Below are 144,179 nucleotides of genomic sequence, written 5' to 3'. Positions count from 1 at the left end.
CAAATTAAAGGGAGTTAACAGATTTAATTTGAGTAAAATAAGAAGTTAACTGATTCAATTTGAGTAGAAAAAAGAGTTAACTGATTTAACTCATTTTTAATCAATAGTGAATTGGAAATTTCCCTTTTTGAAGTAAATAGAGATTTTGTTGAGATATTTAATTTAATAAAATAAGATATGCTCTTATAATTACTTTTTCTATTTAATTAAATAATCTTTAATTAATTAGAGACACTTTTCTTATTTAATTAAATAACTTCATTTGATTAATTAGGAATGGCTTTTCAGTTAATTAAATAACTTTGTTTAATTAATTAGAAGTAAGTACTCCATTTAATTAAACAATTTCATTTAATTATTTCAAAAAAAAATTTGAAACTAGTCAACTCAAGTCAAGTGTGGTTAAATCTGGTCAACTTTTCATCAAACTTGATATTTGCATATTTGAATATGAGCAAATGTGAGTATGAATTCTAACAATAATTCAATGCAAATTCTCATTCAGCCTTTCAAAATGAAAAGATGAGGGTGTCTTAAGTAGACTTTCCTAGAATTCATCAATGGTTGAGATCGATTTCAATCAACGGTCAGGATTAAAAGTGAAGTTCTGTCATAAAAGGAGATTTCCAAATTAAACGGAGTTAACAGATTTAATTTGAGTAAAATAAGAATTTACCTGATTCAATTTGAGTAGAATAAGGAGTTAACTGATTTAACTCTTTTTTTATCAATAGTGAACTAGAAATTTCTCTTTTTGAACTGAAGAGAGATTTTGGTGAGATATTTAATTTAATAAAATGAGATATGTTCTCATAATTGCTTTTTCTATTTAATTAAATAATCTTTAATTAATTAGAGACACTTTTCTTATTTAATTAAATAACTTCATTTACTTAATTAGGAATGGCTTCTCATTTAATTAAATATCTTTGTTTAATTAATTAGAAGTAAGCACTCCATTTAATTAAATAATTTCGTTTAGTTATTTCAAAATTCTTTTCGAAACTAGTCAACTCAAGTCCATTGTGGTTAAATCTGGTCAACTTTTGTTCAAACTTGATCTTTGCGTATGTGAATATGAGCAAATGTAAGTATGAATTCTAGCAACAATTCAAAGCAAATTTTCATTCAACCTTTCAAAATGAAGAGATGAGGGTCTGTTAAATAGACTTTTCTGGAATTCATCAACGGTTGAGATCGATTTCAATCAACGGTCCAGATTAAAGGTGAAGTTCAGTCCTAAAGGGAGATTTTCAAATTAAAGGGAGTTAACAGATTTAATTTGAGTAAAATAAAGAGTTAACTGATTCAATTTTAGTAGAAAAAGGAGTTAACTGATTTAACTCATTTTTGATCAATAGTGAACTAGAAATTTCTCTTTTTGAGCTGAAGAGAGATTTTGGTAAGATATTTAATTTAATAAAATGAGATATTCTCTCATAATTACTTTTTCTATTTAATTAAATCATCTTTAATTAATTAGAGACACTTTTCTTATTTAATTAAATAACTTCATTTAATTAATTAGGAATAGCTTCTCATTTAATTAAATAACTTTGTTTAATTAGTTAGAAGTAAGTACTCCATTTAAGTAAATAATTTCGTTTAATTATTTCAAAATTCTTTTCAAAACTAGTCAACTCAAGTCAACCGTGGTTAAATCTGGTCAACTTTTCGTCAAACTTGATCTTTGCGTATGTGAATATGAGCAAATGTGAGTATGAATTCCAGCAACAATTCGATGCAAATTCTCATTCAACCTTTCAAAATGAAGAGATGAGGGTCTCTTAAATAGACTTTCCTAGAATTCATCAACGGTTTATATCGATTTCAATCAACGGTCAGTATTAAAGGTGAAGTTCAGTCATAAAGGGAGATTTCCAAATTAAATGGAGTTAACAGATTTAATTTGAGTAAAATAAGGAATTAACTGATTTAATTTGAGTAGAAAAAGGAGTTAACTGATTTAACTCATTTTTTATCAATAATGAACTGGAAATTTCCCTTTTTGAAATGAAGAGAGATTTTGTTGAGATGTTTAATTTAATAAAATGAGATATGCTCTCATAATTACATTTTCTATTTAATTAAATAATCTTTAATTAATTAGAGACACTTTTCTTATTTAATTAAATAACTTCATTTAATTAATTAGGAATGGCTTCTCATTTAATTAAATAACTTTGTTTAATTAGTTAGAAGTAAGAACTCCATTTAATTAAATAATTTCGTTTAATTATTTCAATTTTTTTCCGAAACTAGTCAACTCAAGTCAACTGACGTTAAATTTGGTCAACTTTTGGTCAAACTTGATCTTTGCGTATGTGAATAAGAGCAAATGTGAGTATGAATTCCAGCAACAATTCGATGCAAATTCTCATTCAACTTTTCAAAATGAAGAGATGAGGGTCTCTTAAATAGACTTTCCTGGAATTCATCAACAGTTGAGATCGATTTCAATCAACGGTTAGGATTAAATGTGAAGTTCAGTCATAAAGGGAGATTTCGAAATTAAAGGGAGTCAACAGATTTAATTTGAGTAAAATAAGGAGTTAACTGATTCAATTTGAGTAGAAAAAGTAGTTAACTGATTTAACTCATTTTTGATCAATAGTGAACTGGAAATTTCCCTTTTTGAACTGAAGAGAGATTTTGTTGAGATATTTAATTTAATAAAATGAGATATGCTCTCATAATTACTTTTTTTATTTAATTAAATAATCTTTAATTAATTAGAGACACTTTTCTTATTTAATTAAATAACTTCATTTAATTAATTAGGAATGGCTTCTCATTTAATTAAATAACTTTGTTTAATTAATTAGAAGTAAGTACTCCATTTAATTAAATAATTTCGCTTAATTATTTCAAAATTCTTTTCGAAACTAATCAACTCAAGTCAACCATGGTTAAATCTAATCATGTTTTGGTCAAACTTAATCTTTGCGTATGTGAATATGAGCAAATGTGAGTATGAATTCTAGCAAGAATTCGATGCAAATTCTCATTCAACCTTTCAAAATGAAGAGATGAGGGTCTCTTAGATAGACTTTTCTAGAATTCATCAACAGTTGAGATCGATTTCAATCAATGGTCAGGATTAAAAGTGAAGTTCTTTCATAAAGGAAGATTTTTAAATTAAAGGGAGTTAACAAATTTAATTTGATTAAAATAAGGAGTTAACTGATTCAATTTGAGTAGAAAAAGGTGTTAATTGATTTAACTCATTTTTTATCAATAGTGAACTGAAAATTTCCCTTTTTGAACTGAAGAGAGGTTTTGTTGAGATATTTACTTTAATAAAATGAGATATGCTCTCATAATTACTTTTTCTATTTAATTAAACAATCTTTAATTAATTAGAGACAATTTTTTTATTTAATTAAATAACTTCATTTAATTAATTATGAATGGCTTATCATTTAATTAAATAACTTTGTTTAATTAATTAGAAGTAAGTACTCCATTTAATTATATAATTTCATTTAATTATTTCAAAATTCTTTTTGAAACTAGTCAACTCAAGTCAACGGTGGTTAAATCTGGTCAACTTTTGGTCAAATTTGATCTTTGCGTATGTGAATATGAGCAAATGTGAGTATGAATTCCAGCAACGATTCGATGCAAATTCTCATTCAACCTTTCAAAATGAAGAGATGAGGGTCTCTTAAATAGACTTTCCTAGAATTCATCAACGGTTGAGATCGATTTCAATCAACAGTCAGGATTAAAGGTGAAGTTCAGTCATAAAGGAAGATTTCCAAATTAAAGGGAGTTAACAGATTTAATTTGAGTAAAATAAGGAGTTAACTGATTCAATTTGATTAGAAAAATGAGTTAACTGATTTAACTCATTTTTTATCAATAGTGAACTGGAAATTTTTCTTTTTGAACTGAAGAGAGATTTTGTTGAGATATTTAATTTAATAAAATGAGATATGCTCTCATAATTACTTTTACTATTTAATTAAATAATTTCATTTAATTATTTCAAAATTCTTTTCGAAACTAGTCAACTCAAGTCAACTGTGGTTAAATGTTGTCAACTTTTGGTCAAACTTGATCTTTGCGTGTGTGAATATGAGAAAATGTGAGTATGAATTATAGCAAAAATTTGATACAAATTCTCATTCAACCTTTCAAAATGAAGAGATGAGGGTCTCTTAAATAGACTTAGAGCCCTTTCCGAATCGAATCGAACTCTTGCGTGGTCGTACCCTCAAGAACACTCTATCACCAACTTGATACTCTCGATCTGTCCTCTTCGCATTTGCATACTTCTTCTGCCTATCCTGTGCTTCTCTCAGGCGTTGTCTAATAAGGGTCACTTGCTGCTCCATTTCTTTTACTAATTGGGGACCAATAGATACCCGATCCTCGATCCTGTCCCAACTCAAGGGTGTCCTGCACAGTCTCCTGTACAAAGCCTCATACGATGACATACCTATGGTAGAATGATGCCCATTATTATAGGCAAACTCGACAAGGTGAAGGTATTCCTCCCATTTGACCTGATGATCCATCATGTACATACGTAGCATGTCCTCCAAAACCTGATTCACTCGCTCGGTCTGGCCATCGGTCTGAGGATGGTATGTTGTACTAAAATTGAGCCTGGTGCCCAAAGCCGACTGCAACTCTCTCCAAAATGAAGAAGTGAACAAAGAGTCTCTGTCAGATATGATCTTACGAGGAACAGCATGAAGTCTAACAATGTCCCGTAAGAACACCTGAGCTATGTCTCGTGCTGTGAATGTAGTAAGCACGGGTGAAAAATGGGCAACCTTGGTCAATGTGTCAACTATCACCAAAATGGCATCATGGCGACGAGATGACATAGGAAGACCTACAGTAAAATCCATAGATATAGTGTCCCATTTTCACATTGCAATCTCATGTGGTTGGAGAAGCTCGCTAGGATGACGGTGCTCCGCCTTCACCCTCTGGCACTCGAGGCATCTCGCAACTATGCTAGCAATCTGCACTCTCATGCCTAGCCAATGATACAACTGCCTCAAATGTGCATGAAACTTCTTAACACCGGGGTGCGCTACATAAGGTGCTCTGTGAGCCTCAAGTATAATGAGCTCGCGCAAACCCCCAATAGAAGGTACATACATACGTCCCCTATACCGCAAAAGTCCATCGGACTCCAAAGAATACTCTGCAAACTTCCCTTCCAAGGGTCTCTAAGAATGTACTAATTGACTTACTTCTGCATAAAGTTCATCAGCTGGTAAGTGCTGCAAGATCCGCTCTCTCAAGTCAATGCAAGTAGTCATAGATGAAAGCTCATGGCGCCTTCTACTTAAGGCATTTGCAACCACATTCTCCTTCCCCTTGATGTAATGAACATCAGAATCATACTCACACAAGAACTCCATCCATCTTCTTTGCCTAGCATTAAGGTTCGGCTGAGAAAATATATACTACAAGCTCTGGTGATCAGAATGAAGCTCGAATCTATGACTCAGAAGGAAATGTCGCCATCTCACCAAGGCATGAACTACTGCCGCTAGTTCTAGGTCATGAGTAGGATAATTGAGTTCATGAGTCTTCAACTTCCTAGACTCAAAAGAAATAGGTCGTCCTTCCTGCATAAGGACTACTCCTAAACCATCTAAAGATGCATCGGTGCACACCAGAAAATCTGCAACAGGATCTAGTACTGCAAGAATTGGTGCACTCGTGAGGGCTCTCTTGAGCTCTTTAAAAGCTCTACCACACCTCTCTGTCCACTCGTACTTCTTCCCTTTCCTTTGAAGAGAAGTGATGGGGTGTGCCAATCTAGAGAATCCTGAAATGAAGCGTCGGTAATATCCTGCTAGCCCCATAAAGCTCCTCACTTCAGTAACACTGGTGGGTGTTGGCCAATCCATGATAGCCCTAATCTTTGATGGGTCTACTAAGACACCATCACCTGATATGAAATGACCCAAATAATGTATCTCGGGTCTGAAGAATGCACACTTCGACATGCTGCCAAACAACTGATTCTCTCTCAGCCTCTGCAATACCTGTCTCAGGTGCTCTTCATTCTCTCTCTCATCATGATAATAAATTAGAATGTCATCAAGAAACACAACCACAAACTTATCCAAAAAGGTACGAAATACTCCATTCATGAGGCTCATGAATATAGCTGGAGCATTTGTAAGGGCAAAAGGTACCATGGTGAACTCGTAGTGGCCATACCTAGTACGAAAAGCTGTCTTGGGGATATCACTATCCACAATCCTCAACTGATGGTAACCCGACTTTAGGTCAATCTTTTAAAATACTCAGGCACCCTGCAACTGGTCAAAGAGATCATCAATTCTGGGAAGAGGATATCGGTTCTTGATGGTTACTTTATTCAATTGCCAATAATCAATACACAACCTAAGTGATCCATCCTTCTTCTTAACAAAGATCACTGGTGCACGCCAAGGTGACACACTAGGTCAAATATGCCCCTTCTCCAAGAGTTCCTCCAACTGAGCCTTTAACTCACTAAGCTCATGAGTTGTCATCCTATATGGTGCTCTCGAAATTGGCTCAACTCCTGGCGCTAGGTCTATGTGAAAATCCACTGCTCGCGGTGGAGGCATACCAGGAAGCTCTAAAGGAAACACATATGCAAACTCCTGAAGGATTGGAAAATCATCAAGGGATGGCTCCCTTTCTGAATCTTCCTCTTGGTAACTAATAGTGATAGCAAACAACTGACAACCCTTTCGCATGCACTGTCTAAGCTGCATAGCGGAAATCATACGAAGGGACACTGGCCTCTGCACTCCAAAGATCTCCCTAGAGATACCATTGTCATCCACACATTCCACCCTCTTCTGTCAACAATCCATCTTGGAACTGTGGGCATAAAGCCAATCCATGCCAAGGACAACATCATAAGAACCTAGAGGGGTAATGCATAGATCAGTCCTAGTGGACATGTCTCCAATCTGCATCTGACAACTCCGCACCATGGAACTAACTGACACTCTGGCTCCTGAGGCTAACTCTACCTCCCAACTAACATCCTATCTAACTGCCACTAGCTCGCAACGCTCCACCAAAAATGGAGATATAAAAGAGTCAGTAGCCCCGAAATCAAATAAAACTGCAACCATATGGCCCTGTATAATACCTGTAGCCTCGATAACTGTGGCTTGATGCTCAGCCTGGCGATTGTCAACCGCTGCAAAAACTCTATGGGATCTACCCATGTCACCAACTGTCAGATCTGAAAAAGCCCTACTCTGACCACTAGATGCCTATCCCTGCGGACACTCCCTAGCTATATGACCCATGTCGCCACAAGTGTAGCATGGTCCGCGAGTATAAGATCGTGCACCCTGTGACCCAGACTGCTGTGGGCCTCCTGACCTGCTAGATCTGCTGAATCCTCCCCTAGAAGACTGCTAAGTCTTCACTGACTGTGACTGTGGGGCCTGTACTTTCTGATCCTGCCTAGGACCTTGTGACTGCCACTGCTTGGGCTTAGAGCCTTGATAACCTTGAGAAGGTTTTTGCTGCTACTGCTGGGGTTTTGGCTGCTGAGACTGCTGGCCCCTAGAGGACCTTGCTGTATAGTTCTGATTCCCTTTCCAAGGGGGTCTCTGCTAGGAGGAGTTTCGGTTTTGAGACCGATCCCGTGACTCTTGCCTACCTCAAGTATCCTTAGCAACTAGTGCTATCTCCACTGCCTGTCTAAAGGTGGTAGGGAAGGCCATCCTAACTGGGCCCTGAAGAGAGAAATTCAGACCCATGATAAAGTGATGCACCCGTAGTTTCTTGTCCTTCATATATTCCACATAAAGAAGGAGCTCGAGAAACCTACTCTCGTACTGAGCCACTGTAAGGCCTCTCTGATAAAGAGAATGGAACTCCTCTATCTATTTCTGTCGAAAATGCTCTGACAAGTACCTCTCTCAAAATCTTTCTAGGAAAGATTCCCATGTGAGGGTGTCCATCCTCACTCCACCAATGATCTCCTCCTGATGCCACCAATTGGAGGCATCCCCTCTCAACTGATGAACTGCTAGGCGTGCTTTTAGATTACTCCCATAAGGGCGTAACCCAAAGCACTATTGTAAGCTCTACAACCATGCCTCTGCTACTGAACCCTCAGTGGTACCGATAAACAATGGTGGTCCGAGTCGAATCAATTCCCTGATGTCATCTGCTACATGTCTAGGAGGTTTGTTAAAAGGGGGTCCTCTCTGGTGTATGGACTCTTCCTTGTGTTCACCCTGACCCTCTATCTGTCTTGGTAGGGGACTCCTAGTCCTCTCTCTAACTCTGGGCCCGCCTCCTCCAGGTCCCTCTGCTTCCACTACTGGAATTTGCTGAACTGGCTAAACTACAGGTACTACTCTTTGCTGAACTACACCAATCAAGGTCTGAAGTGCATCTATAATTTCCTAGTTCGGGTTCGATGGTGGTGGAGGTGGAGGTGGAGGTGGTCCATCCTCTTGTCCCGCTCTACCACCCCTAGTCCTACGACCTCTGCCTCGCCGGTTACGAGTAACAGGCGACATCTACACAATTAAAAGTTTGAGTTATGTTAAGAAAGCACAATGGTTTAAGGTTCCTAGTGTTGAAACACAAGCTCTGATACCAAAATGTCATGCCCAAACTACGAGGGCAAAAACACACACACTTTTTTTTTTTTTTTTTTTAATAACTAAATTAATAATTATAAAACTCTAAGATGAAATAATATAGATAGAGGTTTTAGTATAGGTTCTTTACATTGCATCCTAAGATTATAAACATGAGGACGATTATATCGATAAGATATTAAAACGTTGTTCTAGGATTGATAATGGTAACTTATGTTCTTACATGTCTTATACAACATCATAGTTAAAATTGTTTAAATTAAAAGTGTAGATGACTACTAGATTTTTGGGTCAAATATCTAAGCAATTTAAAATCTTATAAACAAAACTTTTTTTAATTAACCAATGACCCTTAAATTAAGCCACTTTACTAAACAGATTCAAAACTTAATTGATTAACACTTAGCTACTTAATTATTTAATTACAAATGCATATATATAAAAAGAAACACTACCAATTAACATAATTAATACTAATCCAAATTTTAATCAACACAATATGTAGACCGATCTCAACTAATAATTATGAGTCTAAAGCTAATTGAAAATTTTCTAACATTTGATAAAAAAACAACTAAATTAACCTAAGAACAAAACTAACTAATCTAATACATACTGACTAAACATAAATCAATTATACATTAAAACTAGTTAAGAGGAAACATTAGAAGAGAATTATAGTTCTACCAGTTAAATGATGGTAGAACCTATAATTAATCATGATATAGAATTTATAACAAATTTTAAGCTTACCCTTTTTATTTCTAATAAAATCGCCATTCTATTAACACCAAATTAAAACTATTTTACATTAAAACAATATAATAATTAGCTAACTTAATATAACACAACATATAACCTAACTAACATAACTTATTACTAACAATTAAGATTACATTTAAAACTAACTATTAGGAAAAATTAATAAAGAAACTAAAATTGAATAAATAAAATAACTAACTAAATCTAAAACTAATTCTTAGAATTTAAAACTAACTAATTTTAACTTAAAAGCTATACTAAACATTAAAACTTAATCTAACCTCAACTACTAATAACTAAGCATATCCTACTAACCTACTAACCTAATCCCAAAACCTTACTAACCCACTAAACCCCCTTAACCCCTCCCCACAGTTCCCCATGCTCTCCACGTAGCCCAAAATGGTCTGCGCAAAACGAGGGTCTGCCACACACAGCCCCAAGGAGACCTGCCAAGTACGTGGGTCAGCATGTAAGGAAACAAGGACTGTCACCCATGGAGATTGGTGGGGAAGAGGGATGAGTTAAATTAAAAACAAATTAAAGCAACCCTGACTCAACCAAAGACAACGTCCCAGAAAAGGAGACTTTGCAGGTGATGTCATCTGTCATGATGACTATTGACTTGCTCAAACAACGACCAAAGAAAAACATATTTAATGAATTAAAAAGGTGATGCCCAAGGAGAAAAAGAAGAGCATTAACCATAAAAAGTTTTATAGGTGAGGAGGTGGTGAGATTTAATATATAATCTTTTTTTTGAATTTCTTTAAACACTTTATCATGTAAATCTTGCTTTAACCTAATTTCGTTTTGCCATAAAATATAAATGAAAAAAATATTCTCTGTTGCTCCCATGCAAAATAAAAAGATCTCTCATACAATTTCCAGAGAGATATATGTGCTGCTACAGGTCTTATTTCTCTCTTTTTTTTTGCATTTGAAACTTGCTTGTAAGTTAAAGTCTTGCTATGGAATTTATAAGGTTGGTGTTTTTGATACACAATGATATTAACTTATCACTTACTATGTATCATGTTCAACCAAAAACACTATTGCAAGATCATCAAAACCTACGTAAATCTCTTATGAATTCTGGGTTGATGATTTCTATGATCCCTAAATACTATGTATTTTAATGATACTCTCATTACATGAAATAATCATCTACATATTCATTTAACTATCTCTTTTAACTGAAGGAACAAAATTGGAATAACATAGTGACTAGATTAGCCTTAAGGCAATTGAGACAATAAAGAGATCAAAATGATAATGCTCTATTCATTTTGATGGGAGTATCAAAACACACCAAGTTCTTTCCTCTATCGTGTTTTCAGATTTAAGTTTGGATATCATGACATAATTCTTTTCCTACATGTTCTTGCAAATTCACTTTCAACACAACCATCCATAAACTAAATCATACCAAACTCAAAGGAAATACCATACATTTACAATTCAAATCTTGCATAATTGAACATCATTGTTTCATCTTATCTTTGATACACACTCATATGACAACATAGAATACGAAAATTTTAAGAGAAGCAAAATTTACTCAATCACATATTTTATTATCAACCTGATTCAAGGGCTCAGCCGGGAAAGAACCAGGAAGAAAACCTGGCTTCGTGGCCACTTCACAATCAAAGTTAAAATTACAAGTTACATAGGGTCTCCATCCTAATTTCAACAATTTAATCAAATCCCCTTCATGACCCTAATCAAGGGATTTATAATGTTTTCTGCAACTCACTTCTAGAATCATGGAGGAAACAGAGTCTGATCAGGTGACAACCAATCGTAACCAAGAGACAATCAAACATGCATAATTCATACATGGTTTACACAATAGGATTCACAATGAATCAAAACTAGGGAAAGGTGGATTCTTCCAACAGGAGAAGTCAAGCACAACACCAATTCAGATGCCCAATCGGGGCTAATAACCAAGAACTTCCGTTCTTCTATTTAAACATGCCATATTCATACCAGGTTTGTGCTGATGGGTAGGGGCCCATAACACCCTACCCTTTATCCCTCTTCTCATCTTGAGAAGAGACTCTACACTGGTTGGAGTCCAACTAAATAGACCTCTCCCTAAATTGGTCACTTCTGCCCTCTCCAAGGGTGAGTAATACCAAAACACCCATGCAAGGAAAACTCAAAATTGCAAACATAAACATGAAAGGAAACAACCAAAATAACATAGTTTTCAAATTTTCCCAACATACCCACAACCATACAAACAGTGAAACAACAACAAGGTAGCATGAACATGAAACAAAACATAAAAACTGAATAAGGGAGATGAGAATTTCCTACCTTCACAAAGAGGTAATGGCAATGAACAAGTTTGAGTAGAGTATCCCTTTCCTTCCTTCAACCTTCAAGAATTTCTCTCTAAATGTAGAGATTGGGTAACAACCCACTAGTCCAAGGAAGGCCTCTAAATAAGCCTCCAACTCAACCAACCAAAAGGAGCAATAACTATTTCCACCCACTAGCCACTCTAGAAACTCCTAACTCAACCTACACTATGGTTAAACCCTAAGTGGAGATGAGGTGAGGTAACTCAAGATAACCATGATCAATTTTCGCACAAAGGCAAAAAGGGACTTTTTGGGTGACCTCAAAAGTCAAAAAAAGGGGCTTAGGGGTTGGAAAAGACCCCTAACCCATACCCATACCCTTTGGTTAGAATAAAAACATAATTAAAAGCCTTAGGAAAGAGGTTAGAGTCAAATAAACTCTAGGAATAAAATAGGACCATCTAACTACTCTATCATGCAAAAAGGCACTAATCCGGATTAAGGGATGACTAACCTTGATTAAGAACCCAATAGAAAACTGATACTAACTTAAACCAACTTGGTCCAAAGGTTAAGCAATTAACCCTAAACAGCACACCGAAGCACATAAACATTTTACGAGTGTCAAGCGACACTGAAAGAACACAATTACGAACATTAACATTCACTGAACAAAGAATATGCATACATACATCTCACAATACAAATATGAGAATTATGAACAACAAGATTTTCAAATTTAGCACATAGAGATCAGTTTTGTTCCTCCGTAGGGTTTCTCTGCTAAAATATCTACACACTCATTGCACACATCAGTAGTCCCGTAAAATCACATGTACATAAATGTATGCGTATTCAGAAATTCTCATAAATTAAAACATACATCAATAAGGGTTTCTTTATCCTACTTAATTCTTAATCATTTAAAATCTCTTAAATCAAAGTCTCGATCCTACCTTTACTGATTTCGTCAACATACATATTCATGAACATTAAATGAAAATCATCAAATATATCTGAAGTAACATCACACAACATGAAATAATAAAGTATGTTCTAAGCATCAGATAATGTCTCGACATCTCGAGTCGTGAATAACAAAATAAGGGTAATGTATCACTATGCTACGATGGGTCGGGGTGAGGCCTCACAACTCAAGTCAACCGTGGTTAAATCTGGTGAGCTTTTGGTCAAACTTGATCTTTGCATTTGTGAATATGAGCAAATGTGAGTATGAATTCCAGCAACAATTCGATGCAAGTTCTCATTCAAACTTTCAAAATGAAGAAATGAGTGTCATGCCCAAAATATAAGGCCAAAAACGTACATAATTTTTTTATTTTAAATAGAATGATATTAAGGTCATAAAAGATTTTAGATGCAAGTTCCCAACGATATAAAGAAAGATACAACTTAGTTTGGACATTTCGTTAGTGGGGTCATCAGGGTGAACTGAAAATTTCTTATTAAGTCAGTTAATTAAATCAACAACTAATCCATTTAACTAAAGACCTAATCCATTAATTAACTTTAATACTTTCTTAAAATATTACCCCCTAAGGATGACGATGGGTAGGTCTCCACATTTTGTTCGTTACATCAAAATGACCTACCAACAGAAGGGCCATAAAACCCTTCATTTCATATCTTGTCTAGCATCAAAGAATTATGATCTAAAACTAATTAACTAGTTCCTTCCACCTACTTGATAACTCAAGTGTTGGTACAATTTTTAAAAATTTAACACTAAGAGAATTCGTTACATTAGAGAATCAATTTAAAATCCCATTTGTCCACGCATGCTAACAATATTTTTCTTTTGTGTTTTATTTATTTTATTTCTATTTAAAAAGAAACCTTACTTTCCAATTTTACACTAACTTTTATAACTTTTCTAACATACTTATAACATTCTCATTTACTAATCTATCAATCTTCAAATAAAGTTGGAGGCTAGATTTATTTCAATTAAATCCATAAGTGAAACTAAACTTTATATAACACTATTATAAATCTAAATCCATATTATTGATACCAATACAATGTTCAATCTATCTAATCTTACAATCTATGATATAATGTACTTAATAATATAATAAATCTAAACTAACTTAAATCAAATCAGAATAAAATAAAATAAACTAAACTATATTTAATATGAAACAACCATCACATAAACTTAAAACTAATCTAGACTACATTAGCATTAACTAACTATATGAATTCATGATTACAAGTACATGTTAAAATTTCACCCATCCTTTCTTTTCTTTCTTTTTTTATATACTAAATTTTAAAAGATAACAAACAATACTAACACAAGAGTAGCTAACATTTTAATTAAAACAAGTCTTTCTAAACTAACCTTAACATCTAAACTTACTAAACTAACACTAACTAACAACTTTAAAAAAAAACAAAACTAACTTACTATTCTAAAGCATAATTACCTATACTAACTTCCCACTAACCCCATCCTACGTGGCCACCTACTCACCAACCAACATCCAAACTACCCCACATCCTATGCCCAAGTGGCTCGCCTCATGCGTGGGGCACTTCCCAAGGCATCGCACTATCCAATGTCTGTGCAGTGCAGACTTGGTTTCCGCCCCCTCTCCTCATTGCGTGATCCTACAGTAAGGAGGTAAGCGCTAGCAGGAGAAAGGAGTAGACCGTTTGCCAGGTAAGGAATTTAATGAAAGACTTACTTTGCCCCCCCCCAAACTCAACTCATTTAATCCCAACCATGGCCACACGCAAGGACAACACACTGCCCAAGTCTGCACACTGCAGACCCAATATCCACGTCACCTCCATCTTGCGTGACCTTCAACCAAGAGCATGCGCCTGGTAAGAGGTGGAATAAAGGGGGTTGGTAAAAAGGTCAGACTTTACAACCTTACTCCCCTCTTGACTAACGTGACATGCCATAAGTGGCATGAGGAATTCATTGCTGGCAGCACTGTCCCATACTCCTCAAGGTGTGTGCGAGGTGGGCGAGCCAAGGTCAGCGCATGGAATTAGTGAAGTGAGGGTGGGCGATATGAAGGGGTTTAAATATGAATATATGCATTTTTCTAAGAGACTCCCTTGCTCTCCCCATGACATGACGTGTCATTAGTGGGATGCTTAACCACTGAACCCCTTGCTAGGCCTAGCCTAGATAGGAGGGTGAAAGAAAATATGGGGAATAGGGATATTAATTTAGTGGGTGCGATGGGGTTTTTTTTTATTGATTAAATCAATGGAATGATGTCTAGGAAGGTACCTTGCCCCCTCAGTCCTTAAGAGTTAAATGCAAAGTTTTTTAGTTGAGATAAGTCAACCAAATTTCCATTTAAATATTTTAAAGTTTCAAATGCATTTAATTTATATTCTTTTTTTAAAGAATTTATTATTGATTTTTATTGCAAACCAAAAAAGAATACAAAGAATATTCTCTGTGACTTGGGGGAAATTAAAATCTCTCCGATACATTTTCCAGAGGGCCTTTTTGACCTGGAGATGCACATTTTTCTCTTAAGAGGCCAATTTGGCTAAGTTTTGACATGTTTCCTTGTTAAGATTCTTTGATAAACAAGATGAGTTAAACATTCCTAGAGGCAATATGGAGTTATAATCTTCTAAATCAATTTGACACACAAGCATGCAAAGGAATATAATCCTCCTAATCAAAATTGATTTTATTCCTTATGAAGCTTACAAGGAATTATGATCTTATAATCAGAGTTCAAAAAGGTGATGAATTAATCCTTATCAAATTTAATTGTATCACTAGTGTAACTTAACAATGAAAGTGCTAGCTTGGTGATCACAATATAGGATTGATATTATAACATGTTAATGTTCAAAACATTGAATTGAAACTTCAATACATCCATTGCATTTCATTATCATAATTGAAACTTAGAATTCTCAATTCAAGACATTGACTATCATTCTAATTTCTCACATATGTATGCCAAAGTTTGGAAACACATGAGAACATTGCAAGGAAAATTTCATAATCTTTTTCTTTCCTCTATTATTCATCCTGGTTCAAGGCTCCGTCGGGAAAGAACCAGTAAGAAAACTCGATGTCTTTGCCACTACATCAAATTCAATTACAACTTGCATAATATTACAATTCATTGAGTTTCTTCAAGGCTTGCACAAGAGAACTTCTATCAAATGTCTTCATTGTATCAAGGAAAAACTTGAAAGAGACAAGAATCAACATTGAGACAACAACACAAGGAGACAAGCAATTTGAACATGCATTCCCACCCGGTTGCACAATAGGTCCAACAATGGACCAATATAGGGGAAAGGTGGATTTTCTCAATAGGAGAAGTCAATCACCATACCTTCACTTAGCCCTTTCGGGGCTAAAACTTCAAGAACTTCCATTCTTTCACAAGGCCCTTTGGAGGCTATATCCACAAGGATTTTTTTTCATTCTTTTCCACCTTCAAGAATTCTCAATAACAACAAGATATGGGATGATAAGTAGGGGCCCATACACCCTACCCTTTCTCCCTTCTCTCTCCATGAGAGGAGACTCTACACTATTGAGGTCCAACTAATGCCCTTTCCCCAAGCATGGCCACTTCTTCCCTATCCAAGGGTGAGTGTTCCCAAAAACATCCCCATGAAAATCTCACAAAAATAATCAACACACCAAGAAGGCATATGAATAAAATCAAAAGAAAACAAGATAAAATCCCTCCCAAATCCACCCCCAACACACAACAAGAAATGCAAAACTACATAATGTCTCCAACATGATTCAAGCAAAATTTAAAATATGAACACACATGAAGAACCATTCATGGAGTGAAGAACTCCTACCTTCATAAAGAGTTATGGCAATGGTGGTTTGAGAAGAGCTTACCTTTCTTCCTTCAATTTTCAAGACTTCCTCCAAAACTAGAGGATTGGCTGACAAAACTAAACTCCCCCAAAAATGCCTCTAAGTATGGTCCTTGACTCCACTAAGCTTCAAGTAACTCAAGATGGGGGTTTGGTCTCACTAACCCAAGTAAAGAGCAACCCCATTTTCGAAATCAACCTATAATAGGGTTTTTAAGAGACCCTAAGAGTCAACCTAGGAGGCTAAAGGGTTGTAAAGTACCCCCACCCATACCCTTACCCATAGGGGTACTTAAATTTAATGTTTCTAAGCCTTTAAAGGCTTATTAGGAACAATTAAAAGTTAGGAGAATAGTAAGATAAAATTACAACCTTTAAAGAATTACAATATAAGGTTAGCACAAAATTAACAAGTAGTTTAGCTCCGCTTTAGCCGTTGAGTTGTCTCGGCTAATTTTCTTGCACACTCATTGCACACATCAGTAGGTCCAACACAACATGCATAATGTGAATTACATATTAGAGGAATTATATAAATTAAAGCATCCATTACTCAACAAATAATTGTTTATCTAATTCTACTCATATTTCTAACCTTTCGACTTGCATAACCAAATGTGTTAGTGTTGCATACATTTTCTTCATCGTTATGCATATTTATAAGCATTAAATGACAAAATACAATAACTAAAGTAAACATCACACATCGTAAAAATAGCTTAACAATGTTCAATGTATCCAATAATGTTCTGACACAACAAGCATGAGTATCAAAATAACAATCTATCATCGGTGCTAGGATGGGTCAGGGCGAGGCCTCACAATGAGGGTCTCTTAAATAGACTTTCCTGGAATTCATCAACGGTTGAGATCGATTTCAATCAACGGTCAGGATTAAAGGTGAAGTTCAGTCATCAAGGGAGATTTCCAAATTAAAGGGAGTTAACCAATTTAATTTGAGTAAAATAAGGACTTAATTGATTCAATTTGAGTAAAAAAAGGAGTTAACTGATTTAACTCATTTTTGATCAATAGTGAATTGGAAATTTCCCTTTTTGAATTGAAGAGAGATTTTGTTGAGATATTTAATTTAATAAAATGAGATATGCTCTCATAATTACTTTTAATATTTAATTAAATAATCTTTAATTAATTAGAGACACTTTTCTTATTTAATTAAATAACTTCATTTAATTAATTAGGAAAGGCTTCTCATTTAATTAAATAACTTTGTTTAATTAATTAGAAGTAAATACTCCATTTAATTAAATAATTTTATTTAATTATTTCAAAATTCTTTTTGAAATTAGTCAACTCAAGTCAACTCTGGTTAAATCTGGTCAACTTTTAGTCAAACTTGATCTTTGCGTATGTGAATATGAGCAAATATGAGTATGAATTCCAGCAACAATTCGATGCAAATTCTCATTCAACCTTTCAAAATGAAGAGATGGGGGTCTCTTAAATATACTTTCTTGGAATTCATCAATAGTTGAGATCGATTTCAATCAACGGTCAGGATTAAAGGTGAAGTTCAGTCATAAAGGAAGATTTCCAAATTAAAGGGAGTTAACCAATTTAATTTGAGTAAAATAAGGACTTAACTGATTCAATTTGACTAGAAAAAGGAGTTAACTGATTTAACTCATTTTTGATCAATAGTTAACTGGAAATTTCTCTTTTTGAACTGAAGAGAAATTTTGTTGAGATATTTAATTTAATAAAATGAGATATGCTCTCATAATTACTTTTTCTGTTTAATTAAATAATATTTAATTAATTAGAGACACTTTTCTTATTTAATTAAATAACTTCATTTAATTAATTAGGAATGGCTTCTCATTTAATTAAATAACTTTGTTTAATTAATTAGAAGTAAGTACTCCATTTAAGTAAATAATTTCGTTTAATTATTTCAAAATTCTTTTCGGAACTAGTCAACTCAAGTCAACCGTGGTTAAATCTGGTCAACTTTTGGTCAAACTTGATCTTTGTGTATGTGAATATGAGCAAATGTGAGTATGAATTCTAGCAACAATTCGATGCAAATTCTCATTCAACCTTTCAAAATGAAAAGATGAGGGTCTCTTAAATAGACTTTCCTGGAATTCATCAACGGTTGAGATCAATTTCAATCAACAGTCAGGATTAAAGGTGAAGTACAGTCATAAAGGGAGATATCCAAATTAAAGGGAGTTAACAGATTTAATTTGAGTAAAATAAAGAGTTAATTGATTCAATTTGAGTAGAAAAAGGAGTTAACTGATTTAACTCATTTTTGATCAATAGTGAATTGGAAATTTCCCTTTTTGAACTGAAGAGAGATTTTGTTGAGATATTTAATTTAATAAAATGAGATATGCTCTCATAATTACTTTTTCTATTTAATTAAATAATCTTTAATTAATTAGAGACACTTTTCTTATTTAATTAAATAACTTCATTTAATTAATTAGGAATGGCTTCTCATTTAATTAAATAACTTTGTTTAATTAATTAGAAGCAAGTACTCCATTTAATTAAATAATTTCGTTTAATTATTTCAAAATTCTTTTCGAAACTAGTCAACTCAAGTCAACCGTGGTTAAATCTGGTCAACTTTTCGTCAAACTTGATCTTTGCGTATGTGAATATGAGCAAATGTGAGTATGAATTTCAGCAACAATTCAATGTAAATTCTCATTCAACCTTTCAAAATGAAGAGATGAGGGTTTCTTAAATAGACTTTCCTGGAATTCATCAATGGTTGAGATTGATTTCATTCAACAGTCAAGACTAAAGGTGAAGTTCAGTCATAAAGGGAGATTTCCAAATTAAAGCGAGTTAATAGATTTAATTTGAGTAAAATAAGGAGTTAACTGATTCAATTTGAGTAGAAAAAAGAGTTAACTGATTTAACTCAGTTTTTATCAATAGTGAACCGAAAATTTCCCTTTTTGAACTGACGAGAGATTTTGTTGAGATATTTAATTTAGTAAAATGAGATATGCTCTCATAATTACTTTTTCTATTTAATTAAATAATTTTTAATTAATTAGAAACTCTTTTTTTATTTAATTAAATAACTTCATTTAATTAATTAGGAATGGCTTCTCATTTAAGTAAATAACTTTGTTTAATTAATTAGAAGTATGTACTCCATTTAACTAAATAATTTCGTTTAATTATTTCAAAATTCTTTTCGAAACTAGTCAACTCAAGTCAAGCGTGGTTAAATCTAGTCAACTTTTGGTCAAACTTGATCTTTTCATATGTGAATGTGAGCAAATGTGAGTATGAATTCCAGCAACAATTCGATGCAAATTCTCATTCAACCTTTCAAAATGAAGTCATAAAGGGATATTTCCAAATTAAAGGGAGTTAACGTATCAGAGCCCAAGTTTCAACATTAGGAGCTCTGGGTATATTTGAATGCCACTTGTTAACTAGTTGAAGAAAATGAAAACTTTGAACTATCATGAGTAACTCTTTCGAACTGAAAACTTGAAACTAGGTGAACTGAAACATAACTTAAGATTGTTAATTGCGTATTTTCCATACTTCAATACTTATCTTTCTTAAGTGAAAATTCTACTTAAACCTAAACATGGGTAAAACTGGAAAATTGAAACTTATTGCAAAACATGTATTATTCTATCTATGTTTTAAGGTAGTATGCCTTTGATTATTTTTGCAAGCATTAAGTTGCTCTTGTTTAGAATGTATTAAGGGATCTATTTTAGTTGTTAAAAGAGTGAAAGTTGGATTGATATGGTTTTCAGTTTACCATTAAACCAAAATCATATTGCTCTAAGGGTGTTGTAATATCCTCAGTGGAAACATGTTTCCCTACAGAGGGAAAGGGTTTAATGGGACCCATATAGTGAGTATCTTAGTTTCTCATTCTTGTAGGCTTCCAGGAGTAAGCCTAATCTCAAGGGGGGTGGATGTAGTGCCTGCCCCTGGTTCACATTTTGTTATCATTGCTAAACTCTTTTAGAACTAGTTTTATGTTGTTGATTAGCAGCATTCTTTTGAGATTATCAGATATTGTGCTATGGATTCAGTTTATTATGTGATGAGATTACTTAGATTCAACATTTCATGTATGCATGATGATTATTTTTAGTGTTCACGATTATTGATGATGATTATTACATTGCTTTCAATTATTAATGATGATTAGTAAGATGATTTATTATCATATGTGCTTTCTTATGGATACTTACCCCATACTTGCATGTGTATGAAGTGTGTGTTTGGCTTGCGTGTTTGCTTTTGTATGGCATTTCTGATGTGGTTAAGGAAGGGAGTTGTAGTCACCTGCTAGTTAGGATTTATGCGATGCACCACTTCCTACCATTGTCTGTTTAGTTTAGTATATATTGTGTTTTTACATGCATAGTTTTTATGCAGGTTGCAGGTACCGGGTATCGACTTCCCTGAATTGCCAGGATGAGCATACCCTATCACATTATCTCAATGATAAGAGAGGGGAGATAAATTTTCAAGTCCAAATCCCAACCCTTTGAGCCATTTGTCCTAATTGAAAAATTAGGACAAGTATCTGAGTTGAATACCCACCGAATGTGTCAGAGGACATATTTCATGATTTTTAACCCTTTAGATTTATTTTGTATGACTTGTTCTATGATGGGTGTTCATATTTTATCTTGGAGGTCTATGGTGAATTTTCCATTAATTAAGTCTTAATAAATAGATTTAATTAATAAATTATTTATTTGAGAAAATTAATAAAATATTATGATCTTTGATATTTTGATTGTAATTAATTAAATGTGAATTATTGGGGAGAAGGAATTAAATAAAAGAAAACCAGAAATTAAAATTAATAATAATTATAAAATAATAATAAATTAATAAATAAAATAATAATAATAAAAGTTATAAAAATTAAAATGAAAGTTATAAAATTTAAATAGAAATTATTTAAAAAGTAAATTGGAGTTATAAGCTTGCATGGGAATTAACATGTGTCAACAACACGAGGGTTAGTGCATCAATTAAGCACAAGGTGTCTACAATTCTATGACTCATCAAAAAGAATTGGAAAAGACTCATGCTTAGTTGGTGACACCTTTCAGCAGTTTCAAGAAGCATTCCAAAGGTTTCTTGAAGCTCTTCATATTCAAGCATTCATAGAAGCTTAAATGAAAAGCTTAATGGAAGCTACAAGCTTAATGGAAGCCTCGAGCTACAAACTAAAAAAAAATAGAAACTTCAAAGCTTACATGCATGGGAGAAGATTCATATGCTCATATATTTTCTACCTGCTTCTATGCTCCTTCTAGCTCTTCTAATCACTTGGAGGATTCGATCGGCTTGGATTCTTGGAAGAATTGCGAACGATGGAGAAGGAAGGGATTTTCTATGGACTTCTGAGGCATGGAAAATTAGCATCAGTGTCCAGGTGCATTCATGATATTCTCATATTCTCTTTGTACTCTTTCTCTTCTTATCTTCATCATATCTGTTTTATGTGTCTGAATACTCTCTGTATTTGAAATTGGAATCTAGATATTTTATTTGGATGAGAAGAAAAAATAGAAAAACCCTAGTACCAAATGAGAAAGAAATTATATTTTAATCGGGTTTGGGTTTGAATTTATATTAAATTAGAAAGACAAGATTTGCAATTAAAATAGAAATTTTATGGTGAAAATGTGAATGATTAGATGTAATCTTTCTATCAAATTATATTTTTAGATGCATATGAACAAACCCTTTTATGGTTAAATTTAGAGAACAATTATTTTAACTAGAAATTTTTAATTCATCACAAATTGTCCTATCGCTACCCCTTGGATAGATCTAAACTCAGTCATTCATAACTTTTTATTGGGATCGAATTTATTTGATCGCTCCAGTTAGAATTGGCGCAACTTGGCCCTCTCCAACATATTTAAATTTCAGCCCGATCCAACAGTTCATTAGAGAGATATGGCCGTCGTATTGGGACTGTTTTATTCAAGGACAGATATTTTTTCATTTCCCATAACTAAGAGTTCTTTATGCTTAAACTTCACAAAAATAATAATATATCAAAGCATGGAATGAATTAAGATATTATTGCAATCTTCCCTTATTAGAATCTTATTAATATGCATTAGTTTTATATGGTTTATTATCTAATCTAATTAAATCAAATTTAATTAAGATTAGTTAATAGTAGAAGAAGTGTAATTAATTATTAGTCAATCTAAGTAAATGGATGAGAGAAAATTAAGAGAAAAGAGATACTAATGATTTAGTTGTTATTCATTGATTGGTTCGAATATCAATCATTATAATTGAATATTGAAATTATTAGTGAGTTATTATTTATTAATAATTGTTAAGTTTAACAAATTATTAATGAAAGATAGTATATATAAGTTTATATTATTATTAATTGATTCAATTAAGTTCAATCTAATTGAGATTAGTTAATAATTGAAGTATAGTATTAAGAATTTAGTTGAGATCAAATTAAGGGGGGAAAAATACAATGGAAATGAATTCATGTTATCATGAATAAAATTGTGATTAATGAAGTTGGTGATCATTATACTTAGAATCATCAAAGATTATTTTGGACAAATGATTACCTATTGATTATTGGTAAATCTTATCCAGGGAACGATTCTTAAGGAAGTTATATTTAATTTATTAGTGACATCATTGTTAGCAAAAATAATAAAGAATCTATTATCGTAGATTTATTTTAACTTGTTATTAGTTATTAAACTATTACTAATCCTAATGTTAATGAAATGGAATATAGTTGATTGATAATTAGTTGAATCAAATGAGGTTTAACTAAATGATTATCAATAATACGGGTTTGTCAAAGAAAAGTTAGTTTTCATTGATAGAATGGCGAAGGTGGTCATTATAGATTTATTAATAAGATTTTCAACATAGCTTGTTATTAACAAGTTATTGAACTATTAATATGAATATTTGGATTGTAGATGACTTTTTATGTACAAACTATTGTTTGTTATTAGTCAACTGGATTTGTAATTATTAATTGAATTAATTAGAGTTAATTAGATTTAATTAATAATCAAGTTATGTAATAGTGTTTTAATTGATATGCTAATATCGATTCCTCTAGCAAAGTTGTGAAGTATTTACATCGAAGTTGATAAGTCGTACTCTCATAACTTGAATAACGACTTTAGATATTTTAATGTTGAAGACTTAGTAATATATAATTGAGAATTATTAAAATAATAAAGGGTCATGAATTGTGAACCTATATTAATTGATTGATTTAATTGACCAAGGTATAATCTTCTTATTCGAAGACTAGTATTTGGTTCTTATAATGAATAATGATCATTAAAAAGTTCAAAGGTAAATCAGTTAGAATATGGATCATGGTTAAATATAAAGGAAAATTTAATTAAGGTCAATGATGATCAGTTTAGTGAATATTTATCCTTATGTTATTCTTAGAATGTAATTCTTAATAATGTAAGGGTAATGCTATTGGGGAACAATTAGGTTGACTTGTAGGTCAAATGATGAAACTTAAAACACTTGAAGTATACTTGCAAATAGAAAACTGGAAACCCCTACACATTATTCAACTATGTGAATTTAGTAAACCAAAACATGTGTTTGCATCGTGTATTCTATATGCTTCTTGTTTTAGATTTTGGGTTGACTAGTGTTGACCAATCCTAGGTTGTTACCAGAGGCTCGGGGGTTATGAGATGTGATAGATTGTTGATCTTATTTGGTCTTGATCTTTATAAGCCCAACCATGGTTATGTGATCGTATGCTCTATGAAATGTTTGTATTTGTTCTTCATCCTTCATGTGTGAAGCTGAGATGTATATATATATGAGATGCTTGATCTAATCATTTTTGAGTCATTGATCAGTTATCTTTGGATTACTTTCTAGTCACCATGATGGGACTGAAATTTGGATTTATTTCTTGATGATGTCATGTTGTGACATGTTTGACTCAACCATTTTGGAGTCTTCGATCAGTATGATTTTAAGATATTCTTGGTTGCTTGTTGAGAACCATTTATCTTGAGATATATTTTGGTTATTGAGAACCAATTGATACTTATGATTATCAATGATGCCTTCAGTTGCCAATAGAGAACTATTGTGGTCATGATTTTCTATGGATATTTTTTCAGATACTCATGGAGATTTGATGATTCTTATTTTTGAGATTTGATGATTCTTATTATGGATATTTGATGTTTTTATGCATATTTGATGATTTTATTATGAATTATCTTTTATGATTTTGAAATTTATGATTCTATGAGCTTAGGGTAGGTAATCTACTTGTAGTGTCGGGAAGTGGCTTGCAATGGGGGCTAGGGCCCTTAGTGGCTGCCAGGGTAACTCATTGTAAGTTTGGTTAATAAGTGATAACATTTACACACTAAATGGGGATTAAATGAACCTAAAAAGATAATTGTTTTGATGTTCTCGCCCATGCTTTGAGTGCTTGTACAGGCTAGGATGGGAGTAGTAAGAACGCATGGTTGTGACTGTACATTCCATAGTATGCCTCGTCAGTATGAGAGGATACTAGTGGCCGCATGAGATCAGTATGGACCCATGGAGTTTAGCTAACTGCCAGGTTAACTTGTACGTGATAATTGCGATGACACTTTTTCGCTTGCAGAGTAGGTTTCCTACATGTCTTTGTGTGCTTCTCGAAATTAGATGTCAGTTTTGTGTGTGTTGGAACCTTTGAGTTAGTATACTTTTAAGATTCCTGAACTTTTTATGCTATGTGTATTGATATCCTATTTGGGACTTGAGATTATCTCCTCAGCACGGTGGGAGTGGACCACTTAGGTTCCACGCGGTCAAGTGGTAGTGTATTTTCACTCTTATCATTTGAGATCCATCCGAGACACTGTGGCCGGAGTATCCTTGGTTGGTATTGTAACGCCCCGCCAAGGGATCCAAAATAATTAACCTAAAATTTTACTAAGTTTGCTACACATTTTTTTTTTAAAGTAAGAATGTATAACATACACATCAATCACATAGTAGCGGAAGCAATAACATGTAATTATCAAGAAACATACATAACGGGTTACATTCCTTAAGGATCCCAAGACGTTGAGTCACTTTTAAATTTAATTAATTCTAAGTCTAACAACTACCATATCCACTTGAAAGAATAATAATAAAGTCCAATGTCCACAATATACATTTGTTCCGAATGCCTCTTGGCAAATTAATTCGGAATGCTCAATCATCCACTGTACATGTCACAAGGTATGAAAGGCTTAAAAGAATATACATATGTAAAAATAGAAATGCATCAACCTCCACAAATCCATGATACAAAGTACAGTAAAAATAAATGAAACCATTCACCATACATGATACATCCATACATCCATAATGATAAAACATCTATCATAAAATCTAACCATCCATTATAATAATCTAAGAACATAGTGAAGGTAAATGCCAACCAAGAAAGCTCCAGCCACAGTGACCACAGACGGATCTCAATGGTAAGAGTAAAAACCATTACCACCCGACCACGTGGAACCTAAATGGTCCACTCCCACCACGCTGAGGATATAGTCTCAAGTCCCAAACAAGGTATCAAAACACAAAACAGAAGTACTCTCTAATTCTGGAAAATTCTAAAAGTATACTAACTGAAAGGTTCCAACATAGATAGACATCTAGACCTAGAGGCACACAAAGACACGTAGGAAACCTACTATGTAAGTGGAAAAGTGTCATCACATGAATCACATTGGAAGTTACCCGAGAAATCCCTTAGGAATCTCGGGTCTCCAATAATCTTGCGGCCATTAGTATCCTCTCGTACTGACGAGGCATACCACGGAATGCAAGGTCATAACCAAGTGTTCTCTCTACCCCATCCTAGTCTGTACTAGCACTCAAGGCATGGGAGAGAACATACAGTTATCTTATTAGGTTCATTTAAGTCAGTATTTAGGTGAGATGTTTTCACTTATTAAAACAAACAACTTACAATGAGTCATCCCTAGAGCTACTTGGGGTCTCCCGTCTCTCATTGCAAGCCACTTCCTGACACTACACATAGATAACCTACCCTAGGCTCATGAAATCACAATCAAAGAATCATAATAAAATCACCTCAGTCCTATACAAGCAACTGAAAGCATCATAAATATAATCCACAATAATCACATCAGTTCTCCACGAGCAACTGATAAGCATCAAATAATAATCATGATGATCACAACAGTTCTCTATCAGCAACTGAAGGCATCAATGATAAATCACAATATCCAATGGTTCTCCAACGAGCAACCAAAAAGTATCCCAATAGTAAATCACAATATTGATCGAAGACTCCAAAATGGTCAAGTCAAAACATGTCACAATATGACATCATCAAGAGCAACCATCCAAAACATCTCAGTCCTCTCAAAGCGACTGGAAGGAAAATTAAATATAACTGATCAAGACTCAAAAATGGTTAAGTCAGGTTTTCTCATAAACATACACCTCAGCTTCACACAAGGAAATTGGAAAGCAATGACACACAGTAAATACATCCATCATAGAGCATAGTCAACACATCACCGTGGTTGGGTTTAGAAAGATCGAGACCAAATCATCATAGCATCACAATCATACAACACCCGAGCCTCTGGTAAACATCTTAAACTAGTCAACACTCTAAGACAACCCCAAAATCCCCAAAGCATAGATAGTACAAACAAAATAGTATAGTTTCATTTTTTTTTGGTTTATTTTTGAAATCACGTAGTTAAATTATATATGGGGTTTCAGTTTTCGTTATCAGTATAAATTTTCAAGTAGATAAGAATCACAATTTTACCCTAGCAATTAAACTCATTCTTGTTTATAAAATTATATCATTAATTAACTTAATTAATTATTAACTAAATCTTTAAATTAAACCCTTTTTTAATAAATATTATAAAACTTATTATTAAAAATCATACTAAATAGTAATAAAGTTAATATTTATTAACATATATTAATATAAACTATAAATAATATTTAAAAATATATAAAATTACTATTAAATAATAATAAATTTTAAACGATTATAATATAATAAAAAAACAAAACACATCGCATATACATTAAAGCTGATGGCTTTTATAGCCATGCAGACTCCTTACAAAAAGGGTCGCCAGCATTATTATCACCTGCAGTATACGTAGGTACCCTGCGAATACTGTAGGTACACAGGTAGTACGTCCGCCGTCAGATGGTGGGTGGATATAAATTAAAATTTTATTTTAATTATTTTTGTTTTAATATAAACAAACTCCCCCCCGCCCCCCCCCCCCCCCCATAATTTTTATTTATTTATTTATTTTTTAAATATAAATATATATTATTATTCTTTGTATATGAATTCATTTATAATAAAACATCCTCCTTCCATTTAAATGATTATATATTTAAAGACTCCATTAATATTAAAATTTAATTCGTTTATTAAAAATTCTTTTTAATAAAATTTTAAAAATAAACAAAGCTTTCCTTCTTATTCATAATTTATTTTATTATAATTTTGTAACTTACAAAATTTAATAAAACAAATATACTGAAAAATATTTATTTATTATTATTATTTTTAATTCGAACCCTTCTCAAAATTTAATCCTACTTTCTTTAATCTAGGAAAACAAGGGTCTCTGATTACTTTTCTATTTCCCACGTATACAAAATTTTATGACAAGCATTTAATAATTACAACATTAAAATATTTAATCTTTTATCATCAAAAATTCAGATCTACAATCCAAGACACAAAGAAGACAGGAAAGGATTTTTGCATAATTAATCAGTAATCAAAACACAAGACCCTACCTGATCCTGATGCTAATACTAAATCGTCGAAAAAATGTGAGAGAATTCGCTCTTCTTCAATATCTTTCCTCTGAAAATCTTTCCTAAAATTCTCCTTCTGAAATTTGCTTCCAAAAATTGTCTCCCAAAATTCTTGTCTCCCAAAATTCCTAGTCCAAATTCGTGTCCCCCAAACATGAATCCCAAAATTGTGATAAGGAGTTTTCTCCTCAAATCGGGGCACTAATTGTGCGTTCACCTGAGAGGACTCCTTGCTCACAAGACTCAAACTCTAAATTAACTTTTATTAATCTTTTCTTAATCTTTTAATGCACCTTAAATGAATTATTAAATAATTTTATTTAATATTCCACTTGACTTCTATTTTTAATCTTTATTACTTTTAATTGCATGCGCCCTTTATGAAATTAAAATAACATTATTATTTCCACTTATTTTATCTTTTAATTTATTTCTTTTATTTTCAACTCAAGCTCACATCATGCGATCTAGAAAGTTTAATAATTTAATATCTTTCAACTTTTAATTTATTTTAGAAACTTAATTGATAAAATATTTAACTAATTTAAATAACAATAATATTTAGCATTTATTTAAAAATGAACTCTAAACATATTATTATTAAATTAAATAAATATTATCATGTTCTAAATTTATCTTTAAACTTTAATATCCAAATTTTAATTCTTTTATTTAATTAATTTCTTAATTAATTAAATATAATTAAATATTAAAATATCATAATAATTTTCTATTAAATTAAATCATTAATTAATCTCTTTAATTAGACTTAATTAATAGAAAATGCATGAAAGACTCATAAAGCAACATACAAAAACTCATCATAGAAAAATATATACTAAATTAAACAAAAAAGGTTATAATCAGGAAATAATATCATTTGATGCATTCAGAGGGTACTTAACTCAGATACTTGTCCTAATTATCAATTAGGACAATTGGCTAAAGGGTTTAGGAATTGGACTTAAGAGTTTATCTCCCCTCTCTTACCATTGAGATAATACGATAGGGTACGCTCATCTTGGCAATTCAGGGAAGTTGATACCCGGTACCTGCAACCTGCTTAAAATTCATACATGTACAAAAAAAATATTCTAAGCTAAACAAACAATGGCAGGAAGTGGTGCATCGTGTAGATCCAGACTAGCAGGTGACTACGACTCCCTTCCTTAACCACATCAGAAACACCATACATAAAGAAAACAAACACGCACACCATACACATGCAGTATGGGGTAAGTATCCATAAGAAAGCGCATGTGATAATAAACCATCTAACTAATCATCATCAATAACTAAAAACATTGAATAATTATCATACATGCATGAAATATAGAGTACCAAGTAATCTCATTATATAATAAACTGAGTGTAAAATAACATCTGATAATCTCTAAAATAATAATACTAATCATCAAACATAAAATTGGCCTAAAAGAGTTTGGAAAAGATAACTGAAATGTGACTTAGGGGTAGGCACTATAGGTATTTATTCTTCATTATGTTCTTGGAGCATTATGATAGATAATATACCTTATGATGGATGTATTTACTGGTATGTTTCTTATATTGATGATTTGCTTTACTTTGCATATGTTAGTTGATGATTTATTATGCTTTACTTTGCATGTTAGTAGGATGTTTTAGGAGTGACATTCGTAATATGTTAATACCGATGATCTCTTCGGTGCTTTGGAATGTTACGCACGGAGGGATGGCTAAGACCCACGATGGTCTAATGATGCTATTTACGGTTGGGAGGAACCGTGCACTTAGTTATTTATGTTTGTGATATATGGTTATCTTTTGTGATGGATATTTATATCTTTTGTGATGATGTATCATGTATGATATGTGGTTTCATTTATGTTATTGCATCATGGATTAATATTAGATGATGATATGTACTTTATTTACTTGGATGTTTATTCTTTTAAGCTTTTCATACCCTGTGATATATACAGTGGATGATTGAGCTAAACTAAATTATAATTACAAAAAGACACTTGTATATTGTTTAAGTACATTAGATGTATCATTGTTATTTCATAAAGATGGGATGTTAGATGAATAGTTAATTTACATGTGATACTACATGTGATACAACGTTAAGAGATCTTTAAAGAATGTAGCCTGTTATGTATATATATTATGTTTATTTTCATTTGAATTGTTCCTATTGCATCAACAAATGATATGAATGGTTTTATCTTTCATGTTTAAAAAAAAAAATTGTTTCGCAAACTTAGTAAAATTCTTTGGATCCCTTGGTGGAGCATTACATAATGGATTTAATTTGAGTAAAATAAGGAGTTAACTGATTCAATTTGAGTAGAAAAAGGAGTTAACTGATTTAACTCATTTTTGATCAATAGTGAACAGGAAATTTCCCTTTTTGAACTGAAGAGAGATTTTGTTGAGATATTTAATTTCATAAAATGAGATATGCTCTTATAATTACTTTTTCTATTTAATTAAATAATCTTTAATTAATTAGAGACACTTTTCTTATTTATATAAATAACTTTATTTAAATAATTAGGAATGGCTTCTCATTTAATTAAATAACTCTATTTAATTAATTAGAATTAAGTACTCCATTTAATTAAATAATTTCGTTTAATTGTTTCAATTTTTTTTCAAAACTAGTCAACTCAAATCAACCGTGGTTAAATCTGGTCAACTTTTGGTCAAACTTGATCTTTGCGTATGTGAATATGAGCAAATGTGAGTATGAATTTCAGCAACAATTCGATGCAAATTCTCATTCAACCTTTCAAAATGAAGAGATGAGGGTCTCTTAAATAGACTTTCCTAGAATTCATCAACGGTTGAGATCGATTTCAATCAACGGTCAAGATTAAAGGTGAAGTTCAGTCATAAATGGAGATTTTCAAATTAAAGGGAGTTAACGGATTTAATTTGAGTAAAATAAGGAGTTAACTGATTCAATTTGAGTAGAAAAATGAGTTAATTGATTTAACTCATTTTTGATCAATAGTGAACTGAAAATTTTCCTTTTTCAACTGAAGAGAGATTTTGTTGAGATATTTAATTTAATAAAATGAGATATGCTCTCATAATTACTTTTTCTATTTAATTAAATAATCTTTAATTAATTAGAGACACTTTTCTTATTTAATTAAATAACTTCATTTAATTAATTAGGAATGGCTTCTCATTTAATTAAGTAACTTTGTTTAATTAATTAGAAGTAAGTACTACATTTAATTAAATATTTTGTTTAATTGTTTCAAATTTTTTTTTTAAAACTAGTCAACCCAAGTCAACCGTGGTTAAATCTGGTCAACTTTTGGTCAAACTTGATCTTTGCGTATGTGAATATGAGAAAATGTGAGTATGAGTTCCAACAACAATTCGATGCGAGTTCTCATTCAACCTTTCAAAATGAAGAGATGAGGGTCTTTTAAACAGACTTTCTTGAAATTCATCAATGGTTGAGATCGATTTCAATCAACGGTTAGGATTAAAGGTGAAGTTCAGTCATAAAGGGAGATTTCCAAATTAAAGGGAGTTAACAGATTTAATTTGAGTAAAATAAGGAGCTAACTGATTCAATTTGAGTAGAAAAAGGAGTTAACTGATTTAACTCATTTTTGATCAATAGTGAACTGAAAATTTTCCTTTTTGAACTGAAGAGAGATTTTGTTGAGATATTTAATTTAATAAAATGAGATATGCTCTCATAATTACTTTTTCCATTTAATTAAATAATTTTTAATTAATTAGAGACACTTTTCTTACTTAATTAAATAACTTCATTTAATTAGTTAGGAATGGCTTCTCACTTAATTAAATAACTTTGATTAATTAAGTAGAAGTAAGTACTTCATTTAATTAAATAATTTTGTTTAATTATTTCAAAATTCTTTTCGAAACTAGTCAACTCAAGTCAATCGTGGTTAAATCTGGTCAACTTTTGGTCAAACTTGATCTCTGCGTATGTGAATATGAGAAAATATGAGTATGAATTCCAGCAACAATTTGATGCAAATTCTCATTCAACCTTTCAAAATGAAGAGATGAGGGTCTCTTAAATAGACTTTCTTGGAATTCATCAACGGTTGAGATCGATTTCAATGAACGGTCAGGATTAAAAGTGAAGTTCAGTCATAAAGGGAGATTTCCAAATTAAAGGGAGTTAACAAATTTAATTTGAGTAAAATAAAGAGTTAACTGATTCAATTTGAGTAGAAAAAGGAGTTAACTGATTTAACTCATTTTTTATCAATAGTGAACTGAAAATTTACCTTTTTGAACTGAAGAGAGATTTTGTTGAGATATTTAATTTAATAAAATGAGATATGCTCTCATAATTACTTTTTCTATTTAATTAAATAATTTTTTATTAATTAGAGACACTTTTCTTATTTAATTAAATAACTTCATTTAATTAGTTAGGAATGGCTTCTCACTTAATTAAATAACTTTGTTTAATTAATTAGAAGTAAGTACTTCATTTAATTAAATAATTTTGTTTAATTATTTCAAAATTCTTTTCGAAACTAGTCAACTCAAGTCAACCGTGGTTAAATCTGGTGAACTTTTGGTCAAACTTGATCTCTGCATATTTGAATATGAGAAAAAATATGAGTATGAATTCCAGCAACAATTTGATACAAATTCTCATTCAACCTTTCAAAATGAAGAGATGAGGGTCTCTTAAATAGACTTTCTTGGATTTCATCGATGGTTGAGATCGATTTCAATGAACGGTCAGGATTAAAAGTGAAGTTCAGTCATAAAGGGAGATTTCCAAATTAAAGGGAGTTAACAAATTTAATTTGAGTAAAATAAAGAGTTAACTGATTCAATTTGAGTAGAAAAAGGAGTTAACTGATTTAACTCATTTTTCATCAATAGTGAACTGGAAATTTCCCTTTTTGAATTGAACAGAGATTCATAATTACTTTTTCTATTTAATTAAATAATTTTTAATTAATTAGAGACACTTTTCTTATTTAATTAAAGAACTTCATTTACTTAATTTGGAATGGCTTCTCATTTAATTAAATAACTTTGTTTAATTAATTAAAGGGTGAAGTTCAGTCATATACATATATTTGAGTAAATTATTTCAAAATTCTTTTCAAAACTAGTCAACTCAAGTCAACCGTGCTTAAATATGGTCAACTTTTGGTCAAACTTGATCTCTGCGTATGTGAATATGAGAAAATGTGAGTATGAATTCCAGCAACAATTTGATGCAAATTCTCATTCAACCTTTCAAAATGAAGAGATGAGGGTCTCTTAAATAGACTTTCTTGAAATTCATCAACGGTTGAAATCGATTTCAATGAACGGTCAGGATTAAAAGTGAAGTTCAGTCATAAAGGAAAATTTCCAAACTAAAGGGAGTTAACAGATTTAATTTGAGTAAAATAAGGAGTTAACTGATTCAATTTGAGTAGAAAAAGGAGTTAACTCATTTAACTCATTTTTCATCAATAGTGAACTTGGAATTTCCCTTTTTGAACAGAAGAGAGATTCATAATTACCTTTTCTATTTAATTAAATAATCTTTAATTAATTAGAGACAATTTTTTTATTTAATTAAATAACTTCATTTATTTAATTTGGAATGGGTTCTAATTTAATTAAATAATTTTGGTTAATTAATTAGAAGTAAGTACTCCATTTAATTAAATAATTTCATTTAATTATTTCAAAATTCTTTTCGCAACTAGTCAACTCTAGTCAACCGTGGTTAAATGTGGTCAACTTTTGGTCAAACTTTATCTTTGCGTATGTGAATATGAGCAAATGTGATTATGAATTTCGGCAACAATTCGATGCAAATTCTCATTCAACCTTTCAAAATGAACATATGAGGATCTCGTAAATAGACTTTCTTGGAATTCATCAACGGTTGAGATCAATTTCAATCAACGATCAAGATTAAAGGTGAAGTTCAGTCATAAAGCGAAATTTCCAAATTAAAGGGAGTTAACGGATTTGATTTGAGTAAAATAAGGAGTTAACTGATTCAATTTGAGTAGAAAAAGGAGTTAACTAATTTAACTCATTTTTTATCAATAGTGAACTGGAAATTTCTCTTTTTGAACTGAAGAGAGATTTTGTTGAGATATTTAATTTAATAAAATGAGATATGCTCTCATAATTACTTTTTCTATTTAATTAAATAATCTTTAATTATTTAGAGACGCTTTTCTTATTTAATTAAATAACTTTAATTAATTAATTAGGAATGGCTTCTCATTTAATTAAATAACTTTGTTTAGTTAATTAGAATTAAGTACTCCATTTAATTAAATAATTCCGTTTAATTGTTTCAAAAAAATTTTTGAAACTAGTCAACTCAAGTCAACCTTTGTTAAATCTGGTCAACTTTTGGTCAAACTTGATCTTTGCGTATGTGAATATGAGCAAATGTAAATATGAATTTCAGCAACAATTCGATGCAAATTCTCATTCAACCTTTCAAAATGAAGAGATGAGGGTCTCTTAAATAGACTTTCCTGGAATTCATTAACGGTTGAGATCAATTTCAATCAACGGTCAAGATTAAAGGTGTAGTTCAGTCATAAAGGGAGATTTCCAAATTAAAGGGAGTTAACGGATTTAATTTGAGTAAAATAAGGAGTTAACCGATTCAATTTGATTAAAAAAAGGAGTTAACTGATTTAACTCATTTTTGATCAATAGTGAATTGGAAATTTCACTTTTTGAACTGAAGAGAGATTTTGTTGAGATATTTAATTTAATAAAATGATATATGCTCTCATAATTACTTTTTCTGTTTAATTAAATAATCTTTAATTAATTAGAGACACTTTTCTTATTTAATTCAATAACTTCATTTAATTAATTAGGAATGGCTTCTCATTTAATTAAATAACTTTGTTTAATTAATTAGAAATAAGTACTCAATTTAATTATATAATTTCGTTTAATTGTTTCAATTTTTTTTTTAAAAATTAGTCAACTCAAGTCAACCGTGGTTAAATCTGGTCAACTTTTTTTCAAACTTGATCTTTGCGTATGTGAATATGAGCAAATGTGAGTATGAGTTCCAGCAACAATTCTATGCAAGTTCTAATTCAACCTTTCAAAATGAAGAGATGAGGGTCTTTTAAATAGACTTTCCTAGAATTCATCAACGGTTGAGATCGATTTCAATCAATGGTCAGGATTAAAGGTGAAGTTCAGTCATAAAGGGAGATTTTCAAATTAAAGTGAGTTAATAGATTTAATTTGAGTAAAATAACGAGTTAACTAATTCAATTTGAGTAGAAAAAGGAGTTAACTGATTTAACTCATTTTTTATCAATAGTGAAAATGGAATTGTTGAAAGGTTGAACGAGAATTTGGAAAGAATTGTTGCTAGAATTCATACTCATATTTGCTCATATTCACAAACGTAAAGATCAAATTTGACCAAAAGTTGACTAGATTTAACCACGGTTGACTTGAGTTGACTAATTTTGAAAAGAATTTTGAAATAATTAAACTTAATTATTTAATTAAATGGAGTACTTACTTCTAATAAAGTAGGAATGGCTTCTCATTTAATTAAATAACGTTGTTGTTTATTGGATGAAAATGTGAGTATGAATTCCAACAACAATTTGATGCAAATTCTCATTCAACCTTTCAAATTGAAGAGATGAGGGTCTCTTAAATAGACTTTCCTGGAATTCATCAACGGTTGAGATCGATTTCAATCAACGCTCAGGATTAAAGGTGAAGTTCAGTCATCAAGGGAGATTTCCAAATTAAAGGGAGTTAACCGATTTAATTTGAGTAAAATAAGGAGTTAACTGATTCAATTTGAGTAGAAAAAGTAGTTACCTGATTTAACTCAATTTTTATCAATAGTGAATTGGAAATTTCCCTTTTTGTAGTGAAGATAGATTTTGTTGAGATATTTAATTTAATAAAATGAAATATGCTCACATAATTACTTTTTCTATTTAATTAAATAATCTTTAATTAATTAGAGACACTTTTCGTATTTAATTAAATAACTTCATTTAATTAATTAGGAATGGCTTCTCATTTAATTAAATAACTTTGTTTAATTAATTAGAAGTAAGTACTCCATTTAATTAAATAATTTTATTTAATTATTTTAAAATTCTTTTCGAAACTAGTCAACTCAAGTCAACTGTGGTTAAATTTGGTCAACTTTTTGTCAAACTTGATCTCTACATACGTGAATATGAGAAAATGTGAGTATGAATTCCAGCAACAATTTGATGCAAATTCTCATTCAACCTTTCAAAATGAAGAGATGAGGGTCTCTTACATAGACTTTCCTTGAATTCATCAACGGTGGAGATTGATTTCAATCAACGGTAAGGATTAAAGGTGAAGTTCAGTCATAAAGCGAGATTTCTAAATTAAAGGGAGTTAACAGATTTAATTTGAGTAAAATTAGGAGTTAACTGATTAGATTTGAGTAGAAAAAAGAGTTAACTAATTTAACTCATTTTTTATAAATAGTGAACATAAATTTCCCTTTTTGACCTGAAGAGAGATTTTTTTGAGATATTTAATTTAATAAAATGAGATATACTCTCATAATTACTTTTTCTATTTAATTAAGTAATCTTTAATTAATTAGAGACACTTTTCTTATTTAATTAAATAACTTCATTTAATTAATTAGGAATGGCTTCTCATTTAATTAAATAACTTTGTTTAATTAATTAGAAGTAAGTACTCCATTTAATTAAATAATTTCGTTTAATTATTTAAAAATTCTTTTTGAAAGTAGTCAACTCAAGTCAATCGTAGTTAAATCTCGTCAACTTTTGGTCAAACTTGATCCCTGCGTATGTGAATATGAGCAAATGTGAGTATGGATTCCAGCAATAATTCGATGCAAATTCTCATCCAACCTTTCAAAATGAAGAGATGAGTGTCTCTTAAATAGACTTTCTTGGAATTCATCAAGGGTTGAGATCGATTTCAATCAGTGGTCAGGATTAAATGTGAAGTTCAGTCATAAAGGGAGATTTCCAAATTAAAGGGAGTTAATAGATTTAATTTGAGTAAAATAAGGAGTTAACTGATTCAATTTGAGTAGAAAAAGGAATTAACTGATTTAACTCATTTTTTATCAATAGTGAACTGGAAATTTCCCTTTTTGAATTGAAGAGAGATTTTGTTGAGATATTTAATTTAATAAAATGAGATATGATCTCATAATTGCTTTTTCTATTTAATTAAATAATTTTTAATTAATTAGAGACACTTTTCTTATTTAATTAAATAACTTCATTTAATTAATTAGTAATGGCATGTTATTTAATTAAATAATTTTGTTTAATTAATTAGAAATAAGTACTCTATTTAATTAAATAATTTCATTTAATTATTTCAAAATTCTTTTCGAAACTAGTCAACTCAAGTCAACCATGGTTAAATCTGGTCAACTTTTGGTCAAACTTGATCTTTGCATATGTGAATATGAGGAAATGTGAGTATGAATTCCAGCAACAATTCGATGCAAATTCTCATTCAACCTTTCAAAATGAAGAGATGAGGGTCTCTTAAATAGGCTTTCTTGGATTTCATCAAGGGTTGAGATCGATTTCAATCAACGGTCTGGATTAAAGGTGAAGTTCAGTCATAAAGGGAGATTTTCGAATTAAAAGAAGTTAACAGATTTAATTTGTGTAAAATAAGGAGTTAACTGATTCAATTTGAGTAGAAAAAGGAGTTAACTGATTTAACTTATTTTTGATCAATAGTGAATTGAAAATTTCCCTTTTTGAACTAAAGGGAGATTTTGTTAAGATATTTAAATTAATAAAATGCGATATCCTCTCATAATTACTTTTTCTATTTAATTAAAATAATCTTTAATTAATTCGAGGCACTTTTCTTATTTGATTAAATAACTTCATTTAATTAAATAGGAATGGCTTCTCATTTAATTAAATAACTTTGTTTAATTAATTAGAAGTAAGTACTCCATTTAATTAAATAATTTTGTTTAATTATTTCAAAATTTCTTTTGAAACTAGTCAACTCAAGTCAACCATAGTTAAATCTGGTCAACTTTTGGTCAAACTTGATCTTTGCGTATGTGAATATGAGCAAATACGAGTATGAATTCGAGCAACAATTCGATGAAAATTCTCATTCAACCTTTCAAAATGAGGAGATGAGGGTCTCTTAAATAGACTTTCTTGGAATGCATCAACGGTTGAGATCGTTTTCAATCAACGGTCAATATTAAAGGTGAAGTTCAGTCATAAAGTGAGATTTCCAAATTAAAGGGAGTTAACAGATTTAATTTGAGTAAAATAAGGAGTTAACTAATTCAATTTGAGTAGAAAAACGAGTTAACTGATTTAACTCGTTTGTGATCAATAGTGAACTAGAAATTTCCCTTTTTGAACTGAAGAGAGATTTTGTTGACATATTTAATTTAATAAAATGTGATATGCTCTCATAATTACTTTTTCTATTTAATTAAATAATCTTTAATTAATTAGAGACACTTTTCTTACTTAATTAAATAACTTCATTTAATTAATTAGGAATGGCTTCTCATTTAATTAAATAACTTTGTTTATTTAATTAGAAGTAAGTACTCCATTTAAGTAAATAATTTCGTTTAATTAATTCAAAATTATTTTTGAAACTAGTCAACTCAATTCAACTGTGGTTAAATCTGGTCAAATTTTGGTCAAACTTGATATTTGCGTATGTGAATATGATCAAATGTGAGTATGAATTCTAACAACAATTTAATGCAAATTCTCATTCAACCTTTCAAAATGAAGAGATGAGGGTCTCTTAAATAGACTTTTCTGGAATTCATCAACGGTTGAGATCGATTTCAATCAACTGTCAAGATTAAAGGTGAAGTTCAGTCATAAAAAGAGATTTCCAAATTAAAGAGATTTAACAGATTTAATTTGAGTAAAATAAGGAGCTAACTGATTCAATTTGAGTAGAAAAAGGAGTTAACTGATTTAACTCATTTTTGATCAATAGTGAACTGGAAATTTCTTTTTTTGAACTGAAGAGAAATTTTGTCGAGATATTTAATTTAATAAAATGTGATATGCTCTCATAATTACTTTTTCTATTTAATTAAATAATCTTTAATTAATTAGAGACACTTTTCTTATTTAATTAAATAACTTCATTTAATTAATTAGGAATGGCTTCTCATTTAATTAAATAACTTTCTATAATAAATTAGAAGTAAGTACTCCATTTAATTAAATATTTTTGTTTAATTAGTTCAAAATTCTTTTTGAAACTAGTCAACTCAAGTCAACCGTGGTTAAATCTGGTTAACTTTTGGTCAAACTTGAATTTTGCGTATGTGAATAAAAGGAAATGTGAGTATGAATTCCAGCAACAATTCGATGCAAATTCTCATTCAAGCTTTCAAAATGAAGAGATGAGGGTCTCTTAAATAGACTTTCCTAGAATTTATCAACGGTTGAGATTGATTTCAATCAACGGTCAGGATTAAAGGTGAAGTTCAATCATAAAGGGAGATTTTCAAATTAAAGGGAGTTAATAGATTTAATTTGAGTAAAATAAGGAGTTAACTAATTCAATTTGAGTAGAAAAAGGAGTTAACTGATTTAACTCATTTTTGATCAATAGTGAACAGGAAATTTCCCTTTTTGAACTGAAGAGAGATTTTGTTGAGATATTTAATTTAATAAAATGAGATATGCTCTCATAATTAGATTTTCTATTTAATTAAATAATCTTTAATTAATTAGAGACACTTTTATTAGTTAATTAAATAACTTCATTTAATTAATTAGGAATGGCTTCTCATTTAATTAAATAACTTTGTTTATTTAATTAGAAGTAAGTACTCCATTTAATTAAATAATTTCGTTTAATTATTTCAAAATTTTTTTCGAAACTAGTCAACTCAAGTCACCTGTGGTTAAATCTGGTCAAATTTTGGTCAAACTTGATCTTTGCGTATGTGAATATGATCAAATGTGAGTATAAATTCTAGCAACAATTTAATGCAAATTCTCATTCAACCTTTCAAAATGAAGAGATGAGCGTCTCTTAAATAGACTTTTTTGAAATTTATCAACGGTTGAGATTGATTTCAATCAACTGTCAGGATTAAAGGTGAAGTTCAGTCATAAAAAGAGATTTCCAAATTAAAGAGATTTAACAGATTTAATTTGAGTAAAATAAGGAGTTAACTAATTCAATTTGAGTAGAAAAAGGAGTTAACTGATTTAACTCATTTTTGATCAATAGTGAACTGGAAATTTTCTTTTTTGAACTGAAGAGAGATTTTGTTGAGATATTTAATTTAATAAAATGAGATATGCTCTCATAATTACTTTTTCTATTTAATTAAATAATCTTTAATTAATTACAGACACTTTTCTTATTTAATTAACTAACTTTATTTAATTAATTAGGAATGGCTTCTCATTTAATTAAATAACTTTGTTTAATTAATTAGAAGTAAGTACTCCATTTAATTAAATAATTTTGTTTAATTAGTTCAAAATTCTTTTCAAAACTAGTCAACTAAAGTCAACTGTGGTTAAATCTAGTTAGCTTTTGGTCAAACTTGAATTTTGCGTATGTGAATAAAAGGAAATGTGAGTATGAATTCCAGCAACAATTCGATGCAAATTCTCATTGAACGTTTCAAAATGAAGAGATGAGGGTCTCTTAAATAGACTTTCCTGGAATTTATCAACGGTTGAGATTGATTTCAATCAACGGTCAGGATTAAAGGTGAAGTTCAATCATAAAGGGAGATTTTCAAATTAAAGGGAGTTAACAGATTTAATTTGAGTAAAATAAGGAGTTAACTAATTCAATTTGAGTAGAAAAAGGAGTTAACTGATTTAACTCATTTTTGATCAATAGTGAACAGGAAATTTCCCTTTTTGAACTGAAGAGAGATTTTTTTGAGATATTTAATTTAATAAAATGAGATATGCTCTCATAATTACTTTTTCTATTTAATTAAATAATCTTTAATTAATTAGAAACAATTTTCTTAGTTAATTAAATAACTTCATTTAATTAATTAGGAATGGCTTCTCATTTAATTAAATAACTTTGTTTAATTAATTAGAAGTAAGTACCCCATTTAATTAAATAATTTCGTTTAAATATTTCAAAATTCTTTTCGAAACTAGTCAACTCATGTCAACTGTGGTTAAATCTGGTCAACTTTTGGTCAAACTTGATCTTTGCGTATGTGAATATGAGCAAATGTGAGTATGAATTCCAGCAACAATTTGATGCAAATTCTCATTCAACCTTTCAAAATGAAGAGATGAAGGTCTCTTAAATAGACTTTCCTGGAATTCATCAACGGTTGAGATCGATTTCAATCAACGGTCAGGATTAAAGGTGAAGTTCAGTTATAAATGGAGATTTCCAAACTAAACGAAGTTAACAGATTTAATTTGAGTAAAATAAGGAGTGACTGATTCAATTTGAGTAGAAAGAGGAGTTAACTGATTTAACCCATTTTTTATCAATAGTGAACTGTAAATTTTCCTTTTTGAACTGAAGAGAGATTTTGTTGAGATATTTAATTTAATAAAATCAGATATGCTCTCATAATTACTTTTTCTATTTAATTAAATAATCTTTAATTAATTAGAGACACTTTTCTTATTTAATTAAATAACTTCATTTAATTAATTAGGAATGGCTTCTCATTTAATTAAATAACTTTGTTTAATTAATTAGAAGTAAGTACTCCATTTAAATAAATAATTCATTTAATTATTTCAAATTTCTTTTCGAAGCTAGTCAACTCAAGTCAACCATCATTAAATCTGGTCAACTTTTGGTCAAACTTGATCTTTGCATATGTGAATCTGAGCAAATGTGAGAATGAATTCCAGCAACAATTCGGTGCAAATTCTCATTCAACCTTTCATAATGAAGAGATGAGGGTCTCTTAAATAGACTTTCCTGGAATTGATCAACGGTTGAGATCGATTTCAATCGACGGTCAGGATTAAAGGTGAAGTTCAGTCATAAAGGTAGATTTCCAAATTAAAGGGAGTTAACAGATTTAATTTGAGTAAATTAAGGAGTTAGCTGATTCAATTTGAATAGAAAAAGGAGTTAATTGATTTAACTCATATTTTATCAATAGTGAACTGGAAATTTCCCTTTTTGAACTGAAGAGAGATTTTGTTGAGATATTTAATTTAATAAAATGAGATATGCTCTCATAATTACTTTTTCTATTTAATTAAATAATTTTTGATTAATTAGAGGCACTTTTCTTATTTAATTATGTCATGCCCTAAATTTATCCTAAATGTACATTAAGCACAAATTTTTTTTTTTTATAATAATAATAATAATAATAATTATTATTATTATTCTTAATTAATTAATTTCATAAGCCTAAATAACCTCCAAAAGACATATGTGTGTTACAACTATGTCATCACTGAGTTGGACATCCCTCTGACATCTACTGACCCAGGGTTTGGAAAGAAAATACTCATACCTACTACTTCAATCTGTACTCCACATTTCAATGTCATCTTTACTAATTTGTCATATGAGTTTAACATTTCTTCAATGCATGTAACCCTCGATTAACCATCCATTAGAACTATCATCAACTTTGATGCCAACTATGCTACTCTAGGCAATCGATTCAAATAACAATATATACATAATTAACACTTTTCTAGAGTATTTAAAATGTTCCCAAAATTAATGGGTGTATATTTTTATTTTTTCATATCCCAACTTACATCTTTCATTGACATAGTTATTAAGATTGAATTATCTATTTATTATTCATATTATATCTCTAATGCAAGCGACATCACATTTTAATATTAGGTTCAATACCTACTACAATTGAAATTGTAGTGAAAAAAATGATCAATTCATTTATATAAACATATATCATAAAAGAATGATTTTAAAAGATAATCTATCCTTACTAATACTAAGGTAACAAAGTGAATGCATATGAACATATTAACTATCCATCTATCTAAAATACCCTATTAGTCATAGTCCATTAACTTGACCCCACTCACATTTCTTTTAAGAAGATGAAATACTTTTTCTCTAGCATAGTTCCAAATCACCCTACTACCCACGTGCTACTACCCCGTAATCTTCTTCACTTACCCATTGACCAAGAAAATTCCTTGGGTTTCTCTCCATGGTGGACTCACTTACCAAATTTTTGGCCAAGACAAGCATAAACGCCTTTTCCATGAGTCGAATCCTATTAATTTTGAGCTAGAAGATATGCATTTTGAATTCCCATGTTAAATCGACTTGCTACTTGGTCCCATATTGTTGGCAGTGTGGAGTTTATCCTAGTCTTAATTAGGTGGGTGAAGAAAGACATATAAAATGCCATAACTTCTTCCAAGGCAAATCAAGGCGTCAAGGACAAAATGGAAGCCATTCCCTCTTGTCAGAATTATGTCATAAACTTGCAAGGTATTCCAATATAATATTTGAAGGCACAAAGCGCCTAGGGAATAGGTGGATGAAATAAGTCTTGGTCATGTCAGAGAAGTTAAATACCTTGGTCTCCATAGCATATTAAATTGTTTTCTCATTCACCAACCCATGCTAGCCTAGGGTAGATAATATAGTAGGTTGTTTGTCATGCTATGTCTTGTTTAAAATATTACTTGGTGCTAGTTTAGGTTTGTTTAACATGAGCATTGTATATATATATATTTTTAAATTTCTTTTGATTTGATAGGGTGTTGACTCGAGTTATGTGTCTCATATGAGGTCCCTTCTAATGCAATTAATATGATGGTTAGTTTATTATGTTAAAATATGCTTTATAGGTTATAGGGTCCTAGGAGTCTAAGGAATACTCTTGAATATTTTAATGTCTGTATTAAGAGAAGAGATTTATTTTACTTTCTCATACATTTTCCAGAGGATAAAATGTGCACCTACAACAAGCTTATGTCTTAAGTCTTGTATATTTTATATCATCACTTGATTTTCTTCTTCTATAATCTAGGATATTCAAGGTAAGTTATTGCAAGGATAATTAGGAGATAATTATAAACTAAGTATAGTTTTAAAATTGTGATTCATTTAGCATTCAAAACATTAACTTAATCCAATAAATCAACATTTCATGACAAGACTTTATATGAAGTTATTTGGATTATCCCTATCTATGAATTATGAAATTTAGAAACCATTTTCTCAACATTATCTTCTTATGCAGATCTAGATTTGAATGTACATTCACAATTGGTAAACAATGGAACTAAAATGATAATAGAAATCCACAATGATAATCCTTCCTATGAATATTATCTCTTCTATGATATCAAATTTCTTTTGCATTCTACTCAAGAGCATCAAGTAATTTGGATCTCTGATTGGTGTTACCATCCAATAAAACAACAATATTATTACAATGAATTATCTTCAGTGATACCCTCATGATACACAAAAAGGTGGTGAAGTCAACATATCATAATATACACAATGGAAAATACTTTTACTACACATGAGCACTCACAACCTTTCCATTGACAATCAAACCAAGACAGTAGCTTTCTCTTACAATACATTTAGGCTCACATAACAAAATGGAGTTTTTCTCTCTATCTCATCTCAATGCAATATTGTCTTCTCCTCCTATGCACATGGAAGATAACGAGGACTCCAAGTTTCCAAGATTTTTCTCTAAGAACTTGCAAATGCATCAAAACAAAACAACAAGGACCATGGGTGCTTTCCACCCAACCATAGGCCTCAAAGAGACGACCCCCGTGCTAGGGGAACAAGGCTCAAACAAAATCCACATACGCACTTGTAAGAAACATATACACCACATAACAAAACTGCAACAAATCCCATCCCAAGGATATTTCACAAAGGCTCACCATTGGAACCTTGAACATAGGGTGAAGGTGGAAAGACAAGGAGGTTTACCATTTCATATCATATTTTCCATAAAACTCATGCCCTTTTAGGGCTAAATCAACAAAATACAAGGCCCTTTCGGGGCTTCATAATATCATGCCCTTTCGGGGCTTCATAAACATCTTCCACCACACACACTACCAACACAACATCCTCCACCACACACAACCAACAGCTTTAGCTTCCTACAAACCCATATTTCAGTTACTTCCTTCCTCAACATGTAGTGCCTACCCTCGTTCATATCTTTTCTAGACTTATTGTTGCTATTATTATCAGACTTTGATGGACTAGTATTATGTTGATGGATTAGTGGTATTGTTTTGAGACTATCAGACATTATGTTATGGATTCAGTGGTTATATGATGTGATCATTTAGACTTTATATTTCATGCATACATGATGATCATTATATTGTTTTTAGTTATTAATGATGATTAGTTAGATGGTTTATTATCTCATGTGTTTTATTATGGATACTTACCCCATACTTGCATGTGTATGGTGTGCATGTTTTCTTATTCTATGGCATTTCTGATGTGGTTAAGGAAGGGAGTCGTAGTCACCTGCTTAGTCAGGATCTACACGATGCACCACTTCCTGCCATTGCCTGTTTAGCTTAGCACTATATATGTATTGGATGTACATGCATAGTTTTTTTGCAGGTTGCAAATACTAGGTATCGACTTCCCTGAATTGCAAAGATGAGCGTACCCTATTATACTATCTCAATGATAAGAGAAGGGAGATAAATTCTCAAGTCCAAATCCCAAACCCTAAAACCATTTGTCCTAGTGAGTTAGGACAAGTATCAGAGTTGAGTACCCACCGAATGTGTCGGATGACATAAGTTGTGATTTTTAACCCTTTAGACTGATTTTGTATGATTTGTTCTATGATGGGTTTTCATATTTTATCTTGGAGGTCTCTGGTGAATTTTCTATTAATTAAGTCTTAATAAATAGATTTAATTAATAAATTAATTATTTGAGAAAATTAATAAAATATCATGATTTTTGATATTGTGATTATAAGTAATTAAATGAGAATTAATTGAGAAAAAAGAATTAAATAAAAGAAAATTAGTAAATTAAAATTAATAATAATTATAAAATAATAATAAAGTAATAAATAAAATAATAATAATAAAATTTATAAAAATTAAAATGAAAGTTATAAAATTTAAATAGAAATTATTTAAAAAGTAAATTGGAGTTATAAGCTTGCATGGGAATTAATGCACTTTTCTATTTCTCATGTGTCAACAACACGGGGGTTAGTGCATCAATTAAGCACATGGTGTCTACAACCCTATGACTCATCAAAAAGGTTGGAAAAGACACATGCTTAGTTGGTGACACTTTCTAGCTGTTTCTAGAAGCATTCTAGAGGTTTCCTGAGAGCTCTTTATATTCAGGCATTCCTAGAAGCTTAGACATAGCGTTTGGAGTGCAATTGGAGCATTGGAGGATTCGAGAGTTCTGAAGAAGGGAGCTTGCTCTGTGGGTTTTCTGAGGAAGAGATATTTAGCATCAGAATTTGGGTAGAGTCTTGTGATTTTACTTATGCTATTTCCGCATCTTGCTTTCCCTATCTTCTTCGTGTCTTCCATATATCTTCTGAGGAATTTCATATTTTTATTGTATGCATTTTCAATTTGGGCATATAAATTTATTTGAGAATTTTATATGCATAGATCAAAAAGGAAAACGAGGCTAGGGTTGAAATTCATAGTCAAACCCATTAGAATTAATTATTGAAAATTTTGGAGATCAAAGGTCTATGGGGGAATTCTGAAAATTAGAGGTTTTTAATAAACTGTGTATATACATGTTTATATTGGTCAAATCTGCACACAAAAAATATTTATATATGCTGTAAAACTTGATTAAAGTCATATATATATATATATATGTGTATATATATACATATACATATATATATATATATGTATACATATATATATATATATATATATGTATATATATATATATGTATATATATATATATGTATACATATATATATATGTATACATATATATATGTATACATATATATATATCTATATGTATATATATATACATATATATATATATATATATGTATATATATATATACTGAACTAGGGCATTTTATTATTCACAGTGATGAAATTTTATTTCAATTTCGAACCGCATTAATGGGGAAACATTTTATTAAAATTTTATAAAAAATATATATATATATATATAATATTGTGTTTCGAGCCACACAGGCCGGCAGAGTACCTGTCGTCGTAGGTACTGTGACGACAGGGGTACTTTGTACCCGCTGTCGCCACAGTACTCTGTGACAGTAGAGTACCAAGCACTTGGTACTGCGTCATATCAGGCGGACGACTTCGTTTTGTTAAAAAGACTGCCGAATGTTATATGTTTAATGTTATACGATTTCGGCTAGCGTTTGTATATTATAATTCAGCTTTCTTTTGTTAAAAGGAAAGAATGTTATGAAATTTGACTTTTGTTGTATTAGATTTTGATATGTTATATGATATAAATCAAAATTAATATTATTCAATTTTATAAAATGCGATAATAATTATTTATATATTATATATGTATGTATATATATATATATATATATACACATACATATATATATGTATATATGTAATATGTAAATATGTAATTTATAAATTTGAATTATTATTGTTTGATAAAAGATTCAAGGGCTCATCTTTTATAATAAAGAATCATTTTGTAATACGAATTTAATTAAAAGGTTGGTGGAGAACGATTTCAATAAAATATTATAATTGGAAATTGGATTTTAGACTTATACAGGAAAACTTTTATCCATCCAAAAATAATACATGGAAAAACGTACAAAATGTTCCTCTAATTCTTTCCCTAAACTTGGAAACGTAAACTGAGACTTTTGCATTTGAATTCAAAATTGAAAACTTAGCAAAACAAAAACATGTGTTTACATTGTGTATTCTTTATGCTATTGTTTTGGGTTTTGGGTTGACTAGTGTTGACCAGTTATAGGACGTCTACCAGAGGCTTGGGGGTTTTGTGATTGTGATGTCATGATGATGTTTTAATCTCGATCTTTATAAACCCAACCATGGTTATGTGATGGAATGCTCTATGTATTGGATGTGATTACTGATTGTTATAGTTGAGATTCTTATGTATGAGACACTTGACTTAACCATTATTTTGGTCATCTATCAGTTATCCTTGGTTATTTTCTAGTCGCCATGATGGGACTCAGATGTGGATTTATTCTTGATGATGTCATGTTGTGACATGTTTGACTAAACCATTTTTGGAGTCTTCGATCAGTATGATTGAGATATATTTTGGTTATTGAGAACCATTGGATATTTGATTATCAGTGATACATCAGTTGCCAATAGAGAGCTGTTGTGTTCATGATTTTCTATGGATGTTTGCTCATGGAGATTTGATGCTTTTATGCATATTTGATGATTTTAATTATGGATTATCTTTTTTTATTTTGAGATTTATGAGTCCATGAGCATTAGGGTAGGATATCTGCATGTAGTGACGGGAAGTGGCTTGCAATGGGGGCCGGGGTCCTAAGAGGCTACCAAGGTAACTCATTGTAAGTTGGATTAATAAGTGATAACATTCACACCTAATACTAACTGAATGAACCTAAAAAGATAAGTGTTTTCTTCTCGCTCATGCCTTGAGTGCTTGTATAGGCTAGGATGGGAGTAGTGAGACACATGGTTGCGACCTTGCATTCCATAGTATGCCTTGTCAATATGAGAGGATACTAGTGGCCGCATGAGATCAGTATGGACCCGTGGAGTTTAGCTAACTGCCAGGGTAACTTGTATGTGATAAATGTGATGAAACTTTCCCGCTTGCATAGTAGGTTCCTACATGTCATTGTGTGCCTTTGGGAAGTAGATGTCCGTTTTGCGATTGGAACTTTTGAATTGGTATACTTTTAGGATTCCTCGACTTATAGAGATTTGTGCTATGTGATTTTGGATAGCCTGTTTGGGACTTGAGATTATCTCCGCAGCATGGTGGGAGTGGACCATTTGGGTACCACGCGGTCGGGTGGTAGTGTATTTTCCACTCTTATCATTTGAGACTCATTGAGACATCGTGGCTGATAAGTCCTTCATGATGGTGGATATGTATCCTTTTTCATTGATGATTAGCATATGTTAGATGATGTTATCATATGCTTTTATTTGCATGTTAGATTACTTTCTACACATGATGTTGTATCTATTAGGAGTGACATTCCTACTATGTTAGTATCGATGATCTCTTCGGTGATTTGGGATGTTATGCACGGAGGGATGGCTAGGGCCCACGATGGTCTAATGATGCTATTAACGGTTGGGAGGAACCGTGCACTTAGTTTATTATGTTTGATCTTTATGATGGATGTATATGTCTTCTATGATGATGTATCATGTGATTATCTCTACTTTGATGTATCATGGATTGGAATAGGATGATGTACCTTATTCTACATATGTATATTCTTTGAGCTTATCATACCCTGTGACATGTACAGAGGATGATTGAGCATTTGGAAATATAATGTTTAAACATTGGACTTATGATTATTATTTCATGTGGATGTTGTACTAGATGGATTCTTGTATGTGATTCAACGTTAAGGGATCTTTAAAGAATGTAATTTGTTATGTATGTTATGTTTACTTTCAGATGGACATTACTATTGCTTCCGTTATTGTGAATAAGTTATGTATGGTATTTACTTTCATGTAAAAATAAAAATAAAAATAAATGTTACCAAACTTAGTGAAACTCTAGGTTAATTCTTTGGATCCCTTGGCGGGGCATTACACACCATTTCTTTTACTTTTTTTTTCTTATCCTCCCCCAAGGCAAAATATGAATATGACAATGGCATACAATGAGCCCATACTCCAAGGTCCTCAACTATGCAATCCAACTGCTGCCCGTTCACCCTAGACTTCTCTTCCTTTCCCACAAGGGTGAGTGTAAGTCCCACACCCATAAGAACGCTCAAGCACAACAAGAAAACAAAACCAAGTAGCAATAAAACAACAGATTTTCAAGAGCACATCACATTATCATAACACAATATCAACACCCATAATGCAACAAGGAAATAGAGGAAATCCAAACCTCATACTCACAATACTCCACACAATACAACAAGATGCAAAATGGTGTCACACTAATCTACATGGAATGAACACCATTCAAACACTCACATGAATGCTACTCCACAATGCAATGCAATGCATACTCCATTGATAAACTCCACACTTGCAGATTGGCTTAACTATGCTAAAAGAAAGAAAAAGGAAAGCAAGACAGCTTGAGATACCAACTTTGATCCAAGCTAAGGTAAAGATAGTTGTAGTAGAGCTCCCCTCCTCTCCCTCCAAAACCTAACTGTCTCTAAAATTAGAGAGTGGCCAAGTGATTTCTCATTCAGCCATACCTCTGTATAAATATCCTTCTCATTTTTGGATTCCATAAAGAATGTCATTTTCATCGGGTCTCCTAGGTCCACTAGACACCCTAGAGGTCATTAATAGCTCCCTAGCCTATATTACTAACATGGGTGGGGTTAATTTTAATCCCAACTTACCTTAAAGTTACTTTATGACCCTCCCAAAGCTAGGTGATTCAAATTTCAAATTCCCCAAGGTGATGACCTTATCCTTTTACTGACTAAGGCAATAATCAAATTCCTCAATTGAGGCATTTATCACGGAATAAGGTGGCCACATGATCCATTGACGAATAACATGTCATATCACATAACAAGCACAAGTGTCAAGTGACACACAAAATATCACATTATATTAAAAAAAATGACTTGTTTTACAATAATACATGAAGTAGGCTACTAAGCACACATACAATTCACATATACGAAATAAAACACATTACAATTAGTTTTGAATCTTTTCCACTGGTTCAACCTTGGTTATATCATGTTTGTAGTAGTTTGAGCTTTAATTCCCCTTTAACCCATGGTCAAATTCCTGCACACTAAACTCGAGCGTCAGTAGTCCAAGAAAATCATATAAGCATATGTAAAATAAATCATTATCTCATTCAATATTAGACTTGCATATATTTCATCATCTCAAATTAACTTTCCCTTTCTTAATCATTTCAAATATAACCTTTCTTAATGAAGAGATGAGGGTCTATTAAATAGACTTTCCTGGAATTCATCAACGGTTGAGATCGATTTCAATCAACGGTCAGGATTAAAGGTGAAGTTCAGTCATAAAGGGTGATTTCCAAATTAAAGGGAATTACCAGATTTAATTTGAGTAAAATAAGGAGTTAACTGATTCAATTTGAGTAGAAAAAGGAGTTAACTGATTTAACTCATTTTTGATCAATAGTGAACTGAAAATTTCCCTTTTTCAACTAAAGAGAGATTTTGTTGAGATATTTAATTTAGTAAAATGAGATATGATTTCATAATTAATTTTTCTATTTAATTAAATAATCTTTAATTAATTAGAGACACTTTTCTTATTTAATTAAATAACTTCATTTAATTAATTAGGAATGGCTTCTCATTTAATTAAATAATTTTGTTTAATTAATAAGAAGTAAGTACTCCATTTAATTAAATAATTTTGTTTAATTATTTCAAAATTCTTTTCGAAACTAGTCAATTCAAGTCAACCATGGTTAAATCTGGTCAACTTTTGGTCAAACTTGATCTTTGCGTATGTGAATATGACCAAATGTGAGTATGAATTCCAGCAACAATTCGATGCAAATTCCCATTCAACCTTTCAAAATGAAGAGATGAGGGTCTCTTAAATAGACTTTCATGGAATTTATCAACGGTTGAGATCGATTTCAAACAATGGTCAGGATTAAAGGTGAAGTTCAGTCATAAAGGGAGAATTCCAAATTAAAGGGAGTTAACAGATTTAATTTGAGTAAAATAAGGAGTTAACTGATTTAACTCATTTTTGATCAATAGTGAAATGAAAATTTCCCCTTTTGAACTGAAGAGAGATTTTTCTGAGATATTTAATTTAATAAAATGAGATATGCTCTCATAATTACTTCTTTTATTTAATTAAATAATCTTTAATTAATTAGAGACACTTTTCTTATTTAATTAAATAACTTCATTTAATTAATTAGGAATGGCTTCTGATTTAATTAAATAACTTTCTTTAATTAATTAAAAGTAAGTATTCCATTTAATTAAATAATTTTGTTTAATTATTTCAACATTCTTTTCGAAACTACTCAACTAAAGTCAACTGTGGTTAAATTTGGTCAACTTTTGGTAAAACTTGATCTTTGCATATGTGAATATGAGCAAATGTGAGTATGAATTCCAGCAACAATTCGATGCAAATTCTCATTCAACCTTTCAAAATGAAGAGATGAGAGTCTCTTAAATAGACTTTCCTGGAATTCATCAACGGTTGAGATCGATTTCAATCAACAGTCCGGATCAAAGGTGAAGTTCAGTCATAAAGGAAGATTTCCAAATTAAAGGGAGTTAACAGATTTAATTTGAGTAAAATAAGGAGTTAACTGATTCAATTTGAGTAGAAAAAGGAGTTAACTAATTTAACTCATTTTTGATCAATAGTGAGCTGAAAATTTCCCTTTTTGAACTAAAAAGAGATTTTGTTGAGATATTTAATTTAATAAAATGAGATATGCTCTAATAATTACTTTTTCTATTTAATTAAATAATCTTTAATTAATTAGAGACACTTTTCTTATTTGATTAAATAACTTCATTTAATTAATTAGGAATGGCTTTTCATTTAATTAAATAACTTTGTTTAATTAATTAGAAGTAAGTACTCCATTTAATTAAATAATTTCGTTTAATTATTTCAAAATTCTTTTCAAAACTAGTCAACTCAAGTAAACTGTGGTTAAATCTGGTCAACTTTTCATCAAACTTGATCTTTGCGTATGTGAATATGGGCAAATATGAGTATGAATTCCAGCAACAATTCGATGCAAATTCTCATTCAGCCTTTTAAAATGAAGAGTTGGGGGTCTCTTAAATAGACTTTCCTAGAATTCATCAACGGTCAGGATCAAAGGTGAAGTTCAGTCATAAAGGGAGATTTACAAATTAAAGGGAATTACAAAATTTAATTTGAGTAAAATAAGGAGTTAACTGATTCAATTTGAGTAGAAAAAGGAGTTAACTGATTTAACTCATTTTTGATCAATAGTGAACTGAAAATTTCCCTTTTTGAACTGAAGAGAGATTTTGTTGAGATATTTAATTTAATAAAATGAGATATGCTCTCATAATCACTTTTTCTATTTCATTAAATAATCTTTATTTAATTAGAGTCACTTTTCTTATTTAATTAAATAACTTCATTTAATTAATTAGGAATGGCTTCTCATTTAATTAAATTACTTTGTTTAAATAATTAGAAGTAAGTACTCCATTTAATTAAATAATTTTTTTTAATTATTTCAAAATTCTTTTTGAAATTAGGCAACTCAAATCAACTGTGGTTAAATTTGGTCAACTTTCCGTCAAACTTGATCTTTGAGTATGTGAATATGGACAAATGTGAGTATGAATTCCAGCAACAATTTGATGCAAATTCTCATTCTACCTTTCAAAATGAAGAGTTGAGGGTTTCTTAAATAGATTTTCCTGGAATTCATCAACAGTCAGGATCAAAGGTGAAGTTCAATCATAAAGGGAGATTTTCAAATTAGAGGGAGTTAACAAATTTAATTTGAGTAAAATAAGGAGTTAACTGATTCAATTTGAGTAGAAAAAAGAGTTAACTGATTTAACCCATTTTTGATCAATAGTGAACTGGAAATTTCCCTTCTTGAACTAAAGAAAGGTTTTGTTGAAATATTTAATTTAATAAAATGAGATATGCTCTCATAATTACTTTTTCTATTTAATTAAATAATCTTTAATTAATTAGAGACACTTTTCTTATTTAATTTAATAACTTCATTTAATTAATTAGGAATGGCTTCTCATTTAATTAAATAACTTTGTTTAATTAATTAGAAGTAAGTACTCCATTTAATTAAATAATTTCATTTAAATTTTTCAAAATTCTTTTCGAAACTACTCAATTCAAGTCAACTGTGGTTAAATCTGGTCAACTTTTGGTCAAACTTGATCTTTGCGCATGTGAATATGAACAAACGTGAGTATGAATTCCAGCAACAATTTGATAGAAATTCTCATTCAACCTTTCAAAATGAAGAGATGAGGGTCTCTTAAATAGACTTTTCTGGAATTCATCAACACTTAAGATCGATTTCAGTCAACGGTCAGTATTAAAGGTGAAGTTCAGTCATAAAAGGAGATTTCCAAATTAAAGGGAGTTAACATATTTAATTTGAGTAAAATAAGGAGTTGACTGATTCAATTTAAGTAGAAAAAGGAGTTAACTGATTTAACTCATTCTTGATTAATAGTGAACTGAAAATTTCCCTTTTTGAACTAAAGAGAGATTTTGTTGAGATATTTAATTTAATAAAATGAGATATGCTCTCATAATTACTTTTTCTATTTAATTAAGTAATCTTTAATTAATTAGAGACACTTTTCTTATTTAATTAAATATCTTCATTTAATTAATTAGGAATGGCTTCTCATTTAATTAAATAACTTTATTTAATCAATTAGAAGTACTCCATTTAATTAAATAATTTTGTTTAATTATTTCAAAATTCTTTTCGAAACTAGTCAGCTCAAGTCAACTGTGGTTAAATCTGGTCAACTTTTGGTCAAACTTGATCTTTGCGTATGTGAATATGAGCAAATGTGAGTATAAATTTCAGCAACAATTCGATACAAATTCTCATTCAACCTTTCAAAATGAAGAGATGAGGGTCTCTTAAATAGACTTTCCTAAAATTCATGAACGGTTAAGATCGATTTCAATCAACGTTCAGGATTAAAGGTGACGTTCATTTATAAAGGGAGATTTCAAAATTAAAGCGAGTTAATAGATTTAATTTAAGTAAAATAAGGAGTTAACTGATTCAATTTAACTAGAAAAAGGAGTCAAATCATTTAACTCATTTTTGATCAATAGTGAACAGGAAATTACCCTTTTTGAACTAAAGAGAGATTTTGTTGAGATATTTAATTTAATAAAATGAGATATGCTCTCATAATTTTTTTTTCTATTTAATTAAATAATCTTTAATTAATTAGAGACAATTTTCTTATTTAATTAAATAACTACAATTAATTAATTAGGAATGGCTTCTCATTTAATTAAATAACTTTTTAAATTAATTAGAAGTACTCTATTTAATTAAATAATTTTGTTTAATTATTTCAAAATTCTTTTCGAAACTAGTCAACTCAAGTCAACCGTGGTTAAATCTGGTCAACTTTGGTTCAAACTTGATCTTTGCGTATGTGAATATGAGAAAATGTGAGTATGAATTTCAGCAACAATTCGATGCAAATACTCATTCAACCTTTCAAAATGAAGAGATGAGGGTCTCTTAAATAGACTTTCATGGAATTCATCAACGGTTGAGATCCATTTCAATCAACGGTCAGGATTAAAAGTGAAGTTCAGTCATAAAGGGAGATTTTCAAATTAAAGGAAGTTAACGGATTTAATTTGAGTAAAATAAGGAGTTAACCGATTCAATTTGAGTAGAAAAAGGAGTTAATTGATTTAACTCATTTTTTATCAATAGTGAATTGAAAATTTCCTTTTTTGAATTGAGGAGAGATTTTGTTGAGATATTTAATTTAATAAAATGAGATATGCTCTCATAATTACTTTTTCTATTTAATTAAATAATCTTTAATTAATTAGATACACATTTTTAATTTAATTAAATAACTTCATATAATTAATTAGTAATGGCTTCTCATTTAATTAAATAACTTTGTTTAATTAATTAGAAGTAAGTACTCCATTTAATTAAATAAGTTTGTTTAATTGTTTCAAAATTCTTTTCGAAACTAGTCAACTCAAGTCAACCGTGGTTAAATCTGGTCAAATTTTGGTCAAACTTGATCTTTGCATATGTGAATATGAGCAAATGTGAGTATGAATTCCAACAACAATTCGATGCAAGTTCTCATTCAACCTTTCAAAATGAAGAGATGAGGGTCTCTTAAATAGGCTTTTCTGGAATTCATCAACGTTTGAGATCGATTTCAATCAGCAGTCAGGATTAAAGGTGAGGTTCAGTGTAGTGCCTGCCCTTGGTTCACATTTTGTTATCGTTGCTGAACTCTTTTAGAACTAGTTTTATGTTGTTGGTTAGCAGCATTCTTTTGAAATTATCAGATATTGTGCTATGGATTCAGTTTATTATGTGATGAGATTACTTAGAATCTACATTTCATGTATGTATGATGATTATTTTTAGTGTTCACAATTATTGATGATGATTATTACATTGCTTTCAATTATTAATAATGATTAGTAAGATAATTTATTATCATATGTGTTTTCTTATGGATACTTACCCCATACTTGCATGTGTATAGTGTGCATGTTTGCCTTGCGTGTTTGTTTTTGTCTGGCGTGTCTGATGTGGTTAAGGAATGGAGTCGTAGTCACCTGCTAGTCGAGATCTACACGATGCACCACTTCCTACCATTGTTTGTTTAGTTTAGTATATATTATGTTTGTACATGTATGGTTTTTAAGCAGGTTGCAAGTACCAGGTATCGACTTCCCTGAATTGCCAGGATGAGCATACCCTATCATATTATCTCAATGATAAGAGAGGAGAGATAAATTCTGAAGTCCAAATCCCAACCCTTTGAGTCATTTGTCATAATTGAAAAATTAGGACAAGTATTTGAGTTGAATACCCACCGAATGTGTCGGATGACATATTTCATGATTTTTAACTTTTTAGATTTATTTTGCATGATTTGTTCTATGATGGGTTTTCATATTTAGTTGGAAAGGACCCATGCTTAGTTGGTGACACCTTTTAGCAGTTTCAAGAAGCAATCCAAAGGTTTCTTGAGAGCTCTTGATATTCAGACATTCATAGAAGCTTAAATGAAAAGCTTAATAGAAGCTACAAGCTTAATGGAAGCCTCGAGCTACAAGCTAAAAAAAATAGAAACTTCAAAGCTTACATGCATGAGAAAAGATTCATATGCTCATATATTTTCTACTTGCTTCTATGCTCTTTCTAGCACTTCTAATCACTTGGAGGATTTGATCGGCTTGGATTCTTGGAAGAATTGTGAATGCTGGAGAATGAAGGGATTTTCTATGGACTTCTGAGGCATGGCAAATTAGCATCAGTGTCTAGGTGCACTTGTGATATTCTCATATTCCCTTTGCACTCTTTCTCTTACTATCTTCATCATATCTGTTTTATGTGTCTGAATACTTTCTGTATTTGAAATTGGAATCTAGATATTTTATTTGGATGAGAAGAAAATAATAGAAAAATCTTAGATCCAATTAAGAAGAAATAATTAGATCTTAATCGGGTTTGGGTTCGAATTTATATTATGAAATTAGAAAGACAAGATTTGGAATTAAAATAGAAATTTTATGGTGAAAATTCGAATGATTAGATGTAATCTTTCTATCAATTATATTTTTAGATGCATATGAACAAACCCTTTTATGGTTAAATTTAGAGAACAATTATTTTAACAGAAAATTCTTAATTTATCACAAATTGTCCTGTCCTTGCCCCTTGGATAGACCTGAACTCAGTCATTCATAACTTTTTATTGGAATCGAATTTATTTGATCACTCCAATCAAAATTGGCGCAACTTGGCCCTCTCCAACATATTTAAATTGCAGCCCGATCCAACGGTTCATTAGGGAGATATGACTATCGTACTGAGACTGTTTTATTCAAAGTCAGATATTTCTACATTTCCCATAACCAAGAGTTTTTTATGCTTAAACTTCACAAAAATAATATATCAAAGCATGGAATGAATTAAAGATAGTATTGAAATATTTTCTTATTAGAATCTTATTAATATGCATTAGTTTTATATGGTTTATTATCTAATCTAATTAAATCAAATTTAATTAAGATTAATTAATAGTAGAAGAAGTGTAATTAATTACTAGTCAATCTAAGTAAATGGATGAGAGAAAATTAAAAGAAAAGAGATACTAATGATTTAGTTGTTATTCATTGATTGGTTCGAATATCAATCATTATAATTGAATATTGAAATTATTAGTGAGTTATTATTTATTAATAATTGTTAAGTTTAACAAATTATTAATGAAAGATAGTATATATAAGTTTATATAATTATTAATTGATTCAATGAAGTTCAATCTAATTGAGATTAGTTAATAATTGAAGCATAGTATTAAGAATTTAGTTGAGATCAAATTAAGGGGGGAAAAATACAATGGAAATGAATTCATGTTATCATGAATAAAATTGTGATTAATGAAGTTGGTGATCATTATACTTAGAACCATCAAAGATTATTTTGGACAAATGATTACCTATTAATTATTGGTAAATCTTATCCGGGGAACAATTCTTAAGGAAGTTATATTCAATTTACCAGTGACATCATTGTTAGCAAAAATAATAAAGAATCTGTTATCGTAGATTTATTTTAACTTGTTATTAGTTATTAAACTATTACTAATCCTAATGTTAATGAAATGAAATATAGTTGATTGATAATTAGTTGAATCAAATGAGGTTTAACTAAATGATTATCAATAATACGAGTTTGTCAAAGAAAAGTTAGTTTTCATTGATAGAATGGCGAAGGTTGTCATTTAAGATTTCCAACATAGCTTGTTATTAACAAGTTATTGAACTATTAATATGAATATTTGGATTGTAGATGACTTTTTACGTACAAACTATTGTTAGTTATTAGTCAACTGAATTTGTAATTATTAATTGAATTAATTAGAGTTAATTAGATTTAATTAATAATCAAGTTATGTAATAGTGTTTTAATTGATATGCTAATATCGATTCCTCTAGCAAAGTTGTGAAGTATTTACATCGAAGTTGATAAGTCATACTCTCATGACTTGAATAACGACCTCAGATGTTTTAATGGTGAGACGTAGTAATACTAAATTGAAAACTATTAGATGTTAATAGGTCATGGATGGTGTACCTATGTTAATTGTTTGATTTAATTGATCATTTTAATAAAGTTATAATTCTTATTAGTTTGATAATTGGTTCTTTTATAAATGAATAATGATCCTTGATTTATGGAGAGTTAATCAATTAGAATATGGATCTTAGTTAAATAAAGAAAGACAATTTAATTAAGGTCAATGATGATCAGTTTAGTGAATATTTATCTTTAAGTTATTCTTAGAATGTAATTCTTAATAATGGATTAAGTTATTCTTAGAATGTAATTCTTAATAATGGAAGGGTAATGCTAGCGGGGAACAATTGGGTTGACTTGTAGGTCAAATGATGAAACTTAAAACACTTGAAAGTATACTTGCAAACAGAAAACTGAAAACCCCTACACATTATTCAATTATGTGAATTTATTAAACCAAAACATGTGTTTGCATCGTGTATTCTATATGCTTCTTGTTTTGGGTTTTGGGTTGACTAGTGTTGACCAGTCCTAAGTTGTTACCAGAGGCTCGGGGGTTATGAGATGTGATGGCATGTTGATCTTATTTGGTCTTGATCTTTATAAGCCCAACCATGGTTATGTGATCGTATGCTTTATGAAATATTTGTATTTGCTCTTTAGCCTTCATGTGTGAAGCTGAGATGTACATATATCTGAGATGCTTGAGCTAAACATTTTTGAGTTATCGATCAGTTATCCTTGGATTACTTTCTAGTTGCCATGATGGGACTGAAATGTGGATTTATTTCTTGATGATGTCATGTTGTGACATGTTTAACTCAACCATTTTGGAGTCTTCGATCAGTATGATTTTGAGATATTCTTGGTTGCTTATTGAGAACCATTTATCTTGAGATATATTTTGGTTATTGAGAACCAATTGATACTTATGATTATCAGTGATGCCTTCAGTTGCCAATAGAGAACTGTTGTGGCCATGATTTTCTATAGATGCTTTTTCGGATGCTCATGGAGATTTGATGATTCTTGTTTTGGTGATTTGATGATTCTTATTATGGATATTTGATGCTTTTATGCATATTTGATAATTTTATTATGGATTATCTTTTGTGATTTTGAGATTTATGATTCCATAAGCTTAGGGTAGGTAATCTACTTGTCATGTCGGAAAGTGGCTTACAATGGGGGTCGGAGCCCTAAGTGGCTGCCAGGGTAACTCATTGTAAGTTTGGTTAATAAGTGATAACATTTACACACTAAATGGGGATTAAATGAACCTAACAAGATAATTGTTTTGATGTTCTCACCCATGCCTTGAGTGCTTGTACAAGCCAGGATGGGAGTAGTGAGAACGCATGGTTGCGACCGTGCATTCCATAATATGTCTCGTCAGTATGAGAGGATACTAGTGGCCGCATGAGATCAGTATGGACTCGTGGAGTTTAGCTAACTGCCAGGGTAACTTGTACGTGATAAATGTGATGACACTTTCCCATTTGCAGAGTAAGTTTCCTACATGTCTTTGTGTGCCTCTGGGAATTAGATGTCGATTTTGTGTGTGTTGGAACATTTGAGTTAGTATACTTTTAGGATTCCTGAACTTTTTATGCTATGTGTATTGATATCCTGTTTGGGACTTGAGATTATCTCCTCAGCACGGTTGGAGTGGACCACTTAGGTTCCACGCGATTGGTTGGTAGTGTATTTTCACTCTTATGATTTGAGATCCGTCCGAGACACCGTGGCTGGAGTATCCTTTGTTGGTAATTATTCTTCATTATGTTCTTGGAACATTATGATAGATAATATACCTTATGATGGATGTATTTACTGGTATATTTTTTATATTGATGATTTGCTTTACTTTGCATATGTTAGTTGATGATTTATTATGCTTTACTTTGCATGTTAGTAGGATGTTTTAAGAGTGACATTCCTACTATGTTAATATCGATGATCTCTTTGGTGCTTTGGAATGTTACGCACGGAGGGATGGCTAGGATCCACGATGGTCTAATGATGCTATTTACGGTTAGGAGGAACCGTGCACTTAGTTATTTATGTTTTTGATATATGATTATCTTTTGTGATAGATGTTTATATCTTTTGTGATGATGTATCATGTATGATATGTGGTTTCATTTATGTTATTGCATCATGGATTAATATTAGATGATGATGATGATGTACTTTATTGACTTGGATGTTTATTCTTTTAAGCTTTTCATACCCTGTGATATATACAGTGGATGATTGAGCTAAACTAAAATATAATTACAAAAGGACACTTGTATATTGTTTAAGTACATTGGATGTATCACTGTTATTTCATAAGGATGGGATGTTAGATGAATAGTTAATTTAGATGCGATATAATGTTAAGCGATCTTTAAAGAATGTAGCCTGTTATGTATATATGTTATGTTTATTTTCATTTGAATTATTGCTATTGCTTCCGCAAATATTTTGAATAGTTTTATCTTTCATGTTTAAAAAAAAATTGTTTAGAAAACTTAGTAAAATTCTTTGGATCCCTTGGCGGGGCATTACATTCAGTGATAAAGGGAGATTTCCAAATTAAAGGGAGTTAACAGATTTAATTTGAGTAAAATAATGAGTTAACTGATTCAATTTGAGTAGAAAAAGGAGTTAACTCATTTAACTCATTTTTTATCAATAGTGAACTGGAAATTTTCCTTTTTGAACTAAAGAGAGATTTTGTTGAGATATTTAATTTAATAAAATGAGATATGCTCTCATAATTACTTTTTCTATTTAATTAAGGAATCTTTAATTAATTAGAGTGACTTTTCTTATTTAATTAAATAACTTTATTTAATTAATTAGGAATGGCTTCTCATTTAATTAAATAACTTTGTTTAATTAATTAGAAGTAAGTACTCCATTTAATTAAATAATTTCGTTTAATTATTTCAAAATTCTTTTCGAAACAAGTCAACTCAAGTCAACCGTGGTTAAATCTAGTCAACTTTTGGTCAAACTTGATCTTTGCATATGTGAATATGAGCAAATGTGAGTATAAATTTTAGCAACAATTCGACGCAAATTCTCATTCAACCTTTCAAAATAAAGAGATGAAGGTCTCTTAAATAGACTTTCCTAGAATTCATCAACGATTGAGATCGATTTCAATCAGCGGTCAGGATTAAAGGTGAAGTTCAGTCATAAAGGGAGATTTCCAAATTAAAGGGAGTTAACAGATTTAAGTTGAGTAAAATAAGGAGTTAACTAATTCAATTTGAGTAGAAAAAGGAGTTAACGGATTTAACTCATTTTTTATCAATAGTGAACTAGAAATTTCCCTTTTTGAACTGAAGAAAGATATTGTTGAGATATTTAATTTCCTAAAATGAGATAGGCTCCAATAATTACTTTTTATATTTAATTAAGTGATCTTTAATTAATTAAAGACACTTTTCTTATTTAATTAAATAACTTCATTTAATTAATTAGGAATGGCTTCTCATTTAATTAAATAACTTTGTTTAATTAATTAGAAGTAAGTACTCAATTTAATTAAATAATTTCGTATAATTATTTCAAAATTCTTTTTGAAACTAGTCAACTCAAGTCAACCGTGGTTAAATCTGGTCAACTTTTGGTCAAACTTGATCTTTGCGTATGTGAATATGAGCAAATGTGAGTATGAATTCCAGCAACAATTCGATACAAATTCACATTCAACCTTTCAAAATAAAGAGATGAGGGTCTCTTAAATAGACTTTTCTGGAATTCATCAATGCTTGAGATCGATTTCAATCAATGGTCAAGATTAAAGGTGAAGTTCAATCATAAAAAGAGATTTCTAAATTAAAAGGAGTTAACAAATTTAATTTGAGTAAAATAAGGAGTTAACTGATTCAATTTGAGTAGAAAAAGGAGTTAACTGATTTAACTCATTTTTTATCAATAGTGAACTGGAAATTTCCCTTTTTGAACTGAAGAGAGATTTTGTTGAGATATTTAATTTAATAAAATGAGATATGCTCTCCTAATTACTTTTTCTATTTAATTAAGTAATCTTTATTTAATTAGAGACACCTTTCTTATTTAATTAAATAACTTCATTTAATTAATTAGGAATGACTTCTCATTTAATTAAATAACTCTTTTTAATTAATTACAAGTAAGTACTCCATTTAATTAAATAATTTTGTTTAATTATTTCAAAATTCTTTTTGAAACTAGTCAACTCAAGTCAACCGTGGTTAAATCTGGTCAACTGTTGGTCAAACTTGATCTTTGTGTATGTGAATATGAGCAAATGTGAGTATGAATTCCAGCAACAATTCGATGCAAATTCTCATTCAACCTTTCAAAATGAAGAGATGAGGGTCTCTTAAATAGACTTTCTTGGAATTCATCAACGGTTGAGATCGATTTCAATCAGTGGTCAGGGTTAAAATTGAAGTTTAGTCATCAAGGGAGATTTCCAAATTAAAGGGAGTTAACAGATTTAATTGGAGTAAAACAAGGAGTTAACTGATTCAATTTGAGTAGAAAAAGGAGTTAACTAATTTAACTCATTTTTTATCAATAGTGAACTAGAAATTTCCCTTTTTGAATTGAAGAGAGATTTTGTTGAGATATTTAATTTAATAAAATGAGATATGCTCTCATAATTATTTTTTCTATTTAATTAAGTAATCTTTATTTAATTAAGTAATCTTTAATTAATTTGAGACACTTTTCTTATTTAATTAAATAACTTCATTTAATTAATTAGGAATGGCTTCTCATTTAATTAAATAACTTTGTTTAATTAATTAGAAGTAAGTACTCCATTTAATTAAATAATTTCGTTTAATTATTTCAAATTTTTTTTCAAAACTAGTCGCCTCAAGTCAACCGTAGTTAAGTCTGGTCAACTTTTGGTCAAACTTGATCTTTGCATATGTGAATATGAGCAAATGTGAGTATGAATTCCATCAACAATTCGATACAAATTCTCATTCAACCTTTCAAAATGAAGAGATGAGGGTCTCTTAAATAGACTTTCCTAAAATTCATCAACAGTTGAGATTGATTTCAATCAGCAGTCAAGATTAAAGGTGAAGTTCAGTCATAAAGGGAGATTTCAAATTAAAGGGAGTTAACAGATTTAATTTGAGTAAAATAAGGAGTTAACTGATTCAATTTTAGTAGAAAAAGGAGTTAACTGATTTAACTCTTTTTTGATCAATAGTGAACTGGAAATTTCCCTTTTTGAACTAAAGAGAGATTTTGTTGAGATATTTAATTTAATAAAATGTGATATGCTCTCATAATTACTTTTTCTATTTAATTAAGCAATCTTTAATTAATTAGAGACACTTTTCTTATTTAATTAAATAACTAAATTTAATTAATTAGGAATGGCTTCTCATTTAATTAAATAACTTTGTTTAATTAATTAGAAGTAAGTACTCTATTTAATTAAATAATTTCGTTTAATTATATCAAAATTATTTTCGAAACTAGTCAACTCAAGTCAACCGTGGTTAAATCTGGTCAACTTTTGGTCAAACTTGATCTCTGTGTATGTGAATATGAGCAAATGTGAGTATGAATTCCAGCAACAATTTGATCGAAATTCTCATTCAACCTTTCAAAATGAGAGATGAGGGTCTCTTAAATAGACTTTCCTGGAATTCATCAACGGTTGAGATCGATTTCAATCAGCGGTCAGAATTAAAGGTGAAGTTTAGTCATAAAGAGAGATTTCCAAATTAAAGGGAGTTAACAGATTTAATTTGAGTAAAATAAGGAGTTAACTGATTCAATTTGAGTAGAAAAAGTGGTTAACTGATTTAACTCATTTTTGAGCAATAGTGAACTGAAAATTTCCCTTTTTGAACTGAAGAGAGATTTTGTTGAGATATTTAATTTAATAAAATGAGATATGCTCTCATAATTACTTTTTCTATTTAATTAAATAATCTTTAATTAATTAGAGACTTTTCTTATTTAATTAAATAACTTCATTTAATTAATTAGGAATGGCTTCTCATTTAATTAAATAACTTTGTTTAATTAATTAGAAGTAAGTACTCGATTTAATTAAATAATTTCATTTAATTATTTCAAAAAAAATTTTGAAACTAGTCAACTCAAGTCAATCGTAGTTAAATTTGGTCAACTTTTGGTCAAACTTGATCTTTGCATATGTGAATATGAGCAAATGTGAGTATGAATTCCATCAACAATTCAATGCAAATTGTCATTCAATCTTTCAAAATGAAGAGATGAGGGTCTCTTAAATAGGCTTTCTTGGAATTCATCAATAGTTGAGATCGATTTCAATCAGCGGTCAGGATTAATGGTGCAGTTCAGTCATAAAGGGAGATTTCCAAATTAAAGGGAGTTAATAGATTTAATTTGAGTAATATAAAGAGTTAACTGATTCAATTTGCGTAGAAAAAAGAGTTAACTCATTTAACTCATTTTTTATCAATAGTGAACTGAAAATTCCCCTTTTTGAACTAAAGAGAGATTTTGTTGAGATATTTAATTTAATAAAATCAGATATGCTGTCGTAATTACTTTTTCTATTTAATTAAATAGTCTTTAATTAATTAGAGACACTTTTCTTATTTAATTAAATAACTTCATTTAATTAATTAGGAATGGCTTCTCATTTAATTAAATAACTTTGATTAATTAATTAGAAGTAAGTACTCGAAATAATTTTGTTTAATTATTTCAAAATTCTTTTCAAAACTATTCAAGTCAAGTCAACTGTGGTTAAATCTGGTCAACTTTTGGTGAAACTTGATCTCTGCGTATGTGAATATGAGCAAATGTGAGTATGAATTCCAGCAACAATTCGATGCAAATTTTCATTCAACCTTTCAAAATGAAATAGACTTTCCTGGAATTCATCAACGGTTGAGATCGATTTCAATCAACAGTCAGGATTAAAGGTGAAGTTCAGTCATAAAGGGAGATTTTCAAATTAAAGGGAGTTAACAGATTTAATTTGAGTAAAATAAGGAGTTAACTGATTCAATTTGAGTATAAAAAGGAGTTAATTGATTTAACTCATTTTTTATCAATAGTGAATTGGAAATTTCCCTTTTTGAACTGAAGAGAGATTTTGTTGAGATATTTAATTTAATAAAATGAGATATGCTCTCATAATTACTTTTTCTATTTAACTAAATAATCTTTAATTAATTAGAGACACTTTTCTTATTTAATTAAATAACTTCATTTAATTAATTAGGAATGGCTTCTCATTTAATTAAATAACTTTGTTAAATTAATTAGAAGTAAGTACTTCATTTAATTAAATAATTTCATTTAATTATTTAAAAATTCTTTTCGAAACTAGTCAACTCAAGTCAACCGTGGTTAAATCTGGTCAACTTTTGGTCAAACTTGATCTCTGCGTATGTGAATATGAGAAAATGTGAGTATGAATTCCAGCAACAATTCGATGCAAATTCTCATTCAACCTTTCAAAATGAAGAGATGAGGGTCTCTTAAATAGACTTTCGTGGAATTCATCAACAGTTGAGATCGTTTTCAATCAGCGGTCAGGATTAATGGTGAAGTTCAGTCATAAAGGGAGATTTCCAAATTAAAGGGAGTTAACAGATTTAATTTGAGTAAAATAAGGAGTTAACTGATTCAATTTGAGTAGAAAAAGGAGTTAACTCATTTAACTCATTTTTGATCAATAGTAAACCAAAAATTTCTCTTTTTGAACTGAAGAGAGATTTTATTTAGATATTTAATTTAATAAAATGAGATATGTAATGCCCCGCCAAGGGATCCAAAGAATTAACCTAGAATTTAACTAAATTTGGTAATATTTTTTTTTTAAAATTACATGAAAGTAAATACCACATATAACTTATTCACAATAACAGAAGCAATAGCAATGTCCATCTAAAAATAAACATAACATACTTAACATATTACATTCTTTAAGATCTCTTAACGTGAATTACATACATGTTTCCATCTAGTACAACATCCACATGAAATAATAATGATAAGTCCAATGTTCATACATTACATTTCCAAATGCTCAATCATCCTTTGTACATGTCACAGGGTATGACAAGCTCAAAGAATATACATATGTAGAATAAGGTACATCATCCTATTCCAATCCATGATACATCAAAGTAGAGATAATCACATGATACATCATTATAGAAGACGTACACATCCATCATAAAGATCAAACAAAATAAACTAAGTGCATGGTTCCTCCCAACTGTTAATAGCATCATTAGACCATCGTGGGCCCTAGCCATCCCTCCATGCGTAACATCCCAAATCATCGAAGAGATCATCGACATTAACATAGTAGGAATGTCACTCCTAATAAATACAACATCAAATCTAGAAGTAATCTAACATGCAAATATAAGCATAAGATAACATCATCTAACATATGCTAATCATCAATGAAAGGATACATATCCACCATCACGAAGGATGCTTCAGCCACGATGTCTCAATGAATCTCAAATGATAAAAGTGGAAAATACACTACCACCCGACCGCATGGTACCTAAGTGGTCCACTCCCATCGTGCTGAGGAGATAATCTCAAGTCCCAAACAGGATATCAAAATCGCATAGCACAAGTCTCTAAATTCAAGGTATCCTAAAAGTATACTAACTCAAAGGTTCTAATCAGAAAACAAACATCTACTTCCCAGAGGCACACAATGACATGTAGGAACCTACTATACAAGTGGGAAAGTGTCATCGCATTTATCTCGTACAAGTTACCCTGGCAGTTAGCTAAACTCCACGGTTCCATACAGATCTCATGCGGCCACTAGTATCCTCTCATACTGACAAGGCATACTATGGAATGCAAGGTCGCAACCATGCATTCTCACTACTCCCATCCTAGCCTATACAAGCATTCAAGGCATGGTCGAGAAGCAGAACTCTTATCTTTTTAGGTTCATTCAGTTAGTATTAAGTGTGAATGTTATCACTTATTAATCTAACTTACCATGAGTTACCCCGGCAGCCTCTTAGGGCCCCGGCCCCCATTGCAAGCCACTTCCTGACACTACATGCAGATATCCTACCCAAATGCTCATAGTATCATAAATCATCAAAATCACCAAAGAAAATCTATAATAAAATCATCAAATATCCACAATAAGAATCATCAAATATCCATGATAAAATTATCAAATATGCATAAAAGCATCAAATCTCCATGAGCAACATCCATAGAAAATCATGACCACAACAGCTCTCTATTGGCAACTGAAGTATCAGTGATAATCAAAGTATCCATTGGTTCTCAATAACCAAAATATGTCTCAATCATACTGATCGAAAACTCCAAAAATGGTTGAGTCAAACATGTCACAACATGACATTATTAAGAATAAATCCACATTTCAGTCCCATCATGGCGACTAGAATATAACCAAGGATAACTGATCGATGACCAAAAATAATGGTTAAGTCAAGGGTCTCAAACATAAGAATCTCAACTTTAACAATCAGTAATCACAACCAATACATAGAGCATTTCATCACATAATTATGGTTGGGTTTATAAAGATTGAGAATAAAACATTATCATGACATCACAATCACATAACCCCCAGGCCTCTGGTAGACATCCTATATTGGTCAACACTAGTCAACCCAAAACCCAAAACAATAGCATAAGGAATACACAATGTAAACACATGTTTTGGTTTTGCTAAGTTTTCAAATTTGAATTTAAGAGTCTCAGTTTACGTTTCCCAATTAATATCAAGTGGAGAAATTTCACGTTTTACCTAACCCATGTATTTGCTTGATAGATAAAAGTTCCTCCATTAGATTCAATTTTCTAATTGATCCAAAAATATTTTATTTATAAAAACTTTGTTTGAAAAATAACATTTCCAATAATCAAAACTTCGATTATATATTCTAATAATTAATCTTAATTAAAACTAATGTTTAATTAAATTAATTATTAAAATCTCTTCATAACCTTAATAACAACACTTTAAATCATTAAAAGAGTGATCCATTAATTTAGAACTTTATAATAATTATTTATAATTAATTATACATATATACTTATATACTTATATACATATACATATACATATACATATACATATATATATATATATACATACATAAATATATATATATAATAATAATAATAATAATAATAATAATAATAATAATTAATAACAATGCAACCGAAATTGAAATTCATACCAAATCATATATGAGATGATGTTGCAAGTCATTTAAACCAAACGAAAAATCGCAATGCGATTTATTAAATCGCGCGGCCATATAAGGTACCGCACCGCAGGTACACTGCGATCTCGCAGGCCTGCGTGGGTGGGGTATTAAATACCCACCCGCCCAACATTTGCATATGTATAAAACATTTTCAAAATGCTTCCACTGCATGATGCTATTCAGATTTTTGATTAAAATTTAACGTTTTTTCAAAAACATTTTTCGATTAATGATATTCGGTTTTTAAACAAATACATATATATTATATACATACATATGTATGTATACATATATATAAAGGCTTATGTATGTATGTATGTATATATATATATATGTATGTATATATATATGTGTATATATATATGTATGTATATATATATATATATATACATAATTAAAAAAATATTATAGTATATGAACATATATACATATATATATAATTACATATATATATATATATATATATGTATGTATAAGCAGATTTACAAATACAATTTCCAATTTTCAGAATTTCTCTATGAAACTTGATTTTAAAAATTTCTAATAATTAACCTAATGGGTTTAACTATGAATTTTCAACCCTAGCCCCGTGTCATTTTCAGATCTAAGCATATAGAATCCTCAAATAAATTTTAATTGTCCAAATTGAAAATGCATAATGAAATATGAGATTCCTCAGAAGACATATGGAAGACACGAAGAAGACAGGGAAAGCAAGATGCGGAAATAGCATAAGTGAAATCACAAGAATCTACCTGAATTCTGATGCTAAATCGCTCTTCCTCAGAAAACCCGCAGAGCAAGCTCCCTTATTTAGAATTCTTGAGTCCTCCAATGCTCCAATTGTTCTCCATGTTATCCATGCTATCCACGCTATCCATGCTCTGTCTAAGCTTCTAGGAATGTCTGAATATATAAAGAGCTCTCAGAAAACCTCTAGAATGCTTCTAGAAACAGCTAGAAGGTGTCACCAACTAAGCATGGGTCTTTTCCAACTTTTTTGATGAGTCATAGGGTTGTAGACACCATGTGCTTAATTGATGCACTAACCCCCGTGTTGTTGACACATGAGAAATAGAGAAATGCATTAATTCCCATGCAAGCTTATAACTCCAATTTACTTTTTAAATAATTTCCATTTAAATATTTATAATTTCCATTTTAATTTTTATAACTTTTATTTTAATTTTTATAACTTTTATTATTATTATTTGTTTATTAATTTATTAGTATTTTATAATTATTATTTATTTTTAATTTCTAATTTTCTTTTATTTAATTCTTTTCTCTCAATTAATTCTCCTTTAATTAATTATAATCATTTAAATATCAAAGATCATGATATTTAATTTTCTCAAATAATTAATTTATTAATTAAATCTATTTGTTGAGACTTAATTAATAGAAAATCCACCATAAACCTCCAAGATAAAATATGAAAACCCATCATAGGATAATTCATACAAAATCAGTCTAAAGGATTAAAAATCACGAAATATGTCATCCGACACATTCAGTGGGTACTCAACTCTGATACTTGTCCTAACTCACTAGGACAAATGATTTTAGGGTTTGGGATTTGGACTTGAGAATTTATCTCCCCTCTCTTATCATTGAGATAGTATAATAGGGTACGCTCATCTTGGCAATTCAGGGAAGTCGATACCCGGTACCTCCAACCTGTAGAAAAACTATGCATGTACATACAATATATATAGTGCTAAGCTAAACAGGCAATGGCAGGAAGTGGTGCATCGTGTAGATCTCGACTAAGCAAGTGACTACGACTCCCTTCCTTAACCACATCAAAAATGCAATACAATAAGAAAACACACATACCATACACATGCAAGTATGGGGTAAGTAACCATAATAAAACACATGAGATAATAAACCATCTAACTAATCATCAACAATAACTAAAAACAATATAATGATCATCATACATACATGAAATGTAAAGTCTAAATGATCTCATCATATAACAACTGAATCCATAACATAATGTCTGATAGTGTCAAAACAATACCACTAATCCATTAACATAAAGCTAGTCTATCATAGTCTGATAATAATAGCAATAATATGTCCAGAAAAGATGTGAACGAGGGTAGGCACTACAAGATATGCTCTCATAATTACTTTTTCTATATAATTAAATAATCTTTAATTAATTAGAAACACTTTTCTTATTTAATTAAATAACATCATTTAATTAATTAGGAATGGCTTCTCATTTAATTAAATAACTTTGTTTATTTAATTACATTTAAGTACTCCATTTAATTAAATAATTTCTTTTAATTATTTCAAAATTCTTTTCTAAACTAGTCAACTCAAATCAACCGTGGTAAAATTTGGTCAACTTTTGGTCAAACTTGATCTCTGCGTATGTGAATATGAGCAAATGTGAGTATGAATTCCAACAACAATTCGATGCAAATTCTAATTCAACCTTTCAAAATGAAGCAATGAGGGACTATTAAATCGACTTTCCTGGAATTCATCAACAGTTGAGATCGATTTCAATCAACGGTCAAGATTAAAGGTGAAGTTCAGTCATAAAGGGAGATTTCCAAATTAAAGCAAGTTAACAAATTTAATTTGAGTAAAATAAGGAGTTAACTGATTCAATTTGAGTAGTAAAATGAGTTAACTCATTTAACTCATTTTTTGATCAATAGTGAACTGGAGATTTCCCTTTTTGAATTGAACAGAGATTTTGTTGAGATATTTAATTTAATAAAATGAGATATGCTCTTATAATTACTTTTTCTATTTAGTTAAATAATCTTTAATTAATTAGAGACACTTTTCTTGTTTAATTAAATAACTTCATTTAATTAACTAGGAATGGCTTCTCATTTAATTAAATAACTTTTTTTAATTAATTAGAAGTAAGTACTCCATTTAATTAAATAATTTCTTTTAATTATTTCAAAATTCTTTTCAAAACTAGTCAACTCAAGTTAACCGTGGTTAAATCTGGTCAACTTTTGGTCAAACTTGATCTCTGTGTATGTGAATATGAGAAAATGTGAGTATGAATTCCAGCAACAATTTGATGCAAATTCTCATTCAACCTTTCAAAATGAAGAGATGAGGGTCTTTTAAACAGACTTTACTGGAATTCATCAACGGTTGAGATCGATTTCAATCAACGGTCAGGATTAAAGGTGAAGTTCAGTCATAAAGGGAGATTTCCAAATTAAAGGGTCTTAACAGATTTAATTTGAGTAAAATAAAGAGTTAAATGATTCAATTTGAGTAGAAAAAGGAGTTAATTGATTTAACTCTTTTTTGATCAATAGTGAACTGGAAATTTCCCTTTTTGAACTAAAGAGAGATGTTGTTGAGATATTTAATTTAATAAAATGAGATATGCTCTCATAATTACTTTTTCTATTTAATTAAATAATCTTTAATTAATTAGAGACACTTTTCTTATTTAATTAAATAACTTCATTTAATTAATTAGGAATGGCTTCTCATTCAATTAAATAACTTTGTTTAATTAATTAGAAGTAAGTACTCCGTGTAATTAAATAATTTCGTTTAATTATTTCAAAATTCTTTTCGAAATTAGTCAACTCAATTCAACCGTGGTTAAATCTAGTCAACTTTTGGTCAAACTTGATCTTTGCGTATGTGAATATGAGCAAATGTGTCATGCCCAAAATTTACAAGATAAAACTAAACCAACAATTTAGTTTTTTTTTTGAAATTTTGTTTTTGTGTCAGGTGAACGTAATAGTAAGGTATATAAATCTCTACTTGCTTATGAACGTTCTAATGAATGGTGACCAAATCATTTTAACCTATTTTAAAGAGTTTTAGCTTAACCTTAGATATATCATTTAAAACTAATATGTACCCACATATTAGACTTAGACACTTCCTTGATATAATTACAAAACTTAAGTCATCATTCATAATTCTAAAAATATATAAAATTCACAAACTAGTAAGGATTTTAAATAAAATTAAAATCCTCTTTAAAAGGAACAAATCTTAATATTATCTCACATAAATTGATAGTTTAAAGCCTTTAAGTTAAAACTTTGAATTTATGACATTATGACATAATAATTTTATTGTTATTATATTTAAAATTAGATTAATCTTAGTTGTTTTATCAAGCATTACAACGATTATTATATCATGATTATTAATCAACACACCTCTCTCAAATTCTAACTTCAATATTTAATCTTCTAGTTAATAAAAACATCATTACCTTATAATAAATAATATTACCTTATAGAAAATCAACCCACTTAATATTACTTGTTAATTTGCAACTATTTAACCCACATTTTAAAATTTAATATTTCCATTCAATATCACCCCATCTTACTATATTTTAGAAGTTTCTAGATTTTAAGTGACCTTTTGGGAGAAAACTTGTTAGAAACATTCTAAAAGCATTCTCAATGATCTTCAAGAAAATAAAAGTGTGGAGGGAAACTCTATTTCATAAATCTTCATTAGGTTTTTTTTTTTCAATTTTCTTTTTTTTTGAAAGTTTCTTATTTCTCTTCTCATCTTGTTTTATGTGCTTAATAGCTAGCTTGATGTATATATATTTTTCTTGTATGTTCTTTCTTATTTGGTTTGCCTTGTGTTATAGATTTTATGGAGTGCTAGAAAGTGGAGGAGGCAACCCTTATTTTGTTCTTCTTCTTTTTTCCTTTTAAATAGGATCTTAAATCATTATGGCTTCCCTTCTGTTTCTTGATGCAGGTTGAAAGTGGGGCTTTAATGGAAGATTAGTGGTATTGAACATCTAACTCATAGAGCCATGCTTATCCATGCATGCACTCTCTTTTACCCCCCCGCCCCCCCGCCCCCCTTTTTAAATATTTTTCATGGCATCATGATGCCTATATTTTTGTTGCTGATTTGTATGCATGCTTGTAAGAGGGATTTTAATGGTTAAAATGTAAGATTAATTATTTATTTTTTTAACACAAAACTAACCTTAATGTTAAGACATAACCTATTTATTTTTACACATACCTATTTACTTGAGTATTTCCTATGTTCTCACTTCACTCTATATAATTACACATGGTTTCAGCTTTACACATGGTTTCAGCTCCTTCACCTAGGTGTATTCTCTTTTAATCCTAGAGGCATGTGTACATACATTCACCTTCAACCAAAAATCCATATTTTACCTCCTTTCTCAACACTAGGTTTTTAGGTGGCATAAATCCCAAAGTCTCCATGTGCTTATTTCCTAACTCCAACTCCCTCCAAATCTCTCTTTATTCTTACCCACGACTGCATACCCTCTACTTCCCAAGTGTGGTCCCCACCTAGCTCACGTGAGCCTTGAGGAAAATTGAAATTCATAAAGTGGCCCATCATGGGCTCTTTCTCCCAAATTTATTTGTTCCTCCACCATGATGTGTTTGAGGAGGGACTAAACCTTTATCACTCTATTCAAGTCAGCTAATAGCTAGGGCAAAGGCACTGACAAATTAATGTCAGATGTTCAAGTTGCAATAATCCCAAAACATGTATGCCCAGAAGGAAAGGAGACATTTCCAAAAGATGGGTTTCTTTTTTCATAATTTAATACGAAGGTGACTTGTGTTATATGCAAATATATGTATTGTCTTATCAAGGGGACGAGAATGTCTTGGTGAGCAGTCCCCTTTTTACCCCTCACCACATGTGCCAAAAAAAATGCAAGTGCCAAGACTTGGGAGGTTTTTTTTTTTAAATATATTGTGTTGCTTTTTGACCCTTTTTAACTTTACTTTCTTATAGGAAGATGAGCACCTAGTTAGGAAGTGGGAAAATATATGTTTTGTTTTAAGGCTTGATTCTTAGCTTATTATTAGTTTATCACCCTAGGATGAACCCTCTAAGTTTATAGGTTCTTTCTAGAAGCATCAAGGATATTCCTCTAATATTTTATTGCTCTGTATTATTGGCAAAATATTATTTCCTCCTTCCATCCATTTTCCAGAGAGAAAATGTGTACATTCAGGATTAGAGTTATAGTGGTGAGTTTCATCATAAAGTTATTAGGTTTATTTTCTTTCTATTTGAATCACAATTTAATGATTGACTTGATATTATTATCTACCTTGCAAATTAGTATATCAAGGTTAATATGTTAAGGTTACTTAAAAACTTTGGAGCATAATCTTGTATCCTAAAATTTATTCCTACAAGTTAACTACAAGACTACATCTATCTTACCTATTACAATTTAATCAAATCAATTCAAAACACATCTGTAAGATCAATTCCTTATAATAAAACTTTCAACAAATTTTCTTAACCAACTCATCTACACAACGGAGTTTTATTTTCTTGTAGAGCAATCATAATTGAGTGCAATTTCCACCTATGACTCAAGAATGAACATTACTCAACAATGCATAACCTTTTTTTTTCGGGGGGGGGATTATACATTAAACTACCTATTGAAGTGGATCAACTTGTAGTGCAATTATGTCATCAAATACATTCATCTCTTCATGTCATTACACATGAATTCTCATCTTAACATAATGACCCAAGCTATACTTTTACAAGCTTTACATTTCTAATATGAAATAATACTTCAATGAAACAAATAAGATGTAGATTCCTCCATACAATGAAATACACAATGACTACTTCTCCTTTAAGTGATGTCATCATAATGAGCAACTCCAAGCTTTTCCCATGAAACCATTGAGCACAAACCTTGCAAATGCATAACAACAAATAACAAAGACCATGGGTGCTTTCCACCCAACCATAGGCCTCCAAAGAGACCACCCCCGCGTTAGGGGAACAAGGCTCGAACTAGGTTACACACATACATCACAAAATTTTGCATGAAGACACAACACAAAACACAATCAACACCCTTCTATGGCTTGCACAATGATTCACCATTGGAATCACAAAACGGTGGGTGAAGGTGGGCTATTCAAGGAGGAGAAATTCTAACATCATAATATCATATTGCCAATTTTATTTTGCCTCTCAAGGCCACCACAACATAAAAAACATATTGCCACTGCATTGCCTCTCAAGGCCTTCAAAATAACCATCTTCTCTTCATCCACCACACCTCCTTGTACCTCCAAAACAACAAGATTCATGGCCATGATGGAGCCCATGCTCCATGATAATAACAACCTCATCATGAGGTAAAAACACAATTTTCTTTCTCACCTGCAATGTCAAGCCCAACTTATGCCCTTCACCCAAGGCTTCTCTGCCCTCCCAAGGGTGAGTGAAGCCTTCACACCCATAATCACAATCAACACTCTCATTCAAACAAGAAACAACAACAAAACAAATGAAGAAAAACAAAATAAAACCAAGAAAAGGTCTTCACGAGCACAAGACACATTCACTTCTCCACAACACAATGACAAAGATCATAATGCAACAAGAACACTACATATTCTCACATCAAAACAATATCCATCCAAGATGCAAGACTCCCACTATAATGCATATTCCATTGACACATTCCTCATACTTGCAAATCTACTTTGCAATATTCAAGAATGAGAATGAAGCATGGTTTGGAACACTAACCTTGGTCCAAGCTAGGGTAAGGATAGTTGTAGTAGAGCTCCCTTCATCTTCCTCCAAAACTTATCTGTCTCTAGAATTAGAGAGTGGGTAGACACCCCACTAGTTTGGCCAAGACCCTCTAATAAAGCCTTCCCACTAACTTATTTTAGCAAAAACACTAAGCCACTACTTCTTACAAACTTGTCTCCTCTAACTTTTCTATTTTTGACTTAATGACAACTCCAAATTCGAATTGATGGAAGAATGCATGGGTAAAGGGGCTCCCTAGGCTATCTAGGCACTCACATGATCAAAATTAGGTCCATGAAATGATGTACTATCATATGGATAACTTATTTTCACATAAAAGACACTTTGAGACCACCTAATGACCCCTAAAAACCCTAGCCAAGTCCAAATTCGAATTTCCATTGATTGAGACTCCTCATGGCATTTTCTATGTGAGGTTAATTTGGGCACTATATTGGGGCTAGGTTTAGGTTAGGTTACTTCTTGTCAAACCTTGAATGACATGGCATCTCCACATGGACAACACAAGTGTCAAATGACACACACAAAACAACACATTAAATTAAAAGTGACTTGACTCCAATAATACATGAACTAAGCTATTACACACATATACAATAAAACACATTACAATGAGGTTTGAATCTTTTCCACTGATTCAACCTTGGCTATGTCATGTTTGTAGTAGTTTGAGCCTTAATTCCCCCTTTAAACCCATGGTCAAATTCCTACACACTAAACTCGAGTGTCAGTAGTCCAAGAAAATCATATAAGCATATGTAAAATAAATCATTATCTCATTCAACATTAGGCTTGCATATATTTTATCATCTCAAATTAACTTTCCCTTTCTTAATCATTTCAAATATAACCTTCAAAGTATTAAAATATCAAAAATTAAATATCACATTCGACATTTGAGTTCCATACTTCATTATTTTTAATTAAATTGCTTTTTCTAATAATTTCCATGTAAAATGCTCAAAATACTATAACATCAAACTTTACTTATCAACATAACATGGTCAATTTAATATTTTGAATAACTTCATAGTTTATTTTTATCATTGCAACAAGATGTTGAATCCACAACTATTGAATCCCTAGGAATGCGGGTTAGGTCTCAATGCATAACACAAATTTATCTTTTTACTCTAACTTCCACTTTAAACATTACATTCTTACATTACAAACATTTCTACCATTCAATTTCTATTAAAGAAATATCAATAGCTTAAAACATGAATATAATCGTTAAATGCATCAATTAGGTCATAATATGCATAAGTAATTGCGGATCATCAAAATTCAGATATCAAAATAACATAACCCTACAGTCTCAAAATTTTATCAATACATAGGATTAAAATCATCGTAATACAATTATCTCATTGGTACTATGACAGATTGGGTGAGGCCTCACAAAATGTGAGTATCAATTCCAGCAACAATTTGATGCAATTCTCATTCAACCTTTCAAAATGAAGAGATGAGGGTCTCTTAAATAGACTTTCCTAGAATTCGTCAACGGTTGACATCGATTTCAATCAACGGTCACGATTAAAGGTGAAGTTCAGTCATAAAGGGAGATTTCCAAATTAAAGGGAGTTAACAGATTTAATTTGAGTAAAACAAGGAGTCAACTGATTTAATTTGAGTAGAAAAAGGAGTTAACCGATTTAACTCATTTTTGATCAATAGTGAACTACAAATTTCCCTTTTTGAACTGAAGAGAGACTTTGTTGAGATATTTAATTGAATAAAATGACATATGCTCTCATAATTACTTTTTCTATTTAATTAAATAATCTTTAATTAATTAGAGACACTTTTCTTATTTAATTAAATAACTTCATTTAATTAATTAGGAATGGCTTCTCATTCAATTAAATAACTTTGTTTAATTAATTAGAAGTAAGTACTCCATTTAATTAACAAAGTGACCAAGTTGCTAGAAGTTGCCGACTATTGTCAACTAGGTGACTTAGGTCCGGAAAAGGCTAAAATGGTCTAGAAAGGTTCCAATGGCTTTGAATTGTTTATTTGAAGTCATTTTATGCATATTATATGTCTACTTTGTTTTTGTTCCAAATTTGGAGTTCTAACTCCATGTAGAACAAAAGTTGCTGAAATGTTGTCATGTTGTCATGACAACATTTTCTTGCAAAAAGAAACTTTTTGGCATTTGTGTATTTAGAACATCCTAACTGTTTAGAACAGTTATGGAACTGATGGAGGAGCCTTTAAAAATGTGAGGACAGCCATTTTTAGGGGGTTGGACAAGTTGGTTTTGCATTTTGTACGAATTGAGCAAGTATTTTGTTGCCGGTTTTATGCATTTGAATGCATTTTTAATAGAGGAGGATTGAATGGCCTGATTTTTGTGTTGGAAAAGTTCTGAAATATTTTTTTAAATCTTTTTGTAGTGTTGGTTTGATCATTTTAATTCGTTTTCATTAGTGTAGAAAAATCTTTTTGTTCTTGGCAAGTTGCTGATCTGAACAGGGCTGCACTTAGAAAATGGGATCTTAGGGCCACTTCCCACCATTGGAAACCTCTGGTATTTTGGGATTTGGAACTAGGATCCATGTACATTATGTATCAAGAAGGAGGGCCCTTGAAAGCATCAGCAAGCATTTTTAAGGTGATGCCCTAGGCAAGCCAAATGCAACTTGGCTAGGAATCACAGTTGGAAAATGAGTTATGGAGAGGATTGAGTGTACAAATACCTTAATCTGGCTGCACAGCAAGTAATGAGAAGGTCTAACCTTGCTCCAGTCCAAAGGAGAGGTCTTGGAAAGGTGTCTAAGGTGGTTTTCCATCACAACAGCGATAAAGCACTTGAAATCCTCATTTTTGGCCTAAAACTGTACTTTCATTGTACGAAAAGTTTGGAAGCTAGAAAATTATAGAATCTTGAAGTACTCTAAAAAGGGTATTCAAAAATATAATTTTTTTATAGGGTTGTTAAGAATTTTTTCAAGAAATCTTGTTTCCAGCTATTTAGGAGGGCTAATTCCTAGTAGCCTTTTTGGAGCAATTTGGTGTATCTTCCCTAGTAGATTGAATGCGCCTATGAAATCAGCATTGTTTAGGGTCATGGATGTTAGAAGGAGTCTAAAAAAACCCTAGATGAAGAACTGGTACCCTTGGAGCTATAGATGGACTTGAGGGTTAATAGCGGACTGGAGCCGGCTAGTAAGAAATTTGATGTTACTTGTTGGTGTACCCCCAACTGAAGGATTAGGATCTCTTGAGCAAGGTCCTAGTAATTATAGGGTGTGAAGAAGCCCTAGTGGGTCTAGTGAATGACCTAAGGTAGCCCTGAGAGGGAGCTTGGGGTTTGGAAGCAAGGTTGGGGTGTTACATCAACCCATCATAAAGAAAATCACCCAAAATCAGTCTAAAGGGTTAAAAATCATGAAATATGTCATCCGACACATTTGGTGGGTACTCAACTCTGATACTTGTCCTAACTCACTAGGACAAATGGTTTAAGGGTTTGGGATTTGGACTTGAGAATTTATCTCCCTTCTCTTATCATTGAGATAGTATAATAGGGTACACTCATCCTGGCAATTCAGGGAAGTCGATACCCAGTACCTGCAACCTGCAGAAAAACCATGCATGTACATACAATATATATAATGCTAAGCTAAACAAACAATGGCAGGAAGTGGTGCATTGTGTAGATCCCGACCAACCAGGTGACTACGACTCCCTTCCTTAACCACATCAGAAATGCCATACAATAAGAAAACACATACACCATACACATGCAAGTATGGGGTAAGTATCCATAATAAAACACATAAGATAATAAACCATCCATCTAATCATCAATAATAACTAAAAATAGTATAATGATCATCATGTATGCATGAAATGTAAAATCTAAATGATCTCATCATATAACCACTGAATCCATAACATAATGTCTGATAGTGTCAAAAAAATACCACTAATCCATCAACATAAAACTAGTCTATCACAGTTTGATAATAATAGCATCAATGTCCAGAAAAGATGTGAACGAGGGTAGGCACTACATCCACCCCCCCTTGGGTTAGTCTTACTCCTGGAAACCTACAAACAAATAGGGATATAACTCCCTCAATCTAGCTGCATCCTCCCAAGTAGCTGAAGAATCATCAGTAGGGTCCCATTGGACCCTTACCTGCTTGATGGTTTGACCCCTGAGGGTCAACCCCCGCTACTCCAGAATATGAACTGGCTCCAAAGCCAGCTGCCCATCCTCTACCTGCAACGCATTCCAGTCAAGAACATGCACAATATCAGGAATATACTGCCTAAGCACTGAAACATGGAAAACATCATGAATGCGAGCTAAGCTGGGCAGTAGAGTAAGATGGTAAGCAACCGAGCCAATCCTCTCTAAAATCTCGAATGGTCCCACAAAATGAGGTGCTAGCTTAGAACCCTTTCCTTACCGAATCAGACTCTTTTGCGGTCGCACTCTCAACAAAATCTTATCACCCACAGCAAACTGCTTATCAGTCCTATGAGCATCGACATACTTCTTCTGCCTATCCTGTGCCGTAGTCAAGTGCTCACAGATATGCACTACCTCTTGCTCCATATCACGAAGCATCTCAGGACCCAATAGGATGCGATCCTCAAGATTGTCCCAACTCAATGGTGTACGACAAGGATGACCATATAATGCTTGAAATGGTGCCATACCAATAGAACTATGATACCCGTTGTTGTAAGCAAACTCCACTAGGTAGAGATAATCCTCCCAATGTGTCTGCCTATCCATCACATACATCCGTAACATATCCTCCAAAACCTGATTCACCCTTTCTGTCTGACCATCAGTCTCTGGATGATATGTCAAACTGAAGTTTAGCTGCACTCCAAGCTCATGCTGCAGTGATGTTCAGAATGCAGATGTGAATACAGGATCCCTGTCAGAATAATCTTTCTAGGAATACCATGTAACCCCACAATATCACACATAAAGACATTAGCTACAGAAGTTGCTGTGTAGGAAGACTTAATCGGTGAAAAATGCGCCACCTTAGTCAACCGATCAACGGTGACCATGATAGCATCATGACGTCAAACTGTCATAGGTAATCCCACAATAAAATCCATGGAGATGATATCCCACTTCCAAGAAGGAATGAGATTTGGCTGCAAAAGTCTAGCCGGGTGCTGGTGTTCTGCCTTAACTCTCTAACACTCAAGGCACCTAGCCACAAAATCAGCAATATCCCGCTTCATCCCAGACCAAAAAAATAAACGTCTCAAATCAGCATGCATCTACTTGACACCTGGATGTGCTGAGTAAGGTGTATGATGGGCTTCTTCCAGTATCAAGGTGTGCAGCTCATCCGAAAATGGCACATAAATCCTCCCCAACTATCTCAAAAGACCATCTGACTCTTGAACGTAACCTGCAAACTTACCTTCCAAAGATCTTCCTGAATCAATCTCTCTGCACACTTTCTGATACCAAGAATCCGTAAGAATGTCTGAAGAATATGACTCCTCAAATCCACACTAAGTCATCGATGATACCACATGTCTCCTGCGACTCAAAGCATCCACCACCACATTCTCCTTACCTTGAATGTACTTAACCTCAAAATCATACTCGCATAGAAACTCCATCCATCGCCTCTGGTGAGCATTTAAATTAGGCTGAGTAAAAATGTACTGAAAACTACGATGATCGCTGTGTAGCTCAAATCTGTGCCCCAACAAGAAATGTCTCCACCTTGTCAAAGCATGAACTATTGCTACTAACTCAAGATCATGCGTAGGAATATCTGCTTCCTCATCAAGATCATTTCAACCTTTCAAAATGAAGAGATGAGGGTCTCTTAAATAGACTTTCCTAGAATTCATCAATGGTTGAGATCCATTTCAATCAACGGTCAGGATTAAAGGTGAAGTTAAGTCATAAAGGGAGATTTCCAAATTAAAGGGAGTTAACAGATTTAATTTGAGTAAAATAAGGAGTTAACTGATTCAATTTGAGGACAAAGAGGAGTTAACTGATATAACTCATTTTTCATCAATAGTGAACTGAAAATATCCCTTTTTGAACTAAACAGAGATTTTGTTGAGATATTTAATTTAATAAAACAAGATATGCTCTCATAATTACTTTTTCTATTTAATTAAATAATCTTTAACTAATTAGAGACACTTTTCTTATTTAATTAAATAACTTCATTTAATTAATTAGGAATGGCTTCTCATTCAATTAAATAATTTTTTTTAATTAATTAGAAGTAAGTACTCCATTTAATTAAATAATTTTTTTTAATTATTGCAAAAAAAATTTAAAACTAGTAAACCCAAGTCAACCATGGTTAAATTTGGTAAACTTTTGGTCAAACTTGATCTTTGCGTATGTGAATATGAGCAAATGTGAGTATGAATTCCAGCAACAATTCGAAGCAAAATCTCATTCAACCTTTCAAAATGAAGATATGAGGGTGTCTTAAATAGACTTTCTTGGAATTCATCAACGGTTGAGATCGATTTCAATCAACAGTCAGGATTAAAGGTGAAGTTCAGTCATAAAGAAAGATTTCCAAATTAAACGGAGTCAACAGATTTAATTTGAGTAAAATAAGGAGTTAACTGATTCAATTTGAGTACAAAAAGGAGTTAACTGATTTAACTCATTTTTGATCAATACTAAACTGGAAATTTCCCTTTTTGAACTGAAGAGAGATTTTGTTGAGATATTTAATTTAATAAAATGAGATATGCTCTCATAATTACTTTTTGTATTTAATTAAATAATCTTTAATTAATTAGAGTCGCTTTTCATATTTAATTAAATAACTTAATTTAATTAATTAGGAATGGCTTCTCATTTAATCAAATACCTTTGTTTAATTAATTAGAAGTAAGTACTCAATTTAATTAAATAATTTTATTTAATTATTTCAAAATTCTTTTCAAAACTAGTCAACTCAAGTCAACCATGGTTAAATCTGGTCAATTTTTGGTGAAACTTGATCTTTGCGTATGTGAATATCAACAAATGTGAGTATGAATTCTAGCAACAATTCGATGCAAATTCTCATTCAACCTTTCAAAATGAAGAGATGAGGGTCTCTTAAATAGACTTTCTTGGAATTCATCAACGGTTGAGCTCAATTTAAATCAACAGTCAGGATTAAAGGTGAAGTTTAGTCATAAAGGGAGATTTTCAAATTAAAGGGAGTTAACATATTTAATTTGAGTAAGATAAGGAGTTAATTGATTCAACTTGAGTAGAAAAAGGAGTTAACTGATTTAACTCATTTTTTATCAATAGTGAACTGGAAATTTCCCTTTTTGAATTGAAGAGAGATTTTGTTGAGATATTTAATTTAATAAAATGAGATATGCTTTCATAATTACTTTTTCTATTTAATTAAATAACTTCATTTAATTAATTAGAAATGGCTTATCATTTAATTAAATAACTTTATTTAATTAATTAGAAGTAAGTACTCCATTTAATTAAATAATTTCGTTTAATTATTTTAAAATTCTTTTCGAAACTAGTCAACTCAAATCAACCGTGGTTAAATCTAGTCAACTTTTGGTCAAACTTGATCTTTGCATATGTGAATATGAGAAAAAGGAGTTAACTGATTCAATTTGAGTAGAAAAAGGAGTTAACTGATTTAACCAATTTTTTATCAATAGTGAACTGAAAATTTCTCTTTTTGAACTGAAGAGAGATTTTGTAGAAAAAGGAGTTAACTAATTCAATTTGAGTAGAAAAAGGAGTTAACTGATTTAACCAATTTTTTATCAATAGTGAACTGGAAATTTCTCTTTTTGAACTGAAGAGAGATTTTGTTGAGATATTTAATTTAATAAAATGAGATATGCTCAGATAATTAATTTTTCTATTTAATTAAATAATTTTTAATTAATTAGAGGCACTTTTCTTATTTAATTAAATAACTTCATTTAATTAAATAATTTCGTTTAATTATTAATTTAAAAAAAATTGAAACTACTCAACTCAAGTCAACCGTGGTTAAATCTGATCAACTTTTTATCAAACTTGATCTTTGCATATGTGAATATGAGCAAATGTGAGTATGAATTGCAGCAACAATTCGATGTAAATTCTCATTCAACCTTTCAAAATGAAGAAATGAGAGTATCTTAAATAGACTTTCTTAGAACTCATTAACGGTTGAGATCGATTTCAATCAATGGTCAGGATTAAAGGTGAAGATCAATCATAAAGGAAGATTTCCAAATTAAAGGGAGTTAATAGATTTAATTTGAGTAAAATAAGGAGTTAATTGATTCAATTTGAGTAGAAAAAGGAGTTAACTGATTTAATCGATTTTTGATCAATAGTGAATTGGAAATTTCTCTTTTTGAAATGAAGAGAGATTTTGTTAAGATATTTAATTTAATAAATTGAGATATTCTCTCATAATTACTTTTTCTATTTAATTAAATAATCTTTAACTAATTAGAGACACTTTTCTTATTTAATTAAATAACTTCATTTAATTAATTAGGAATGGCTTCTCATTTTATTAAATAACTTTGTTTAATTAATTAGAAGTAAGTACTCCATTTAATTAAATAATTTCGTTTAATTATTTCAAATTTTTTTTCGAAACTAGTCAACTCAAGTCAATCGTGGTTAAATCTGATCAACTTTTGGTCAAACTTGATATTTGCGTATGTGAAAATGAGCAAATGTGAGTATGAATTCTGGCAATAACTCGATGCCAATTCTCATTCAACCTTTCAAAATGAAGAGATGAGGCTATCTTAAATAGACTTTCCCGAAATTTATCAACAGTTGAGATCAATTTCAATCAACGGTCAGGATTAAAGTTGAAGTTCAGTCATAAAGGGAGATTTCCAAATTAAAGGGAGTTAACAGATTTAATTTGAGTAAAATGAGGAGTTAACTGATTCAATTTGAGTAGAAAAAGGAGTTAACTGATTTAACTCATTTTTGATCAATAGTGAACTAAAAATTTCTCTTCTTGAACTGAAGAAAATTTTTGTTCAGATATTTAATTTAAATAAATGAGATATGCTCTCATAATTACTTTTTATATTTAGTTAAATAATCTTTAATTAATTAAAAACACTTTTCTTATTTAATTAAATAACTTCATTTAATTAATTAGCAATGGCTTCTCATTTAATTAAATAACTTTGTTTAATTAATTAGAAGTAAGTACTCCATTTAATTAAATAATTTCGTTTAATTATTTCAAAATTCTTTTCAAAACTAGTTAACTGAAGTCAACCGTGGATAAATCTGGTCAACTTTTGGTCAAAGTTGATTTTTGCGTATGTGAATATGAGAAAATGTGAGTATGAATTCCAGCAACAACTCGATGCAAATTATCATTCAACCTTTCAAAATGAAGAGATGAGGGTCTCTTCAATAGACTTTCCTGAAATTCATCAATGGTTGAGATCGATTTCAATCAACGGTCAGGATTAAAGGTGAAGTTCAGTCATAAAGGGAGATTTCCAAATTAAAGGGAGTTAACAGATTTTATTTGAGTAAAATAAAGAGTTAACTGATTCAATTTGAGTAGAAAAAGGAGTTAACTGATTTAACTCATCTTTGATCAATAGTGAACGAAAATTTTTTCTTTTTGAACTTAAGAGAGATTTTGTTGAGATATTTAATTTAATAAAATGAGATATGCTCTCATAATTACTTTTTCTATTTAATTAAATAATCTTTAATTAATTATAGACACTTTTCTTATTTAATTAAATAACTTCATTCAATTAATTAGGAATGGATTTTTATTTAATTAAATAATTTTTTTTAATTAATTAGAAGTAAATACTCCATTTAATTCAATAATTTTGGTTAAATTTCAAAATTCTTTTCGAAACTAGTCAACTCAAGCCAACCGTGGTTAAATCTAGTCAACTTTTTGTCAAATTTGTTATTTGCGTATGTGAATACTAGCAAATGTGTGTATGAATTGTAGCAACAATTCGATGCAAATTCTCATTCAACCTTTCAAAATGAAGAGATGAGGGTCTCTTAAATAGACTTTCTTAGAATTCATCAATGGTTGAGATCCATTTCAATCAACGGTCAGGATTAAAGGTGAAGTTCAGTCATAAAGGGAGATTTTCAAATTAAAGAGAATTAATAGATTTAATTTGAGTAAAATAAGGAGTTAACTGATTCAATTTGAGTGGAAAAAGGAGTTAACTGATTTAACTCATTTTTGATCAATAGTGAACTGGAAATTTCGCTTTTTGAACTTAAGAGAGATTTTGTTGAGATATTTAATTTAATAAAATGAGATATGCTCTCATAATTACTTTTTCTATTTAATTAAATAATCTTTAATTAATTAGAGACACTTTTCTTATTTAATTAAATAACTTCATTTAATTAATTAGGAATGGCTTTTCATTTAATTAAATAACTTTGTTTAATTAATTGGAAGTATGTACTCCATTTAATTCAATAATTTCGTTTAAATTTCAAAATTCTTTTCGAAACTAGTCAACCAAAGCCAACCGTGGTTAAATCTAGTCAAATTTTGGTCAAAGTTGATATTTGCGTATGTGAATATGAGAAAATGTGAGTATGAATTCCAGCAACAATTCGATGCAAATTCTCATTCAACCTTTGAAAATGAAGAGATGAGAGTCTCTTAAATAGACTTTCCTGCAATTCATCAACGGTTGAGATCCATTTCAATCAACGGTCAGGATTAAAGGTGAAGTTCAGTCATAAAGGAAGATTTCCAAATTAAAGAGAATTAATAGATTTAATTTGAGTAAAATAAGGAGTTAACTGATTCAATTTGAGTAAAAAAAGCAGTTTACTGATTAAATTCATTTTTTATCAATAGTGAACTAGAAATTTTCCTTTTTGAACTAAAGAGAGATTTTGTTGAGATATTTAATTTAATAAAATAAGATATGCTCTCATAATTACTTTTTTTATTTAATTAAATAATCTTTAATTAATTAGAGACAATTTTCTTATTTAATTAATTAGGAATGGCTTTTCATTTAATTATATAACTTTGTTTAATTAATTAGAAGTAAGTACTCCATTTAATTAAATAATTTTGTTTAATTATTTCAAAAAAAAATTCGAAACTAGTCAACTCAAGTCAACTATGGTTAAATTTGGTCAACTTATGGTCAAACTTGATTTTTGCGTATGTGAATATGAGCAAATGTGAGTATGAATTCCAGCAATAACTCGATGCAAATTCTCATTCAACCTTTCAAAATGAAAAGATGAGGGTCTTTTAAATAGACTTTTCTGGAATTCATCAACGGTTGAGATCGATTTCAATCAATGGTCAGGATTAAAAATGAAGTTCAGTCATAAAGGGAGATTTCCAAATTAAAAGGAGTTAACAAATTTAATTTGAGTAAAATAAGGAGTTAACTGATTCAATTTGAGTAGAAAAAAGAGTTAACTCATTTAAGTCATTTTTTATCAATAGTGAACTCAAAATTTCCATTTTTTGAACTAAAGAGAGATTTTGTTGAGATATTTAATTTAATAAAATGAGATATGCTCTCATAATTACTTTTTCTATTTAATTAAATAATCTTTAATTAATTAGAGACACTTTTCTTATTTAATTAAATAACTTCATTTAATTAATTAGGAATGGTTTCTCATTTAATTAAATAACTTTAATTAAATAATTAGGATTAAGTACTCCATTTAATTAAATAATTTCATTTGATGATTTTAAAATTCTTTTCAAAACTAGTCAACTCAAGTCAACCATGGTTAAATCTTGTCAACTTTTGGTCAAACTTGATCTTTGCATATGTGAATATGAGCAAATGTGAGTATGAATTTCAGCAACAATTCGATGCAAATTCTCATTCAACCTTTCAAATTGAAGAGATGAGGTTCTCTTAAATAGACTTTCCAAGAATTCATCAACAGTTGAGATCGATTTCAATCAACGGTCAGGATTAAATGTGAAGTTCAGTCATAAAGGGAGATTTCTAAATTAAAGGGAGTTAACAGATTTAATTTGAGTAAAATAAGGAGTTAACTGATTCAATTTGAGTAGAAAAAGGAGTTAACTGATTTAACTTATTTTTTATCAATAGTGAACTCGAAATTTCCATTTTTTGAACTGAAGAGAGATTTTGTTGAGATATTTAATTTAATAAAATGAGATATGCTCTCATAATTACTTTTTCTATTTAATTAAATAATGTTTAATTAATTAGAGACACTTTTCTTATTTAATTAAATAACTTCATTTAATTAATTAAGAATGGCTTCTCATTTAATTGAATAACTTTGTTTATTTAAATAGAAGTAAGTACTCCATTTAATTAATTAATTTTATTTAATTATATCAAAATTATTTTCGAAATTAGTCAACTCAAGTCAACCGTGGTTAAATCTGGTCAACTTTTGGTCAAACTTGATCTTTGCATATATGAATATGAGCAAATGTGAGTATGAGTTTTAGCAACAATTCGATGCAAATTCTCATTCAACCTTTCAAAATGAAGAGATGAGGGTCTCTTAAATAGTCTTTCTCGGAATTCATCAACGGTTGAGATCGATTTCAATCGATAGTCAGGATTAAAGGTGAAGTTTAGTCATAAAGGGAGATTTCCAAATTAAAAGGAGTTAATAGATTTAATTTGAGTAAAATAAGGAGTTAACTGATTCAATTTGAGTAGAAAAGGTAGTTAACTGATTTAACTCATTTTTGATCAATAGTGAACTGAAAATTTTTCTTTTTGAACTAAAGAGAGATTTTGTTGAGATATTTAATATAATAAAATGAGATATGCTCTCATAATTACTTTTTCTATTTAATTAAATAATCTTTAATTAATTACAGACACTTTTCTTATTTAATTAAATAACTTCATTTAATTAATTAGGAATGGCTTGTCATTTAATTAAATAACTTTGTTTAATTAATTAGAAGTAAGTACTCCATTTAATTAAATAATTTCATTTAATTATTTCAAAATTCTTTTCGAAACTAGTCAACTCAAGTCAATCGTGGTTAAAGTTGGTCAACTTTTGGTCAAACTTGATATTTGCGTATGTGAAAATGAGCAAATGTGAGTATGAATTCTAGCAATAACTCGATGCAAATTCTCATTCAACCTTTCAAAATGAAGAGATGAGGCTCTCTTAAATAGACTTTCTCAAAATTTATCAACAGTTGAGATCAATTTCAATCAACGGTCAGGATTAAAGGTGAAGTTCAGTCATAAAGGGAGATTTCCAAATTAAAGAGAGTTAACAGATTTAATTTGAGTAAAATAATGAGTTAACTGATTCAATTTGAGTAGAAATAGGAGTTAATCAATTTAACTCATTTTTGATCAATAGTGAACTGGAAATTTTCTTTTTTGAACAGAAGAGAGATTTTGTTGAGACATTTAATTTAATAAAATGAGATATGCCCTCACAATTACTTATTCTATTTAATTAAATAATTTTTAATTAATTTTAGACACTTTTCTTAGTTAATTAAATAACTTCATTTAATTTATTAGGAATGGCTTCTCATTTAATTAAATAACTTTGTTTAATTAATTAGAAGTACGTACTCCATTTAATTAAATAATTTTGTTTAATTATTTCAAAATTTTTTTCGAAACTAGTCAACTCAAGTCAACTGTGGTTAAAATTTTTCAACTTTTGGTCAAACTTGATCTTTGCGTATGTGAATATGAGCAAATGTGAGTATGAATTCTAGCAACAACTCGATGCAAATTCTCATTCAACCTTTCAAAATAAATAGATGAGGGTCTCTTAAATAGACTTTCTTGGAATTCATCAACGGTTGAGATCGATTTCAATCAACGGTCAGGATTATAGGGGAAGTTCAGTCATAAAGGGAGATTTCCAAATTTAAGGGAGCTAATGGATTTAATTTGAGTAAAACAAAGATTCAACTAATTCAATTTGAGTAGAAAAAGAAGTTAACTGATTTAACTCATTTTTTATCAATAGTGAATTAAAAATTTCCATTTTATAACTGAAGATAGATTTTGTTGAGATATTTAATTTAATAAAATGAGATATGCTCTCGTAATTACTTTTTCTATTTAATTAAATAATATTTAATTAATTAGAGACATTTTTCTTATTTAATTAAATAACTTCATTTAATTAATTAGGAATGGATTCTCATTTAATTAAATAACTTTGTTTAATTAATTAGAAGGAAATACTCCATTTAATTAAATTATTTCATTTAATTATTTCAAATTTTTTTTCAAAACTAGTCAGCTCATGTCAACCGTGGTTAAATAGACTTTCCTGAAATTCATCAATGGTTGAGATCGATTTCAATGAACGGTTAAGATTAAAAGTGAAGTTCAGTCATAAAGGGAGATTTTCAAATTAAAGGGAGTTCATAGATTTAATTTGAGTAAAATAAGGAATTAAATGATTCAATTTGAGTAGAAAAAGGAGTTAACTGATTTAACTCATTTTTGATGAATAGTGAACTGGAAATTTCCCTTTTTGAATTAAAGAGAGATTTTGTTGAGATATTTAATTTAATAAAATCAGATATGCTCTCATAATTACTTTTTCTATTTAATTAAATAATCTTTAATTAATTAGAGACACTTTTCTTATTTAATTAAATAACTTCATTTAATTAATTAGGAATGGCTTCTCATTTAATTAAATAACTCTGTTTAATTAATTAGAAGTAAGTGCTCCATTTAATTAAATAATTTTGTTTAATTATTTCAAAATTCTTATCGAAACTAGTCAACTCAAGTCAACCATGGTTAAATCTGGTCAACTTTTGGTCAAACTTGAGCTTTTCCTATGTGAATATTAGAAAATGTTAGTATGAATTCCAGCAACAACTCGATGCAAATTCTCATTCAACCTTTCAAAATAAAGAGATGAGGGTCTCTTAAATAGACTTTCCTGGAATTCATCAAAAGCTGAGATCGATTTCAATCAACGGTCAGGATTAAAGGTGAAGTTCAGTCATAAAGGAAGATTTCCAAATTCAGGGGAGTTAATAGATTTAATTTGAGTAAAATAAGAAGTTAACTGATTCAATTTGAGTAGAAAAAGGAGTTAACTGATTTAACTCATTTTTTATCAATAGTGAACTAGAAATTTCTCTTTTTTAACTAAAGAGAGATTTTGTTGAGATATTTAATTTAATAAAATGAGATATGCTCTCATAATTACTTTTTCTATTTAATTAAATAATCTTTAATTAATTAGAGACACTTTTCTTATTTAATTAAATAATTAAATTAAATTAAATAAATTAATTTAATTAATTAGGAATGGCTTGTCATTTAATTAAATAACTTTGTTTAATTAATTAGAAGTAAGTACTCCATTTAATTAAATAATTTCTTTTAATTATTTCAAAATTGTTTTTGAAACTAGTCAACTCAAGTCAACCGTGGTTAAATCTAATCAACTTTTGGTCAAACTTAATCTTTGGGTATGTGTATATGAGCAAATGTGAGTATGAATTCCAACAACAACTCGATGCAAATTTTCATTCAACTTTTCAAAATGAAGAGATGAGGGTCTCTTAAATAGACTTTCCTGAAATTCATGAACGGTTGAGATCGATTTCAATCAACGGTCAAGATTAAAGGTGAAGTTCAGTCATAAAGGGAGATTTTCAAATTAAAGAGAGTTAACAGATTTAATTTGAGTAAAATAAGGAGTTAATTGATTCAATTTGAGTAGAAAAATGAGTTAACCAATTTAACTCATTTTTGATCAATAGTGAACTGGAAATTTTCCTTTTTGAACTAAAGAGAGATTTTGTTGAGATATTTAATTTAATAAAATGAGATATGCTTTCACAATTACTTTTTCTATTTAATTAAATAATTTTTACTTAATTAGAGACAATTTTCTTATTTAATTAAATAACTACATTTAATTAATTAGGAATGACTTCTCATTTAATTAAATAACTTTGTTTAATTAATTAGAAGTAAGTACTCCATTTAATTAAATAATTTCGTTTAATTATTTTAAAATTCTTTTCGAAACTAGTCAACTCAAGTCAACCGTGGTTAAATCTGGTCAACTTTTGATCAAACTTGATCTTTGCGTATGTGAATATGAGCAAATGGGAGTATGAATTCTAGCAACAATTCGATGCAAATTCTCATTCAATCTTTCAAAATGAAGAGATGAGGGTCTCTTAAATAGACTTTCTTGGAATTCATCAACGGTTGAGATCGATTTCAATCAATGGTCAGGATTAAATGTGAAGTTCCTTCATAAATAGAGATTTCCAAATTAAACAGAGTTAACAGATTTAATTTGAGTAAAATAAGGAGTTAACTGATTCAATTTGAGTAGAAAAAGGAGTTAATTGATTTAACTCATTTTTTATCAATAGTGAACTGAAAATTTCCCTTTTTGAATTGAAGAGAGATTTTGGTGAGATATTTAATTTAATAAAATGAGATATTCTCTTATAATTACTTTTTCTATTTAATTAAATAATCTTTAATTATTTAGAGACACTTTTCTTATTTAATTAAATAACTTCATTTAATTAATTAGGAATGGCTTCTCATTTAATTAAATAACTTTTATTAATTCATTACAAGTAAGTACTCCATTTCATTAAATAATTTCGTTTGATTATTTCAAAAAAAATTTTGAAACTAGTCAACTTAAGTCAACCGTGGTTAAGTCTGGTGAACTTTTGGTCAAACTTGATCTTTCCGTATATGAATATGAGCAAATGTGAGTATGAATTCCAGCAACAACTCGATGAAAATTCTCATTTAACCTTTCAAAATGAAGAGATCAGGGTCTCTTAAATAGACTTTCTTGGAATTCATCAACGGTTGAGATCGATTTCAATCAACGGTCAAGATTAAAGGTGAAGTTCAGTCATAAAGGGAGATTTTCAAATTAAAGGGAGTTAACAGATTTAATTTGAGTAAAATAAAGATTTAACTGATTCAATTTGAGTAAAAAAAGGAGTTAACTGATTTAAGTCATTTTTGATCGATAGTGCAATGGAAATTTCCCTTTTTGAACTGAAGAGAGATTTAGTTGACATATTTAATTTAATAAAATGAGATATGCTCACATAATTACTTTTTCTATTTAATTATTAGAGACACTTTTATTATTTAATTAAATAACTTCATTTAATTAATTAGGAATGGCTTCTCATTTAATTAAATAACTTTGTTTAATTAATTAGAAGTAAGTACTCCATTTAATTAAATAATTTCGTTTAATTATTTCAAAATTCTTATCAAAATTAGTCAACTCAAGTCAATCGTGGTTAAATTTAGTCAACTTTTGTTCAAACTTGATCTTTGCGTATGTGAATATGAGCAAATGTGAGTACGAATTCCAGCATCAACTCGATGCAAATTCTCATTCAACCTTTCAAAATGAAGAGATGAGGGTCTCTTAAATAGACTTTCCCTAAATTCATCAACAGTTGTGATCGATTTCAATGAACGGTCAAGATTAAAGGTGAAGTTCAGTCATAAAGGGAGATTTTCAAATTAAAGGGAGTTCATAGATTTAATTTGAATAAAATAAGGAATTAACTAATTTAATATGAGTAGAAAAAGGAGTTAACTGATTTAACTCATTTTTGATGAATAGTGAAATGAAAATTTCCCTTTTTGAATTGAAGAGAGATTTTGTTGAGATATTTAATTTAATCAAATGATATATGCTCTCATAATTACTTTTTCTATTTAATTAAATAATCTTTAATTAATTAGAGACACCTTTCTTATTTAATTAAATAACTTCATTTAATTATTTAAGAATGGCTTCTCATTTAATTAAATAACTTTGTTTAATTAATTGGAAGTAAATGCTCCATTTTATTAAATAATTTTGTTTAATTATTTCAAAATTCTTTTCGAAACTAGTCAACTCAAGTCAACCGTGGTTAAATCGGGTCAACTTTTGGTCAAACTTGATCTTTCCGTATGTGAATATTAGCAAATGTGAGTATGAATTCTAGGAACAACTCGATAGAAATTCTCATTCAACCTTTCAAAATGAAGAGAGGAGGGTCTTTGAAATAGACTTCCCTGGAATTCATCAACAGTTGAGATCGATTTCAATCAACGGTTAGGATTAAAGGTGAAGTTCAGTCATAAAGGGAGATTTCCAAATTAAAGGGAGTTAACAGATTTAATTTGAGTAAAATAAGGAGTTAACTGATTCAATTTGAGTAGAAAAAGGAGTTAACTGATTTAACTCATTTTTGATAAATAGTGAACTGAAAATTTCCCTTTTTGAACTAAATTAAGATTTTGTTGAGATATTTAATTTAATAAAATGAGATATGCTCTCATAATTACTTTTTCTATTTAATTAAATAATCTTTAATTAATTAGAGACACTTTTCTTATTTAATTAAATAACTTCATTTAATTAATTAGGAATGGCTTCTCATTTAATTAAATAAATTTGTTTAATTAATTAGAAGTAAGTACTCCATTTAATTAAATAATTTCGTCGAATTATTTCAAAATTCTTTTCAAAACTAGTCAACTCAAGTTAACCGTGTTTAAATATGGGCAACTTTTGGTCAAACTTGATCTTTGCGTATGTGAATATGTGCAAATGTGAGTATGAATTTCAGCAAATATTCGATGCAAATTCTCATTCAACCATTCAAAATGAAGAGATGAGGGTCTCTTAAATAGACTTTCTTGTAATCCATCAACGGTTGAGATTGATTTCAATCAACTGTCAGGATTAAAGGTGAAGTTCAGTCATAAAGGAAGATTTCCAAGTTAAAGGGAGTTAACAGATTTAATTTGAGTATAATAAGGAGTTAACTGATTCAATTTGAGTAGAAAAAAGAGTTAACTCATTTAACTCATTTTTTATCAATAGTGAACTAAAAATTTATCTTTTTAAACTGAAGAGAGATTTTGTTGAGATATTTAATTTAATAAAATTAGATATGCTTTCATAATTACGTTTTCTATTTAATTAAGTAATGTTTAATTAATTAGAGACACTTTTTTTGTTTAATTAAATAACTTCGTTTGATTAATTAGGAATGGCTTTTCATTTAATTAAATAAATTTGTTTAATTAATTAGAAGTAAGTACTCCATTTAATTAAATAATTTTGTTTAATTATTTCAAAATTCTTTTCGAAACTATTATCAACTCAACTCAATCGTGGTTAAATCTGGTCAACTTTTGATCAAACTTGATCTTTGCATATGTGAATATGAGCAAATGTGAGTATGAATTCCAGCAACAATTCGATGCAAATTCTCATTCAACCTTTCAAAATGAACAGATGAGGGTCTCTTAAATAGACTTTCCTAGAATTCATCAATGGTTGAGATCGATTTCAATCAACGGTCAGTATTAAAGGTGAACTTCAGTTATAAAGGGAGATTTCCAAATTAAAGGGAGTTAAAAGATTTAATTTGAGTAAAATAAGGAGTTAACTGATTCAATTTGAGTAGAAAAAGGAGTTAACTAATTTAACTCATTTTTTATCAATAGTGAATTAGAAATTTTCCTTTTTGAACTGAAGAGAGATTTTGTTGAGATATTTAATTTAATAAAATGAGATATGCTCTCATAATTACTTTTTCTTTTTAATTAAATAATATTTAATTAATTAGAGACACTTTTCTTTTTTAATTAAATAACTTCATTTAATTAATTAGGAATGGCTTCTCATTTAATTAAATAACTTTGTTTAATTAATTAGAAGTAAGTACTCCATTTAATTAAATAATTTCATTTGATTATTTGAAAAAAAAATTCGAAACTAGTGAAATCAAGTCAACTATGGTTAAATCTGGTCAACTTTTTGTCAAACTTGATCTTTGCATATGTGAATATGAGAAAATGCGAGTATGAATTCTAGCAAAAATTCGATGCAAATTCTCATTCAACCTTTCAAAATGAAGAGATGAGGATCTCTTAAATAGACTTTCCTTGAATTCATCAACAGTTGAGATCAATTTCAAACAACGGTCAGGATTAAAGGTGAAGTTTAGTCATAAAGGGAGATTTCCAAATTAAAGGGAGTTAACAGATTTAATTTGAGTAAAATAAGGACTTAACTGATTCAATTTGAGTAGAAAAAGGAGTTAACTGATTTAACTCATTTTTGATCAATAGTGAACTAGAAATTTCTCTTTTTGAATTGAAGAGAGATTTTGTTGAGATATTTAATTTAATAAAATGAGATATGCTCTCATAATTACTTTTTCTATTTAATTAAATAATCTTTAATTAATTAGAGACACTTTTCTTATTTAATTAAATAACTTCATTTAATTAATTAGGAATGGCTTCTCATTTAATTAAATAACTTTGTTTAATTAATTAGAAGGAAATACTCCATTTAATTAAATTATTTCATTTAATTATTTCAAATTTTTTTTCAAAACTAGTCAGCTCATGTCAACCGTGGTTAAATCTGGTCAACTTTTGGTCAAACTTGATCTTTGCATATGTGAATATGAGAAAATTTGAGTATGAATTCCAGCAACAATTCGATACAAATTCTCATTCAACCTTTCAAAATGAAGAGATGATGGTATCTTAAATAGACTTTGCTGGAATTCATCAACGCTTGAGATCGATTTCAATGAACGGTCGAGATTAAAGGTGAAGTTCAGTCATAAAGGGAGATTTCCAAATTAAAGAGAGTTAACAGATTTAATTTGAGTAAAATAAGGAGTTAACTGAGTCAATTTGAGTAGAAAAAAGAGTTAACTGATTTAACTCATTTTTGATCAATAGTGAACTGAAAATTTCCCTTTTTGAACTGAAGAGAGATTTTGTTGAGATATTTAATTTAATAATTAAATAATTTTTAATTAATTAGAGACACTTTTCTTATTTAATTAAATAACTTCATTTAATTAATTAGGAATGGCTTCTCATTTAATTAAATAACTTTGTTTAATTAATTAGAAGTAAGTACTCCATTTAATTAAATAATTTCGTTTAATTATTTCAAAATTCTTTTCGAAACTAGTCAACTGTGGTTAAATCTCGTCAAGTTTTGGTCAAATTTGATCTTTGCGTATGTGAATATGAGCAAATGTGAGTATGAATTCCAGCAACAATTAGATGCAAATTCCCATTCAACCTTTCAAAATGAAGAGATGAGGGTCTCTTAAATAGACTTTCCTGGAATTCATCAATGGTTGAGATCGATTTCAAGCAACCGTCAGGACTAAAGGTGAAGTTCAGTCATAAAGGGAGATTTTCAAATTAAAGGGAGTTAATAGATTTAATTTGAGTAAAATAAGGAGTTAACTGATTCAATTTGAGTAGAAAAAGGAGTCAACTGATTTAACTCATTTTTTATCACTACTGAATTGGAAATTTTCCGTTTTGAACTGAAGAGATTTTGTTGAGATATTTAATTTAATAAAATGAGATATGCTCTCATAATGACTTTTTCTATTTAATTAAATAATCTTTAATTAATTAGAGACACTTTTCTTATTTAATTAAATAACTTCATTTAATTAATTAAGAATGGCTTCTCATTTAATTAAATAACTTTGTTTAATTAATTAGAAGTACTCCATTTAATTAAATAAATTTATTTATTTATTTCAAAAAAAAATTCAAAACTAGTCAACCGTGGTTAAATCTGGTCAACTTTTGATCAAACTTGATCTTTGAGTATGTGAATATGAGCAAATATGAGTATGAATTCCAGCAACAATTCGATAAAAATTCTCATTCAACCTTTCAAAATTAAGAGATGAGGGTCTCTTAAATAGACTTTCCTGAAATTCATCAACGGTTGAGATCGATTTCAATTTAACATTCAGGATTAAAGGTGAAGTTTAGTCATAAAGGGAGATTTCTAAATTAAAGGGAGTTAACAGATTTAATTTGAGTCAAATAAGGAGTTAACTGATTCAATTTGAGTAGAAAAAGGAGTTAACTAATTTAACTCATTTTTTATCAATAGTGAACTGAAAATTTTTCTTTTTGAACTGAAGAGAGATTTTGTTGAGATATTGTAGTGCCTGCCCTTGGTTCATATTTTATTATCGTTGCTGAACTCTTTTAGAACTAGTTTTATGTTGTTGGTTAGCAGCATTCTTTTGAGATTATCAGATATTGTGCTATGGATTTAGTTTATTATGTGATGAGATTACTTAGACTCTACATTTCATGTATGTATGATGATTATTTTTCATGTTCACAATTATTGATGATGATTATTACATTGCTTTCAATGATTAATGATGATTAGTAAGATGATTTATTATCATATGTGCTTTCTTATGGATACTTATCCCATACTTGCATGTGTATGGTGTGTGTGTCTGCCTTGCGTGTTTGCTTTTGTATGGTGTGTCTGATGTGATTAAAGAAGGGAGTCGTAGTCACTTGCTAGTCGGGATCTACACGATGCACCACTTTCTACCATTGTTTGTTTAGTTTAGTATATATTGTGTTTGTACATGCATGGTTTTTATGCAGGTTGCAAGTACCAGGTATCGACTTCCTTGAATTGCCAAGATGAGCGTACCCTATCATATTATCTCAATGATAAGAGAGGGGAGATAAATTCTCAAGTCTAAATCCCAACCCTTTGAGCCATTTGTCCTAATTGAAAAATTAGGACAAGTATCTGAGTTGAATACCCACCGAATGTGTCGGATGACATATTTCGTGATTTTTAACTTTTTAAATTTATTTTGTATGATTTGTTCTATGATGAGTTTTCATATTTTATCTTGGAGGTCTATGGTGAATTTTCCATTAATTAAGTCTTAATAAATAGATTTAATTAATAAATTATTTATTTGAGAAAATTAATAAAATATCATGATCTTTGATATTTTGATTGTAATTAATTAAATGTGAATTATTGGGGAAAAGGAATTAAATAAAAGAAAACTAGAAATTAAAATTAATAATAATTATAAAATAATAATAAAGTAATAAATAAAATAATAATAATAAAAGTTATAAAAATTAAAATGAAAGTTATAAAATTTAAATAGAGATTATTTAAAAAGTAAATTGGAGTTATAAGCTTGCATGGAAATCAACATGTGTCATCAACACGGGGGTTAGTGCATCAATTAAGCACAAGGTGTCTACAATTCTATGACTCATCAAAAAGAATTGGAAAAGACCCATACTTAGTTGGTGACACCTTTCAGCGGTTTCAAGAAGCATTCCAAAAGTTTCTTGAGAGCTCTTGATATTCAAGCATTCATAAAAGTTTAAATAAAAAAGCTTAATGGAAGCTACAAGCTTAATGGAAGCCTCGAGCTACAAGCTTAAAAAAAAATAGAAGCTTCAAAGCTTACATGCATGAGAGAAGATTCATATGCTCATATATTTTCTACTTGCTCCTATGCTCCTTCTAGCACTTCTAATCACTTGGAGGATTCGATCGGCTTGGATTCTTGGAAGAATTGCGAATAATGGAGAAGGAAAGAATTTTCTATGGACTTATGAGGCATGGCAAAGTAGCATCAGTGTCCAGGTGCACTCGTGATATTCTCATATTTCCTTTGCACTTTTTCTCTTCCTGTCTTCATCAGATCTGTTTTATGTGTCTGAATACTCTCTGTGATTGAATCTACTATTTGAAATTAGAATCTAAATATTTTATTTGAATGAGAAGAAAATAATAGAAAAACTCTAGTTCCAAATGAGAAAGAAATTAGATTTGAATTGAGTTTGGGTTCAAATTTATTTTAAATTAGAAAGACAAGATTTGGAATTAAAATAAAAATTTTATGGTGAAAATTTGAATGATTAGATGTAATCTGTCTATCAATTATATTTTTAGATGCATATGAACAAACCCTTTTATGGTTAAATTTAGAGAACAATTATTTTAACAAGAAATTCTTAATTCATCACAAATTGTCTTGTCCCTGCCCCTTGGATAGACCCAAACTCAGTCATTCATAACTTTTTATCGTGATCAAATTTATTGAATCATTTCGTCAGAAGTGGCGCAACTTGACCCTCTCCAACATATTTAAATTTCAGCCCGATCCAATGGTTCATTAGGGAGATATAGTTGTCGTACTAAGACTGTTTTATTCAAAGACAGATATTTTTCCATTTTCCATAACCAAGAGTTCTTTATGCTTAAACTTCACAAAAATAATATATCAAAGCATGAAATGAATTAAGATATTATTGCAATCTTTCCTTATTAGAATCTTATTAATATGCATTATTTTTATATGGTTTATTATCTGATCTAATTAAATCAAATTTAATTAAGATTAGTTAATAGTAGAAGAAGTGTAATTAATTATTAGTCAATCTAAGAAAATAGATTTTTAAATGAGAAAAAATTAAAAGAAAAAAGATTTTTAATATAGTTTATATAGTGGACTTTTTATAATGTATATTGAATACTATTTAATATATATTAAACAATTTTAGAGTTGTTTAATGAAGATGATAATGTTAAGAATTTGGAGATTATTCATGTTAAAATCTACAATGAGTCTTATTGGTTTGTGATAGGGATCTCTTTCGAACAACGTTTATATAGATAAAATATTATTAGAACAATTAAAAAATGGAGTCTAATGGTTGATTTTAATATTGATTAAATAATTGTAAGATGATAATTTATATTATGTTGATTTAAATTTAGAAACTCTGAATGATATTGGATTAAGACTGAAGTATTATGTTATAGGTTAATACATTTGAATACCTTAATGGAGTTAAGAGTTAGCCAAATATTAACTAATGAGTTTATGGAAGGATTCTATAGATCGAGTATGTATAGTTTGAGGAGTTTATTATTTATTAATGTTTGTAAGGACTAGCAAACTATTAATAAATAATGGTTTAAATAGATATCAACAAATTTGATTAGAGTTAATCTAGTGGAGATTATTTATTGATTGAAGTTTGGTAAAAGATAATAATTTTTGGAGTTGGATTATAATTGATTTTTAATCAATTGATATTCATTGAGTTGATATTATAATTATGATATTAATAATTAAGTTGTGCGATAGAGTCTTATTTGAAAAGATTAATGATAATACGAATTTGTTAAGGGAATGTTGGTATTCTTTGAAAGATGACGAATATGGTCATTTAAGATTTTCAATAATTATTATTGAATTATTAATATGATCTTTTGAGTATTGAATTATAGTTGACTTTTATCATACAAAATTATAGTTAGTTATTAGTCATCTGATATTAATTGGAACGTTGCTATGATTATGCAATTATTAATTAAATCAATTAATGAGAGTTAATTAGATTTAATTAATTATTAAGTTATGTAATAGAGATTTAATTTATATAATTCTTTTAACGAGATTGTAGATTATCTATATCAAAGTTGATAAGTCTTATGACTTGAATTATGACTTCAGATATTATATAGTTGTCAATGATGATAACGATTAAATTAAAAGAATCAAACTTTAGTAATAGTTAATTAAGTTTCTAATTGAAAACTATTAGAATGTAATAGGTCATGGATGGTGTACCTATGTTAATTGATCATTTTAATAAAGTTATAATCTCTTATTCAAAGAATGATAATTGGTCCTCTTATAATATAACGAAAAATGATCCTAAAAAAACTGAAAAGTTAATAAATTAGAATATGAATCATGGTTAAATATAAAGGACAATTTAATTAAGGTCAATGATGATTAGTTTAGTGAATATTTATTCTTAAGTTATTCTTAGAATGTAATTCTTAATAATGGAAGGGTAATGCTATCGGGGAACAAATGGGTTGACTTGTAGGTCAAATGATGAAACTTAAAACACTTGAAGTATACTTGCAAATAGAAAACTAGAAACCCCTACACATTATTCAACTATGTGAATTTAGTAAACCAAAACATGTGTTTGCATCGTGTATTCTATATGCTTCTTGTTTTGAGTTTTGGGTTGACTAGTGTTGACCAGTCCTAGGTTGTTACCAGAGGCTTGGGGGTTATGAGATATGATGGCATGTTGATCTTATTTGGCCTCGATCTTTATAAGCCCAACCATGGTAATGTGATCGTATTCTCTATGAAATGATTGTATTTACTGATTGTTATTGTTCTTCAGCCTTCACGTATGAAGCTTAGATGTATGTGAATGAGACACTTGAGCTAATCATTTTTGAGTCATTGATCGGTTATCCTTGGATTACTTTCTAGTCGCCATGATGGGACTGAAATGTGGATTTATTTCTTGATGATGTCATGTTGTGACATGTTTAACTCAACCATTTTGGAGTCTTCGATCAGTATGATTTTGAGATATTCTTGGTTGCTTGTTGAGAACCATTTATCTTGAGATATATTTTGGTTATTGAGAACGAATTGATACTTATGATTATCAGTGATGCCTTCAGTTGCCAATAGAGAACTGTTGTGGTCTTAATTTTCTATGGATATTTTTTCAGATGCTCATGGAGATTTGATGATTTTTATTATGGATATTTGATACTTTTATGTATATTTGATGATTTTATTATGGATTATCTTTTATGATTTTGAGATTTATGATTCTATGAGCTTAGGGTAGGTAATCTACTTGTAGTGTCAGGAAGTGGCTTGTAATGGGGGCTGGGGCCCTAAGTGGCTGCCAGGGTAACTCATTGTAATTTTGGTTAATAAGTGGTAACATTTACACACTAAATGAGGATTAAATGAACCTAAAAAGATAATTGTTGATGTTCTCACCCATGCCTTGAGTGCTTGTATAGGCTAGGATGGGAGTAGTGAGAACGCATGGTTGCGACCGTGCATTCCCTAGTATGCCTCGTCAGTATGAGAGGATACTAGTGGCCGCATGAGATCAGTATGGACCCGTCGAGTTTAGCTAACTGCCAGGGTAACTTGTACGTGATAATTGCAATGACACTTTCTCGCTTGCATAGTAAGTTTCTTACATGTCTTTGTGTGCCTCTGAAAATTAGATGTTAGTTTTGTGTGATAGAACCTTTGAGTTAGTATACATTTAGGATTCCTGAATTTTTTATGCTAAGTGTATTGATATCCTATTTGGGACATGAGATTATCTCCTCAGCATGGTGAGAGTGGACCACATAGGTTCCACGCGGTTGGGTGGTAGTGTATTTTCACTCTTATCATTTGAGATCCGTCCGAGACACCGTCGCTAGAGTATCCTTGGTTGGTATTTATTCTTCATTATGTTCTTGGAGCATTATGATAGATAATATACCTTATGATGGATGTATTTACTGGTATATTTCTTATATTGATGATTTTCTTTACTTTGCATATGTTAGTTGATGATTTATTATACTTTACTTTACATGTTAGTAGGATGTTTTAGGAGTGACATTCCTACTATGTTAATACCGATGATCTCTTCGGTACTTTAGAATGTTACGCACAGAGGGATGGCCAGAATCCATGATGGTCTAATGATGCTATTTACGGTTGGGAGAAACTGTGCACTTGAGTTGACTTGAGTTGACTAGCTTTGAAAAGAATTTTGTAATAATTAAACAAAATTATTTAATTAAATGGAGTACTTACTTCTAATTAATTAAACAAAGTTAATTAATTAAATGAGAAGCCATTCCTAATTAATTAAATGAAGTTATTTAATTAAATAAGAATAGTGTCTCTAATTAATTAAGGATTATTTAATTAAATAGAAAAAGTAATTATGAGAGCGTATCTCATTTTATTAAATTAAATATCTCAACAAAATCTCTCTTCAGTTCAAAAAGGAAAATTTTCAGTTCACTATTGATAAAAAATGAGTTAAATCAGTTAACTCCTTTCTCTACTCAAATTGAATCAGTTAACTCCTTATTTTACTCATATTAAATCTGTTAACTCCCTTTAATTTGGAAATCTCCCTTTATGACTGAACTTCAAATATAATCCTGACCATTGATTGAAATCGATCTCAACCGTTGATGAATTCAAGGAAAGTCTATTTAAGAGACCCTCATCTCTTCATTTTGAAAGGTTGAATGAGAATTTGCATCGAATTTTTGCTCGAATTCATACTCACATTTGCTCATATTCACATACGCAAAGATCAAGTTTGACAAAAAGTTGACCAAATTTAACCACGGTTGACTTGAGTTGACTAGTTTCAAAAAAAAATTTGAAATAATTAAACGAAATTATTTAATTAAATGGAGTACATACTTCTAATTTATTAAACAAAGTTATTTAATTAAATGAGAAGTCATTCCTAATTAATTAAATGAAGTTATTTAATTAAATAAGAGAACTGTCTCTAATTAATTAAAGATTATTTAATTAAATAGAAAAAGTAATCATGAGAGCATATCTCATTTTATTAAATTATATATCTCAACAAAATCTCTCTTCAGTTTAAAAAGGAAAATTTCCAGTTCACTATTGATAAAAAATGAGTTAAATCAGTTTACTTCTTTTTCTACTCAAATTGAATTAGTTAACTCCTTATTTTACTCAAATTAAATCTGTTAACTCCCTTTAATTTGGAAATCTCCCTTTATGACTGAACTTCAACTTTAATCCTGACCGTTGATTGAAATCGATCTCAACCGTTGATGAATTCCAGGAAAGTCTATTTAAGAGACCGTCATCTCTTCATTTTGAAAGGTTGAATGAAAATTTGCATCGAATTGTTATTCGAATTCATGCTCACATTTGCTCGTATTCACATACGCAAAGATCAAGTTTGACCAAAAGTTGACCTGATTTAACCACGATTGACTTCAGTTGACTAGTTTCAAATTTTTTTTTGAAATAATTAAATGAAATTATTTAATTAAATGGAGTACTTACTTGTAATTAATTAAACAAAGTTATTTAATTAAATGAGAAACCATTCCTAATTAATTAAATGAAGTTATTTAATTAAATAAGAAAAGTGTCTCTAATTAATTAAAAATTATTTAATTAAATAGATAAAGTAATTATGATAGCAGATCTCATTTTATTAAATTAAATATCTCAACAAAATCTCTCTTGAGTTCAAAAAGGAAAATTTCCAGTTCACTATTGGTCAAAAATGAGTTAAATCATTTAACTCCTTTTTCTACTCAAATTCAATCAATTAACTCCTTATTTTACTCAAACTAAATATGTTAACTCCCTTTAATTTGGAAATCTCCCTTTATGACTGAACTTCACCTTTGATCCTGAACACTGATTGAAATCGATCTCAATCGTTGATACATCCTCATCTCTTCATGTTGAAAGGTTGTATGAGAATTTACATCAAATTGTTGCAGTAATTCATACTCACATTTGCTCATATTCACATACACAAATGAGAAGTTTGACCTAAAGTTGACCAGATTTAACCACGGTTGACTTGAGTTGACTAGTTGCGAAAAGAATTTTGAAATAATTAAACAAAATTATTTAATTAAGTAGAGTACTTACTTCTAATTAATTAAACAAAGTTATTTAATTAAATGAGAAGCCATTCCTAATTAATTAAATGAAGTTATTTAATTAAATAAGAAAATTGTCTCTAATTAATTAAAAATTATTTAATTAAATAGAAAAATAAATTATGAGAACATATCTCATTTTATTAAATTAAATATCTCAACAAAATCTCTCTTTAGTTCAAAAAGGGAAATTTCCAGTTCACTATTGATCAAAAATGAGTTAAATCAGTTAACTCCTTATTTCACTCAAATTAAATCTGTTAACTCCCTTTAATTTGGAAATCTTTCTTTATGACTGAACTTCACCTTTAAAACTGACCGTTGATTGAAATCGATCTCAACTGTTGATGAATGTTAGGAAAGTCTATTTAAGAGACCCTCATCTCTTCATTTTGAAAATTTGAATGAGAATTTGCATCGAATTATTGCTGGAATTCATACTCACATTTGCTCATATTCACATACACAAAGATCAAGTTTGACCAAAAGTAGGCCATATTTAACCACGATTGACTTTAGTTGACTAGGTTCGAAAAGAATTTTGAAGTAATTAAACGAAATTATTTAATTAAATGGAGTACTTACTTCTAATTAATTAAACAAAGTTATTTAATTAAATGAAAAGCCATTCCTAATTAATTAAATGAAGTTATTTAATTAAGTAAGAAAAGTGTCTCTAATTAATTAAAGATTATTTAATTAAATATAAAAAGTAATTATGAGAGCATATCTCATTTTATTAAATTAAATATCTCAACAAAATCTCTCTTCAGTTCAAAAAGGAAAATTTTCAGTTCACTATTGATCAAAAATGAGTTAAATCAGTTAACTCCTTTTTCAAATCAAATTGAATCAGTTAACTCCTTGTTTTACTCAAATTAAATCTGTTAACTCCCTTTAATTTGAAAATCTTGTTTTATGACTGAACTTCACCTTTAATCCTAACCGTTGATTGAAATCAATCTCAACCGTTGATGAATTTCAAGAAATTCTATTTAAGAGCCCCTCATCTCTTCATTTTGAAAGGTTGAATGAGAATTTGCATTGAATTGTTGCTGGAATTCATGCTCACATTTGCTCATATTCACATACGCAAAGATCAAGTTTGACCAAAAGTTGACCAGATTTAACCACGGTTGACTTGAGTTGACTAGTTTCGAAAAGAATTTTGAAATAATTAAACGAAATTATTTAATTTTTTTTTTGAAAAAGAGAGGTAAAAACTTTATTGAAAATGAGATCAAATCAATACAAAACAGAACAGGGCCTAAACCCTAGGAAACACTAGAAACCACAGAAAAACTGTAGAGGCAAAATCAACTCTCCCTTATTCTACTTACCTCCTCTGACAATGTTCTCTCCAAGTCTTGACGTAACTCACCTGGCAGCTGCTCCCACTCATCAATCCGCTAATCATCTACATTTCCAGATGCCGACTTTGCCAAACTATCAGCTGCCCTATTCCACTGCCTTGGAATATGGGTATAAGACACTAAATCCATCATAGAACTAACCTGTAAAATCTGTTGCACTATCAAAGATAGCTCCCAACTTACATCCGAACACTTTCTCTCAAGTAGAAGATTCGCAAGAACCTGAGAGTCGGATTCACAAATCACCTTGCACCACCCCAAAGCATATGCCCTCTGCAATGCATAAAGAATAGCCAAACCTTCCATTCTATTAACAGTTTGCATCCCTTTATTGACTAAGAATATAAAAACCACCCTTCCAGAAGAGTCCCTGCCAATCCCACCTATACCAGTAGGCCCTGGGTTTCCCCTAGATGAACCATCAGTATTAACTTTCAAAATGCCATCCGGAGGGGACATCCACTTCCCTATCCTTTGGACTTTATGTTTCCCCCTTCTGCCTCTCCTAACATAGGCCGAGTCTGGAGAAATTCCTTGAATTCCAAACTTTTCAACCATTATAGCATCGTCCCTCTCAAGAGGCATCACCACCTCTCTTTTAGCTAAGACTGTGTCCTGAATCATTCCCAGGATTCTACTCCAAACTTGTTGAATCCCCAAAGCTTCACCCCGAAATATTCTCCAATTTCGTTCTAGCCAGAGTTGCCAAAGCAAAAAGGTAGGACCAGTATACCTAACATCTTACAAAAATGAAGCCAGGGATGGGGGCCTCCCCAGTCTCAACCAAAACTCTGTCAGAGAGGAGGCGTGAATGCACGGGCGTTTCCAAACCTCTCACCAGAAATGCCATAACTGTAGAGTGAAAGAGTACTGGAAGAATAAATGCATAGAGTCTTCTTCCCCACTACTACATAGAATACATCTCAACAGGCCAGAAAAACCCCTCTTCCGAATATTGTCCCCATGTCAGACAGTTGTTCCAAGCCAAGGTCCAAATAAAGTAGTTACATTTTTGCCAAGAAAACTGATTCCAAACTTTCTTCCACCAATGAACCTCCCCTCCAACCAGCTGCTGGGAGAGCAACTCCTGATAACCAGAGGAAATAGTATAAATGCCCTTGGGATTAGGGGACCAGGCTAACACATCCACACCCTAAAGGGCATTATAGTCTCGCCCTGAAAGAATGAACTGGAGCTCAGCCTGCTCCGCTTTCGAACCAAGAATAGGCCACACCTCCAGATTCTTCCACCTTGCCTCCACCAGCTGACCCTGAGGGGAAAAGGATTTAAAGTCGCACACTCTAGACCATCCAGCATCACAGAAACTCTGAGCCAGCCTATGCAAATGAGGATACTGAACAACCAAGGGAGGATACCCATCCCAAGCATCATGCCAGAACTGAGCCTCTGAGCCACTCTTGTAGATCTAGTGTAAGCCACCCTTAATGAGCGCTGCTCCTTTCTTGAGAGTACTCCAAATCATAGAGCCTTTCCCACACAAGCCATACTAAGGAATATCATTATGGGGGATCCCTGGAAGGTACTTCAGAGAAAAAATCCTAGCCCAGACCTGTTCCTTTTCCACACACCAACACCAATACAATTTAGCAGCCAGAGTAGTACCAATCAGCACTGATTGCCGTAAGCCAAGACCACCAAACCATTTTGGACTACAGACAACCTCCCATTTGACAAGACTCCACTTGGTTGAAGATAGATTACCAGCCCATAAAAATTGTCTTGCTAAGGAATCCAATTCCCTAACAAAGCTCAACAACACCACCTGAACCATACTCCTATAGAGAGGAAGAGCTTGAACCATAGATTGAATTAGTTGGACCCGTCCCGCAAAAGAAAGCCAGCGGTGAGTCCAATGAGTAACTTTGGCCCAAAACTTATCAAGAATAACCTACCATGATTCCTTAGAATGCCTACCACCAGAGATAGGAATGTCGAGGTAGAACATCAGAAGACTTCCAATTTGGAATCTGAGAATCTGAGTGATTCTCCTCTGAATAGAAGGTGGAGTATTAAAGAAATAAATGGAAGATTTGTCCTCATTAATCATCTAACTTGAAGTAGCAAGATAAACATCCAACACTCTACGTATATTAGAAGCCTCCTGAATGGTAGCCATACCCATCAAGGTTGTATCATCCACAAACTGTAGGTGAGATTGCACAAGGAGACCTCCACCCCATTGCCATCCTTGAATAAAGCCCCCTTCCACATTATTATTTATCAACCAGCCCAGACCTTTTGCCAAAAGAAGAAACAAATAAGGAGATAGGGGATCGCCCTGTCGTAAACCCCGAGAAGCACCAAAGAAATTAGAGTGTTCCCCATTAATCAAGATTGAGAAAGAAGTCGAATTCACACAACTCAAAACCCACCGAATCCATTCCTCCTCAAAACCAAAGGCACCCAGAATCCTTTGGAGAAAGGAACAATGAACTCTGTCATATGCCTTAGCCATGTCCAACTTAATGAACATAGGCTTGTCTTTAGAATTGGCCATAGAGTGAATAGTCTCAATCGCCACAACCACCCCATCCAGGATCTGACGCCCCATCACAAAGCCACTCTATTCTTTAGAAATTAACTTGGGAAGCCACTTTTTTAACCTGTTAGCTATTAGCTTAGATATAAATTTATAAACAACATTGCATAGAGAGATAGGGAAAAATTGACTAATCCGATCAGCCCCTTCCTCCTTGGGGATGAGAGCAAGGAAAGTAGAATTCAGAGCCCGGAGCATTTGCTTGTTTCTCTGGGATTCCTAAACAACTACCAGTAAATCTATCTTGATAATATCCAAAATTCCTGAAAGAACTCAATTGGAAAGCCGTCCGGACCTGGAGCTTTTCCTTTCTTCATTTGGAAAACAGTCCCCTCTAATCCTCCAAAGAGATGGCACTCATAAGATGCTCTTTCATTTCCAAAGAGACTAAAGAAGGAATACAAGAAAGGACCTAGGCCTCTTCAACCGAGTCCCCTTGTGAAACCTCCCTAAATAAAGACTCAAAATACTATACAGCTTCACTGAAAATATCCTGAGAAGAAGAGAGCATCTCTCCCCTAGCATTCACCAAGGTTGATATGGAGTTACCATGTTGTTTGGCCTTAACTGAATTAAAGAAGAAAGCAGTATTCTTATCACCTTCTTGAAGCCATACAATACGATCTTTTTGTTTCCAGTAGATTTCCTCTCTCAGTTCCCACTCCTCCAAAGTTTTCAGAGCCCTAGCTTCCTCATGCAACAAATAATCTGACACTCCCTCTTCCCTTAACAACCTGGTAATATCATTCAACTCAGCCTGGGCTGCATATTTCTCTTGGAAAATATTACCAAAGCAATACCCGTTCCATCTTTTAAGCTGAAATTTAACATATTGTAGGAGTTTAGCAAAGATATACATTGTTGTACCAAAGGCAAGTCTACCATCCTTCCACCACTCAGCAACATAGCCATATAGTTCAGGGTCCCTTAACCACATAAGCTAGAATTTAAAAAGTGGCTTCTGAGGCAACCGGTTGGAGGAAATAACTAACTTAATGGGCCAGTGATCCGACCCTCTGCAATCTAAAATCTCAGACCTGGATGACCATAATTCAACCACCCAAAAATAGGACACCATTAAGCCATCTAGTCTTTCTGCAATGCAATTATCTCCTATTCTTCTATTATTCCAGGTGAACTGGCCATTACTAGGCTTGATATCAACAAGATTGAGTGCCAAAATTTTATCCCAAAGAAGCACAGAGGAGGGCTCAAGTCTTGCGATACCCCCCCATTTTTTAGAGAGATCTAGAATAGCATTAAAATCTCCAGCAATAATCCATGGCAGATAAGGAAAAAACCCACGAACAAAATGAATATTATTCTATGTAAGGATCTTACATAGGGGCATAGACGTTGGAGAGAAGAACAGACTCTCCTGATTCGTAGCATAGAGAGACCAAGGAAATAGAAGATCTAAAAGATATCCACCACATAGGCTAGATCTTTCGAGGGTTCCAGAGGCAAGCTACCCCCCCTGAAGATCCCTGCACTCCAATGCACTGACATTGACCATTCTTCCACAATTTAGGAGCTATACTCATCATACTCTCAACAGAAACTTTGGTCTCCTAAAGAAAAAGAACATCAGGAGAATGAATTCTAACCAAATCTCAAACAGCTTTTTGTCTAGGGCCGTTGTTCAAGCCCCTTGCATTCCATGAAATAATGATCATTTCTCGGAAGTTGGGAAATGAGAATCCAAGGTCTTGACAGCTCCTGACTCCACTAGATTCTCACCAATCATCTTAATCTTCTCCATGTCCTTCTTACGCCCACTTTTACCACTTTTCTCAGAAACCCCCTTCTTGCCATCCTTCTGAAGAATACCCAAGTGAGGAGAAGACTTTCCATGCTTATCCATATCCGAAACTACACTCCTTGCAGGAAGGGCCGCGCCCCCTGCTTCTTGATCCCAACCAGCATTTAACCCCATAGACACCTGAGCCCCTGCCTGCCCATCAGTGACCATAGGCATAGTAGGTTCAACCTGTGGAGGAGGAGGAGGGTCGAAAGAGACAATCTCTTGATCAAGCTCCACAACCAATTGAGCTAAGCTACTAGATCTTGGAATAACTTCCTGCTGCCCCAACTCATCTAGGACTTCAAATATATTAAAGGTATCCTCCTTCTGTCTCTCCATCAAAGTCCTCTTTTGACCTCTATTATGGCTGCAAGCTTTGACCTGTACAAAGCCCTCAACATCCTTTTCCTCACCTGAATTTGGCTTCTTCCAGTTATCAGCCCCAAGATTGTGATGAGGAGGGGGCATAGGCTGCTAATCAATTGGCTTGGCCTTTGGGCACCTACACAGCAGGTGGCCATATTCATGACAAAGTCCGCACCAGAAGGGAAGGGTCTCATAATCAAGTTGTTGCACCCAAGAATGTGAGCCCATGCACAATTCAACTTCATCTGGCAATGGTCTACTCAAATCAAGCTCCACATAGATTTGAGCAAAATTCATAACCCTTTTTCCAAGGGTTTGAGTTGAGGACCCAACCGGTTTCCCCAACATCGAAGTGAGCATATGGAAAACATCTTACCGACAACACTCTATTAGAAATCTGGGTAGTTGAACCTACACTACAACCCAATTCGGAAGCTCCTCAGAGCGGTTAAATCCTGCATGCCATGGCTTAACAAATAATCCAACCTGGTTGTAAAAATAGGGCCTGCCCTAAAAAACCCTACTACAATCTGCCATGTAGGTGAATGTAACATCCATTTCACCCTCTGGCTCCCAGACTCTCTAAGCCTAGTTTTCTAGAAATTGAAGGGATACTCTTAAACCCAAAAATTTATAGTACAACAAATGCTTTGAATAGTATTCCACATCCTCAGCAATTAACTTGTAACAGATTACCAATTTAGGTCTTTCTTTGCACCACTCCAAGCACCCGTTAATATTTGTGGTCCGGGAACTACTAGACGGATTTGATGCTATAACTCCTAAACTATGAGAAAAAAGGGCATTACCAAACACCCTTGCCCCTTGATTTGGAAGATGCATGTCCTCTGCATCATGCAAAACAATGTCAGGTGAGACCCCTAACGGCTCACCCCTTGTCATTCTACCCCCAGCCTGGAGAAAATATTGTAGGGGACCACAAACCAGGCGTCGCGCGCCCCACCATCCTCACAGCCCACAGACCAACCCAAGACAAAAAAACAACCTACAAAAAATGGCGCAAAAGACCAGGCACCCACCCTCACGATAATTGGAACACCTTCCTCTGCAAACGCACACACAGAAGACTCAAAACGGAGCTAGGGCACGACAGCCCTAGCTCGTCAAACTCGCATAGAAACCCATCGCGTTCACCTCCAATCACGCCTATCTCAATTAATGAAATTATTTAATTAAATGGAGTACTTACTTCTAATTAATTAAACAAATTTATCTAATTAAATGAGAAGACATTCCTAATTAATTAAATGAAGTTATTTAATTAAATAAGAAAAGTGTCTCTAATTAATTAAAGATTATTTAATTAAATAGAAAAATTAATTATGAGAGCATATCTCATTTTATTAAATTAAATATCTCAACAAAATCTCTCTTTAGTTCAAAAAGGGAAACTTTCAGTTAACTATTGATAAAAAATGAGTTAAATTAGTTAACTCTTTTTTCTACTCAAATTGAATTAGTTAACAACTTATTTTACTCAAATTAAATCTGTTAACTCCCTTTAATTTGAAAATCTCCCTTTATGACTAAACTTCACCTTTAATCCTGACCGCTGATTGAAATCGATCTCAACCATTGATGAATTCCAAAAAAGTCTATTTAAGAGACCCTCATCTCTTCATTTTGAAAGGTTGAATGAGAATTTGCATCGAATTGTTGTTGCAATTCATACTCACATTTGTTCATATTCACATACACAAAGATCAAGTTTGACCAAAAGTTGACTAGATTTAACCATGGTTGACTTGAGTTGACTAGTTTCGAAATTTTTTTTGAAATAATTAAACAAAATTATTTAATTAAATGGAGTACTTACTTCTAATTAATTAAAAAAAGTTATTTAATTAAATGAGAAGCCATTCCTAATTAATTAAATGAAGTTATTTAACTAAATAAGAAAAGTGTCTCTAATTAATTAAAGATTATTTAATTAAATAGAAAAAGTAATTATGAGAGCATATCTCATTTTATTAAATTAAATATCTCAACAAAATCTCTCTTCAGTTCAAAAAGGGAAATTTTCAGTTCACTATTGATCAAAAATGAGTTAAATGAGTTAACCCCTTTTTCCAATCAAATTGAATCAGTTGACTCCTTATTTTACTCAAATTAAATCTGTTAACTCCCTTTAATTTGGAAATCTTCCTTTATGACTAAACTTCACCTTTAATCCTGACCGCTAATTGAAATTGATCTCAACCGTTGATGAATTTCAGGAAAGTCTATTTAAGAGACCCTCATCTCTTCATTTTGAAAGGTTGAATGAAAATTTGCATCAAATTGTTGCTGGAATTCATACTCACATTTGCTCATATTCACAGACCATGTATGATTATGCATGTTTGATTTTCTTTCGGTTCTGCTTGGTCGTCACCCAATCAGATATTGGTTTCCTCCATGGTTCTTGAAATGAGATTCAGAAAACATTACAAATTTCTTGATTTTGGTCATGAGGAAAAATTTGATTTAATTGTTGAAATTTGGGATTGAGATCCTATTGTAAATAGTATTTTTAAACCATATTGTAAATGGCAACGAAGCTGGGTTTTCTTCCTCATTCTTTCCCGGCTAAGCCTTTGAATCAGGTTTGCCAAGAAAATTGGTGTTGAGCATATTTGGTTATCATGTGTTTTAATTGCGTATTAAATTTAATATGGTTGCACATAAAAAAAAAAAGAATAGCGGATAATGTCATGAATTGTGATATTTCAAGTTTTAAATTGTTAAGGAAGAGCAATCTGATAGAATGAAATTTCCAAGTTGATGTATAAGTATTAGGTGAATTAGGATTCCTACCTTGAGAACTCAAATTATCTCTTCTTTGTTAAATTTCCTTATGAACGAATCAATTGGACTAAGAGATTTTGTATCTCTTTAAATATTCAAAAGCATAAATCAGTTAGTTATCTTTAACCTTTCCATGGATTGCTTATCGGCTGCATTAAGTTTTACATTGATTGTTATATGAATTATCATCCTAAACTATACTTAGTCCAATGAGTAACTCACACTATCATTGTAATATCTTATCACAAGTAACTTAGACTATTGGAGTAGGAAACCAAATAGGAAGGAATTGATGATGTTAAAATTGACAAAATTTCCAAGCTTTCATATATGTTGAAAACAAAAACTATGATCATGCATGCAGATTTACCTTTTATGATTGTTAGATCCTAATGATAAAGTATTGCATTATTGAATGAAACGAATAATTCAAACTCTTGATAGGATATGGTTGTATCAAGTCATTATAGAGTTGCCAAAAAAAAAAAGGGGGAGATTAATGACGAATTTAGTCCTCAAATCAATCTATTTTAGATATGATAGAAATTGTATTGAATCCTACCTTGATCATCTAATAGATTTAAGAGATGCTCTATTAGTTTTGTAAGCCATTGGAATTTTAAGAATTAACTTGAGATAATGTTTGCAATATGTAGCTCTTCAAAATTTGATCCAACTTAAAAAGGATTAAATCTACTTTTCATACCATCCTTAAGAAAAATTTCCAAAACACCCACCTATAGGATGCTGGAATTTGTATGAGAGATATTTTAATTTTGTATGGAAGCAACAGAGAATATTCTTTTAAATATTCTTTCAATTTAAATTTTGTGATAAAACAAAAAAATCAAATTTAGGCATTTTACACATGATAAAGTCTTAAAAAGGATTTAAAAAAATATATATATATATATACATATTCAACATCTCATCATTCCTTACCTATTTAACTTTTTGTCATTATTATGGTTCCTTCTTGGTGGGCGTCAACTTGGAAGAGTCTTCAAAAAGTTTTTTTAAAAATAAATAAAATATTTGTACATGGGGGAGGGTGATGTCACCCTGTCCCCATGTCACATCCCCTTATTCCTCTCATGTGAGCGCTCAAGCTAGAAGGAGGGGCATTAAGATAGCCTTGGGTTGTTTCAACCAAAATTAATAAATTGCCACCATTTTTGGGCGCCCACGTACTATGACTGACGCAGGGCCAGTATGGGGCAACGCGCCCTCTCAGCGCTTGGGAAAGAGCAGGCCCTAAGTAGAAGGGGGGGGGGGGGGGTGACGTGGCAGTAGGGGGTGTAGGGATGTAGGGGGCTGTAGGGAGGTTAGGATAGGGTTAGATTAAGTTATGTTGTTAGTTTTAATGTTTAGTTAGTATTTATTTTAAGTTAGTTTAGTGTTATTGTATATTGTTTTAATTAGTTAAGTTTTAAGGTAATTATATTTTATGTAATGTTAGTTTTAAAATTAATAAGTTGCCTTTGTTGTTAGAACTAAGTTAGTTTAACAAAAAAAAAAAATTTGAGTTTTGCATTAAGTAAATTTTAGTATAGATATATGATCGGGAAGACATGATTTTTTTGGGTAATTAGACCTTGATTAGCTATTCCAATTAATTTTAACCTAAAATTTATTTAGATTGTCATTTAAATAACTTTGGTATGTTATTGTGAAGTTAATGTAATAACGTAACTTAAGATTGATATAAATCTTATAGCAAAAGTTTTAATATCTTAGCGATGTGATCGTCCTCATGTTCTAATCTTAAGACATAATGTAGAGAACCTTTACTTAAACTATTATTACAATTATTTCAAACTTAGGGCATGTTTAATTATTAATTTCAAAAAAAAAAAAAAATTGTGTGTGATTTTTTGCCTTGAGCTTTGGGCATGACAAATTAAATAAGAAAAGTGTCTCTAATTAATTAAAGATTATTTAATTGAATAAAAAAAGAAATTATGAGAGCATATCTCATTTTATTAAATTAAATATCTCAACAAAATCTCTCTTTAGTTCAAAAAGGGAAATTTCCAATTCACTATTAATAAAAAATGAGTTAAATCAGTTATCTCCTTTTTCTACTCAAATTGAATCAGTTAACTCTTTATTTTACTCAAATTAAATTTGTTAACTCCCTTTAATTTGTAAATCTCCCTTTATGACTGAACTTCACCTTTAATCCTGACTGTTGATTGAAATCGATCTCAACCGTTGATGAATTCCAGAAAAGTCTATTTAAGAGGCCCTCATCTGTTCATTTTGAAAGGTTGAATGAGAATTTGCATCAAATTGTTGCTGAAATTCATACTCACATTTGCTCATATTCATATACGCAGACATCAAGTTTGACCAAAAATTGACCAGATTTAACCACGGTTGACTTGAGTTGACTAGTTTCGAAAAGAATTTTGAAATAATTAAATAAAATTATTCAATTAAATAGAGTACTTACTTCTAATTAATTAAATAAAGTTATTTAATTAAATGAGAAGTCATTCTTAATTAATTAAATGAAGTTATTTAATTAAATAAGAAAAGTGTCTCTAATTAATTAGAGATTATTTAATTAAATAGAAAAAGTAATTATGAGAGCATATCTCATTTTATTTTATTAAATATCTCAACAAAATCTCTCTTTAGTTCAAAAAGAGAAATTTCCAGTTCACTATTGATCAAAAATGAGTTAAATCAGTTAACTCCTTTTTCTACTCAAATTGAATCAGTTAACTCCTTATTTAACTCAAATTAAATCTTTTAAGTCCCTTTAATTTAACCACGGTTGACTTGAGTTGACTAGTTTTGAAAAGAATTTTGAAATAATTAAACAAAATTATTTAATTAAATGGAGTACTTACTTCTAATTAATTAAACAAAGTTATTTAATTAAATGGAAAGTCATTCTTAATTAATTAACTGAAGTTATTTAATTAAATAAGAAAAGTGTCTCTAATTAATTAAAGATTATTTAATTAAATAGAAAAAGTAATTATGAGAGCATATCTCATTTTATTAAATTAAATATCTCATCAAAATCTCTCTTTAGTTCAAAAAGGGAAATTTCTAGTTCACTATTAATAAAAAATGAGTTAAATCAGTTAACTCATTTTTCTACTCAAATTGAATCAGTTAACTCCTTATTTTACTCAAATTAAATCTGTTAACTCCCTTTAATTTGTAAATCTCCCTTTATGAATGAACTTCACTTTTAATCCTAACCGTTGATTGAAATCGATCTCAACCGTTGATAAATTTCACGAAAGTCTATTTAAGAGACCCTCATCTCTTCATTTTGAAAGGTTGCATGAGAATTTGCATCGAATTATTGCTGAAATTCATACTCACATTTGCTCATATTCATATACGCAGATATCAAGTTTGACCAAAGGTTGACCAGATTTAACCACGGTTGACTTGAGTTGACTAGTTTCAAATTTTTTTTTGAAATAATTAAACGAAATTATTTAATTAAATGTAGTACTTACTTATAATTAATTAAACAAAGCTATTTAATTAAATGAGAAGCCATTCCTTATTAATTCAGTAAAGTTATTTAATTAAATAAAAAAAGTGTATCTAATTAATTAGAGATTACTTAATTAAATAGAAAAAGTAATTATGAGAGCATATCTCATTTTATTAAATTAAATATCTCAACAAAATCTCTCTTCAGTTCAAAAAGGAAAATTTCCAATTCACTATTGATAAAAAATGAGGTAAATCAGTTAACTCCTTTTTCTACTCAAATTCAATTAACTAACTTCTTATTTTACTCAAATTAAATATGTTAACTCCCTTTAATTTGGAAATCTCCCTTTATGACTGAACTTCACCTTTAATCTTCACCGCTATTTAAAATCGATCTCAATCGTTGATGAATTTCAGAAAAGTCTATTTAAGAGACCCTCATCTCTTCATTATGAAAGGTTGAATGAGAATTTGCATCGAATTGTTGTTGGAATTCATACTCACATTTGCTCATATTCACATACGCAAATATCAAGTTTGACCAAAAGTTGACTAGATTTAACCACGGTTGACTTGAGTGTAATAGTTTCGAAAAGAATTTTGAAATAATTAAACGAAATTACTTAATTAAATGGAGTACTTACTTCTAATTAATTAAACAAAGTTATTTAATTAAATGAGAAGCCATTCCTAATTAATTAAATTAAGTTATTTATTTAAATAAGAAAAGTGTCTCTAATTAATTAAAGATTATTTAATTAAATTGAAAAAGTAATTATGAGAGCATATCTCATTTTATTAAATTAAATATCTCAACAAAATCTCTCTTTATTTCAAAAACAGAAATTTTCAGTTCACTATTGATCAAAAAATGAGTTAAATCAATTAACTCCTTTTTCTACTCAAATTGAATAAGTTAACTCCTTATTTTACTCAAATTAAATCTGTTAACTCCCTTTAATTTGGAAATCTCCCTTTATGACTGAACTTCAGCTTTAATCCTGATCACTAATTGAAATCGACCTCAACTGTTGATGAATTCCACGAAATTCTATTTAAGAGACCCTCATCTCTTCATTTTGAAAGGTTGAAAGAGAATTTGCATCGAATTGTTGCTGGAATTCATACTCACATTTGCTCATAGTCACATACGCAAAGATCAAATTTGACCAAAAATTGACCAGATTTAACTACGGTTGACTTGAGTTGACTAGTTTCGAAAAGAATTTTAAAATAATTAAACGAAATTATTTAATTAAATGGAGTGCTTACATCTAATTAATTAAAAAAAGTTATTTAATTAAATGAGAACCATTCCTAATTAATTAAATGAAGTTATTGAATCAAATAAGAGAAGTGTCTCTAATTAATTAAAGATTATTTAATTAAATAGAAAAAGTAATTATGAGAGCATATCTCATTTTATTAAATTAAATATCTCAATATTAAATTAAATATCTCAACAAAATCTCTCTTCAGTTCAAAAAGGGAAATTTCCAGTTCACTATTGATAAAAGATGAGTAAAATTAGTTAACTCCTTTTTCTACTCAAATTGAATTAGTTAACTTTAACTCCTTATTTTACTCAAATTAAATCTGTTAACTCCATTTAATTTGGAAATCTCGCTTTATGACTGAACTTCACCTTTAATCTTGACCGCTGATTGAAATAGATTTCAACCATTGATGAATTCCAAGAAATTCTATTTAAGAGACCCTCATCTCTTCATTTTGAAAGGTTGAATGAGAATTTGCATCGAATTGTTGCTGAAATTTATGCTCACATTTCCTCATATTCACATACGCAAAGATCAAGTTTGACCAAAAGTTGACCAGATTTAACCATGGTTGACTTGAGTTGACTAGTTTCGAAAAGAATTTTGAAATAATTAAACAAAATTATTTAATTAAGTGGAGTACTTACTTCTAATTAATTAAACAAAGTTATTTAATTAAATGAGAAACCATTCCTAATTAATTAAATGAAGTTATTTAATTAAATAAGAAAAGTGTCTCTAATTAATTAAAGATTACTTAATTAAATAGAAAAAGTAATTATGAGAGCATATCTCATTTTATTAAATTAAATATCTCAACAAAATCTCTCTTCAGTTCAAAAAGGGAAATTTTCATTTTACTATTGATCAAAAATGAGTTAAATCAGTTAACTCTTTTTTCTACTCAAAATGAATCAGTTAAATCTTTATTTTACTCAAATTAAATCTGTTAACTCTCTTTAATTTGGAAATCTCCCTTTATGACTAAACTTCACCTTTAATCCTGACCGCTGATTGAAATCGATCTCAACCGTTGATGAATTCCATGAAAGTCTATTTAAGAGACCCTCATCTCTTCATTTTGAAAGTTTGAATGAGAATTTCTATCGAATTGTTGCTGAAATTCATACTCACATTTGCTCATATTCACATACGCAAAAATTAAGTTTGACCAAAAGTTGACCAGATTGAACCACGGTTGACTCGAGTTGACTAGTTTCGAAAAGAATTTTCAAATAATTAAATGAAATTATTTAATTAAATGGAGTACTTACTTCTAATTAATTAAACAAAGTTATTTAATTAAATGAGAAGCCATTCCTAATTAATTAAATGAAGTTATTTATTCAAATAAGAAAAGTGTCTCTAATTAATTAAAGATTACTTAATTAAATAGAAAAAGTAATTTAATTTGGAAATCTTCCTTTATGACTGAACTTCACCTTTAATCCTGACTGTTGATTGAAATCAATCTCAACCGTTGATGAATTTCAGTAAAGTCTATTTAAGAGACCCTCATCTCTTTATTTTGAAAGGTTGAATGAGAGCAAATGTGAGTATGAATTCTAGCACCAATTCGATGCAAATTCTCATTCAACCTTTCAAAATGAAGAGATGAGGGTCTCTTAAATAGACTTTCTTGGAATTCATCAACGGTTGAGATCGATTTCAATCAACGGTCAGGATTAAAGGTGAAGTTCAGTCATAAAGGGAAATTTTTAAATAAAAGGGAGTTAACAGATTTAATTTGAGTAAAATAAGGAGTTAACTGATTCAATTTGAGTAGAAAAAGGAGTTAACTGATTTAACTCATTTTTTATCAATAGTGAACTGAAAATTTTCCTTTTTGAACTGAAGAGAGATTTTGTTGAGATATTTAATTTAATAAAATGAGATATGCTCTTATAATTACTTTTTCTATTTAATTAAGTAATTTTTAATTAATTAGAGATACTTTTCTTATTTAATTAAATATCTTCATTTAATTAATTAGGAATGGCTTATCATTTACTTAAATAACTTTTTTTAATTAATTAAAAGTAAGTACTCCATTTAATTAAATAATTTCGTTTAATTATTTTAAAATTTCTTTTCGAAACTAGTCAACTCAAGTCAACCGTGGTTAAATCAGGTCAATTTTTGGTCAAACTTGATATTTGCGTATGTGAATATGAGCAAATGTGAGTATGAATTCCAGCAACAATTCGATGCAAATTCTCTTTCAACCTTTCAAAATGAAGAGATGAGGGTCTCTTAAATAGACTTTCTTGGAATTCATCAATAGTTGAGATCGATTTCAATCAACGGTCAGGATTAAAGGTGAAGTTTAGTCATAAATGAAGATTTCCAAATTAAAGGGAGTTAACAGATTTAATTTGAGTAAAATAAGGAGTTAACTGATTCAATTTCAGTAGAAAAAGGAGTTAACTGATTCAACTCATTTTTTATCAATAAGTAACTGAAAATTTCCCTTTTTGAACTGAAGAGAGATTTTGTTCAGATATTTAATTTAATAAAATGAGATATGCTCTTATAATTACTTTTTTTATTTAATTAAATACTCTTTAATTAATTAGAGACACTTTTCTTATTTAATTAAATAACTTCATTTAGTTAATTAGGAATGGGTTCTCATTTAATTAAATAATCTTATTTAATTAATTAGAAGTAAGTACTCCATTTAATTAAATAATTTTGTTTAATCATGTCAAGATTATTTTTGAAACTAGTCAACTCAAGTCAATTGTGCTTAAATCTGGTCAACTTTTGGTCAAACTTGATTTTTGCGTATGTGAATATGAGCAAATGTGAGTATGAATTCCAGCAACAATTCGATGCAAATTCTCATTCAACATTTCAAAATGAAGAGATGAGTGTATTTTAAATAGACTTTTTTGGAATTCGTCAACGGTTGAGATCGATTTAAATCAACGGTCTGGATTAAAGGTGAAGTTCAGTCATAAAGGGAGATTTCCAAATTAAAAAGAGTTAATGGATTTAATTTGAGTAAAACAAAGAGTTAACTGATTCAATTTGAGTAGAAAAATGAGTTAATTGATTTAACTCGTTTTTAATCAATAGTGAACAAGAAATTTCCCTTTTTGAACTGAAGAGAGATTTTGTTGAGATATTTAATTTAATAAAATGAGATATGCTCTCATAATTACTTTTTCTATTTAATTAAATAATCTTTAATTAATTAGAGACACTATTCTTATTTAATTAAATAACTTCATTTAATTAATTAGGAATGGCTTCTCATTTAATTAAATAACTTTGTTTAATTAATTAGAAGTAAGTACTCTATTTAATTAAATAATTTTGTTTAATTATGTTAAAAAAAATTTTGAAACTAGTCAACTCTAGTCAACTGTGGTCACATTTTGTCAACTTTTGATCAAACTTGATTTTTGCTTATGTGAATATGAGCAAATGTGGGTATGAATTCCAGCGATAATTCGATGCAAATTCTCATTTAACCTTTCAAAATGAAGAGATGAGGGTCTCTTAAATAGACTTTCCTGGAATTCATCAACGGTTGAGATAGATTTCAAACAACGGTCAGGATAAAAGGTGAAGTTTAGTCATAAAGGGAGATTTCCAAATTAAAGGAAGTTAACGGATTTAATTTGAGTAAAATAAGGAGTTAACTGATTCAATATGAGTAGAAAAATGAGTTAACTGATTTAACTCATTTTTTATCAATAGTGAATTGGAAATTTCCCTTTTTGAACTGAAGAGAGATTTTGTTGAGATATTTAATTTAATAAAATGAGATATGCTCTTATAATTATTTTTTCTATTTAATTAAGTAATCTTTAATTAATTAGAGACACTATTCTTATTTAATTAAAAAACTTCATTTAATTAATTAGGAATGGCTACTCATTTAATTAAATAACTTTATTTAATTAATTAGAAGTAAGTACTCCATTTAATTAAATAATTTCGTTTAACTATTTCAAAATTCTTTTCGAAACTAGGCAACTCAAGTCAACCATGGTTAAATCTGGTCAATTTTTGGTCAAATTTGATCTTTGCGTATGTGAATATGAGCAAATGTGAGTATGCATTCTAACAACAGTTCGATGCAAATTCTCATTCAACTTTTCAAAATGAAGAGATGAGGGTCTCTTAAATAGACTTTCCTTAAATTCATCAATGGTTGAGATCAATTTCAATCAACGGTCAGGATTAAAGGTGGAGTTCAGTAATAAATGAAGATTTCTAAATTAAAGGGAGTTAACAGATTTAATTTGAGTAAAATAAAGAGTTCACTAATTCAATTTGAGTAGAAAAAGGAGTTAACTGATTTAACTCATTTTTTATCAATAGTGAAATTGAAATTTCTCGTTTTGAACTGAAGAGAGATTTTGTTAAGATATTTAATTTAATAAAATGAGATATGCTCTCATAATTATTTTTTCTATTTAATTAAGTAATCTTTAATTAATTAGAGACAGTTTTCTTATTTAATTAAATAACTTCATTTAATTAATTATGAATAGCTTGTCATTTAATTAAATAACTTTGTTTAATTAATTAGAAGTAAGTAATCCATTTAATTAAATAGTTTCATTTAATTATTTCAAAATTCTTTTCAAAACTAGTCAATTCAAGTCAACCATGGTTAAATCTGGTCAACTTTTGGTCAAACTTGATCTTTGTGTATGTGAATATGAGCAAATGTGAGTGTGAATTCCAATAACAATTTGATACAAATTCTCATTCAACCTTTCAAAATGAAGAGATGATGGTCTCTTAAATAGACTTTCCTAGAATTCATCAATAGTTGAGATCGATTTTTACAAACGGACAGTATTAAAGGTGAAGTTCAGTCATAAAAGGAGATTTCCAAATTAAAGGGAGTTAATAGATTTAATTTGAGTAAGATAAAGAGTTAACTGATGCAATTTGAGTAAAAAAAGGAGTTAATTGATTTAACTCATTTTTGATCAATAGTGAACTGGAGATTTCTCTTTTTGAGTTGAAGAAAGATTTTGTTGAAATATTTAATTTAATAAAATGAGATAAGCTCTCATAATTACTTTTTCTATTTAATTAAATAATTTCGTTTAATTATTTTTTTAAAAAAATTGAAACTAGTCAACTCAAGTCAACTGTGGTTAAATCTGGTCAACTTTTCGTCAAACTTGATCTTTGCGTATGTGAATATGAGCAAATGTGATTATGAATTACAGCAACAACTCGATGCAAATTCTCATTCAACCTTTCAAAATGAAGAGATGAGGGTTTTTTAAATAGACTTTCTTTGAATTCATCAACGGTTGAGATCGATTTCAATCAACGGTCAGGATTAAAGGTGAAGTTCAGTCATAAAGGGAGATTTCCAAATTAAAGTGAGTTAGAAGATTTAATTTGAGTAAAATAAGGAGTTAACTGATTCAATTTAAGTAGAAAAAAAGGTTAACTGATTTACCTCATTTTTTATCAATAGTGAACTGAGAATTTCCCTTTTTGAACTGAAGAGAGATTTTGTTGAGATATTTAATTTAATAATATGAGATATGCTCTCATAATTACTTTTTCTATTTAATAAAATAATCTTTAATTAATTAGAGACACTTTTCTTATTTAATTAAATAACTTCATTTAATTAATTAGGAATGACTTCTCATTTAATTAAATAACTTTGTTTAACTAATTAGAGTTAAGTATTGCATTTAATTATTTCAAAAAAAAATTCAAAACTAGTCAACTCAAGTCAACCAGGGTTAAATTTGGTCAACTTTTGTTCAAACTTGATCTTTGCATATGTGAATATGAGCAAATGTGAGTATGAATTACAACAACAAATCAATGAAATTCTCATTCAACCTTTCAAAATGAAGAGATGAGGGTCTCTTAAATAGACTTTCGTAGAATTCATCAATGATTGAGATCGATTTCAATCAACGGTCAGTATTAAAGGTGAAGTTCAGGCATAAGGGGAGATTTCTAAATTAAATATAGTTAACAAATTTAATTTGAGTAAAATAAGGAGTTGACTGATTCAATTTGAGTAGAAAAATGAGTTAACTGATTTAACTCATTTTTTATCAACAGTGAATTGGAAATTTCCCTTTTTGAACTGAATAGAGATTTTGTTGAGATATTTGATTTAGTAAAATGAAATATGCTCTCATAATTACATTTTCTATTTAATTAAGTAATCTTTAATTAATTAGAGACACTTTTCATATTTAATTAAATAACTTCATTTAATTAATTAGGAATGGCTTCTCATTTAATTAAATAATTTTATTTAATTAATTAAAAGTAAGTACTCCATTAAATTAAATTATTTGGTTTAACTATTTCAAAAAAAAATTTGAAACTAGTCAACTCAAGTCAACCATGGTTAAATTTAGTCAACTTTTGGTCAAACTTGATCTTTGCGTATGTGAATATGAGCAAATGTGAGTATGAATTCTAGCAACAATTCGATGCAAATTCTCATTCAACTTTTTAAAATGAAGAGATGAGGGTCTCTTAAATAGATTTTCTTTGAATTCATCAACGGTTGAGATCGATTTCAATCAATGGTCAAGATTAAAAGTGAACTTCAGTCATAAAGGGAGATTTCCAAATTAAAAAGAGTTAATAGATTTAATTTGAGTAAAATAAGGAGTTAACTGATTCAATTTTGAATAAAAAAAAGAGTTAACTAATTTAACTCATTTTTTATCAATAGTGAACTGAAAATTTCCCTTTTTGAACTGAAGAGAGATTTTGTTGAGATATTTAATTTAATAAAATGAGCTATGCTTTCATAATTACTTTTTCTATTTCATTAAATAATCTTTAATTAATTAGAGACACTTTTCTTATTTAACTAAATAACTTCATTTAATTAATTAGGAATGGCTTCTCATTTAATTAAATAACTTTTGTTTAATTAATTAGAAGTAAGCACTCCATTGAATTAAATAATTTCTATTAATTATTTTAAAATTCTTTTCTAAACTAGTCAACTCAAGTCTACCGTGGTTAAATCTGGTCCAATTTTGGTCAAATTTGATCTTTACGAATGTGAATATGAGCAAATGTGAATATGAATTCCAGTAACAACTTGTTGCAAATTCTCATTCAACTTTTCAAAATGAAGAGATGAGGGTCTCTTAAATAGACTTTCCTGGAATTCATCAACGGTTGAGATTGATTTCAATCAACGGTTAGGATTAAAGGAGAAGTTCAGTCATAAAAGGAGATTTTCAAATTAAAGGGAGTTAACAGATTTAATTTGAGTAAAATAAAGAGTTAACTGATTCAATTCGAGTAGAAAAAGGAGTTAACTGATTTAACTTATTTTTTATCAATAGTGAACTAAAAATTTCCCTTTTTGAACTAAAGAGAAATTTTGTTGAGATATTTAATTTAATAAAATGAGCTATGCTCTCATAATTACTTTTTCTATTTAATTAAATAATCTTTAATTAATTAGAGACACTTTTTTTATTTAATTAAATAACTTCATTTAATTAATCAAGAATGACTTATCATTTAATTAAATAACTTTTGTTTAATTAATTAGAAGTAACTACTCCATTGAATTAAATAATTTCCATTAATTATTTCAAAATTCTTTTCAAAACTAGTCAACTCAAGTCAACCGTGGTTAAATCTGGTCCACTTTTGGTCAAATTTGATCTTTGCGAATGTGAATATGAGCAAATGTGAGTATGAAATGCAGCAACAATTCGATGCAAATTCTCATTCAACCTTTCAAAATGAAGAGATGAGGGTCTCTTAAATAAACTTCCCTGGAATTCATCAACGGTTGAGATCGATTTAAATCAACGGTCAGGATTAAAAGTGAAGTTCAGTCATAAAAGGAGATTTTCAATTTAAAGGGAGTTAACAGATTTAATTTGAGTAAAATAAGGATTTGACTGATTCAATTTGAGTAGAAAAAGGACTTAACTGATTTAACTCATTTTTTATCAATAGTGAACTGGAAATTTCCCTTTTTGAACTGAAGAGAGATTTTGTTGAGATATTTAATTTAATAAAATGAGATATGCTCTACTAATTACTTTTTATATTTAATTAAATAATCTTTAATTAATTAGAGACACTTTTTTTATTTAATTAAATAACTTCATTTAATTAATTAGAAATTGCTTCTCATTTAATTAAATAACTTTGTTTAATTAATTATAAGTAAGTACTTCATTTAATTAAATAATTTTGTTTAATTATTTCAATTTTTTTTCGAAACTAGTCAACTCAGGTCAGCCGTTGCTAAATCTGGTCAACTTTTGGTCAAACTTGATCTTTGCGTATGTGAATATGAGCAAATGTGAGTATGAATTCCAACAACAACTCGATACAAATTCTCATTCAACCTTTCAAAATGAAGAGACGAGGTTCTCTTAAATAGACTTTTTTAGAATTCATCAACGGTTGAGATCGATTTCAATCAACGGTCAAGATTAAAGGTGAAGTTCAGTCATAAAGGGAGATTTCCAAATTAAAAAGAGTCAACAGATTTAATTTGAGTAAAATAAGGAGTTAACTGATTTAAATTAAGTAGAAAAATGAGTTAACTGATCTAACTCATTTTTTATCAATAGTGAACTCGAAATTTTCATTTTTGAACTGACGAGAGATTTTGTTGAGATATTTAATTTAATAAAATGAGATATGCTCTCATAATTACTTTTTCTATTTAATTAAATAATCTTTAACTAATAAGAGACACTTTTCTTATTTAATTAAATAACTTCATTTAATTAATTAGGAATGGCTTCTCATTTAATTAAATAATTTTGTTTAATTATTTCAATTTTTTTTTTCAAAACTAGTTAACTCAAGTCAATCGTGGTTAAATCTAGTCAACTTTTGGTCAAACTTGATCTTTGCATATGTGAATATGAGCAAATGTGAGTATGAATTCTAGCAACAACTCGATGCAAATTCTCATTCAACCTTTCAAAATGAGGAGATGAGGGTCTCTTAAATAGAATTTCTTAAAATTCATCAACGGTTGAGATCGATTTCAATCAACGATCAGGATTAAAGGTGAAGTTTAGTCATAAAGGGAGATTTTAAAATTAAAGGGAGTTAACAGATTTAATTTGATTAAAATAATGAGTTAACTTATTCAATTTGAGTAGAAAAAGGAGTTAACTCATTTAACTCATTTTTGATCAATAGTGAACTGGAAATGTCCATTTTTGAACTGAAGAGAGATTTTGTTGAGATATTTAATTTAATAAAATGAGATATGCCCTCATAATTACTTTTTCTATTTAATTAAATAATCTTTAATTAATTAGAGACACTTTTCTTATTTAATTAAATAACTTCATTTAATTAATTAGAAATGACTTCTCATTTAATTAAATAACTTTGTTTAATTAATTAGAAGTAAGTACTCTATTTAATTAAATAATGTCGTTTAATTATTTCAAAATTCTTTTCGAAACTAGTCAACTCAAGTCAACCGTGGTTAAATTTGGTCAACTTTTGGTCAAACTTGATCTTTGCATATGTGAATATAAGAAAATGTGAGTATAAATTCCAGCAACAATTCGATGCAAATTCTCATTCAACCTTTCAAAATGAAGAGATGAGGGTCTCTTAAATAGACTTTCATGGAATTCATCAACAGTTGAGATTGATTTCAATCAACGATCAAGATTAAATGTGAAGTTCTGTCATAAAGGGAGATTTCCAAATAAAAGAAAGTTAACAGATTTAATTTGAGTAAAATAAGGACTTAACTGATTCAAAATGAGTAGAAAAAGGAGTTAACTGATTTAACTCATTTTTTATCAACAGTGAACTAGAAATTTCCCTTTTTGAACTGAAGAGAGATTTTGTTGAGATATTTGATTTAATAAAATGAGATATGCTCTCATAATTACTTTTTCTATTTAATTAAGTAATCTTTAATTAATTAGAGACACTTTTTTTATTTAATTAAATAACTTTATTTAATTAAGTAGTAATGGCTTCTCATTTAATTAAATAAATTTTTTTAATTAATTAGAAGTAAGTACTCTATATAATTAAATAATTTTATTTAATTATTTCAATTTTTTTTCGAAACTAGTCAACTCAAATCAACCGTGGTTAAATCTGGTCAACTTTTGGTCAAACTTGATCTTTGCGTATGTGAATATGAGCAAATGTGAGTATGAATTTCAGCAATAACTCGATGCAAATTCTCATTCAACCTTTCAAAATGAAAAGATGAGAGTCTCTGAAATAGACTTTCCTGGAATTCATCAACGGTTGAGATCGATTTCAATCAACTCCAATATATTATTATTAAAATAAATATTGTCACATTCCAAATTTAAACTTTAAAATTTTATTTTTTAATTTAATTAATTTCTCAATTAATTAAATAAAATAAATATTAAAATACTATATTAATTTTCCATTAAATTAAACCATTAATTAAATCTTTTAATTAGGCTTAATTAATAGAAAATACATCAAAGACTCATAAGGTAAAAATATGAAAACCCATTATAGCCAAAATACATACAAAATCAAACGAAAGGTTTAAATCATGAATTATGTCATCTAACGCATTCGGAGGGTACTCAACTCGGATACTTATCCTAATTTTCCAATTAGAACAAATGGCTTAAAGGGTTGAGATTTGAACTTGAGAATTTATCTTCCCTCTCTTATCATTGAGATAATGTGATAGGGTATGCTAATCCTAGCAATTCAGAGAACTCGATACCTGGTACTTGCAACCTGCATAAAAACCACGCATGTACAAGCACAATATATACTAAACTAAACAAGCAATGGCAGGAAGTGATGCATCATGTAGATCCCGACTAGCAGGTGACTACGACTCCCTTTCTTAACCACATCAGACACGTCATACAAAAGCAAACACACAAAGCAAACATGCACACCATACACATGCAAGTATGGGGTAAGTATCTATAAGAAAACACATATGATAATAAATCATCTTACTAATCATCATTAATAACAGCAAACACTGAAAATAATCATCATGCATACATGAAATGAAAAATCTCATAATAAACTGAATCCATAGCACAATATCTGATAATCTCAAAACATGTTGCTAACCATCAACATGAGACTAGCTCTTAAAAGAGTTCAACAATGTTAGCAAAATGCGAACTAGGGTAGGGACTACATGAATTAAGAATTTTTCCTAAAAGGTAATTGTTATCTAAATTTATCCAATAATTTCACTAATGGATTTGGCCATAAATCTTGAAACCATTTTCAAATCTATTTCTATTTGATTCTAATTCGAACCCAAACCCGTTTAGATCTAATTTCTTCATTAATTGGATCTAAGGTGTTTCTATTATTTTCTTTGCAACCATACATATCTAGATTCCAATTTAATTGTAGATTCAATCACAAAGAGTATTCAGACACATAACAAATATCATGAAGATAAGAAGAGAAATAGTGCAAAGAGAATATGCGAATATCACGAGTGGACCTAGACACTGATGCTAATCTGCCATGCCTCAGAAGTCCATAGAAAATCCCTTCCTTCTTCGTCATTCGCAATTTCTCCAAGAACTAAGCCAATCGAATCCTCTAAGTGACTAGAAGAGCTAGAAGGAACATAGAAGCATGTAGAAAATATATGAGCATATGAACTTCTCCAATGCATGTAAGCTTTGAAGCTTCCATTTTAAGATTGTAGCTTGTAGCTTGCATTCAGCTTGTTCAAACACACTAGGAGAGCCTCAATTTAAAGGCCTCTAAGATGAATCTAGAGTATCTCTAGAAACAACTAGAAGATAAGCATAACAACCAAGCATGAGTCTTCTCGAACCTTCCAGATGAGTCTTAAGGTTGTAGACACCATGTGCTCAAATAAAATGTTAACTTCTAAGTGTAGACAACTTGTGCATTCTTAGAGTGCAAACTCCTGTGTTGTCTACATGACAACTTTCGAGAATTTGCCAACTCCTATGTGAGCAAATAATGCACAATAATTAATATAATATTTACTTTACTCTTTCCAATTTAATTTATTTATTTATTAAGTCTCATGCACTAATTTTAATATCTTCACTTTTCAATCTTAATATATTTATATTTTAAGCACATGAAATTTAGAATCTTTTAATACTTTAAAATATATTTTCCACTTTTAAATTTCATTTTCCAAAACTTTATTGCTAAAATATTTATTAACTTTAATAATAATATTATTTAGTCATTTATTTAAAAATGAACTCCAAATATATTATTATTAAAATAAATATTGTCACATTCCAAATTTAAGCTTTTTAACTTTTATTTTCAAATTTAATTATTTTATTTGATTAATTTTTCAATTAATTAAATAAAATAAATATCAAAATATCATATTAATTCTTCATTAAATTAAACCATTAATTAAATCTTTTAATTAGGCTTAATTAATAGAAAATACATCAAAGACTCATAAAGTAAAAATATGAAAATCCATCATAGTCAAAATACATACAAAATCAAACCAAGGGTTTATATCACGAATTACGTTATCCAACGTATTCAAAGGGTACTCAACTCAGATACTTATCCTAATTTTTCAATTAGGACAAATGGCTTAAAGGGTTGGAATTTGGACTTGAGAATTTATCTCCCCTCTCTTATCATTGAGATAATGTGATAGGGTACGCTCATCCTGGCAATTCAGGAAAGTCGATACCCGGTACCTGCAACCTGCATAAAAACTATGCATGTACAAGCACAAATATACTAACTAAATAGGCAATGGCAGGAAGTGGTGCATCGTGTAGATCTCAACTAGCAGGTGACTATGACTCTCTTCCTTAATCACATCAGACACGCCGTACAAAAGCAAACACGCAAAGCAAACACACACACACCATACACATGCAAGTATGGGGTAAGTATCCATAAGAAAACACATATGATAATAAATCATCTTACTAATCATCATTAATAACTGCAAACACTGAAAATAATCATCATGCATACATGAAATGCAAAATCTAAGTAATCTCATCACATATCAACTGAATCCATAGCACAATATCTAATAATATCAAAAGAATGTTGCTAACCAACAACATAAAACCAGCTCTAAAAGAGTTCAAAAATGATAACAAAATGCGAACCAGAGGCAGGCACTACATCCACACCCCTTGGGATTAAGCTTACTTCTGAAAGCCTACAACAATGAAAAACTAAGATAATCACTATGTGGGTCCCATTGAACCCTTTCCCTCTATAGGAACACATGATTCCACTGAAGATATTACAACACCCTTAGAGCAATATGATTCTAGTTTAATGGTAAACCGAAAACCATATCAATCCAACATTCATTCTTTTAACAACTACTAAAATAGATTCCCTAATACATTATAATCAAGAGCAACTTAATGCTTACAAAGATAATCAAGGGCATACTACCTTACGACATAGATATAATGATACATGTTTTGCAACTAGAATGAGTTTCAATTTTTAGTTTGCCCATGTTTAGGTTTAAGTAGAATTTTCAGTTTTGAAAGCTAAGTGTTGAAGCATGAAAAATATGCAAGTAACAATTTAAGTTCTATTTCAGTTCACCTAGTTTCAAGTTTTCAGTTTGAAAAAGATACACATGATAGTTCAAAGTTTTCATTTTGTTTAACTAGCTAACAACTAGTGGCATTCCAATCTACCCAGAGCTCCCAATGTTGAAACTAGGCTCTGATACCAAATGTAATACCCCGCCAAGAGATCCAAAGAATTTCACTAAGTTTGCTAAACAATTTTTTTTTTTTAAACATGAAATATAAACCATCCACATGATAGCGGAAGCAATAACAACAATTCAAATGAAAGTAAACATAGCATACATAACAAGATACATTCTTTAAAGATCTAATGTTGAATTACATCTAATCATAACTATTCATCTAACATCACATCCTTATGAAATAGCCATGATACATCCAATGTTCATAAATTACATTTTCAAATTGCTCAATCATCCACCATACATATCACAAGGTATGAAAAAGCTTAAAATAACATACATCTGTGTGAATAAAGAACATCATCATCCAATACTAATCCATGATGCAATAACATAATGAAACCATAAACCACACATGATACATCATCATAGAAGATATAAACATCCATCATAAAATATAACCATATCTCACAAACATAAATAACTAAGTGCACGGTTCCTCCCAACCATAAATAGCATCATTAGACCATCATAGATCCTAGCCATCCCTCCGTGTGTAACATTCCTAAGCACCAAAGAGATCATCAGTATTATCATAGTAGGAATGTCACTCCTAAAACATCCTACTAACATGCAAAGTAAAGCATAGGATACCATCATCTAACATATGCAAATCATCAATATAAGAAATATACCAGTAAATACGTCCATCATAAGGTATAACATCTATCATAATGCTCCAAAATCATAATGAAGATAAATACCAACCAAGAATCCTCCAGCCATGGTGTCTATGGACGAATCTCAAATGATAAGAGTGGAAAAAACACTACCACCCGACTGCGTGGAACCTAAGTGGTCCACTCCCACCGTGCTAAGGAGATAATCTCAAGCTCCAAATAGGCTATCAGAATCACATAGCATAAATACTCTCTAAAGTCAGGAATCCTAAAAGTATACTAACTCAAAGGTTTCATCACAAAAACTGACATCTAATTCCCAGAGGCACAACAATGACATGTAGAAAACCTACTCTGCAAGTGGAAAAGTGTCATCGCATTTATCACGTACAAGTTACTCTGGCAGTTAGCTAAACTCCATGGGTCCATACTGATCTCATGTGGCCACTAGTATCCTCTCATATTGACGAGGCATACTACGAAATGCAAGGTCGCAACCATGTATTCTCACTACTCTCATCCTAGCCTATACAAGCACTCAAGGCATGGGCGAGAACCAAAAAAATTATCTTTTTAGGTTCATTTAATCCCCATTTAGTGTATAAATGTTATCACTTATTAACCAAACTTACAATGAGTTACCCTGGCAGCCACTTAGGGCCCCGACCCCCATTGCAAGCCACTTCCCAACACTACAAGTAGATTACCTACCCTAAGCTCATGGAATCATAAAATCTCAAAATCACAAAAGATATTCCATAATAAAATCATCAAATATGCATAAAAGCATCAAATATCCATAATAAGAATCATCAAATCTCCATGAGCATCTAAAAACCATCCATAGAAAATCATGACCACAACAGCTCTCTATTGGCAACTGAAGGCATCACTGATAATCATAAGTATCAATTGGTTCTTAATAACCAAAATATATCTCAAGATAAATCACAATATCCATTGGTTCTCAACAAGCAACCAAGAATATCTCAAAATCATGTTGATTGAAGACTCCAAAATGGTTGAGTCAAACATGTCACAACATAACATCATCAAGAAATAAATCCACATTTCAGTCTCATCATGGTGACTAGAAAATAAACCAAGGATAACTGATCGATGACTCAAAAATGATTAGCTCAAGTGTCTCATACACATACATCTCAGCTTCACACATGAAGACTGATGAACAATAACAATCAGTAAATACAAACATTTCATAGAGCACACAATCACATAACCATGGTTGGGCTTATAAAGATCGAGACCAAATAAGATCAACATGCCAACACATCTCAAAACCCCCGAGCCTCTGGTAACAACCTAGGACTGGTCAACACTAGTTAACCCAAAACCCAAAACAAGAAGCATATAGAATACACAATGCAAACACATATTTTGATTTACTAAATTCACATAGTTGAATAATGTGTAGGGGTTTCCAGTTTTCTGTTTGCAAGTATACTTTCAAGTGTCTTTAGTTTCATCATTTGACATATAAGTCAATCCAATTGTTCTCCGATAGCATTATCCTTCCATTATTAAGAATTACATTCTAAAAATAACTTAAAGATAAATATTCACTAAACTGATCATCATTGACTTTTAATTAAATTGTCCTCTATATTTAACCATGATCCATATTCTAATTGATTAACCTTTCAACTTTTCTAAGATCATTATTCGTTATATTATAAGAGGACCAATTATCATTCTTCGAATAAGAGATTATAACTTCATTAGAATGATCAATTAATATCGGTTCACAATCTTTGACCTTTTATCATCCTAATAATTCTCAATTATATATTACTAAGTCTTCACCATTAAAATATCTAAAGTCGTTATTCAAGTCATCAGAATAAGACTTATCAATTTTGATATCAGTATTTCATTAAAAGAATTATATCAATTAAATCTCTATTACATAACATAATTATTAATTAAATCCAATTAGCTCTAGTTAATTGATTTAATTAATAATTTCACAACCAAACCATCAACCCAATGAGTATTAGTTGACTAATAATAGTTTGTACGTCAAAGTCAACTTCAATCCAATACACAAATATTAATATTTTAATAATAATAATATTAACAAATTATTTTGAAAATCTTATCCATAATGACTACATTCATCTTTCTTAACGAGTTCGTATTAATGATAATCATTTCAAGTTAAAACTCTATCGCATAATACTATTATATTAACAACTCAATGAATATCAATTGATTAAAATCAATTATAATCCAACTTCAAAAATTATTATCTTTTACAAAACTTCAATCAATAAATAATCTCCACTAGATTATGTCTAATCAAATTTGTTGATAACTATTTAAACCATTATTTATTAATAGTTTGTTAGACTCAACAAACATTAATAAATAATAAACCCATCAAACTATATTTTCATAAACCCCACTAGTTAATATTTAACTAACCTTTAAGGCATATCAATAATTTATAATCAATATAATAATTCAAATTGTAGCTATGTTATAACAAGGTCAAAATGTAACAATGACCCATTGTCCAATATCATGAAAATTTGCATCTCTTAATAATCATCATTAATCATCTTTATAAATTACCACCTCTTAACTATTTAATATACATTAAATAATTAATATTAAAAGTTCACTACATAAACTATATCAATATCTTTTCTCTATTAATAATAATTGACAAATTATTATTAAACATTTATCATTTAACAATTTCGAGAACTCCAAAATAATTGAAATAATTTTCAACAAATACTTCCCTTGATAAAACAATTACAACTCTATTATCAATTAAATCTAATTAATTCTACAATTAAATTAACTAGTAGCTATGTCAATAACTACATGATTATCAACTAATAATAGTTTCGTTTATTAAGAGTCAACTATCTATCATTCCATCAATATTCAAATTATAATAAATCTCCAATATTCTCAACTAAATACCTCCTATATTGGTTGATAAATAGATTAATTATACTTTTTCTACTATTAACTAATCTTAATTAAATTATATTAGTTAATAAATCATATAAAACTAATGCATAAAAATAAGATTCTACTAAGAGAAGATTGCAATAATATCTTTAATTCATTTCATGCTTTGATACATATTATTTTTGTGAAGTTTAAGCATAAAAAACTCTTGGTTATGGGGAATGGAGAAATATCTATCTTTGAATAAAACAGTCTCAGTCCGACGGCCATATCTCTCTAATGAACCGTTGGATCGGCCTGAAATTGAAATATGTTGGAGAGGGCCAAGTTGCGCCAATTTTGACCGGAGCGATCGAATAAATTCGATCTCGATAAAAAGTTATGAATGACTGAGTTTGGGTCTATCCAAGGGGCAGAGATAGTGCAGTTTGTGATGAATTGTAATGCCCCGCCAAGGGATCCAAAGAATTTCACTAAGTTTACCAAATATATATTTTTTTAAACATGAAAGTAAATTCATCTACATCATTCACACAATAGCGGAAGCAATAATAATACAATTGAAAGTAAACATAACATACATAACAAGTTACATTCTTTAAAGATCCCTTAACGTTAAATTACATCTAAATCAACCATTCATCTAACATCACATTCTTAGCAATGTTACATCCAATGTACTTAAACAATATACAAGTGTCCTTTTAGTAATTACATTTTAGATTATTCAATCATCCTTTGTACATGTCACAGAATATGAAAAGCTTAAAAGAATATACATTTATGTAAATAAAGTACATCATCATCTAATATTAATCCATGATGCAATTAAAAAAAATAAAACCACATGTCATACATGTTACATCATCACCATAAAGATATAAACATTCATCATAAGAGATAACCATAAATCACAAACATAAATAACTAAGTGCACGGTTCCTCCTAATCGTTAATAGTATCATTAGACCATCGTGAATTCTAGCCATCCCTCCGTGCGTAACATTTCAAATCACCGAAGAGATCATCGGTATTAACATAGTAGAAATGTCACTCTTAAAACATCTTACTAACATGCAAAGTAAAGCATAAGATAACATCTTCTAACATATGCAAATCATCAATATAACAAACATACCAATAAATACATCCATCATAAGGTATACCATCTATCATAATGATCCAAGAACAGAATGAAGATAAATACCAACCAAGAATGCTCCAGCCACGGTGTCTCGGACGTATCTCAAATGATAAGAGTGGAAAAATACTACCACCCGACCGCGTGGAACCTAAATGGTCCACTCCCACCGTGCTAAGGAGATAATCTCAAGTCCCAAATAGGATATCAAAATCACATTGCATAAATCTCTAAAAGTTTAGGAATTCTAAAAGTATACTAACTCAAAGGTTCCATCACACAAAACTGACATCTAATTCCCAGAGGCACACAATGACATGTAGGAAATCTACCATGCAAGCGGGAAAGTGTCATCGCATTTATCACATACAAGTTATCCTAGTTTCCTCTCATACTGACGAGGCATACTACGGAATGCACGGTCGCAACCATGCATTCTCACTACTCCCATCCTAGCCTGTACAAGCACTCAAGGCATGGGCGAGAACATTAAAACAATTATCTTTTTAGGTTCATTTAATCCTCATTTAGTGTCTAAATGTTATCACTTATTAACCAAACTTACAATGAGTTACCCTGGCAGCCACTTAGGGCCCCGGCCCCCATTGCAAGCCACTTCCCGACACTACAAGTAGATTACCTACCCTAAGCTCATGGAATCATAAATCTCAAAATCACAAAAGATATTCCATAATAAAATCATCAAATATGCATAAAAGCATCAAATATTGATAATAAGAATCATCAAATCTCCAAAATAAGAATCATCAAATCTCCATGAGCATCTGAAAACCATCCATAGAAAATCATGACCACAACAGTTCTCTATTGGCAACTGAAGGCATCACTGATAATCATAAGTATCCATTGGTTCTCAATAACCAAAATATTTTTCAGAATAAATCACAATATCTATTGGTTCTCAACAAGTAACCAAGAATATCTCAAAATCATACTGATCGAAGACTCCAAAATGGTTGAGTCAAAACATGTCACAACATGACATCATCAAAAAATAAATCCACATTTAAGTCCCATCATGGCGACTAGAAAATAAACCAAGGATAACTGATTGATAACTCAAAAATGATTAGCTCAAGTGTCTCATACACATACATCTCAGCTTCACACATGAAGACTGATGAACAATAACAATCAGTAAATACAAACATTTCATAGAGCATACAATCACATTACCATGGTTAGGCTTATAAAGATCGAGACCAAATAAGATCAACATGCCAACACATCTCATAACCCCCGAGCCTCTGGTAACAACTTAGGACTGATCAACACTAGTCAACCCAAATCTCAAAACAAGAAGCATAGAGAATACACGATGCAAACACATGTTTTTGTTTACTAAATTCTCATAGTTGAATAATGTGTAAGGGTTTTCAGTTTTTTGTTTGCAAGTATACTTTCAAGTGTATAAAGTTATGATTTGACCTACAAGTCAACCCATTTGTTCTCCAATAGCATTATCCTTCCATTATTAAGAATGACATTCTAAGAATAACTTAAGGATAAATATTCACTAAACTGATCATTATTGACTTTTAATTAAATTGTTCTCTTTATATAACTAAGATCCACATTACTAATTGATTAACCTTTCAACTTTACTAAGATCATTATTCATTTATAAAAGAACCAATTATCAATCTTCGAATAAGAAGAAGATAACTTTATTTATCACAATCCATTAACATAGGTACACCATCCATGACCTATTAATATCTTATTAGTTTTCAAATAGAAACTTAATTAAGTATTACTAAAGTTTGATTCTTTTAATTTAATCGTTATCATCGTCGACAACCATATAATATCTAAAGTCATTATTCAAGTCATAAGACTTATCAACTTCGATATCAATATTTTTACAATCTCGTTAAAAAAATTATATCAATTAAATATCTATTACATAACTTAATTATTAATTAAATCTAATTAACTCTCATTAATTGATTTAATTAATAATTGCATAACCATAACAATGTTTCAATTAATATTAGTTGACTAATAACCAACTAGAATTATGTAAGTCAAAAGTCAACTATAATTCAATGCTCAAATGATCATATTAATAATTCAATAATAATAACTTGTTAATATTTATTAACAAGCTATATTGAAAATCTTAATAATAATCTTGTAACATCCCTATTCGTCTTACTAATATTTTCTTAACAATATCGTATTAATGATAATCATTTCAAGTTAAAACTCTATCGCATAATATAATTATATTGACAACTCAATGAATATCAATTGATTAAAATCAATTATAACCCAAATCCAAGAATTAATATCTTTTGCAAAACTTTAATCATTAAATAACCTCTTTTAGATTAACTCTATCGAATTAACCATTTATACTATTATTTATTAATAGTTTGTTAGACCCAACAAACATTAATAAATAATAACTCATCAAAACTATTATTAATCAATTTAGAGAATCTTTACATAAACTTCATTAGCTAACTCTAATCACCATTAAGATATATCAAAAATTAACACATAACGTATTAGTCATAATAATAATTTCAATCGTAGCTATGTTATAACAAGGTCAAAATGTAACAATGACCCACTATCCAGTATCATTAAAATTTAAGTTTCTTAATTTAAAATCATCTCATAATATTAAATTACCATCTCTAAATTATTAAATATATATTAAATAGTATATAATATACATTAAATAAATATAAAATGTCCACTATATAAATTATATTAAAATATCTTTTCTTTTAATTTTCTCTCATTTAAAAATCCATTTACTTAGATTGACTAATAATTAATTACACTTCTTCTACTATTAATCAATCTTAATTAAATTTGATTTAATTAGATTAGATAATAAACCATATAAAACTAATGCATATTAATAAGATTCTACTAAAGGAAGATTGCAATAATATCTTTAATCCATTCTATGCTTTGATAAATTATTTTTGTGAAGTTTAAGCATAAAGAACTCTTGGTTATGGAAAATTGAGAAATATCTGTCTTTGAATAAAATAGTCCCAGTACAACGGTCATATCTCCCTAATGAACCGTTGGATCGGGCTGAAATTGAAATATATTGGAGAGGGCCAAGTTGCGCCACCTCTGACCAGAGCGATCGAATAAATTTGATCACGATAAAAAATTATGATTGACTGAGTTCGGGTCTATCTAAGGGGCAGCGACAGGACAATTTGTGATGAATTAAAAATTTTCTCTTAAAAGGTAATTGTTCTCTAAATTTATCCAATAATTTCACTAATGGATTTGGTCATAAATCTTGAAACTATTTTCAAATATATTTCAATTTGATTCTAATTCGAACCCAAACTCGTTTAGATCTAATTTCTTCCTTAATTGGATCTAAGATTTTTCTATTGTTTTCTTTGCAACCATACATATCTAGATTCCAATTTAATTGTAGATTCAATCACAAAGAGTATTCAAACACATATAACAGACATGATGAAGACAAGAAGAGAAATAGTGCAAAGAGAATATGTGAATATCACGAGTGCACCTGGACACTGATGCTAATCCATCATATCTCAGAAGTCCATAGAAAATCTCTTCCTTCTTCATCATTCGCAATTCCTCCAAGATCCAAGCCAACCGAATCCTCCAAGTGACTAGAAGTGCTAGAAGAAGCCTAGAAGCATTTAGAAACATATGAGCATTTGAGCTTCTCCAATGCATGTAAGCTTTGAAGCTTCCATTTTAAGCTTGTCCAAACACACTAGGAGAGCCTCTATTTAAAGGCCTCTAAGATGCATCTAGAGTGTCTCTAGAAATAACTAGAAGATAAACATGACAACCAAGCATGAGTCTCCTCCAAATTTCTAAATGAGTCTTAAGGTTGTAGACACCATGTGCTCAAATAAAAATGCTAACTCCTAAGTATGGACAACTTGTGCATTTTTAGAGTGCAAACTCTAATGTTGTCTACATGACAACTCTCGAGAATTTGCCAACTCTTATGTGAGCAAATAATGCACATTAATTAATTTAATATTTACTTTACTCTTTCCAATTTAATTTATTTATTTATTAAATCTCATGCACTAACTTTAACAATTCCACTTTTCAATCTTAATATATTTATATTTTAAATCACATGAAATATAGAATCTTTTAATAATTTAAAATATATTTTTCACTTTTAAATTTCATTTTTCAAAACTTAATTGCTAAAATATTTATTAGCTTTAATAATAATATTATTTAGTTATTTATTTAAAAATGAACTCCAATATATTATTATTAAAATAAATATTGTCACATTCCAAATTTAAACTTTAAACTTTTATTTTTAAATTTAATTATTTTATTTAATTAATTTTTCAATTAATTAAATAAAATAAATATTAAAATACCATATTAATTTTTCATTAAATTAAACCATTAATTAAATGTTTTAATTAGGCTTAATTAATAGAAAATATATCAAAGACTCATAAGATAAAAATATGAAAATCCATCATAGCGAAAATACATACAAAATCAAACCAAAAGTTTAAATCACAAATTATGTCATCTAACACATTCAGAGGGTACTCAACTCAGATACTTGTCCTAATTTTTCAATTATAACAAATGTCTTAGAGGGTTGAGATTTGGACATGAGAATTTATCTCCTCTCTCTTATCATTGAGATAATGTGATAGGGTACGCTCATCCTAGCAATTCAGAGAAGTCGATACCTGGTATCTGCAACCTGCATAAAAACCACGCATGTACAAACACAATATATACTAAACTAAACAGGTAATGGAAGGAAGTGGTGCATCGTGTAGATCCCGACTAGCAGGTGACTATGACTCCCTTCCTTAACCACATCAGACATGTCATACAAAAGCAAACACACAAAGCAAACATGCACACTATACACATGCAAGTATAGGGTAAGTATCCATAAGAAAACACATATGATAATAAATCATCTTACTAATCATTATTAATAACTGCAAACACTAAGAATAATCATCATGCATACATGAAATGCAAAATTTCATAATAAACTGAATTCATAGCACAATATCTGATAATCTCAAAATAATATTGCTAACCATCAACATGAGACTAGCTCTTTAAAGAGTTCAACAACGTTAGCAAAATGCGAACTAGGGCAGGCACTACATGAATTAAGAATTTCTCTTAAAAGGAAATTGTTCTCTAAATTTATTCAATAATTTCACTAATGGATTTGGCCATAAATCTTGAAACTATTTTCAAATCTATTTCAATTTGATTCTAATTCGAACCCAAACCCGTTTAGATCTAATTTCTTCATTAATTGGATCTAGGGTTTTTCTATTGTTTTCTTTACAACTATACATATCTAGATTCCAATTTAATTGTAGATTTAATCACAAAGAGTATTCAGACACATAACAAACATGATGAAGATAGGAAGAGAAATAGTGCAAAGAGAATATGCGAATATCACGAGTGCACCTAAACACTGATGCTAATCCGTCATGTCTCAAAAGTCTATAAAAAATCCCTTCCTTCTCCATCATTCACAATTCCTTCAAGATCCAAGCCAATCGA

This window comes from Cupressus sempervirens, chromosome 6 (assembly GCF_028749045.1).
Source record: "Cupressus sempervirens isolate cs-2001-9-10 chromosome 6, ASM2874904v1, whole genome shotgun sequence".
NCBI lineage: Eukaryota > Viridiplantae > Streptophyta > Pinopsida > Cupressales > Cupressaceae > Cupressus > Cupressus sempervirens.
The sequence above is the reverse complement of the archived record's forward strand: the minus strand, read 5'-3'. Positions refer to the sequence as shown.